This window comes from Equus quagga, chromosome 21 (assembly GCF_021613505.1).
Source record: "Equus quagga isolate Etosha38 chromosome 21, UCLA_HA_Equagga_1.0, whole genome shotgun sequence".
NCBI classification, from domain to species: Eukaryota; Metazoa; Chordata; class Mammalia; order Perissodactyla; family Equidae; genus Equus; species Equus quagga.
Window position 1 is genome coordinate 19,656,489 of NC_060287.1, and position 144,179 is coordinate 19,800,667.

Below are 144,179 nucleotides of genomic sequence, written 5' to 3' on the forward strand. Positions count from 1 at the left end.
AGAAATGAGATTGTTCATCCGATATGTTAATTATACTCCAGTCATTGATCAAAGGTGAGATTTCTCACTTCACTTCCGGAACCTGGAGGTTTCCACTTGCCCTCCATGCAGGGAATATGGTCCTTCTTCCCTCTTCCTTGCCTTCCTCCCCCTCTACTCACTAAAACTGTTTCATACCTTGCCAGAGTTCAAACATGGTGGTGGTAAGTGGGAGGAGGAAAGCATATAGCCAAGTTCTCATTTTGCCTCTGTTCTTTCTAGTGGGCACTTCAGAGAATCCTCACTCAGAAGCAGTGCCTCTCCTTCATCTGGCTTCTCCTGCTCCCTTTCCAATACATGATTTTTCTTTTAGTCCACCTCGCTTAGACCTGCTTTATGATCCTGCCATCCTAGCCTAGAAGATAGTCTGAGGCAGGCTCCCTTTTAAAATGCATACTATGACTACTCCCTGGGTTTCATGTTTCAGTTGCTATTTACAGTTGTTAGAAAGAAGTGCAGTGATTTGCAAAGTCAGCAACAACCCCCTGGAAGCCCACATTCTTTCTCTCCTCTCTTCTCTACCCAAAGTGCTGCCAATGACAGGTAGCCACAGATTGGTATCTCTAGATTCCTCAGGCAAGTGTCCAAAATCATTCCTGGGTTAGCCCAGAACTGCAGGGCACCACGTTGCGGTTCTCTGAGTGATCTCCCTGCAGGGCTTCTCATCAAGTTTAGGGTCAAAAGTCCACCTTCATCCTTCATTTCTTGGGGGTGACAGTTGATTTGGAATTTGGAGGTACTTTCAGAGCATGGCAATAATTTTCCTCAAGGACATATCTTCAGAAACACACAGTTTTAAAAACCCCTCTTGAGTTCTTATATCCTTGATTTAAGTGAGGTTTTTCAAAAGTGTTGGAAAGTGGAATGCTTAACTGTTTCCTTGGAAATTTGCATTTTGGCCAGTCTCCCAACTCACTTTGGAATCTGCTACCTATGCTATCTCAGACATTCACAGGAAATTTCCAAATTAACATCTTGTCACAATGTTTCAAAGTTATACTCCAGAGAGACAGAGAGAGATGGAGCTTAGTGTCATTCGTAAAAAAAAATTAAATGAAAGTCGAAAATTTTTTTCCTCTACCCATTATCATTATATTTAGTGGGAGAAAAACAGATTACTGATAGAAAAAGAGCAATCAATGTTAATTGTTGTATTGTGTAGAAATAGGGAAAGATTTTATGTTTTTGAAATATATTTTTTATTTTTCATATTATTTATAATAATTACGTACTGCACTCACAATCAGGAAGCAAAGTAGTTTTTCTTTTTTTCTTATAGAAAAGAAACTTGAAAGTAAGAGAGAAGCGTTCTGAATAAACAGTTTCAGGGCGTCTACCTTTATTTTTTCTATTTCCTCCTGGGTTATCACCTCAATTCTCACAAATCCTGCCAACCAAAGACTAGGGTGCATGCATATGTCATACAAGAAATTGCAACATTGTTAAGTCTCTTTTGAAGTATGTTGACCCGAATCTAAAGTTAGAAATGCATATTTTGGTGTCACACTGCCTTCTCTTTGGTCCTGTCACTAAAGTTTTAATGCCCTCAGACGACAGCAGAAAGTTTTTTTTTCTTTTTAACCTCGTTTTCACTCTCTGAAAGTCTAAATATGCCTAACTAACTACATTGGCTAAGGTTGGCATTTGAAAATGCCAGCATATCTTCACAGTGTAAAGGATCTTTCACAGTTTAAGAAAACCCACACCCAGGGTAGGTTTGTTTATGTCAATTAGTCAGCTTAGATATCCCACAAAACACAGGATCTTTTCAAGGCAGCACACATCTAGTTAAGACTCATTCACTGGGACAGGAAAATACCAGACTTCTTATTTCCTTCTGTGAATATACATATAGATTTAAAATATGGTAGATAAACATCTTCAAAGACATTTCTTTTAAAAATGAAATGTTAGCATTATTTTACTGATGTCTGTGATTGAAAACCACCTTGAAATATTTAATGACTAAACATCTGCTAATTTCTCATCAGAAAAACTCCTGCTGAGAATGAGGTGGAAATTCAGCATAATTTAGATGATGCAACACTGAGCAATCAGTATGAAAACAGCTTGCAAACTTACAACAGTGGCTTGAATTTTACTGATAAAAAAATGAAAAAAAAAGCTATAATTTTCCTATTTTATCATTTCCCCTTGCAAATAAAATTGTATTTTTTAATTGAGCCTCTAAGCAGACTTCTGAACTTGTTCCAAATGACAGCTGCAATGTTAAGATGTCAAAGAAAATGTATCACTAATCCCACCAATTTTTAGATTTCCTTCATATATCTATACATTAAAAAAATATAAACAAATATTTACTTGTTATTGGTGCATTGGTCTTATCTTCTTTACTTCACTCTCTCTTTGGTGATATTCAAATATGTTTCACATTCAGATTTCCCCTACTACTTTGTATTTAATATATATATATATATATATACATATTTTTAAAATTTCAATTGTGGTGTTGAATTTCATGTAAATTCATTGATTAGTAAGTAGTAAGCAGCATGATAAGACAGAGATAATCCTGTGTAAGTTGACATTACACATGCAGCTTTGGGTTTTTTTTGGTTGTCCGCTTTGAAAAGCAGAATCTTAAAACCAATATTTAGAGTTGGCTAAGAAACGCATCCTTAAGAATAACTGAATTTTACATTTTGGTTATTTTTTACTCTCAGACTTCATTAAGATACATTATTTGTTAATAATGTAAAACAATTCTATGTTGTCAATTTACTTTTGGAATAAGAACAGTTGAATATGTAGTTATAGAAACCTGGGCTTAGCAAACTTTTTCTGTAGAAGGCCAGGCAGTAAATGTTTTAGGCTTTGTGGCCATATAGTCTCTGTTGCATCCATTTGATTATGCCATTTCAGCATGAAAACATCCATAGACAATGCATCAATCAATCAATCAATCAATAAGCATAGTTGTCTTCCAATAAAACTTTATTTCAACAACAGGTAGATGGTTTGACTTGGCCCACGGGTTATAGGGCTAACTCCTTAATCTAACACATTGCTATAGAAAGAGATAAGTTCTATTATTCAAAATATTTCCAATGTTAATACTCCATTTCCCTTACACTATTAATTGGTAAAAATTTTTAGTTGAAAGGAGAGTCTTTTCTGGTCCTTTTTGAATTCTTCTTTTGTTGTCTATTCCTATTTTTTAATGTTTATTTTTATGATCATATAGAGTTCCTCACGGGGATGTATTTGTCTTTATAATCTCTTTTGAAAATACTTCAATATTTTCTTGAGTTCAGTTTCTCAACTGTATCAATGAAATATCAGTGGTGTGTGTAGGATGGGATCTTCCTCACAATATTCTCTGTGGAGTTCTTTCGAATGATTTGCTTCCTTGGAAAGTCTAAATAATTCCATGGTTATGTTGCTTTTTTTCTCCCTAAACTATGAATTCCCCTATTTTGAATTATTTTTCTATCTAGTTGGCTCAGGTGTTTGACAATTAACAAAGATACACAGGAAAGGGTTGAGGGGAGAAGAAAGGACAGGCAGAGGAAAAGTGGGTGGGCATATGAAGCAAGAAAAAGGATGTTATTTTGTTGCTTGGGAGAAAGAGTGGCTTCCTAAATGAAAGTTGAAATGAAAAAATTCACTACTTATGGTTTTACTGAGAGTTTTCATAAGACTCAAAGTATGTCTAGCAGTAACACATTAAATGGACACTTGTTATAGCTGATTACGCTATTCCCAGTTACTGACGCCCTTCGTCTAATTACATTTCTCCCCTAAATTCCATGTGACCTTCATGGATTCTTTATGGCAGGAACTTCTCCTCCTCTCTCATTGACATCAACTTTGACCTAATGGCTTGCTTTGGACAACGAAATGTAAAAACAATGGATGTGTATTGCTCTGAAAGAAACCTTAAAATCCTTTTGATGGTTCTACCATTGCTTTCTCCAATCCACCACACTAACAGCATGGCATAGCTTTGGACTCTTCTTTCAGATTGGATTCTTAAATGAAGAAGATACGTGCAGCAGAACTGAGCAGCACAGCACAGAGCCAAAGCCGATTTGCAGTTGAAATGTAGCATAGGTGAGAAATAAGCCACTTGTTGAAAGAGATTTTGAGGTTATTTGTTACTATAGCATAATCAAGTAAGAGCTTAAAAGTATGAAAATTGTCTAAGGAGTGGCCTGATACAGTCACTAAAACCTAATACAAGTGGCATTGGCTTCGGCACCAGACAGGAGATAGCAAGAAAATTGTTCCTGGAGATTGGACATAGAGAGTCATGTTCTGCCCAAGCCCAAAGCAACTGTTAAAATTTGTATGATAACCGGAGAGTTATGTATTATAACAATTGAGCCTATAATTTATTAAAGATGTCTGAGAAAACTGTTTCAAGCATGGCTTAGTGTTTACAGGCTAGGTTCATTAAGAACCTAAAAGAAAGAATTTAGTTCAAATAAGATTCAGTAGCTGTGCAATCAAAGATAAAAAGGAAAGAGATAGTCTCTAAATTCCAGAAAATTCAGATGAAAAGATAAAACTATTTTTCATCTACTACTAAATAAAGATAGATTGAACAACGCAAAACAAAGGTAGGGCCCAGCCTGGTGGCACAGCTGTTAAGTTTGCACATTCCGCTTCGGCAGCCCGGGGTTCGCTGATTCGGATCCTGGGTGCAGACATGGCACTGCTAGGCAAGCCATGCTGTGGCAGGCGTCCCACATATAAATTAGAGGAAGATGGGCATGGATGTTAGCTCAGGGTTAATCTTCCTCAAAAAAAAAAAAAACTATTTAAAAAAAAAGTAAATTACTAACAAACCTTATAAGTTATGCTTGTATTAAAGCACTCACATTATACCTTTTAGTTGGGAAAAAATAGCTCAAAGAAATTTTAGCGTCTGGTTGATGGCTGTTAATCTTAAGCTATGAGGAAGAAAGTCTAGAGAATAAGGTCTGATGTATTGAAGATAATTGTGAGTATACTCATTAATGGATGGAGGCAACTGAAATCAAATTCATTAAAAAGCTGATTATATTCTTCAGAAAATTCGCTGCCAAAAAGACAACCAGTCTTGATTTAAACAGTTTGTTTCAGCCAATGGAATGTGAGCAAAACTTATTTATGCAAAAATAACATATTAGGTGCCAACCCTGGTGGCCTAGTGGTTAAGTGCAGCACGCTCCACACCAGCAGCCTGGGTTTAGTTCCCAGGTACAGATCTAGACCACTCGTCTGTCAGTGGCCATGCTGCGGCAGTGGCTCTCGTACAAAAAAGGAAGATTGGCAGTGGATGTTAGCTCAGGGCAAATGTTCTTCAGCCAAAAAATAAAGAAAGAACAAACCTATTAGAACGAGCATAAACATGTTTAAAAGCTGGTAAGATGGCTTTATTGGAAGTGAGTGGTTGAATTATGAGAGAAAAGAGATAAACCTTGAGGATCTTGGGAAAGCAGGAGAGGATGGGATCAATTATTAACGTTCTACTCCACAAACTCAGTAACTACCGTCAAAGGTAATTCTTGCTTACAAGGGGCCTCTTAGGGCTCACTCTCTAAAGAAAGATCTGTTACTTCTGTGATCTCTCCGAAGTATAAATAAGTTTTACTGTATTCTGAGTGTCACAAGACATTTTCCTCATCAAAGGGTCTCAAAATTCGCCTTTCCTTTTAACCGCAAAGAAAGTTTTGGAGGGAAATCTTAGATCAAAATATATAAAATTGAATTGCATATTTAACTTTGAATAGATAAGGAGTGTAGTGTGGTAATCGAATGTGTATGGAGCATTTCATTTCCTTTCTGCCTGCAGATTCTCAGCAAAGAACAAATTCTTATAAAGTGAAAACATTTAAAAATACAGTTGGAGAAAAAGAACAGTGACTCTCCTTTTACCAAAGGAAGAATTTTCAAACTAACTTCACAGATATGATCATCTTTCTCCTTAGCTTTGGCCTTTCTTAAATACATAAAGCACTGTGTATCGGCTGTAACACTCAGGGAACACTGGGTTAGTCCTGCCTCCCTTGTTTCAGGGGATATTCTTAGCAAGTCTTAATTTATTTGGACATAGGAAGCTGCCTTTGACCATAACAAACAAACAAACAGCTGCATATGGATTTGGGCATTGGGTAGTCCTGCCAAAATCCTTCACCTTCAAATGTAAAGCCCATCCCATTATCTTTAACTCTCAAACCACAGAAAGGATATCATGAGACTGGATTTTGCCCAATCTCATCTCCTCATTCTGTGATCTCAGTCTCTGAGGAAAGAGGAATATCACTGACAATTCAGTATATGCAATTACTCTGTCAGGATTTCTCGTCTCCTAGTCCACATTTCTTCCTTATCCTTCTCAGGCGAGCGTTATTCAGAGTAGATATAGGCATATCTCGTATTATAGTACTTTGCTTTATTGCATTTCACAGATACTGCATTTTGTACAAATTGAAGTTTTGTGACAAGCCTGCACCAAGCAAGCCTCTAAGTGCCATTTTTCTAACAGCATTTGTTCACTTCATGTCTCTGTGTCACATTTTGGTAATTATTGCAATACTTCATAGTTTTTTATTATTAATTTCTTTGTTATGGTGATCTGTGATCAGTGATCTTTGATATTATTATAATTATTTTGAGACGCCATGAACCATAGCCATATAAGACAGTGAATTTAATGTATAAACATAGTGTGTGTTCGGACTGCTCCACCAACCAGCTGCCTGCCCCCCAACTCTCTTTCTCTCCTTCATCCTCCCTATTCCCTGAAACACACCAATATGGAAATTAGGCTAATTAATAACCCTATAAAGGCCTCTAAGTGTTCAAGTGAAAGGAAGAGTCACATATCCCTCATTTTAAATCAAACATTAGAAATGATTAAGCTTAGTGAGGAAGACATGTCAAAAGCTGAGGAAGACTGAAAGCTAGGACTTTTGTGCCAAATAGTGAGCCACGTTCTGAAAACAAAGAGAAAGTTCTTGAAGGAAATTACAAGTGCTACTCCAGTGAACACATGAATAAGAAGAAAGTGAAACAGACATTGCTGTTATGGATAAAGTTTGAGTGGTGTGGATAGAGGATCAAACCAGACACAACATTCCCTTAAGCCAAAGCCTAATCCAGAGCAAGTTCCCAACTCTTTTCAATTCTGAGAGAGGTGAGGAAGCTGCAGAAGAAATGTTTGAAGGCAGCAGAGTTTGGTTCATGAGGTTTAAGGAAAGAAGCCATCTCCATAACATAAAAGTACAAGCTGAAGCAGCAAGTGCTGATATAGAAGCTGCAGCAAGTTATCCAGAAGATTTAGCTAAAATAATTAATGAAGGTGACCACATTAATCAACAGATTTTTCAGTGTAGACAAAACAGCCTTACATTGGAAGAAAATGCCATCCAGGACTTTCACAGCTAGAGAGGAGAAATCAATGCATACTTCAAAGCTACAAAGGACAGGCTGACTCTCTTGTTAGGGGATAATGCAGCTGGTGACTTTAAGTTGAAGTCAATGCTCATTGACCATTCCAAAAATCCTCTACTCTGCCTGTGCTCTGTAAATGGAACAACAAAGACTCGATGACAGCACATCTGTTTACAACACAGTTTACTGACTATTTTAAGCCCATTGTTGAAACCTACTACTCAGAAAAAGAGATTCCTTTCAAAATATGGCTGCTTATTGACAATGCACCTGGCCACCAAGCACTCTCATGCAGATGTACAATGAAATTAATGTTTTCATGCCTACTAATGCAACATCTATTCTGCAGCCCATGAATCAAGAAGTAATTTTGACTTTCAAGTCTTATTATATGAGAAATACGTTTTGTAAGGCTAGAGCTGCCATAGATAGTGATTCCTCTGATGGATCTGAGCAAAGTAAATTGGAAACTTTCTGGAAAAGATTCACTATTTTTGATACCATTAAGGACATTTATGATTCATAGAAAGAGGTCAAAATATCAACATTAACAGGAGTTTGGGAGAAGTTGATACTAACCCTCAAGGATGACTTTGAGGGGTTCAAGACTTTAGTGAAGGGAGTAACTGCGGATGTGGTGGAAATAGCAAAAGAACTAGAGTTAGAAATGGAGCTGGAAGATGTAACTGAATTGCTGCAATTTTGTGAAACAACTTTAATGGACGAGGAGTTGCTTCTTATGGAAGAGCAAAGAAAGTGGTTTCTTGAGATGAAATCTAACTTCGGCTTCACTGAGCCCCAATGTCCAACCTCATACCTGCTTACTATATGGAGCTGGGAAATTGCCCTTCCATGGTGTCTGGTTCCCTTCCATTGCTACAATAATCTTCTGACTCAATGTCTTCTTATGCCTTTTTCTGTATTTGTCTCCAAGATTACGTTTACCATACAATGGAGTAGATTTAGCTCAGTGGATTATAGCTCATCTCTTTGTGATCGTATAACTCGATTGTTAGCAATTTTGCTTGTGCATTTATTTGATCAATAAGATTTGAGGCTAGCTTGTTTTGGGGATACACATGGGTTTAAATGGGCAAGAAGCTTAATACCACTCGTGGACTTTGAGTGATGGAAACTCGACTTCACGTGGCTTCACCACTCCAATATCAACTTCCATCCCCAAGTTGGTTTTGATTAGATATTTCTGATTCTGTTGTTCTGTACGATTCTTTAAGTTGTCAACACCATTCCCTTTCTCTTAATTATTGGATCCCATAAACAGAAATACCTATCTTGATTTTTGAAGGATTTTAGTATAATTAGTACCACTAATCAGTTGTTCTACTAAATCCAAAAGCATGGTCTAAATTTCTTATTGCAAAATATCTGATTATAACTACATTTCAAGATCTTTGTCTTTCAAATGGTATAGCCGTGGAATCCATTACATTATTTTGGACTCACAGTACAGCTGGCCAAACACACTGACCTATTCATGTAGTCTCTAAGATTGCCTGTCAATTTTGTTTCTCTACCTCAGGAATTTGCTGGCATCATAAATACTTTAGTGAATTCATAATTCAAACTGTTCTTCTCCTATTTCTTATAATTCATTTCCTCCAAATATTCCCAGTTTTTCCTAGAATGTGGCTTCTCTCCCAGGAGCTCTGTGGAGAAAATGCATTTTGGCTTTCTCAGTGGTTTCAAGATTTACATTTAGTTAGGACCATAGTTTCCACACACCCATTTGAAATGTGAAGGCTGAAGTGGTCAACACAAGGAGATGGCTGCACATGAGCCACTGATGCTGCAAGAAGCATAATTGTAAAATCATCCGATTTTCCAGGAGCAGCAAAGGATCTGGCATAGATCTGATTCTGATCCTGATCAGCTCTAGACTACAAGCAGTGACATAGGGTTATTCACCAAAACAATCTACTGAGGCACATAATATTCCATGTGGAAACCAGCTTGAGTGTATTGTCTTATTTGCAAATAAGGATAACCTCTAACATTTGTGTAAATTCTTGATCCACAACATGAACAAAATATTCAGCATTGTTACTCATTTAAATAACTTCTTACTAGCTGAAACATTTCTTCCACGTATATCCATTTTCTTCAGTTCACTGAAACTGCAGAAGAATATTAAGAATCTCCATATTGCTAAATCCAATGGAAATATTACAATGTTTATACCCCTCGACGTTTGACTAGTTTTTGACACAATGGACATCTCCCTCCTTATTAAAAAATTATCTTTCATTCCATATAATACTTCTTTCCCCTGGGTTTCTTTTTATATCTCTGATCAAGCCTTTCTTTTTATCTATTATGTAAGTTCTTCCTCACATATCTAATTTTAACTGTTGGAAATCATTAAGATTTTGAACTTTGTCTTCTACTTCTCACTGTACTTTCTTCACCTAGGTCAATTTATCAATTCCCATGAATTCAAATGCTATTTATGTACCTAAAATTTCCAAAGTATATCTTCAAATTACATCTCTCTTCTAGCATCAAAACAAATATATCCACTTTCCTAATTAAAAATATCAAGCGAATGTTTTAAATGCTCCTAAAATTGTATATGGATAGGGAGACGTAACAACGAAATTCTAGACCTTCCTCGACTCCAAGACTCTTGCTCCTTAAATGATCTCTGTCTCATTACTATCTACATTGTAAGCATAGCTAGAAAGCTGGGAGATTTACCTCAACACTTTCTCTTACCTCCCTCACCTTACCTTCCACTTCCACTTCAAAGATAAATTACTAATTTTAAATTGTAAGTCAGTCCCTAAATCACTCTTCACTATCTCTCCTACCAAGTTAGTTCAAGCCATCTGAACAATTTAGATATTTTTGTAACAGGTATCTATATAGTTGCTCTTGACCTTTTCAAAGGCATTCTCAACCGAATGAGCAGAATTATCTTAACCAAAGTTGATAATTAGATTTCATAGCATAAACACTTCAATGGCTGTCTGTTGTTTTTAGGATGAAGCTAAAAGCCTGCACGGTCTGGCCAAGTGCTCATCCCACTCCTGGTCTCATCAGATACTCTCCAAATACACTTCTCATGGTTCAATTGCTCGTAGGCACCACACTTCTTCCTATTTCCTAGACCTTAGGCAAGTTCTTCCTTCCTCCTGTCTCTTTCTTATATTTCTCTTCATTATTCTAGCCTTAGCTTAACTATCCCTTCTTCGGTATCCAGGACCATCATTTAAGATTACATTATTCTCCCTTGTATGTCTCATAACAGCTATCAAAATGTATTTCTGCTTTGTATTTGTATAATTATTTGTTTAATATTCACAATGGTTTCTCTCCTGACATAGTACACTGAAGGTGCTGAGTAATTATGGGTTAAGTGAATATAGAGATATTGAATAATAATTGCAGAGATAAGTGTCAGAATTGTGATGACTTTGTCACTTTTTTTAGCTTTTGAATTTCTTTTATCAGATTAATCTCTTTCATTACATTTACGACTATTTCACTGTAGCCTATGTTTTAAATGTTGTTACTAAAACTATATAGGGACTGAAGTAACTTGAAAAATATGAATTCTTTGTTATTTTCATTTTTTAAAATGATGACTTCTTAATAGTATGTCTGTCTTCTTCTCCATTACCTCTTTTAATCATTTTTATAAGTAAAATATTAGAAAATCTAAATGAGTGTAATCTATAGTGGTGACAACTTGAAAAACAGAAGAATTTCACATGGAGAAGTCAGTAAGTGTAGTGATAACCAGGTCTACGTTAACAGAATAGGCTCATGGCTCAATTAAATTTTTTATTCTCTGAATCAGGTAATCAAAAACAACTGAAAAACTTGACTAAAAATACTTTTTTCCAATGAAGATTGGGAAGGTACATATCAGAATGATGAAATTACCTCCACCAGTTTCATTATGCTTCTTTCAGAATACGAAATTTAATACTGACTATGAGCCACCTAAATTGCAATTCAAGTATTTTTATTGTATCATGGCACATGATAAATATATAAGTGATGTCAGAGTCTCATACTTTGTTTATGTGATAATTTCAAATTGGATAATTAGTAGTCTGATCATATAAATAAAATCATTATACCTGCTTTGCTATTTCCTAAAATTTATACTCTTGGATTCAAAAAGCTAAAACTAATGATTAGTGAATAATTTATTGCAAACTTTTAGAAAAACTTTGTATTTTAGTGTTTCTCTCAGAGATAAGTAGCATTAAATATAATAATTAGTAACAATATTAACATAACAACATCAACATACTAGATTTTTTTAACTAGTTAAAATACTTCTAATGGAGTAGTAAGTGGAAAGATTGTCAAACAATTGAATTCAAAAAGACGCCATTAACAAGACAATGTTACATACTTGTTTCAGTTATTCACAGAGAGAAAGGGACAGAAGTTTGAGAAGAAAAAAATTAGAGCAGGATTGAGATAAACATTTCAAAATGCATGTCATGGTTAATTTCACGTGTCAAATCCACTGGATCACAGGGTGCCCATATATTTGGCTTAATATTATTTCTGGATGTGTCTATGGGGTGTTTCTGCATGAGATTAGCATTTGAATCAGTAGACTGAGTAAAGCAGATGGCCCTCCTCAAAGTGGGTGGGCATTCTCCAATTCATTGAAGATCTGAATAGAACAAAAAGGCAGAGGAAGGAGAATCCTTTCCCTCTATGTCTGACTGGTGAGCCAAGACATGGACCTCCTGCCCTTGGTTGGGATTTACACCATTGGTGCTCTTGGTTCTCAGACCTTTAAACTCAGACTGGAATTTACAACACCAACTCTGGTCCTCGGGCCTTTGGACTCAGACTGGAACTACACCACAGGCTTTCCTGAGTATGCAGCTTGCAGATGGCGGATTGTGGGACTTTTTTCAGCTTCAATTATCATATGAACAAATTCCTTATTTTATAGATATAAAATTGGTTCTGTTTCTCTGGAGAACCCTGACCAACACAATGCATTTTAAGATGCTCACTGAAGGAAAATGTTTTCTGCTGAAATAACATGTACTTTATTGAAAAAGTATTCTTGTTTAATAGAAATATTATATTTAATCCAAATCTATAATAAGATTCAATTAAGCACATCTTGTTTTCAATACAGTGTAGTGATGAGTGTAGAAATTTATTTATTTTAGCCCTGAGCTAACTACTGCCAATCCTCCTCTTTTTGCTGAGGAAGACTGGCCCTGAGCTAACATCTGTGCCCATCTTCCTCTATTTTGTGTGTGCAACGCCTACCACAGCATGGCTTGCCAAGCATTGCCATGTCCACACCCATGATCCAAACCAGAGAACCCCGGGCCTCTGTGAAGCGGAACATGTGAACTTAACCGCTGCGCCACTGGGCCGGCCCCAACGAGTGTAGAAATTTAGATTTAAATGCATGTGGCCCCTCTCCTCTAAGAACCTACAATCAAAAGTCGGGGGAGGCCAGAAAAGAAATAAGCACAATAATGAAAAGGACTAAATAGACCTACAAATATAATATTCAGAAAAGAAGCAAGATTAATTATATAGAGTAATTTAATGAAGAAGCAGATGTCATGGGGATCATTAAGGATCCATACAAAAGAGGAAATGTGAGGTAAACAGTGAAGTTATAGTTAGGTTATTGACAGACTGGGAAGTATGTAGGAATACTCCAGGAAGAAAGAACAAGGCCAAATTCAGCTCAATGAGAAGTGCAAGGCATAAATATAAAATGTCAAGCTATCAGGTTTGGGTAGACTAGTCACTGAATATTTACTAAATCTATTATGTACCAAGCAGTGTTCTTAGTACTGAGGATTAAGCAATCACCAGAAGAGATCACCCTATTCTTATGAAACCCATTAACTAATGAGGGTAGGAGTGGAAGATGACAGAGACTAAATAAAAAAACTCAAAAGCAATAGATAATAAGAACTATTTTGATAATTTAAATAGGGTGTGTAATAGAGATTGTCTGTTTATTGGTTGTGCAGGCAAGAGCTGACTGCCTGTATGAAGAATATGGTTTGCTGATTGTTTACTGTACCATACGCAGTATTAGATACATTATATCACAATCCTTTTCTCCTTTCTCACCTTCTCTCCAAACTCATTACTTATTATGTGTATACATATCCACACACATATACAAACACATTAATGGAAAAAGTAGTATGACAAAAATTACAAAAAGAAAATTAGAGACAGATCTAGATGAATTATTAAATTCTAGGTGATCAAGGTGAATTAAATTCTACCACTACCTGGCTGTGAACCTGTGAGTAAGCTGTGTACCTTTTGACCTATATTTATTGCATGGCTGAGGTGACTCACAAGGGAGCTGTGAGAAAAAAAATGAAATATACATGTATATGTTACAGCCTACAAACATAGGTTCTTTACCCACCCCACAAGAGGGACCAAACAAAAATTAGAATGCTAGGCATATGGCAAGGAAAGAGCTTTTATTTCAAATGATATCAGCTGGGAGATGAGCTCAAATTTGCCTCGTTTCATCTCATCTCCTTGGAAGAGGGGAAGGGAGGGGTTTTAAAGGTTTGTGAGGAATGCAGCTGCTTGTAGAGAGGTGAGGGAAGTCAGTGGCCTTGCTGGTTGAAGCTTTCCCACCAGCCTGCGTTTGGCCCTGGGAGGAGGAGGAGATGATAAAGAATTCAGGTAGCTGTCCTTGGCTGTCTGTCTTCATGGTGGATAGTGGATTCTGGAGCCAGGGAGCCAGGGAGTAAGCAGGGAAAGAGTGCTTTGGTTTTAACCCCATATATGCTGGGTTTAATGTAGAGGAACTGATATCAGACCCAGCATCAGATACACTTTGAAAACAAAATAGATGTGGAAACATAAGAATATATTGATCATCATCTTTATATTGTCATTATTCATACACATGTCTAAAATTGAGAATAATATCAAAATAAATTCTTAACAATTTAAACTGATATTATCCTTAGCCATGTTTCTGCAGTCCAAAATAGATATTGATACATAGGCAGTGAAACATACACATATACAGGAAATTACTGAGTTAATGGGAAATTGCTTTCCTGAAACTTTTAACACAGAAGTTAAATTTTCTCACATAATTAGATGGAAATAATAGCAATAATATATAAATACATAAAGTGATTACAGGTAAAAATTGTATACATGTATATAAATATGTATACATATGTGTGGACAGATATAGATATGTATAGATATAGATACATAGAACTGGATGATGGGTTTTAGTACATATACCAGCAGAATATCAAACTAAACAACTTATTATCTTTGAAGTGACAGCTTATGCTTCCTTATCACTGGACAATTCTGTAACTGAGAGCCTGGCTGAAACAGCCATCAAAGACAGGATGAGCCGCCAGAACATGACTACTTAGTACAAAGGCAGTATTTTCCAGTCTCTTATGGCTAACAATGGCCAGGTGATTAAGTAGTGACTGATATAAGCAGAAGTGTCTTGTGAAAGTTTGGGAAACTTACTTTAGAAGCTAGTGAATACACATACTTTGATGCTTTTATTCATCATGCCTTCTTCCAGCCTGCTGCCTAGAATCAATATATGACGGCTAGAGCTACCAGTTTGGCTAAGGGTCACACTGTACGTAATATGATGTGGAATAGCATTGACATATATGCTCTTGCCTGTTGATTTCAGGATATTTATAATAGAGAGGAAAGCATTTATATCTCATTTGGTTTAGGTGTCTCTTTCTGGCAGCTGCATGTAAATACTATGAAACACATAGGAAACAATTAGAGAAACTATTAAGAAGCCCTCATACAGTTACAAATGTCATATTATGAGAAAGGGTTACATGTCTTTAAAAAAGACTCTTTGTGGGAAATATTGAGAGATTCATGTAATTCAATCAATGATAATAAACAGGCAATAACTCATTCTTCTTGTCACTGTATAAACTATGAAGGGGACTAGTTTGGGACTGTTTCCTATTTTGATTTCAAGAATTGAAAAACCAAAGTCATAAAACTGTGGCAATCTGGACAGGAGCCAGGTGTCATTTGACTACTAACCAGTGTTTTGGAGGATCAGGTCTACCTTTATTCCACTGTGAGTTTCCCAAGGAAAGTACCTGTGAAGACACCTCAAAAATAAGACACTTGGCATCAATTAGGAGACAACATGGCCCAAGATATCCACAGTCCCTGCACTGAAAGTCCTATACTCAGGAAGAAGCACTGGTCATAAGAAATAGCCTATTTTGGGAAACCAGGATGGGAAAGGAGAAGGCTATGTTATGTGTTGACTCTGTCATATCGCCCTGAAAAACAGGATTCTGTGCTTGTTTGTTCATTTGACTGATATACTGAGAGTGAAGAATCTTTCATTTAATTGGTCCCACCCAGATTAGTGAAGATATGAGTAATCAGTGTACATCTTGGAATCTACAAATTTTTCTTTATTGTTTACATTATTCAGGCCATCTGAACACACATTAAAAAAAACAGAAAATAAGAAATTGTTACAACTAGTTACTTTTAGAAAGTATTGTCACGTCCAAGAAAAAAATACAAACTCAGATCTTTCTAAATTATAAAAATATTGTATTTTATTTGATCAGAATATATAAAAATATATGTTATATAGACATATGTAATAAACAATAATTGCAAAACATGAAAACATACTTGAACTATTGTAGTTAATTTATACATGGCCTTTCCAACTTTTATAAGAACTATCCTCTTGGACAGAATTAAATTTCCTTAACACAAAGAGATTTAGGTGATGGGGGACAGGTAATTTCATGTACAGGAGAGGAAATTAATCAGACTAATTTATCTGAAATCTCTCCAACTGGGAAGGATTTACTGTTAAGTTAGAGAAACATAATTTAGAGTTATCTAGAAGAGGAAGTAGAGGAGGTTGGAGCAGGAACCTGAAGAAAATATGAGGACGCTGTGGGCTCCTTGTGCTTTGTCAAGGCAGAGAAAGGGATTGATTTGTTGCGTTATAATTGAATTCCTGTATGTAAGGCCTTCTCCCTATGCATCTCAGTCTGAAAGTTTTTAGGAGGGCCTATTAACTTATAAGTCTTGTACTTTCCTTTCCACATAGATCTCCCAGTGAGAGTTGACACTCAGCTAAGAGACTTAGCAGGAAATTGTCCTTTTTACACAATCGAAGAAGAGACCAAAAAAAGGCTTAAAAGTCCTTTTCTAAGTATAAATGGATGACAGAGGCTCATCAAGTTTATGAAGAGAGATAATAGAATCACCCAAAATAGTTAATATATAACAGAAAAAATAAAAGGTTTAGACCCAAAGCAGAAGATTCAACACAACACTAATAGGAGTTAAGAAATTAGGAACAGAAACAATGGAACAAAATAAATAATAAAATAATGCATCGAATGCAATTCCTGTCATCATCAGCTTTTAAATATGCTCATAAATTGGACTATTTCTAACTACTTCTACTGCCACCAGCATCTCTTGTCCAGATTATTACACTAACTTTTCAGATTTTCTTTCCTTATTGAAATCATTTTGTCTCTTTTTCAGTCAGTTCTAACAGAGAAGCCAGTGATCCTGGTAAAGGTAGAACAGTCCAGATCTTGTGCCACTCCTCTGTTCAAGAGCACCCAGTGGCCTCAACTCAATCAAAGTAAGATCGCACTTCTTTCAATATCTTACAAGGTCCTACAATCCGTGTCCCTGTTACCCGATGCCTTCTTTTACTGTTTCCCCAGTTCATTAAGCTCAACCGTACAGGGTCTTGCCTCAGGATCTTCACACTGTTATTGCTTTTACAGATAGTTCCAAACATTACATGAATCCCTTCTTTACCCTGTTTAGTTCTTCACTCAACTGTCACCTTCTTGATGATGTCTTTCTGAGTCATCACATTTCAATTGAAACTATACACCTTCTTCACTTTCTACTTGGCAATTATTGTCATAGAAAATCTTCTAAATAGTTTTGTTTGTTTATCATTTATTTTTGTCTTTGACATTGGAGTCAAAGATTGAAGAGGACAGGAGTTTTTTTGCTTTTTATTTTTATTGCTATACTCCCATAAACTATGACAGTTCTTGGCATACAGCAAATGCCTAATAATGAATGAATACATGCATAATAAAGGAAGATGGTTGAATGGGTAAATCAAGTTTATAATAGGATAAAGAAAACGTCTCCCATAATTAGAAATATTTTTGTAACATTTCTGTACACATAATTTGAAAAAGAAAATAAAAATCATCCAAAGAGAGATGGGATAAGCAAGACAGATTCTGAGAAAGAGGAGTAGTTATTAATCAAAGAATAAGATTCAGACAGACTTCGAATCTCTCATCACCAAAATAATAATGACCCTTGTGAAAAATTTTCAGTGTTCTTAGGAGAATTTATGAAAATGTATACAGAGAGAAAAATATTAATATAGCTTAAAAGAAAAAGAAAAGCACACCTTGATAAATGAGAATTTAGAAAAATCATTAAAAATAAATATTAGCAATTTAAAAGCCATGATTTATTTTCATGCTAAGTACAGAGAAGAAAAAGTTTCATTGTGGAAATCATGGTTTGCACCTTTGATCTTTCTCATATCCGTGACTCTTACAGAGGAAACCCTCATGTTGTGGGCATTTTTCCTCAGATTACTTTTGCTGGCCCCTAGTGTGATAATAACAACCCTTGTTTAACCGTAAGTAGACTGGTCTGTCCTCCAGTTTTGTCATTAATGACTTCTTAAGGGGAAAGTGAATCAAGTGTGACTCAAGGTATCACAAGAAAGACTCTCACTCCATTAAGGTTCCCTCTGAAAGAGTTTTCCCTCCACACAGCCCTGCTCCCCTTCTGTGCTGCCATCACTTCCTTTCCTACTAAGTTCTTTCTGAAGAAGGACCCAAAGTCTCACACTGACCTAGTTAAGAGAATGAGATATTAATCAACGTTGCCTCTGTTCCTTTATTTTTCTTAAGAGAACAGATTTATTAATGTCAGATATTGTACTTTACTGGTCAGTTCATGGAGATGAGTGTGTTTAGCTCTGGTTTATGACATATTTAAAAAAATTTGATTTATGTGTAATTAACATGACTAATACAACTTTTCTGTCTTGAATCATAAAGGGAAAAGAGTTAGCATTCTCTACAAAAATAAAACTAGGCTCCAATCTATTTTATTTTTTCATAATCACCTCCATTTTGGATAATCATGATAAAACTTAGAGAAATTTCCTTTCCAGATAATTTGTTTAGTATCAACACATTATGAGCTTATTTTATCTCAAGCCATAGACCAATGTTAACATTATAAAAGGAAGTATGTTTTTTAAGTGAAGGTAAGTAATATTCCTTTTATATGCAAGCAATCCAAATCTGAGTAATATTGCCCTATAAATATTTTTCTTATTTGGAATGTAACCTGTAACATTTTTTATCAAGTATTCAGAATAATTCAATTGCTATAATTATTCTTACTGTAGCAAACCTAACTTCCATTTCCTTATTTTTTGGAATTTCAGTATAAACAAATAAAATTCTCAAATAAATTCCATTTTGATTTGAATACATGTGTAACATAAATTAGCATGCATCATTTTTTTCTCTTTATATATACATATCCATAAACATTTTAGGATAAGCTAACATTCTTTTTACTGAATTTATGAAATCAAGAAATTTTAAGACTTTTGAAACATTTTTATCGATTAAAAAATGTGATATCATTGAATCAGAAGACAAAATGTAATTAAGTATTTGCGTCCCAGTATATATATGTTTCATTCTATTGACATTTTCCCTATCAAAAGTCAATGTATTTAAAAATAAAGGAAAATATTTAAATTCATGGTATTTATTTTTCCTTATCCTAAATTATATTTAAAAATATGTGATGTCATGATATAATAATAAATTGATAAAAGTGCATGTATCCTTCAACATGGAAAGTGTTGTAGTTGTTAATTCATGAACTCTGGTTTTCAAATGCCTGGGTCCCATTCATGTGTTAATATGTATCAACCAACAAAATTGTCAACTTTGCTAATCCTTTTAATATTTAATTTTCTTATCAATATAATGAGCCGAGTAAGGTACAGAATTCAAAAGATTTTTGTAACAATCAGATGAGATATTACTTGGAAGACACAACAATAGTAGCACACTCCCTAGGTTAAATTTATACTACCTAATTTCATCAATATTCTTTATTTTTAATTATTTTTATTTAATTATTATTATTTTTTAAAGATTTTATTTTTTTCCTTTTTCTCCCCAAAGCCCCCCGGTACATAGTTGTATATTCTTCATTGTGGGTCCTTCTAGTTGTGGCATGTGGGACGCTGCCTCAGCGTGGTCTGACGAGCAGTGCCATGTCTGCGCCCAAGATTTGAACCAATGAAACACTGGGCCATCTGCAGCGGAGTGCGCAAATTTTACCACTCGACCACGGGGCCAGCCCTTATTTAATTATTTTTTAATTATTCTTTCTTATAAAAAATTCCTGCTTCATAAACCTAGGTAAAGACTTTTATTACATAATATTTGATATTTTTTGTGTTACAATATTGAAAAAGAGTAAAACAAGTCACATTCAGAAATTTGAATAGAACTGCTTAACACCAATATTTATGTCAAAAGTTTATATTGCTTAAGTGATGACAATACAGATAGAAAAATAGATAACAATACAAATAGAATAATAAGCTACTACATAGTTCATTGGAAATGTGCATTTATCAAATATTTTCATCCTGAATTTTTATTACCACCAATAAAAGTACAAATGTGTTTATTTTGAAATCTACAATTCAAATTACACTTCAGCACATAAATAATAATAGAATTACTGCACATGCACTATTGAACTAAAACTGCCAATTTTAAATTCTACTTCATCAAACTACTGAAATACAATATAGTATTTAACCTCTTCTTACATTCAGATGAAATACACTAGTATAATATATCCTAGAAACCTACTCTAATTTGTGGATGACATGCAGTGTGATAAATCTAATTTATTGATGTAATTGTATCAAAATACAAATTTCACACTACTTATTTATAAAAAAATCTCATAGCAGATCCTATTAAACCGATTAAATGACTCAAGTTATTCATGAGAAAGAGTCAATAGCCTCGATGTATTGTACCAAAAAGCTAAAAAGAGTAAAAACTTTAAAAAAGGCATTTATTTCAAGGAGTTACAGAAATAATTTAATAGTAAGGAATAATAATAAATTATATAATAATAAGGAAAACAGAATGAGCCCTTAAAAATGAAGGAGTGAAACAGAAATTAATGGATTAGATAAGAGGAAAATTGTAGATTTAATAATAAATAAATATAAGAATCTATTCTTTTAGAAGAGAAATGATAAGGGTAACCCATGACTTTGACCAATCAACATTAAAATTTAAGTAAGATCAATAAGCTACAAAGGAAAATTACTTTAAGTATTTGAAGTAATTTTGAAAACTACATGAAATGAAAAATTTGCTAGAAGAAAATATAAATTAAAAAAACTTACCTTTAATGAAAATTTTAAGTCTAAGACAAATTATGTTTTAGAAAGAGAAAGAGAAGCTTTACTACTAATGTATTTTGTGGTAATACACAAACAGTGAATTTCAGTGGCTTAAACGATAGTTAGTTTCTCTGTTACATGTTCACGATGAGTAGCCTGAGAGTTCTGTTATGCCTTGTCCTCACTCAGGACCCAGATACCAGAGCAGACACCACCTGGAGTACTGTTGATCCCTTTGAGTGAAGGAAAGACAAAGTGATGAGTTGCACGCTGGTTCCTCAAATTTGCCTGTTTTATCACTTTCGTTACATTCCTTTGGTCAAAACAAGTTACATGGCCACGTCTAACTTTAAGACGGTGGGGAAGTACAAGTGAAAATATTCCGTGGTTAGTTCTAATGGTTGATATAATTTTCCCTTCCAATCACCAAGTATTTTCTGTGCTCTCCTTCCTATGTGCATGTGGTAGTTAATGTTATGTGGCAACCTGACTGGACCATGGGGTGCCCAGATGGTTGGTCAAACATTATTTTGGGTGTGTCTGTGAGAAAGTTTTTTCAGATGCAATTAACAGTTGAAGTGATAGACCAGTAAAGCAGATTGCACTGCCCCTTTGTAGGTTAGGTTCATCCAGTCAGTTGAAGGATGAAATAGAACAAAAAGGCTGACCCTGCCTAAAGTAGGAGGGGATTCCTTCTGCCTACTTCGTTGAGCTGGGACATAAGAGTTTTCCTGCCTTCCCACTGGAACTGAAATATCTGCTCGTCTTGAGTCTCCATCCTGCTGGCTTTCAGAGTTGAATTTAAGCCATCAAGTCTCCTGGTTATTAGGCCTTAAGAGTCAAACTGAGACTACACCATCAACTCTGTTGGTTCTCATACCTCAGCCTTGGACTGAACTGCAGCATCAGCTCTCCTGTGTCTCCAGATGGCCAATTCACCCTGCTGATCTTGGGACTCCTCAAGCTCCATGATTGTGTGAGTCAGTTCCTTGTAATACATCTCTTTCTGTATATATGTATATATCCTGTTGGTTCTGTTTCTCTGATGAACCCTAACTAATACACTGCACAATACCTTCTCTCTCACCTCAAAGGAGACAATTTGAAGCCCTACTCATTTTCCGCAACCAGATCAAAATCCAGGATCTTTGGCTAATGCACAGTGATCTCTTCCTCAGGTCCATCAAATATTTAGGAAAGTTGCCTCCTCCCCTCTTGCAATATACAAAGTTTACCCACAATAAACACATTTGTTTCCAGTAGGGTAGATTGGAAATGCAGGAGTGATTATCCATATAAATCTTTGTAGGTACTTTGAAGACTCTTCTATATGGGAGGAGAGAATGTTCCTTGATTAGGTTGTGGATCAACTCCCCAGTTCATGTTCCCCATGGTCTTGTTCTGACCTCTTAGACCTGCATTCTCTTTTACTTCCCTGGACGCATCTGAGACAACCAGGCTTTCTTCCTTCAGATTAAGTGACTCTCCTTCTTTTATAACTGGGAAGTTTTCTCAGTCTCTTTCCTGCCTATATATGTTTGCTGACCATAGGACATTTCAGTCTTGTAAAGTCACAGAGATCCTTTTGAAAGCATACAACTCTCCAAAGCATAACTTTTTATCTATATAATTTCACTCAGCTCTATTTGTAATAGTCACACCTATGCTTCTTTGCTGGATGAACTTTTATTTCTGCTGTGTTTTCTTGGTTTCATTCCCCCAGTGTGATTCTTTTTCTTTCCCACATTAAGGTGGCAAATTAGACTCTATCAAGTCTCTGTAGGAGAGCCATGCCACTGGGCTTTTCCCTAAACTATTAAACACAATTGCAGTAATTTTCTGGAGCCCTTACCCTAAATTAAACTTGTGTTCTGAGACAACTTAATTCATTCAGAGATTTTAAAAATAGATATGCCAACCATAAAATTGCTCTGTTCTTTCCAAAGAGACTGAGAATCAATCAGTCTTTGTCACTCAAGCATTTTCAAGTTTATATTTTGATATTTGAAGAGAAGAGTCTGGTGCCTCTTCCAGTCCTACAACTAACTTAAATCTCGTAGTGCCTTTATTCACTTTCGTGTATGCTTGCAGACCAGCCAATTCTCTTCTGAATTTCTCTCCTCCTTGTGATATCTTTTCTTACAATACTTTTTCAAACATAGCTAACTGGAATCTGCATGTTTTAAATACTTTTAGGCAACATATCAAATTCTCTATTATATAATAGAATTCAGTAGAAATTATGATAAACGTTACTTAATCAAATATAGTTGGTTTTATCCCTTATCCTCCATATTTCCTTTCATTCTTACATCCTTTGCCAAACGAACATTAAGATTTTTCTGGTACTGACCTGTATGGACACCTTTATTTTTTCACTCATCAAAATAGCAAGTAAATGTGATTGAAATATTTATCATTAAAATGAAGGTTACAAAAACAATTTAGGGGAAGAAAAATAATTGTATCCATACCTAGGATGAGATCTTTATAGCAATTAACCACTTATTTTATCTCCCAACTTCCTAGTAGCCATGGCCAAAGTTAAAAGCAATGTTATATAGTTATGTTAAAAGGAAGCCCACAATTTTACTTGGGGAGACATTTTCATGGCACTAAATTCCTGGACAATGGTTTTCTATTCTACAGCATAAAGGAAACAGTAAGCCATAGAGTAGGTACAATGAAACTAATAGTTTGTAGGTGGTCATGAAATATTCTTCAAATAATCCTTCCTTATGTCAAAATTTAATTTAAACAAATAAGAAGTACACACTTTATATAAATAAAGTTCTTACTATGTGCCAGATCTTAGACTTTGTCACTGAACTCATGCAGTTTAATTGGGCAGATACATAGTAAGTAAATTAAAACTTACAAATAATATTAGAACTCTAAAGGAAAGAAATTTGTTTTTTATGAGAATTTATAATACTGTGATTGACCTATACAGGGAGTAAGGAAGGGTTCTGTGTAGAAGTAATTCTTCAGTTTGATGTGAATGATCTTTATCACTGGGACCGATAAAAAAGAGCCCCAAAGATCACATGTCCCGAATTAATTAACAGAGTTAGAAGTATTGAATGTTATACTATAAATATATATTCATGTGCTACTCAATGGCTAACTAGAATAAGCTTTCTTTCTTTTGATCTTTGAATTTTCACAATTAATTTGAGAGTACGCACTTGCCCCTTTGTCATTCACATATTTTGACAACTTGCTTTAATTTCAAAAAATTATGTTATCAGTAATCTAAATTTTACTGACATCGAAATTATGATTAATAAAATACATCATTTTAAGGAGAGAAAAGTTGTACCACATGCTTTTATTTTGACCTCAGCATGCAAAAATATTAAATTATTTACTATTCAATCATATCTTACTATGTATAAATGAACCTTAGATAATACGCCATTTACATCTTAAAATAATTAATATTAGAAGACATAAGCCTGATAGGCTCAAACCGTTACAATGTTCATAATGAATTTTTTTCAAATATGTCTTCTTGCAAACATAAAACATTAACTTGAGCCAATCACATATATTGCCATGAAACACTAATATGTAGAAACAGCCATATTTATTTAATGGAATTTTATGCTTGACACTGTGAGTGGAAACAACAGAAAAAATAAATCAGAAGCAATACAGGAATATAGCGAGTTCAAGAGTTGAAGAGAAATATATATTTATAAATGTATGTGTGTGTAGTTTTATATGTATTTAAATATATACAGTTATATATTTTTATATAATTATATAATCATGATAACATATATTTGTATTTTAAAATATTTCAGCAGTTTAGCCTTTGGGAAGGAGATTTCTAAAGCTTTTTTCAAAGTAGTAATTGATAATAAAACAAGGATGATGTTTGCTTTTTTGTAACTGTTGAACGCAATTGTAGAGTCAGAGACGATGTAGTTTAAAATCTGTAATTATGTTTATTGTACAGAGCAGCTTAATCTTTTTATTATGCAAAATATTTGGAGGCCATAAATTGTTAAAAAAAAGGCATTCAAAGACTTGAAACATCATATAATAAATAAAATTAAGTAAATATGAAGAGGCCAGCCGCATGGTGGAGTGGTTCAGTTCGTGTGCTTGGCTTTGGCAGCCCAGGATTTCACTCGTTCAGATCCTGGTGATGGACCTAGCACCGCTCATCAAGCCATGCTGAGGTGGTGTCCCACATGGCACAACTAGAAGGACCTACAACTAGAATATACAACTATGGACTGGGGGGCTCTGGGGAGAAGAAGAAGAAGAAAAAAGAGATTGACAATAGATGTTAGCTCAGGGCCAATCTTTAGAAAAACAAAAAAAGTAAATATGAAATTATTGTTGGTATCATCTAGACACTTGTCAGTCATCCAAAGCAAATGTACATAATTTAAATTTTTATTGAAGTTTTCTAAAAAGGGCTAAGGTTAGATTTTCTACTAGTCATTGTGTCTCCCCAAATTTCAAATATTATGGTATCTGCTCCCCCAAAATATTTCTCCTACTTTTTCACCCAAAATCTTTTCAGTTTTCCCATTTATGTTCATCTTCTCGTTGCTTTCTCTAAAGCTATCCTCTACTTTCTGTCTCATTGTGTATGTCCCCATAACAAAGCCATCCTAGACTTCTATAATATTCTTCTGTGACATGCCATTTTTGTCCTTTTAAAATAAGATTCAATTTAGTCAATTCTCCCATTTATTAAAAAAAAAACCTTCTCAGCTCTATTTTTCCAAGAAAGATGAGAAAATTTGAGTACCCAAGCAAACATGATATCAAGAAAAAAAGTCTGGAAAAAATATTTATAAACAAGAATCAGGAGTCTTTCCCTCCTTTGTTTACTTTCTAGTCAGAAGTAGAATTTAGTAAGCTACACTTATTTAGAAATACTCAAATATAAATTTGAAAATTCACGATTGCACTTTTTAATTAAAGGAAAATATAAACACATCAAAGAGATTTTCAATTTCCTAATAAGATGAGATCAGTTGTCAACTGTTGAGAAACTGAATCAAATTACCTATTAACTTTGAGCAACAGGGTAGCTGTTTCAAGCAAACAAAACTAAATAACAGGGACACATGTTCAGGGCAGAGTGCCTAAAGTTTTAAAACAAAGTCAGAGTCTGTCTCTCTCCCTCCCTTCGCTCTCTCCCTCCCTCCCTCTCTCTCTCTCCTTTTCTCTTTCTCTCCCAACCATAATTTTACCAAAGGTTTAATAATACTTGACAATTAAAGATGTCAAGCACTAAGGCCTCAGAAGCAATTTGCTCCAAGTGTACTTGTGTTTCAGATTTTAGGCTAAAGTTTGTTTTCTGCTGATGATTTGTGATCTTCTACAGACCAGACACTACTAGAATTTATTCAACAGAAAATCTTATCCACACTTTCTGGCCCCAAGAAAGGACCCCCAAATACAACAGCGGTTAAGTGCTTTCATGTACTATGGTTATTGGTACCTGAATCATATGCTAACAATTGTCCCATTGTGTGCTGAGCTTTAGTAGATGGTTTAGTCTGGAACACTGTATAAGTCTTCTTCTGGAAATCAGGATTTTCCCACTAGGGGTGGCCTTGACTATTTGTGCTATTAAAGATATTGGAAATGCTGTATTTAATGGGATATTCATGCTATAGGAAAATTTGGTATATTTATGTCAAAATTTGAATTTGTATCCCCTCAGTCTACTACGACCTGTAAAAAGTGAGGGTGCATGTGATAGGAAACAAAACTACCTACTTCTAAAAATGGAAGAAATTACTCCCCTAGATTATTCTCGATAGAAATTCTTCTCCAGCTTTAATAATTGTATCTGTGCTTACACACCAGACAAAACCTATATGGGCATGAGAGAACAGAGGATGGTAGGAGGGATGCAGGGTAATGGGAAAGTGGAGAAGGATAGGTGAATCCATAGATTCAAACTCACTTTCACAAATTTCCCCAGAACTTTTAGAAAATGAACATGTAAAAGAAAGTATGAGGTAATACGAGAATCACCAGATTGCTAAAATATACTTCTACAGATAGAGATATAGATATAGATACAGATGTAGATACAAATATAGATGTTGACAGATACAGATTCAGATGATATAGATAGATGACATATAGATGTAGACATACAGAATTCAGTAGTATACTTCTAAACACATTCCGTTGAGTTTCAGGAATAAATGAAAACTAAACCCTGTGGATAAATGAAATGCTGCTACTTCATAGATTTACATTTAAGTTGTTTCTTAGTTGTCAAATTTGGCATTACTTAAAAATTCTTCAGTATTTCTGTATCATGTCTCATAATTACACTTAAACATAAAGTAATTAATTAAATAATTGTGTGTAACATTGACAAGTTAACAACTTAGGCTTTCATCTTGTTTTGACTGGTCTTTTACAGTATCTTCTAAATTAGTCTTCTTTTCATTTACATAGGCTGTTATAATATAGTCATTCTTTTCTCTGTGGATGGATCATTATTAAGGACAAATCAGATCATGGCATTTTCATTTAACAGGTTTTAATGGTGCCTTAACTTCAAGCTGAAATAGAAACAACTTAGCATTGCATACAAATCCCTTTGTGATCTGGCTTCTGCCTCCATATCCTTGTATTAAAATATACTTTCAGTTCCACTAATCATTTCTCTATACTAGAAATTTCCTAAAAGTACAACACAATGTAGTGTTCTATGATATGCATAGATTTCTTTGGTCTAGTTTTTGCAAAACACTAGTCTTATTTCACAAGACTCAGTTTAATATGTTTAAAATGGCACCAGGATTGTATTAAGCTTCACTCCAACTACATTCTTTTAATGAAATCTTATTGATTTTTTTAAGTCATAATATAGCTTACAAAATTCAAAATGTCTTCCTCCATCCCTTTTCATCTTACCATAAGGTCCCTCTCCTAGTGACAACAAAGTGATAAAATTCTTTGTGTGTACACTTCTAGAGTCACTGCGTATGTAAGCGAAGACTCTTCCAGATACCCATATCCTGTGCTTCACTGTTATTGAAGCATCATGTTAGATATGAAGGACATAACATGAATAAAACACAGTCTTAAAAACATAATTTGTTTTTAAGAGAGTATATTATAGAAGCAATTGAAATACAGGCTTCTACAAGAAGGTTACAATTTAATGGCCTACAGACTTTGTGTTTGACAAGTAGATACACTTTGTTTAGTCTACAGAATATTTAGAATATAAGCCGTAATTATTTATCAGCAGGTAAAAAAAATAATTTCCATTTTTTCCTTGAAAAATAGGAAATATGGACACCATGGACCCACTTTATTTCTTTCTCTCTGTGTGTGTAACTTATATATTGTAAAATTCACTCTTTTTGGTATGTGTGTGTGTGCAATTCTCTGAATTTTGATGTGTACTGAGTCATGTAACCATACACACAATCAAAATAGAGAAAGTTTCATCACTCCCTCAAAAAATCTCCCTTGTGCCACCCCTTTGTAGTCAAACACTTTCCCCACTTTTAACCACTGGCAATCAATAATCTGTTCTCTCACTAATTTTGTCTATTGCAGAATAAGATTAAAATGGAATCACAGAGTATATAGGGACAGATGCCTTCTCTGAACTAGCATAACATATTCGAGAGTCATCTGTGTTGTTGCTTGTTCAAGAGTTTGTTCCTTCTTATTGTTAAGTAATATTTCATTGTATGAATTCATCACAGTTTATCCATTCACCAGTTGAAGGGCATTTCAGTGGCCTTGTTGTAACTGACCAATGTTGTAATTGTGAGCAAAGTTTCTATCAACATTCATATAGACATGTTTGTATGAACCTAAGTCTTCATTTCTTTTGGGAAATGACCTAAAAATCCTCTGTGACCTGCCTATTCATTTCTCGCTCCTCCCTTACTCCTAGCAAACATTGAACTTTTTACTTTCTCAAGAGTTTTGCCTTTTCCAGAATGTCATATAGTTGGAATGATACCATATGTAGACTTTTCAGACTGGTTTCTTTGACTTAGTAATACACCTTTAAGATTCCTCCATGTTTTTTCACAGCTTGATAGAATATTTCTTTTTAGCACTCCATAAATGTCTCATTGTTTGATATACCAAAGTTTATTTACCCATTAACCAGCTGAAGGACATCTTGGATGCTTCCAAGTTTTGGCAATTACAAACAAAGCTCCAATAAACATTCATGTGCAAGCTTTGGTTTGGATATAACTTTTTAATTTGTTTGGATAAATGCCAGGTGTGTGATTGTTGGATTGTATGGTAAGAGTATGTTTAGTTTTGTTATGAAACCACCAAACTGTCTTCCGAAAGTAGCTGTACCATTTTGCATTCCCACCAGCAAGGAATGAGAGTTCCTGTTGCTCCAAGTCTTCACTAGCACCTGATACTGTCAGTGTTTTGGATTTTTGTCCTCTTAGTAAATGTGTAGTGGTATCTCGTTGTTTTAATTTTCATTCTCCCAGTGATATATGAGGTTGAGCATATTTTCATATGCTATTTGCTATCAGAATATCTTCTTTGGTAAGGTGTCTGTGGAAGTCTTTGGCTCATTTTCTGATTGGGTAGTTTGTTTTCTTACTGTTGAGGTTTAGGAGTTCTTTGTGAATTTTGGACAACAGTTCTTATCTGTACGTCTTTGGCAAGTATTTTCTCCCAGTCTGTGGGTTGTCTTCTCAGTCTTTTGAAAATGTCCTTAGTAGAGGAGAAAAAGTTTTTAACTTTAATGACATAAATCCAGCTTATCAATTCTTTCTTTCATGGATAGTGGCTTTGGTGTACTATTTACAGAGTCATCACTATACCCAAGGTCATCCAGATTTTCTCCTATGTTCACTTTTATAAGAAGCTGCCAAATGGGTTTCCAAAGTGGCTCCCCTATATGAGAGTTCAAGTTGCCCTATATGTTCAACAGGATTTGATATGTTCCTTTTTTATTGTAAAGCCATTCTAATAGGTATATAGTGGTGTTATATTATAGCTTTAATTTGTGTTGCCCTCTTAAGTAACGATGTTTAATATCTCCACAAATCAAGGTTTCTGCTTCCAAGTTCCTCTGATCATGGAGAAGTTTCTACTTTTAGTTTTTCAGGTGACAATGCTGTTGATTCTTTATCTAAATTACACTAGGCAAGTGGAGTTGGCCTCAGGACAGGACTGGGAGAGAATAAAAAGAAATCAAACAAATAAACACAAAGAAAGAGGACTCCCCTCACAGCTTGGCAAATAGAAGTCCCTTTTCCAAGTTCTCTGCTTGAAATTTGGGTTTTCTCCTGAAATTTATGCTGCCCAGCTAGCTGCTCACTTCTGTGATTTGCCACATTCCTGAGGCAAAAAGTAAAATAAAAACAAAACACTCATTCTTATTAAGGTATGTTATTTAAGTTTTGTCCTTGATCCCTATCCTGTCTGCTATTGTTCATTTTTTGGAGTCTTCAGGCAGTTGGCAGATATACACTGTGGTCAGCTCACCCTACTTAGGCCGGCACCAGAAGTCAGGACCTGATATCTTGAATGGCACTCTCTGACTGCTTTATAAAGAATGTGATTCCTGCAGATCTTCAGAGAACCCGACAATCAAGATTACACGCAGACGTGTTTCATGTATTAACTATGGACCTTATTAGCTCCTACATACGATTGTGACCACTTCTACACCACAAGACTGCGGGAGTTCATAGGAGGGGCAGATAAGATAATTGGGGGGAAGCAACTATTCTGAATTGAGCCCTAAAGGATGACCAGACATTATGAATGCACCATATTGGTAAGAGTTGAGGGAGAAGATGGAACGACGTTCCACACAGGGATAGCAGGAAAATAATTTTGAGTTGTCGAGATTTCCCTCTGGCTGCTTCCAATCTTGTTCTCTGTTGAGCAAATAGAATTAAAGGCAAAATTTCTTTCTAATCCAGAAAACCTCTTCACAAAGGTAGAAAGAAAACAAGTTTATTACTGAATAAGTATTAAAACAGAATGCGATGTGCACAATGAGCTATCTTCTAAGACATTGCAAAAACAGACAAAAACCTTACCCTTTTATCTAGCCAAGTAGACACAACTCATTACAGACATTTTCTCAAAATAAATAATAACTAGTCCTGAAGTAACACAAATTGACAGCACCATTTGTCACATGTAGTTCATCCTGGATTCACCTGGTAATGGAGATAGATGGCCGTGTTTGCTAATTTGCTTCATTCGTAAGAAAAATAAATTTCTCATATCTTTATAACAGCTGGTAGTTTTTTCACTTGAGGCAAAGATGCTTCAAGTTAGGCACTTAGCCTCCTACAGAAACTGGGAGATGGTGATCCCATCTTCCTTGATGATTCCATTTCAGAGAAATAATGCCCAAGTCCTTGAGAAAGACATTTCTGGCTCTTAAACTAGAAAGAGGTCATCTTTCAAAAAGGTTTACATACATTTTAAAGACAAAAAAAGAACTTAATAATTACTTAGATTACAATTAGTTAGAATTTACAGTTACTTAGATTAATGCTCCAAGAAAAGGAAAGGCAGGGAACTCTCTTCTCTTATCTTCAAAAGGAGAGTTTATTGTTAATTTATATTTGTCCTTACATCCCCTACAGTCTCATTGCAACATGCCACTAGAGTAATCCTGCTAAGACTTAAGTACTATCAAGTCATTCCTCCGCCCATAAACCTCCCATCCCACTTAAGCCTAAAAGCCAAACTATTAAAACAACTGTTGTCCCCTGTACCTGAAATCGCATTAATCCAAATATTCACTGGGATCATTCCCTCAGATGCTTTAGGTTTTTGCACAAATCTCAGGATCTCAGTGAGGTTTTTCCTGACTCTTCTATTTAAAGATTGGCACCTGAGCTAACAACTGTTGCCAATCATTTTTTTCTTTTCTGCTTTTCCTCCCCAAGTCCCCCCTACTACATAGCTGTATATTTTAGTTGTGGGTCCTTCTAGTTGTGGCATGTGAGATGCCACCCCAGTGTGGCCTGACGAGAAGTGCCATGACCGCGCACACAATCCGAACCAGCGAAACCGTGGGTGGCTGAAGCAGAGAGCTCAAACCTAACCACTTGGCCACAGGGTCGGCCCCCTGACTGTTCTATTTAAATTTGCAAACACCCTTCCATGCTGCACTCCTTGACCCTTTCTTATTCCAAGGCATTACCAATATGTAGGCCAACAATAGTGCCATGGTTATCATCCAGTAAATAATTGTTCATGTAATGGTATGCAATTTCTATTAAACAAAGATTTTCTGAAGTAATGAATGAAAGGAAAAGGTTACAAGAATGGAGGGGCTGTTCCTAGGCTGAATAGTCAAATTTCCCCTTGCTCTGTTTTGGAGGCCCAAGGTTCACAGGTTCACAGCCAGGCTGTGGAGGCATCCCACATACAAAATAGTGGAAGACTGGCACAGATGTTAGCTCAGGGCTAAGGCAGGCAAGAGTCTGAATTTCAATAAAAGGAAGAGGGTGATAGTATGTTAATGGCTTTGGGAACTTGTTAACATGATAAAATCAACCAGACTTAGTGGTTGATTGGAGATGAGCCGTAAAATATAGAAAGCAGTCAGAGTAACTTCCATGATTTCAGAATGAGCAAAAGGGCAATTAATGTTAGCACCCACTAAAATGTGAAATGCAAGGAGATCACTTTGGGGTGGATAATACTGATTTCTATTTTAGTCCTGAGGTTAAGCTCTGCCTCTGCCATTTACTATGAGATGTTAGAAAACATCCATAACCTCCCACTCCTTCAATTTCCTCACCTGTAATAATAAAAGATCACTTACTTCAAATACATATAAAGCATTAAAAAGAATATCTGGTATATAATAAGGACTAAATGCATACTCATTATTTTGAGACTATTATTTATATCATTATTATATCATCCAGAAGCAAATGGATTTATGAATATGGGTTTATATTTACGCATTTCTCTGTGTGTGTGTATGTATTCAGTCCTTAGACCAATTTGTTTATAAATTAGATGACAATTCCTGTTCTTCTGTGAGCTTCCTGTGGTCACAACTCTATTTATTTACCAGGTTTATAAGAACTGCTAATACGTTATTCATGAGGTAATTCAGTCTACACAAATTATTATGTCCATAATGACAGTTGTCCAGAAAATTTTAAATTTTAAAATAATATTAATATACGGTAAATATATTCTGGTTATTGACAAGATTCAAGAGAAGTAAAATTTATTATATTCTAAGTTTTCTGTATCCAATTATTTATGATACAGATTTCATAGGCAGATCAAAGTAAAACAAATTTTCAGTTTTGTACAGCAATGAAACTTTTAAAATAAAATGTTCATAGAAATCTTGTAAAAGAGTTGAGATTGGAGATGAAAGCACTAAAATATGTGACTATAATACAATATTTTTTTTAAAAAACTGTATTTTGGTCTTATTTTTAGTTGTTCTATGTAATTGATTTTGGGGATATATCTTTTCTGTCCAGGTGAACAGAAGTGGCAGTTATAATTGACCAAGATGTCCTTAATGTTCCCCTCAGCTTGACTAAACTTTAGACAGATTTCTTCCTCATACATAGGCTCCTGACCTCTCTTTTCTTAGAGCATTTACTTTCAAAAACTTTTAATAACAAATTCTTTCTCTGCCCCTTTGAGATGTAAATCTTCTTCCAGCCTCTTGGCAATTTTACAACCTAGAAATATCTTTCTCAAGGCCCAGGGAGCCATTTCTTTGAAATGTAATCATCAAGAAAGATGGCCCTTATCTTCTTATCTCTGTAGGGGGAAAGGAGCTTAACTTCTAGAAGCACCAACTAACAAATTCTGATGGCCTAGTCCCATTGACCCATCTCCCTGCTGACAGTCCTTTTCCTCAAGTTTACACCAGTGCTTAAAACTCTCCTGCCTTCTCTTTTAGTGGAGCTAAGTTAGATCTCTCTCCTCTGTTGCAATAGCCTTGAATAAAGTCTCTGGTGCCTGATTAACTTATCTGGTCCAACTTTTCCATGATATAATATAAAAATGAACTGAAGAGTTTTTTAGTGTTTGTTTTTGTTTGTTTCCTTGTTTTTGTTTCTGGGGATATATTCACTTAACATTATATGAGAGTGGCTGACCATTTACACCAGGAGATACCTAAGTTAAAACCACACATGATTATGTATTATGGATGGGAAAACTTCACTCCAAACATTCTACTCTCTACATATATAGTATATGACACTAGTAGCTGTGCTTAGATCATGAAATATCGCAACATAGGAAGATATGCAGAATAGAATGGAATGTGTTTTTCTAAGCTCTTTATCCAGCCTTGTCTCCCCAGAAGAACCATAAACAATGCTTTCATGAAGGAATATTAAAAGGAAAATAACCCCAATGGATTGCAGACTCTTTTACATGTGGCACATGTGGCTGATGCGTAACTCTAAAATGATTCTCTTCATTTATTTATTTTTATTTTTTTATAACTGTTGCCAATCTTCTTTTTTGTTTTTCTTTCTGCTTTTCTCCCCAAATCCCCCAAGTACATAGTTGTATATTCTAGTTGTGGATCCTTAGAGTTGTGGCATGTGGGACACTGCCTTAGTGTGGCCTGACAAGAGATGCCATGTCCGTGACCAGGATCCTAACCAGTGAAACCCTGGGCCACCAAAGCGGAGTACGTGAACTTAAACACTTGGCCACAGGGCCAGCCCCTTCTTCATTTATTTTTGAAAATAAATCCTAGATGCCTTTTATCCCATTCCTTTTTACTCACAAAAAAGGAGTAGTCTCTTCTACAACTTTTCACGGACACTATTGTCTGATGTAATAACAATTGTAAAATATTGATGAAGCCAAAAACATGATCTCATTCTTTGGGCAGAGATTTTCAAAGCTGGAAGCTCAAATTGGACACAGCCTTCACTTCTTCTCATGCTGTGACCTCTAGAGCTCGTTAGAGTTGCTGATTCTGGCACATCTCTGGGTGAGCAAAGAAAGCATGTCAGAGGCTAAATCAATCTGTGTTTTGGTAAATAGGATGTGGAAAGCTCAAGTGCAAAAGCCATGTCTAGTCTGTTTTCTGCTTGGCCACAACTATTAAATAGGATAAGTAGCAAATGTACAGTGTCAAGATGCTTGCCCTTGACAAGAGAAGGAGAAAAATACAAAGGTAGTAATGACTCTGTCTTATTACCAAAGGAAGATAAAAAAGCCACTTGCCCTCTGAGCTACCCATTCACTGCCAAATTGCAGGAAAACAAAGAGCAGCTTTAGTCCCCTGGTACTGAGAAATACATTACCATCTTAAACCGTGTAGTTACTCGTTATTCCTTCATTATGGAGAGCTATGACCTTCACTTCTTGACCACTAGATGTTTTATAATGAGTAAACTTTTCTTTTAGGAAAATAAAAGTTGTTTTCAAGTTTTAATAGAAAAACATGGTTTAAAGTACTCAGTTAATATTTTATTCAACATTTATTAGGGAAAATACATATTTAGTGCTACTATATGCTAGCATTGTCCATGGCACAGGGGACAATGATGATCATAGAGTAAATACAGTCTTCAGAGAGAAAGCTTCCAGTGCAGTGAAGGGAGAGACATTAATTGAATGCATAATTACAATGATGATAAGTGCTCTAACAGAAAAGGACATGGAAAATTAAAAGCATGCAAAAGTTTTGTAAGAACAGCGAGATATACGTTAATATATTATACACCCTCAAGTGTATAAAATGGATAAAGCCATAGTATGAAAAACTTAAAGGATATTTAAACAGTCTGCTAGCTGTGGCTCGGTCTTAATTAAATTACTGAAAATTTTTATATTCTTTATTGTGTTTTTCAAATTTTAATAATGAAATTGTGAAATGTAAATATTTCAAAAGTGCTGTTTTATTTTCTGATTAAAATGAATAACTTGATAATACAAGTAGAATCAGGAAAAATATTATTGCATAAAGAACATAAAAATGCAATTCACATTCTCTGACAGATAGATGTAAGCACTTCTTTAAGCACTTAGAAACATAATTTATTGGGTCAAAATGTTAAATATTACTGATTTGTTACAATTTGTGTATAAAATATTTCATTGATTTTCATACACTTATGTTGTTTATAGCTACACTGATAAAAATAATTCCATGAAAAAAAAACCTTGTAGATATAAATGAGGTTATTTCTCTGATAGAAAAAATAAAACCTAAAATTTCTTATTAATACTCTACCATTACTAACCATCATCCTCTCACTTGATGAGGGAGAAGATATTCAGGAATTTTCTGTCATTTTCAGAAAATATAAGAGAGATTTCATCGTGATAGAAAATTGCAAAGACTCTTAGCATAATGAGTCGAGGATACAGATTTCAGAAATAGAGCCTAGGATATACACTTGCGTATTTAATTGACATAGAAAATGGCTACAAATTCCTCCTTCTGCTTTACAATGTGATTTTCCCTCTGCTCTTCTCAAGAGTTGGGGTCTATTTCTCCATCGAGTAGAATCAGGGTTGGTCAGGCGAGTTGTGTTGATTGACAAAAGGCAGCGGAAATGCATTAAGGGCATTCTGATACTGGGCCTGAAGAGGACTGGAAGTTTCTACTCTCACCCTTTCGGCAAAACGCTCTGAAGCTGCCGTGTAAAAATCCCTTATCCTCCTACTGGAGGATCATAGGTCACATTAAGCAGAACTCTCTTGGCTGAGTCCCTCTAGAATTGACAGCCAGCAACAAACATCAGACATGTAATCCCATGTTAGAACATCCAGCAACAGTAGAGTGGCAAGATGACTATGGCCTTATGATTGACCCCCGGCAAGATTAACAGGAGACGCGCCCATGGAAGCCCATTCCAAATGGCTGACATACAAGATTATGAGAAAATAAATTGGTTGTTTAAAGCTACAGGACTTTGTGGTAATTTGTTATGCAGGAAAGGATAGCTGGTAAATCTCCAAGACATCTAGTTTCTTAAGTAAAATTAAATCTGTCCGAGAGACTCTGCTATAGTTCCATTGAATAATAGCCAATAATAAAAATAGTACGCAATATTTATTGGTAAGCAATGTGCTAAATATTTTACATTTATTGCCCCTAATAATCCTCAAAGTAATAAACTTAGTACTTTCTTATCTCAAATTTATTGATATCGAAACATTGAGAGAGAGATAAAATGTCCAACTTCCAAAACTAGAAAGATATACAAATAATTCAAACTCAAGTCTAAATTTTAAGGTAATATTCTTAACCAATACACATACTGCATCTTGTTCCTCTCTATTATCTCATAACTTCCAAATATACTGTCTATGATAAACAGTAAAAATATTGAAACTTGGAGTAAAACCATACCTTAAAGATGAGAAACAAACCAAACAACAATGGTATAAAATGGGATAATTTTTTCTCTATCTGCTCACACAGAGATTCAGAATGCCTCCTAATAGAAGTTTCAATAACAATGCCTGTAGGAAATATATGTTGTCTTATTCAGCTAACAGAATTCATCATTACATAAAGAGCAACGGCTCATATTTAGCTTATCAACAAATAGGGATGGTGGTAACTGGGGCATCCTCAGAAATGTAGGATTATATAAGCAATGGGCTATAATCACTGAGTCATCAGAAAGCTCTTACAAAAACAAATAAAAATTATATGATAGCATCAGGTTAGGACAAGAGAGGACAAAATTAAAAAATACAAACCAATACACTTCCTTAATATGATGTTGCTACAAGTGGAAATGAATTAAAGATCAAATATACACTATTAACATTTATCTGGTAGATATCACATGTGTAGTGAAAAAAATATGTAAAACATAACATATCCCCGATATTTTGAATGATTGTAGGAGAATAAGCATGCATTTTACGAGCATTCATACTGAGAAACAAAATGAAACGCTGCTTTTCTGGAGCAGGTTCTGGTCTGTTTGAATATTTCTCTTTCCGAGATTAAATGACAACATTTATGAAAAAGAATATTCAAAGACTTAGCAAGAAAGGTTTGTTTCCCATAAATTTACAACTTTAGTAAATAGCACTTTAAGTTCACCTTTGACGTGTCCTCTCTTAATGCTTTAAAGTAGCATGCAGCTATGGATAAAACGTGTTCTCTTTCCTCCATGTACACATACACACACACACAAAAGTATGTATATTATCTATACAATATACATATAGAAGATACCTCTCTCTCTCTATATATGTATAATTATACAGCTGCATTTTATTTCTATATACTGTCATCAAATATCAAATATTTACAAGTAAATTTAAAATATATGTAACAATACAAAACTATAAATGTAAAATGTACAAAAATTTAACTAAAGATGACAAAAAGACACAGCATGTTCATGAATTGGAAGACAATATTATTAAGATATCAGTTTTTCCCACATTTATCTATAGATTCAATGCAATTCTAATAAGAGTTCCAGTAAGGCTTTTTTTAAATAGAAATAGAAAGGTTGCTTCTTAAGTATATATGAAAATGCAATGAAAGCAGAATAGCTTAAACAATTTGAAAACATAAAACACTGAAAGACACAAATAAGACAACTAAGGATACAATAAGTAGAATGATGAAACAAAAAAGATTGACATACCAAATATCAATGAGAAAGTAGAGCGTCCAGAAATTTTATGCATTGCTGATTGGAATGTGAAATATTACAAATCCTTTGGAAATAAGTTTTTCAATTAAACGAAATGCATGCCTATCCTAGACAGTTCAGAGGTTTGTTTTCTCCTAAGAGGAATACTTATAAAAGAAGACTGATTGCAATCTTTCTTTTCTAAAGAGAACTAATCTGGAAACAAATGAAATGTTCAATAGTGGAATATGTATAGAAAAACACCTAAGGAAAAATATTGATTTAAATGGCCCTTGAGATATCAGATTTGTCTTTTTATCCCATCAAAATATTAAATGACACATTGGAATATGATTTGTAAGCTGTTAAAAATGTTTTTAGGTCAAGCTATCATGTAAAAATTCATGAGTCCTTGAATAATACAATATTGGAGAGCATAATGAGAGTTATTTTGAGTGCTACGCTGAGGTTTTATTTTACTAGTCAGGCCATAGCTGTATAAAGAGGTTACTTAGCTCTGCGCTTATTATTTTCTTCTCTCAAAAGATGCTGCATTTTAAATTTAGGTCACTGACCCTTTTATTGTACCTTTCATTTTTATTTCCATTGAAGAATAAAGTAAGACATATTCATTCTCAATTTTCTCTAACATGATCTTTTTTTCAAGTGCATGCAGTGTCTTTTTAAGTAGAATATTGAAAGCCCTACCAATGTATAAACTAATTATATATGGAGAGTTAAGAAATTTTCACTTTTTCATAATTAAAAAAAATAATACAAATTAGGTTTCTCATGTCTTTTTAAAGACCAGTTCAATTGTTCACAGCAGCATAGCTACAACCAAAACATAACTATACCAAACACTTTCTAGCAGGGAAATAGTTGAGTATATATGCAATAAAAAATAGATGCAGATGATGTACAGGACACATTTGTTCCCCCTAACATTAAAATAATGCATAGCTATACAAAATATATAGATCTAAATCTCAACTAGATCTAATTTTGGGTCTTGTTTATCCTATTTAGCTATCAACACTCACTTAAGTAGTAGTATGCAGAGGCACAAAATTTGTCCTTCAATGTGGTACATTCACAGACATATTTTGTTTGTGGAAAATTATATACAAAAATATTAATAAAAACCAACATAGGATCTGTATTACTGGAGGGAAGGAAGGATTTGTCTGTTGAATTTGGTGTTCAAAATACATCTATTGCTTTTGCTTTCGCACCAGAAAGATTATTTTGACAGTTGGATTTGGGACAATTTTTACTTTGTCTTTATATTGTGCTGTTAAATATTTTAAAAATCTATTTTAATCGACAAAATTGAACCATTAGTTTATTCTTGAAAATAACCCAGGAATAAAATGATAGAATCTAAAGTGGATATTTCATATAAATATGTATGATATTTTGAGGGCTGGCCCAGATGTGTAGTGGTTAAGTTTGCACGTTCTGCTTTGGCAGCCTGGGGTTCGCTGTTTCAGATCCAGGGCATGGACACCTATGTACCGCTTATCAAGCCATGCTGAGGTGGCACCCCACATATAAAGTAGAGGAAGATTGGAACGGATGTTAGCTAAGGGCCAATCTTTCTCAGCAAAAAGAGGAGGATTGGAGGCTGATTTTAGCTCAGGGCTAATCTTCCTCAAAAAAAAAAAGAAAAAATATGTATGATATTTTGACTTCCTATAGGCTATAAAAGTAATAGTCATAAAGAATTAAAATATACACAATCATCTACCTATCCAAATGAATTAAGACAATATTCACACATAATTTCATCTCCTCAATATTTTAAATCAGTCTCAGATATTACATGCATTCTGTTTGTTTACCTCTGTTATGGGTATGCCACACTCAATAAAATTTTATAAGAAGTTGTATATAATGAGTTTTGCAAAATTTTCTCATGTAATTACTACATTTCTGATTGCATTTCTGTCAATTATAACAGCTTATCTTCCAATATATTCTCACTTTGGATTTAGTTTCTCGGGAAGATAACTCTAAAGAGAGAATGAAGTGTAAGGAATAACAAGAACACATAAATGAAGCAGATGGAAGAGGAACAGAAAATGTCTCAGTTCTACTTGAGAAGAAATTTGAAAAGTTTCCTTGGAAAAGTGCAATGTTGTTTTTGATTAGAAATGGAGCTAAAGATGTGTGTCCAAGGGGGGCTGATAGAGCCAGGCCATGAGAAGTGGATCTCAGAACCTAGTACCCATGAGGGGCAGACAGAGAACAAATTTCCCCTTTGCAGGCATATTCTCTCCTATGAAGCAAGCCCGTTAACCATTGTCTCACAGAAATGAAAAGGCAGAGTCATCTTAAATAGTGACTTCATTGTAAGAGATGGTCAATAATTAAAAATATGGTATACATGAATATCTCTAAGGTTAATAAATGATTATTCACAAGAAATAGTGTGCATTTCATTCTTCAAGTGAGTTTTTTCTTTAAGATTAACATCTCTAGAATATTGCAAGTTAGGTTACGAGAAGCTGAAAGTAACAGAAACTGAGCTCAGAGGAGCATAAACAATCATGATTAACTCATAAAAAGCCAGTCCAGAAAGAGTGTGAGGCCCAAGAACACACTGGAGCACCACAGACAGAGGGCAGACTCGGAGCCAGGTCATACATCTCTTCTCTGGTCATATGCTAAATCTCTTCATGTGACACTTCCCTATAGTATTAACATAATAGTGACTTCTTTATAGAAATGGATGTATGTGAAATGAAATATCTCTGTAAAGCGTTTGGAACCAAAATCCACTCACAGTAAGAACTCATTATATTTTAGCTAGTGGTATTATCATGGTTAACAGCAGTAGAAACAGTAGTAGTACTAGTAGCAGCAGCAGCAACAGCAGCAGTAGTAATAATAGTGTAGTACTAGCAGTAATAGCAGTATTAGCAGTAGCAGTAGCAGTAGCAGTAATTAGCACTCAATAATATCATCTGACTTCAGCCTCTTTCTATTCTTTCACTGAGCCATCTTAAATGCTGTCTTCCTCCTCAGCCTGGTAGCAATAACCCTAAAGAATACCCAGGCATTGTGTTGTTCAAACGTTGCTCAGAAAATTTGAAAGGTCACCCCTTTCTTGAACTTGATTTTGCTGTAGGTATCCTTTCTGCCAGATGCAAGGCATGGCTTCATTTTTCTCTCACTGAGGAAATTGTTCTGTCTTTATATTTCTGATCTGTCTTTCTTGGATCCCCATTAGTCTGATGACATATATTTATATTTACACTCTGGGAATTTATCTTTGAGGCTTTTATATTTCTGAAAACAAGTATTACCAAGTGTAAGCAGCTTCTAAAATGGCTCCCATTGACATGCTGCCTCTTTTGTAATACCCGCTCCTTGCTGTGAGGTGGACTCTGTGTTGCTTCTACTGAGGGGAACATAACAAAAGTGATGAGATGCTATTTCTGAGATTTGGTTATAAAATGTCTGTGACTTCCCTCTCTCTCTCCAGGGAGACAGCCTTGGCTCTTGGGGAGAGGAAGCTCTAAGGCTGTGAGCAGCGCTGTGGAGAGAGGCTCATCTGGGAAGGAACTGATGGCTCCAGCCAGTGTAGATCTAGTGCCTGCCAACAGCGACTTCAGTGAGTGTGGAAGTGGCCTTGCCCCCTAGTTGAATCTTGGGATGGCTGCAGCCCCAGCCAACAACTTGATTGCAGTCTTATGCCTTGTTAGAGTCCCTGAGCCAAGGGACCCAGCTAAGACACACCCAGATTCCAGCCCCACAGTCTCTGTGAGATAATAAATATTTGTTGTTTTCAACAGCTAAATGTCTATTTGTTACGCAGCAATAGATAATTAGTAGATTCAAAATTAGCAGAATACCAGAAAGATGTAAGGATTGATTTGCACATACCAAATTTAGATACTTTTCTAAATTTACCCCTTACATATTTACAGATATTATATTCGTAGAACAAAGAATATCTAAAATTTTTATCATTGTAATTTTCATGGGAAATTATGTCATTACCACAGTTATTGTAATTATTTTTAAATAGGCAATTTCAACTAGATTGTTTACTCTCTTCCCTTGAAAAGAGTTTTAATGAAATCATGAATCTTGTTAAATGGGTGGTATATTTTTTAGAACATTTTCTTCTCACAGCCAAAATTATCAATATGTTATTCTGTACCCAGCTCCATTTGACTGGAGCAGATGTGGATGCCTGGTCCAACACGTATATACCAAATTCTATCTTTAGGAATTTGATACCAGTCTTAGACACAGGGTTGGTACAAAGATAGAACTCTTTATCACCCACAAAATTCCCCTGCCCCATTTGTACACAACACCTCCCCCACATTCAGGCTCTGCCAATCTGTTCTAGTTTCTCAACATAAAGTTTTGCCTTTGCAAGAAATTTATATAAATGGAATTATATAAGTATAATTTTGCCTGCTTTTTTGTTTTTTATTTATGATAAAGCATTTAAGATTCATCCATGTTGTTGCCTCTTTTATGAGTTTGTTATTTATCCATTCCCTGAGATATATTTATGTTTTTTCTAGGTTTTGGCCATTGCAAATAAAGCCACTATAAGCATTTGCATCCAGATAGTACTTGCGTCAACACAGGATTTTATTTCACTTGGGTAAGTTTCTGACTTTGTAAGAACCTGCCAGTTTTGAGAGTGGCCATAGCAGTTTGCATTCCCTTCATCGACTCACGTGGACTCATTTTTCCTCTTCTTCACCAGTACTTCATATGATTTTTTTAGTTTCTTAAAATGATATCCATTAAAATAGCTGTGCAGTGATAGCTCATGGTTTTAATTTGCATTTCCCTAATGACTTATGATGTTGACTATCTTTTCATTTGCTTATTTGCTATCCACGTCTCTTGTGGCAAGATATGTTTAAATCTTTGTTGCCTTTTTAAAATTGGGTTATTTGATTTGTTATTATTAAACGGAGTGTGTTCTTTATATGTATTATGAACACATTTTTAAAATCAAATTTATTTGTAATATTTTTCTTCCAGTGTATTGCTTTTCTTTCATTCTCTTGACAGTCTCATTTGAAGACCAGATTTTTTAGAATTTAATAAAGTTCAGTTTATCATTTTTTTATAGATAGGTTTTTTGGCATCATATCTAACAAAATTTTTGCTTAACCTAAAGTCACAAAGATTTTCTCATATGTTTTCTTTTAAAAGAGTCATAGATTTAGGTCTCACACTCAGGTTATTGATTGATTTTTACTTATTTTTTTATACAGTATGAGGCAGGGATTAAAGTTCTTTTATTTGCATGTGTATGTCACTGTTCAGTACAGTTTGTGTTTATTAAATATAAATTGACAATATGTATGTGAATCTTCTGGATTCACTCTACCATTCCATCAATCTTTATGTCCACCCTTTCTCCAGTAACAATCTCTCTTGAATAATATAGTTTTCCTATAGGTCTGAACCTCAGGTAGTGAAAGTCCCTCAACTTTGGTCTTCTTTTACAAAAGTGTTTTGAGTATTATAATTTATTTGCCTTTCTCCAAATATATCAGGTAAGTTTGCTAATATATATATATATATATGTGTGTGAATATACACACACACACATATATCCTGCAGTGAGGTTAATTGTAATGCCTTAAATCTGTAGATCAGTATGAAGATAGTTAACATTAATCTTCTAGTCTATGAACATGGTATACATCTCTATTTGTCTTTCTTGATTTATTTTAACAGTATTTTGAAGATTTTAGTGTACTTGTATTGCACATATGCAGTAGGATTTACACCTAATTATTTTACATTTGGCACTACTGTAGATGATAGTGTTTATTTTTATTTCAGTTTCTAATTGTTTATTGCTTTGTTGTAGAAATGTAATTCAGTTTTACATTGATATCACATTGAGTTTTGTATTGGCCTTATAGGGACTTGTTAGCTAATATTGTAGTTCCAGTAACTTTGTGATTTTTAAAGAAATTTTTAAACATATAATTTGGCTGTTAGTAAGCAAACATTTTTATATCTTACTTTTAAAAGTTTCTGTCTTTGTCTTTCTGCATTTGCTAGGACCTTCAATATGATACTAAAGAGAGTAGATATTTTTCTCTCATTCATGATCTTAGTCTTTCGCTCTTCAGTATGAAATTAATTAAAAATTTTCTTTGATATAGTTAATAAACTTAATATATTCTTTTATTCCCAATTTACTCAATATTCGTATCATAAGTGAATGTTGAATTTGCTCAGAAGCTTTTTCTGAATTTTTTTATCGTTGATTTTGGTTAGTCTGTTCACATGGTGAATTACATTGCTTGATTTTGGAATGTTGAATCAACTTTGATTCACAGGAGAAAACATTCTTGGCTGTATCTATTATTCATTTTATAGAATGTTAAATTGAATTTTCAACTATTTCTTAAGATAACTTTTGTGTCTATATTTATGAGGGGTACTGGTGTCTAGCTGTGTGTTCTTTTAATTTCTTTGCCATATCTGGGGCATGCTGAACCTCTGAATGATTTTCAATATTCTGGAAGAGTTTGTGTAGGATTTGGGATTAAGTTCACATTAAATGTTTGGTAGAGTTCACCACTGAAACCATCTCAGCTTGAATTATGTATGTGTGTATGTGTTTGTATAAATGTATTTAACTAAAAATTCAGTTTTTAAAAATATATAGTGACATTTTGGTAATTTATCTTTCTGTGAGCTTTGCTGGTCATATCTTTTGAAGGAATTTGTCCGTTTCATCTCTATAGGTAACTTTTTAGTATAATCTTATATTCTCTTATTATTCTTTTAAAATATGTAGAATCTGTAGCGCTGCCCCCAGTTTCATTACTGATATTGACCATTTGCACCTTCTATCTGATTTTGTCTACTCATCTGATTAGAAGTTTAACAATTTTATGGATCTTTATAAAGAAATTTAAGAATATTTTTCTACTGTATCTCTGTATTTACTCTCTGATTTTTCTGTTATCTCTATCATTTCCTGCTTTCTACTTCCTTTAGGTTTATTTTCCTCTTTTTTTCCCTAGTTTCATACACTGGTAGCCTAGATCATGGATTTCAGTTCTTTCTTTCTTTTTAATATAAAATTCTAGTGCAACAAAATTCCCTCTTAGCACAGGCTTAGCTGCAACCCATAAACTGATATATTTGTTTTTATTTTTATTCAATTCACAATAATTTATAATTTCCCTTGTGATTTCTAATGTAATTCAGAAATGGTACAAGAACACACTTTATATACATTTAATTATTTTTAATTTGTTAAGATTTATTGTATGACCTAGAATATAGTGCATCTTGTGAATGTTTCAAGTGAATTTGAGAGGAATATACATTCTCTTAGTGTTAGGTTGTAGTGTTCTATAAATTTCAACTTCATCATGTTGGTTTATTGTGTTGTTGAAGTATATTATTGTAATTTCTGATATTTTATCTGCTCATTCTATCAACTACTAAGAAAATAATTTTGAAGTTCCCAACTATAGTTATGAATCTGACTATTTCTCTTTCATTTTTGTTTTATATTTTTCCAGCTCTCTTACTAGGTGCTTATACATTCTGGATTTTTATTTATTCTAGAAAATAGGTTCTTTATCATTATAAAAGTGTCCTTCTTTTTCTTGGTTATTTTCCAAATTCTCAAGTCAACTTTTTATGATATCCATATCCTTTGGTTAGTATTTGATTTGCACATCTTCTGTCACCTTTTACATTTTAACGTATCTATAGACATATATTTTAAGTGTACCCTCTGTTTTTACTTGCTGCGCTTAGACTGTTTATACTTATTGTAGTTATTAGTATTATTGGATTAAAATCTACTGTTTGACTATTTTCTACTTATTCCATTAAATCTTTATTTTTCCTCTTTTTCTGCATTCTTTGTATTGTACATTTTTAAAGATTCCTTATTATCTCCACTATTGCCTTATTATTTATATTTCTTTTAAAACTTAGTTATTGGGCTAGATTTCATGATATTCACCTTTAATTATTCAGAGTCTACCTTCACATAATTAGCTTGTTTAACAGCATATTGCCATTGCTGCTCTCCAATCCCCTGAGATATTTTTTGCATAAATTTTAATTTAATATATGCTAAAAACTCACACAACATGACTAATCTTTTTTACTTTAGACAGTTAATATCTGTAACAAACAAAAATTTAAATAATATATTATGTTTTTAGCTTTTTTATTGCACACAATGAATGATGTTAACAATAGTTATTTTAATTCATGTTTCTGTTTTTTTCTTGCAGGTTCTACATTATCGTAACTATTTTTTCTTTAAACACTCTTCCATCCAATATTTACTTTAAAACATATAGTCTAAAATTACACTCATTTGTTACACCTAATATTATAAAGTAAAAGCATAATTTGTATCTTAAGGTACTTAATTTTCTCTGATACAATGAGAAGAATAGGATAATTTGTTGCTTCGGAATTTTCCAGTGTCAAATTTGAAAGGTCCGTTTATATGTTAAATTAAGCTTTGAAAAATATATTTATTGAATTTGAAATTATTATCTTCAAGCTACTTTTCATTATTCATTTTTATTTTACTCAATATTCCTTAAAATTGGTAAGAATATACAGCTGGTCATGTTTAATTGATGTTTTACTCTTTAAAATTCCTGAAATAATTTATCATTACTTGTTTTCTATTAATGAATATGAAAAATAAAAATGAGAATATTAATAATTAAACATAATAGTTAATATACTGTGTGATATTCCTGCTCCTTGTTTCGGGAACAACCGTTCACTAATTCCCTTTTATCTTCACCTACAAAACCTTATAACTGTCAATTGCAGAAGATTCCAGGGATCACCTACATAGTTATTGCAGAGAATATTTAGGTCAAACGAGCGAATGAAAACTTGCAGAAAGAACAGAAATATCTTAATTCTGTTATGTCAAATCTCAGAAGGAAAACAGTAGGTCAAAAAATGGATTTATTAGTATTTTTAAGTAGGACGTTTAATACACCACTAACATCATACAATACTCAATAAAGGACATACATATGTATTCAAACACATATTTCATCTCTTCATAGTCAGTGGTTTCTTCTTTTTTTTCTTTTTTGAGAAAGATTAGTCCTGAGCTAACTACTGCCAATTCTCCTCTTTTTGCTGAGGAAGACTGGCCCTGAGCTAACATCCATGCCCATCTTCCTCTACTTTGTATGTGGGATGCCTACCACAGAATGGCTTGCTAAGCGGTGCCATGTCCACACCTGGGATCCGAACAGTCAGTGGTTTCTTAATTAGAGTGATAAGTAGATTTTTCACAACAATGGCAAAATGAAATTGTCACCGTATGTCATCCAAATGGATAGCTTTAGCTTGAAATAGTTATTTTGATGTCTGCTTTTCCTTCAAGATTTTTCCAAAAGCCTATTATAAATTGGGCAAGATAATTTCACAGAAAAAGAATTAATACTGGAGATTTTCTTTTGCCTCCAGAAATGATCAAATATATTACAAATATAACAAAATTATGTCATTGAGTCACATGCATTATAACTATAACCATCTATAGTCTCTCTAAGTACTATGATTAAGGTCTCAATAACTGTGGACAAGAGAGTTAACATTTTATAAGCATTGCTTTCATAGTGACTTGCCCCTTGTATAACCATGAGAAAGTTATGAGAATTATATCTTAGTTTTTTAAAATCCAAATCTAAGTTTCCAGTATTTTAATAATAAATAATATGTATGTCTCTGTGTTTTCTTTTTGCCTATGCTGTTCTGTATAAGGTAATTTGACCACTGCAGGTTTGATTTTATTGCTTTTGAACATATATTTTATATTTATTTTTAGTGCTTATCTCTGTATTTATCATATGAATATTTAAAATTCAAATTTTCACAAAATGTCTGGAATTCAATTGCTACTTGTATTTTGTGGCCACACCATATGAGGTTTTGTTTCCCTCTATTCTCTCCATTGCTTAGTCCCTACCTTCGGTATAGATTAGTTGGAATTTTAAATCAAAATTAGTACTTACAATATTGCAATATTAAATTTTGGCATCAATTATTAATTACATTTAACAAAAAATAATGAAAATATATTTTAATATTGTGTCTTACATCCTAACACTACCTTCTTGAATTTATTATCATTCTGATTTTCCTCATTGTTGTTTATTATTTGAGCTGTGTAAGGGTTAGTTATAATCTAACTTCTTGTATTATAAAAATCGTATTTTTTCTTCTAACATGAATAAGCATTTGATCGATTATCTAATACTGCACTCAAAACTATTTCCCTCAGCACTTTGAAATAATTGCTATGTTGTCTTTTATATCTATTTGTTGTTGATGGAAAATCCAATGACTGTATTTTATAATCTTCTTTTCCTTTCTGGGTGCCTTTAATGTTTTCTATCTTCCCTTTATGTTCTGAGATTTTACTACTATCTTCTTATTTGTACCTGGTGGTGATTTCAGTGGAGAGAATACTCTTGAAACTTTGCTTTTGATTTTTCTTCCTTAAATTCCTCTTGAGACAGGAACCAGCCTAATGAGATAGGGCCACCTTCAAGGCCCCTGGCCTAACAAGATAAGGCCACTAAGCAACCCACAAGCTAGGAGAATCACATAGAGACCACCAAGATCCACACTCCACAGCCTTTGGCCTTTCTTGGACTTACCCATGTGCCCTAACACACAGGAGTCCACTCCTGAGTAGACCACTAGCCCCGTTAGCATAGTAAAAATCACACCCAGGGGTGGAGAGCTAACATGCTAATGATACATACGTGGCATGTAATAGCATGCTACGTGACAGCTCAGGCACAAGCACAACCCCACCTCTACATGCCATGACAAGGCCCTCCTCCCCAACCTTTGCCTAATAAAAGCCCCACAATCCCACTCCCTAAACAGCCAGTCACCTGCCCCTTTCCTCTCTGCATTGGCTCCCTTGTGCCTCTCCTGGGCATAAGCTGATAAACTTTTACTTTTCTGCTCCTGTTTGTTGTTTCTCTTGATTTTTATCCTGGGGGACAAGAACCCAGTGTGCTGGTCACACCCTCAACCCAACATCGCGTACAGCTTGGAAGGTAGGAAATTATCAGAAAGGGATGTGAAGATATTCTATCAAGAGAAAGGGATATTGGCATTATTTTGAATTGAAGATGATGAAGGAAGTCATAGGTAATTTTATGGATGATCATATAAGATTTATTTAGCATAAGTAAATGGAGTCAGTATTTTTTTCTGCCCTCTTTCTTCTTCCCTGTGTTAATTTCTTATGTTTCTAATAGACGCCCCAGAGCAGAAATAATTGCATTAATTACAAAGATTAATACCATAACCAAAATACTATATATGTGTACATATTCTTTCAAATAAAATTTCCAGGCAGAAAGACTGAATTAATTCCCCAAACCCATAGTTGAGCTAAAATCTCAGAAGAAATTATGGAAAAAATCACCGAATAAAATAAAAGATAATTAAATAAACTCCATAATATTAGAGTAGGGGTACTTTAGCTTATGATGCATAACAGATTATAAATTACTATTTTATGAAAATTCAGTCATAACCCACGAATAACTTCTAGTTTTGATCTTTCTTTCATCATTACTCTCCGGTAATATTAACAAGCATCAATACAAATTTCAGCTGCATTTAAGTTGAAAAGTTGTTTCTATATTAATATTACTTAGTAAATTAATATTGCATATTTATATTAGTCATTTACAATGTGACAGGCATTACGCTATGTTTAGAAATCTGATATAAATGGAATCTAAACACTTCTATGACATGCTCATTATCTAAGGCAAGAATCTTTCTTCAAGTGTGACCCAGGGAGCCCTGAAGTTCCTTTCAGCAGGTCCATGAAGTCAAAACTACTTTTATAGTTATATTAAAACATTACTTGTACATTTCAAAAGTTTTCATCATAAGAAAAAAATTTTGTAACTATGTATAGTGATAGATGCTAACTGGATTTCTTTTTCTGCTTTGTCTCCCCAAATCCCCCCGGTACATAGTTGTATATCTTAGTTGCAGGTCTTTCTAGTTGTGGCATATGTGACGCCACCTCAACGTGGCCTGACGAGTGGTGCCATGTCCACGCCCAGGATTCGAACTGCCAAAGTCATCAAAAACAAGGAATGTCTGAGAAACTGTCACAGCACAGAGGCATCTAGGAGACAACACTGCTAATCAAAATGTAGTATCTCGAATGATAACTTGGAAGAGTCAAATGACATTGGGAAATCTAAGGAAATTCGATACGGACTTTAATAATAATGATCTATCAATATTGGTTCATTAATTGTAAACATTGTGCCATATTTATGTTAGATGCCAACAATGGGGGAAACTGTGCCAGGTAGACAAAAAAATCTATATAATGTGTTCATAATTTTTCTATAAACCTAAAACTATCTTAAAGATTATGTTTATTAAAAACTTGTGAGAGAAATGTTTTTTCTTTCTATTATTTTATTGAAACCACATTGGTTTATGACTGTGTAAATTTCAGGTGTACATCATATTTCAGCTTCTCTACAGACTGCATCGTGTTCACCACTAAATGTCTAGTTCCCATCTATCACCATATACATGCTCCCCTTCACCCGTTTCACTCTCCCCACACTCCCTTCTCCTCTGGTAACTATCAACCTGTTCTTCTTATACATGTGTTTGTTTGTTTCTCTTCCACATATGAATGAAATCATACGATATTTGCCTTTCTCTGTCTATTTCACTTAGCATAATACCCTCAAGGTCCATCCATGTTGTTGCAAATGGCACAATTTTGTCCTTTTTTGTGGCTGAGTAGTATTCCATTGTTTATCCATTCATCCACTGATGGGCACTTGAGTTGCTTCCACATCTGGGCTGTTGTGAATAATGCTGCAATGAACATAGGAGTGCATATATCTTTTCAAATTAGTGTTTTCATGTTCTTTGGATAAATACCAAGAAGTAGAATAACTGGATCATATAATTTTTTTAAATTTTTTGAGAAATCTCCATACTGTTTTCCATAGTGGCTGCACCAGTTTGCATTCCCACCAGCAGTATACAAGGATTCCCTTTTCTTCATATCCTCCCCAACACGTGTAATTTCTTGTCTTTTAATAATTGCCATTCTGATGGGAGTGAAGTGATCTCCTTGTGAATTAGATTTGCATTTTCCTAATAGTTAGTAATGTTGAACACCTTTTTCATATGCCTGTTGGCCATCTGTATATCTTCTTTGGAAAAATGTCTGTTCATATCCTCTGCCCATTTTTTGATCAAGTTGCTTTGGTTTTTTTTGAGTTATATGAGTTCTTCATATATTTTGGATATTAACCCTTTATCTGATAATACGGTTTGCAAATATTTTCTCCCTGTTGGTCAGTTGTCTTTTTGTTTTGTTGATGGTTCCCTTTGCCAAGCAAAAGCTTTTTAGTTTGACATAGTCACATTTGTTTATTTTTTCGTTTCCATTGCCTGAGCAGACACGGTATTTAGAAAGATACGCTAAGACTGATGTCAAAGAACAATCTACCTATGTTTTCTTTTAGGAGTTTTATGGTTTTAGGTCTTACATTCAAGTCTTTCATTCATTTTGAGTTAATTTTTGTGTATGGTATAAGACAAGGGAAATATGTTTTATTTAAAGTAAATGACGTGGGCACAAAAGGGAAGAAAATTCAAGGGTGAGGGACTAACAGAGATATTATAATGATTCTTCAAATTAAATATTGAGGAGAAGATCAAATCAGATCCTGAGATGATAAATTACTTACATTTCTGAGTCACTATTTCAGATGTGTATGCATGTATATATAACTATGTCGTGTCTTTCTCTAATCACATCAAAATATGTAAATATTTTTAATTACAAAATACTTTTAGAACCCATAAAAACTTTAACCTTTATTTTTTTGATAATGTAATGCTTCCAGGAAATTTAAATAATTAGCCATTTCTTAATCACAGACTGAGAACAAGTTCATGGGGAGTAACATATATGTCACATATATGCCATAAGTCATCAGTCTCTTAAAGAAAACCTGTAGTGTCGCAGAGTCAAATTTGGCTTACCAAATTTGGCGACACTATAACATAGAGTGGATATTTATGCTTATATTTATATTCAGGGTATGCTTTCAGTCTAGGAACTAACTAAACCTCACTTCATGATGATATAGAATTTTTTTAAACTTTTATATATTTAGAAAACTCTTCATATGGGATTTTCCTTCTGTACCTATGAAAAAATAAGTAGTCATATTTTTGCAATAATTTCCTAATAATTATAGAAACTCCACCAGTTAATCCTGCAGTTCTCAAAATGTGACCCAAGACCTCACAGTTAACTCAAAGGGACACTAAGGGATAGTTTAAATTTTTAGCAAAATACGGTGAGATTTTTGGATTCTGTGTGTTCTAATAGTATTCATAACTACTTCACAAATGGAGCTATTAGTCATTTCTTCTGGTGCAGCAATGAAAAATAACTACTGAGAAAGTAAGGGTGCTATAAACCATGAAAGGTTGGTACCTCTGGTTTAGTAACTTTAATGAATGGTAGAAGAGCATTATAGCAACATATTTGAATGGTTTTGAATTTTTAATAGGATCATTGTGATTTTGTAACATAACAATATTTCTTCCACACCCTAGAAACATTTTATTAAATACTAAGTATAACAAACTTTCTACAGAGGAAAAGTTAAAATTACTCCTGTGTGTATGTGTGTGTGTCTGAAATGTATTTTTTAGGAAAAAATCATAGGAGAAAATGGCTCAACGAAGTTCAAATCAGTGTTTTCAAATTTTCTAAGAGCCAATCCATACTACTTTGATTTTAACCACTGATACAGGTAATTGATGGAAGAAAAATCCAGTTGCCCCATGAAGTAGTAAGTCATATGGAAGCATATAATGTAACTTAAGAATGTTTACATAATAAGAAATAAATTAAGATTAAGGATGGTTTGCAATACTTAGGTCATGTTAATGGAAACAATTAAGAAGAATATTAAATTATAAACAGAGTATAACATGTGGCATAATATTGAAGTTAAATTGATCATTTGGCCATAATTGTATTTGACTATAAAATTAATTGCATGATTTTAGTGGTAATAAGCAGCATTTTTCTTTGTTAGCTGTATCTCACATCAAATTTTATTTTAAAGTTGTTTTCAAATGTTTAGTTCCTTTCATTTTACTTTTACTTCAGTTAAGGTTTTCAACTTTTAATAGTGGATCAATGGCATTTTAGGCTATTATACTGAGCTAATAAAATATAATAACTTAGCGATATATGGTTTCTGTGATAATCCAAAAATTAGCATATAGTAAGCAGTCAATTTTCTCACTTCAATTAAATAATGACTGTATTGAGGGCAGGAGTGCAGGATGGCAATTGGGAATACGCTGATTCAGAGAACAGCCAGTGCAGGAGCTTTAGAAACGTATTTAAATATCTCTTACATAACCTCCTAGTATTACTTGCCTCACTTTTATAGACCCTTTTAGATTCATTTTGAATTAGGAGTATCTAGGCACGAAAAACTAAATTATCTTTAAAATGATGTGATTATATACATTTGTATTTATACTATGTGTGGTACCCTTCCATCGTTTGCAAACCAATGAATATCAGACATTTCAAATAAAGAAACTGTCTGACAGAAAACTTAGGTAGAATAATCCCATTTGTATAATTTCCTCTATAAAATATGGTCCCAAATGCATAATCAGGAAATGTTATTTCCTAAAGTGGAGTTTGGCCCCTGTGCACAACTGTTTTTGATTGAATTTCCATTGGTAACTCTTCTCTGCATGATTCTAAGAGATGGATAGATTAAACATGACTTTACACAGGGTTCATTCTCCCCTACTTCCAACTAGGATGATTACATGTACAGTTATTCTAGCCTCACTTTTAAAGAAAACCCATACTTTAACAAATAAAAATTTTAAAAAGCTTTTAGCTCTAGAGGGAAAGCAATCTATCTACCAATGTGAAAAAGTAGGGAATAATGTCATAATTTATGAAACATTCCCGTTAATATTAATATCCCACCTTTAATTGGCTCCTCTGGACATTCAATCAACTCAACATATTCAGTTTTACTGAGAACACAACTGTGAATATACTCAAAAGTTTCAAAGAGTATAACTGCTAAAAGTGCAGACAGGAAATTATGGTCATTAAGTCTCATACAGCTTCAGCTACTTTTGAAAGTATTTTGACATCCTGTAACTATATTAAAGAACCATTGACATAAAAATTGTATGTTAAGTTAAACTGTATTATTTATTTTTTTAGAAAAGCATTCCTCTTTGACAGGGAATAGTTTCAAAGGAAATTTACTGATGTGATGTAGGATACTTGTAAGTGTATGTGTGCTGCACTGTTTTCCTGGAACTTTAGGGGAAGATATTCTATCCAAGGATTTTCTTTTCAACCCTTTAAAATTCTCAGGCCCTTAAAGAATTCAGGTAAAAATATTTATTGCCGCCTCTATCGTTTGACCAAATCTATCCCAACACACAATGAATAAAGACAAAACATTACTCAGATTCATAGAATGAAATTGTTTTTGTTAAGAACAGCAATGTATGTGAAACATTCTCCTTTAGAATAAATAGCAAAACTTCCATTCATGTGTCAACATAACTATCCTAATATCATCAAGGTCAATGAGAAACTACAAGACTCTCTAATCCCGTTATATCTGTTCTTCTTTATTCAAGTCTCAGCCCCATAAGTTGCCCACTGAGATCACCATACCAATACAGGAATGGGGCGTAGGTTTGGGTATATTTTCTTCTCTTTCAATAACTTGTTACACTCAGAGTTACCAGGCAGTTATTTACACAAGGCCTTCAACTTTTCATCAGTTTATAATTTCCAAACTCAGATTTTCTAATATTGAAATATTACCAATATCATTTAAAATGTACTTGAAAGCAAGTTCAAAGACCATTTTTCATTTTGAGACAAGAGCATTTGAAATGCAACGAAAGCTATATGCTCTTTAGATCCTAAATGGGAATCCAAACATGAATTACTAGTGCATAAAAAAATGCCATGAAAAAGAATTTGAAATATTTAGGTTATTTTTAAAACTCAGCTAATAGAATGACTGGAGGACAATCCCAAAGCTTACCAAGACACGACATTACTCCACAGGAATTTTGGGATGTTTTCCCAATAACCTAACTATCAGCATGTATTCTTGCTAGTCCTGTAGCTTATATGAGTTTATTTGGCACACTTTTTTCTTTTCAAAGGGAAATTCTTACCACACATACAACCACATATTTACAGTTACAATATTTCAATTTGAAAGTGACCTTTTTCAAAATATCCCCATTTGAAAGCGATGGAACTCTATTGTTTTTGAAACTATATAAAAATAATATTTGTCTATTTAGTATTCTACTCTGCTAATATACCATGAGTATTGGGCAGAGGTTCTGTAGTTTCAAATATACAACTAAATAAGCTAAAACAATGAAAATCCCTTTATGTAAATTTGCTTTGCTCTTCTTATATTTTTGTTTTGTTTTATTTTGTTCTAAATTCTGGTGTGTAGGATTTTCTGTTGTTGTTCTGGTAAAATATTTATAATAGTCTTGATTCATGTTTACACATTTTATTCTGGAAATAATTTTGAAATCAACTTATGGTTTTAACAGTATCATTTTATTTGTATTCTGTTTGTTCTTGAATGATTGCTTTGTTTTAATTCATGTTATTTTATAGAGCATATTGCTGGATTTAGCTCTTTTGAGATGAGAATTTTTGTTACCATATAAAAGCAGATTACTGTGGTAAATATGACTTGTAAGGTGTGTATGTTTCATTATTTTTGTAATGTTTAAGATTATCAGTAGAATTTTATCTTATGTTACAAGGTCAAAATTAGGTGTGAAAATATCTACCTTCAAGGAGGATGTAGTAGTCACAGCAGGTCAATGCTTCCTATGAAATAATTAGAAGAAATGAATACACAAAAAATTACATTCCAAAGACATTTGAGAGATATATATGCTATTAATCAGAGTGTACCTTCAAACAATTTTCAATTGCAATGTGAGAACTTTAAATTACACATTCCTAATTCCTCTCTTTTACCTTTTGTGGTATTTTACATTTATATGTTATATAATACCACAATGCATTAATGTTTATATTACCATTTAACTTTTAGAATGATAACAATAGTAAATGTTATTCATATTTAAATTCATTTCCCCCATTTCCTAAGATTTTCATTTCTTCAAATAGATTCAAGTTTATATCTGTATCATATTTTTTTCTTCCAGAAGGTCTTCCTTTAACATTCTCTGTCTACTGGTAATAGATCCTCTCAGTTTTTGGTTATATGAAAGAAAGTTTTATATTTCCTTCATTTAAGAAGAAAAATGTAGAATGCTCACAGAATAGGAGAAAATATTTGCAAAATATAGATTATATAAGTTTTGTATCTAGAATATATATTTAAAAATCTTACAACTCAATAAAAATTTATAAAATGTCACCTAAAAATGGGAATTTTTTTTTGAGGAAGATTAGCACTGAGCTAACATCTGCTGCCAATCCTCCCCTTTTGCTGAGGAAGACTGGCCCTGATCTAACATCTATGCCCATCTTCCTCTACTTTATATGTGGGATGCCTACCACAGCATGACTTGCCAAGCGGTGCTATGTCTGCACCCGGGATCCAAACCAGCAAATCCCAGGCCACTGAGGCAGAACGTGTGCACTTAACCACTGTGTCACTGGGCTGGCCCCATGAAAAGGGGAAATTTTTTGAATAGATACTTTATCAAAGAAGATATATGGATGGCAAGTACTCATGTGGGAAACTGTACAACAAAATTAGTCTTTAGGATAACACAAAATAAAGTCACAATGGCATACAACTACAAATCCTCTAGAATGGTAAAAACGTAAAAAGACTGTCTGTACAATTGTTGGCAAGGATTTGGAGCAATTGTAACACTAACATATGTAGTGTAGAGATGATTGCATTAACACTTTGGAGGACAATTTTCCAGTTACTTAGAAATTTAAATATTTACGTACCAAATTGCTTAGCTATCATACTCTAAACATTTGCTCAAGAGAGATGAATATGTGTCTGTTCAAAGATTTGGTTTATTGCAGCTTTATTTGTAAAAGCAAAAACTTGGAAACAACCTAACAAATTTTGGTTTATCTACAAAATGGAATACTACACGGCAATGAAAAATAATGAACTGTTGATACACACACACAAGGGTAAATCTCAAAACACTTATGTTGAGTTTTTAAAAAGCTAAAAAAGACACATACTGTACTATTCTTTTTATATAAAATTCTTCAAAATACAATCTAATGTATAGTGGCAAAAAGCAGCTCCTCAGTGGCCTTGAGTCAGAAGATGGGAGAGTGAAATGTATTATAAAGAGGTATGAGGCACAGGAAAACTTCTTGTAGTGATGTGTGTGTTCACTATCTACATATACCAAAATTCATCAAGATGTATTTCTAAAATATGTATATATTATTGCGAAAGTAAAAGTTAAAAAAAAAAAACCTCTAGAAAATAAGAAAACATATCATGGTAGTCTTTTCGTAAAAATAAACAAATTTTTAAAAATGTAAAAGAAGAGGCCAGCCTAGTGGTGTAGTTGTTAACTTTGCAGCTCTGCTTGGTTGGAAGGCTCAATTCCCAGTCACAGACCTAGTACCGCTCGCCAAGCCATGCAATAGTGCCATCCCACATAAAACAGAGGAAGATTGGCATAGATGTTAGCTCAGAGATAATCTTCCTCAAGAGAAAAAAAAAAGGGAGAAACTAGAATAGCTAAAACAATTTTAATTTTAAAAACTGTAGAACACATACTACGTAATTATCAAGACTGTGTCATATTGGCAAAAGCTCAGACACACGATTCAAGAAATAGAATAGAGACAAGAAATGAAACCATTTATAAGTAGTCAACTGATTTTCAACAAAAGTCAAAGCAATTCCATTAAAAAATGGTCTTTTCAAAAAACAGTCCTGAAATAATTTTGTATCCGTAAAAGAAAATCTCAACTGATAATCCACATTGAATTTAAAAATAAACAAACTCAGAATAGATCATAGATCTAAATGCAATACCTAAACCTAGAAAATATGTGGATGAATGGGAGAAAATTCTTTTCAGCTTTGGCTTGGCAAAGTTTTTTTTCTTTTAGATAGAACACAAAATCCACAAATCATAAAAGAAAAAAATCAACAAGTTGAACTTCATAAAAATAAAAAAAATCTTTGTTTTGAAGGACGTTGTTGTAAAATGAGAAAATGAGTCAAATAATACAAAAATATTTTGAAAACACATCTGAAAAATCATTTAAATATATATTGATAATAATAATTTAAACAAGTGGATAATGAGAAAATATTTGAACAGACACTTCACAAAAAGAAGATATATGAGTGGTAAATATATGTATAAAAATAGGTTTAACATCGTTATTCATTAAAGGAATACAAATTAAAACCAAACTGAGATACTTCTCTCTACCTAATAGAATGATTGAAACATTTTTTGTAGTTTTAAATGGCAGTATCAATTGCTGGTTCGTAAGCAGAGAAAATAGAAATTTCATACACTGTCAGCAGGAATACAAAATTGTAAAGTTACTTGCCAAAGTAGTTTGGACACTTCTTAAAATTAAACATACACTTATTATATGACCAATCATTTTCTTTCCTAGGGAATTATGCAAGAGTAAGGAAATCCGTGTCCTCAAAATAGCCTGCATATGAAGGTTTATAGTAACTTTATTCACAATTACACAAAACTAAAATCGAAACTAATGTTCAATTGATGACTAAATAAGCATACTGTGGTACAAGGAAATATTACTCAGCAATAAAAATAAGGGAGCCATGCAACATGGTTCACACGTGGTCAACACGTATCACACATGATCAGCGGTATCACAAAGGTGATACATCAAACACCACCACACACAACACCATGTGATATATGCGCAACATCATAGATAAATCCCATGAATTATGCTAAATGAAAACAGCTAGATTAAAAAGTCTACATATATATGATTCAATGTTCTTAACATTCTAGAAAAGCCAAACCAGATCAATGGTTTCCAGGAACTGGGGTTTTCAAGATGACTGCCCACAAAGAAACACAAACATTTTTGGTGTGATAGAAATGTTCTCTATTTTTATTTTTGTGATGGTTAAATAGCTGTACACTTTGCCCCCCACAATTTATAGGACTGCACATCTAAAAAAAATTTTACTATATATAAAGTATATCCCAAAAAACTGACTTAAAAATATCTAGCAAGACTGGTCAGGAGAAAGAGAGAGATTTTAGTTACTAATATCAAAACTGAGAAAAGAATACATCATCATAGACAGATTCTATAAATTATCAAAGAAAAGAGAAAAGAGACTTTTAAATGCTTTATGTTAATACATTTGGCAATGTATGTAAATCAGATAAATTCTTTGTAAATACTCTCTTACCAAAACTGAAATATGAAAAAACAGAATTTAAAAAATACAGAAGTCTTTTATCTATTAAGAGATAATTTCATAATTAAAATAGTTTCCACAAAGAAAATCCAGGAATGGATGACTCAACTGGTCTAAAGCTCTGAATATTTCGGGATAAAATACCAATGAAGTATACACGTATTCAAAGGAAAAAATGAAAAGAAATGAACATTTCTCGCATCATTGTATGAGGCCAAGATATGCCTTAAGGTGAGGGCACGAGGTGGTAAAGAACTTTTGCTACCGCAATAAACAACTAGAAACATAGACACATTTATATACAAACAACTATTTTCAAATATTTAGACAATAAGGACTTGTTATGGGCTAAAATTATGTCCCATCCACCCCCACAAATTCATGTGTTGAAGTCTCAACCCTCAGGCCCTCAGAATGTGACTCTGCTTGGAGATTGGGCTTTAAAGAGTTAATGAAGGTAAAATAGGGTCATATGAATGGGTTCTAATGCAATATAACTTGTGTCCTTATAAGAAGAGCAGATTAGGACACAGACACAGAGGGAAGACCATGTGATGACACTGGACAAAGATAGCCTTCTACCAGTGAAGGAGAGAGGCCTTAGGAGAAATCAAAACTGCCAATCCTTGATCTCAGAAATCTAGCCTCCAGGATTGTGAGAAAATGAATTCCTGTTGTTTAAAACCACCAGTGTGTGGTAGTTTGTTATGGCAACTCTAGCAAATGAACAAGCATTGCAGGACTGTGACCCTGAGAAAAGGGTAACAAGGTAAGTCCTCCTATCACGAAGTCTTTCTGCCTGTACCAAGTTTCTGGACTGCAGCATATGAGGAAGTAATTAAAACAGAGCATAGCTGTCCCACTGACTTGAGGACACAAATATGGTAGTTTTTGGAGGTTAAGGGAGATGGAATTTGAAGTCTAGACTGCTAAAGAGGAAGAATCTATGAAGATGCAGAGCTCCAAAAGTTTTCATAGGTGTCATCATGAGTCTTTGGTTGAATATGAAACTGTACATATGTACAGGGAAACTCCCTCAGTCTTAGCAAAGGATTATCACTGAAGACATATAAGTGAAACAATTCTTCAAATAACCTTTCAAGAATGGAAGATGTTTGAATTCTGTCTAACCAAAGGAGAAACACCTTGAATAAACACTCACTGTGATTACCATAGACAATAAAAAAGCCATTCACTAATATTAGGGCTTAATCAGCCTTAAAGTAATGTTTGCTATTAAATACATCTTATCAAACCTTAATATAAGTGTTGAAAGGATCAACGTGATTTCCAAGTAACTAATCTTCCTGCTAATCTGAATTTTGATACTTGACAAAGTAAGCCTCTATTATCCAAATTCACAAAAATATAATATTAACAAAGACTAGATTGAATAAATTTACCTCAGAGAAATGAAACCATGTTTTCACATGAAGGCTTAGTCACAAATGTTCATGGCAGTTTTATTCATGAGTGATGAAAAGAGGAAACAACCCAAATGTCCACCAAAAGTTGAATGACTGAAAACATTTTAGTATCCATAGAATGGAATAGCAGGAATGAAAAACAATTAACACACAAGGGTGAATCTCAAAATAACTATGTTGACCATCTTTTCATGTAATGATCAATTGCTCTACCTTCTTTTGTAAAGTGTATGCTTAAATATTTTGCCCATTCATACTGGGTTATTTTTCTTCTCATTAATGAGTTTTAGGAGTTCTTTATATATTCCAGACGTTGTCATTTGTAAGAAAGATATTGAGTTAATAGACAAAAATCAATGCATATTGTATGACTCCATTAATAAAAATTCTAGGGATAACAACCAATTTTATACTGACAGAAAGCCGATTGATTTATTTCTTTAGGAATGCTCAGTTTGAGAACATGCACATAGATTTATTTGTGCATTTATTTGGACAAAGGTATTACTGATCTCCCTTGACACTTCACACCCAAAGATTCTCTACTGTGGGTTTGAAGGTAAGAAAATATCATTCATATCAACAGCTGGTGTGGAGAGTCATTTAATTTCACCATTCTAGAGGTTGTATAATGATATATCTTGGTTTTATTTTGTATTTCCCTAAAGGCTAATCATCTTAAGCAGGTTTTCACATTATTATTTGTCATCTGGATATCTTCTTTGATGAATTCTGTTTAAAATTACCCATATTTCAGTGAGATTGTCTTCCTAATTCCTAGAGTTACAAGAAATTGATACATTACAGGCACAAATCACTTGTCAGACATACGTTTTGCAAATGTTTTCTCCCAGTCTGGGTGTTGTCTTTTCATTTTCAGAACTATGAGAGAATAAATGTCTGTTGTTTTGAGTCATTGAAATGCTGTTAATTTGTTATAGCCGTCCTAGGAAACTATGAAAACAACTGAAAGAGTTGCAAGAAACAGACTCTTTCTGAGGAGGATTACTAAGGGAAGCCCAAAGTCAAGAGGGAAGAGAAAAACATAGACACGAGAGGAATCTAAAACCAGGGGCAACTATTGATAAAGCAAATAATCAATTAACACAACTCCTAGACAGATTGATGTAAATCCTCACAGCAGAGGCCCATTTGCCTTAATTCCTAACATGGGATAAATCAGGTCTGGCTTTCAATAACAACAAAAGCAATAAAAATATATGGCACACCAAAAGGAATGAAACAGTCTGAAGAGACAAAGAAGCACAAGAACCAGACTCAGGTATAATGTAGATATTTGAATTATTAGGCATAGTATTTAAAATAATTATGATTAATATATTAAGAGCTGTAACAAAAGAACTAGCATATAAAAACAGATCAGTAGTATAAATAGAGAAATGGAAATTCTAAGAATCAAAGGGAAATGATAGAAATCAAAAGCAGTGTAACAGACGTGAAGACTGCCTTTGATGGGCTCATTGGTAGACTGGACACAACAAGGAAGAGAACTAGAACCATGAAGATACGCCAACAGAAACTTCCTAAGCTGAAATGCAAAGAGAAAAAGAATGGACGAAAGAGAACAGAACTTTGAAGAAAGGTGGGACAACTTCAAAAGATGTAAAATACGTGCTGATGGCAAAATAGAAGAAACAGAAAGAGAAAATGGAGCAGTAGAAATATTTGGAGTAATAATGGATAAGGACTTTTAAACTTAATGAGAAATACCAAACCACTCTGGAAGCTCAGAGAATACCAAGCAGAATAAGTAAACCAAAACAATACCCCTTCCCCTAAAAACCCCTACATTTAGGCATATGATATTCAAACTGCAGAGAACCAAAATAGAAAGAAAATATTGAAGAAAGCAAAAGGGGGAAAAATTACCTATAAATGGCCAGGAACAAGGATAGAAATTACCATGGGTGTTATACCACAAATCATACAAGCAAGTAGAAAGTGAATTGGAGTATTTAAAGTGTTGAAAGAAAAATACACTAACCTAGAATTCTATATGCAGAGAAACTGTCCTTCAGAAATGAAGGAGAAATAAAGACATTCTCAGACAAACAAAAACTGATGCCAGCAGACCTACTCTGTAAGACCTGTCAATGATTTTCTTTAGGCAGAAGGAAAAGTTAGATGTCAGAAACTTGTATCTAAATAGAGAAAGAAAGAGTGTTGGAGAAGGACTAAATGAAGGAAAAGAAAATATCTCATTTGTCTTATTCATAATTTATCTAAAGAACAGCTTTATTTAAAGTAATAATAGTAATAATGTATTGGATGATTATAGCGTTTGAATAAGTGAAATGGATGACAGTGATATATAAGGGATGGGAGAGGATTGGGAATACTGGTATACATTTCCTGCCCTACACAAGAGGTAAAATAAAATCTGAAAGCAAAATTAAAACCTGAGGATACAGAAAAATAGGTCTTTGGCAACAAATAGAATACAGTCACAAATTGGTCGCTATTAATCCAAATATATAAATAACCATTTTAAGTAGGAATGGTAAATATACCAATAAAGGACAGAGATTGTCACAATGCATAAAATAAGGAGAACTAACTACATGTTGTTCACAACAAACCTATTTTACATTTAAAAATTCAGATAATTTAACAGTAAAGGGACAGAGAGTGATAGAGCATGCTGACACTGATCAAATGAAATCTGGGGTAGCTATATTAATTTCAGACAAATCATACTTCCATACAAGGAAAATTATCAGCATTACCTTCTTTATAGAAGAGCACTACAAAATCATAAAGAGGTTATTTCTTTTTAAGAAGTTGTAACCATCCTACACTTGTCTGCACCTAACAACGTCTCCAAATACGTGGAGTAAAACTGATAGAATTGAAAAGAAATATGAAATCCACTATTTTAGGCGGAGACATCAACATTCTGTGTTAATAATTGATAGATTGAGGATGAAGAAAATCAACAAAGGTTGGTCTGAGCTGCACTATCAATCAATTTGATCTAATTGACATGCATATAATACTTCCATTAAATAGCTGCAGAACGCACACTTTTCAAGTTTGCATGACATTTTTACCAAGGTAGGCCAGATTCTGGGACACAAAATGCACATTAACAAATTAAAAAAATGGAAATTACATAAAGTATATTCTTAGATTACAGTGAAATTAAATGAGTAAACAATAACAGAAAGATAGCTGGGAAACCAAATATTTGGAAATTAAACAACATATTTTTAAGTAGCAAAAGTGTCAAAGAAGTTTCAAACGAAGTTTTAAAAATGATTTTCAATTCAATAAAAATGAAAATACAACTTGTCTAAATTTGTGCGATGCAGCAAAATCTGTGCTTGGAGGGATCATTAAATGAAGATATTTGAAAGGAAGAAAGTTCTAAAATCAATGATCTCACCTTCTGTGATACTATGATTTGTAATAAGAAATATATATTTGGTCTTTGTCCCCGTTTCTGGCAAAGTGCTTTGTAAAACTCTTGGGATTTCCTACATGATAAAAGTGATAAAAGTGACTGGATATTCATAACAAACCCCTTCAACTCCAGGAGGTGACTTTTGGAAAGCACCTTGGGATGGGACCGGTCACCAGAAAGAGTAAGTGATTACAGGGTTGGAACTTTCAGCCCCCTAATCCCCACCCCCCACACACAGGGAGAGGAGAGGCATTGAAGATTGAGTTTAATCACCAACTGCCAATGATTTAATCAGTCATATTTCTCTAATGAATCCTCCATAAAAACCCAAAACAATGGAGTTCAGAGAGCTTCCAGGATAGTGAACATGTGGAGGTGCTGGGAGAGCTGCACGCTTGGAGAGAGCAGAGAGCACGGAAGCTCTGCCCCCTTTTCCCATACCTCGCCCTATGCATCTCTTCCGTTTGGTTGTTTCTTAATTATATCCTTTTATACTCAACCAGTAATCTAGTATATACAATGTTTCTCTGAGTTCTGTGATCTGCTCTAGCAAATTAATCAAACACAAGGCAGGGAGGATCATGGGAACCTCTGATGACCTCTGATCCAAAGCCGATAGGTCAGAAGCACAAGTGACAATCTGGACTCGTTATTGGTGTCTGAAGTCTTTTTTTGGGGGGTGAAGTCTTGTAGGACTGAGCCCTTTACCTGTGGATAAGTAGTATCAGAACTGAGTTGAATTGTAAGATACCCAGCTGGTGTTCCAGAATTGCTTGGCGGTATTGGAAAATAATATATATTGGAGCTTCCATCTTAGGAAACTAAAGAAAAAAGAATGACTTAAGTTTAAAGGAAGCCAAAAAGTAATAACCAAAAATTAGAACAGAATTCAGTGAACTTGAAAACAGGAAAACAGTAGAAAAAAATCAACATAAGATTGACACAATATGGCAAAAGCCAGTTCTTTTTTCAAAAATCAACAAATTGCTATATCTCTAGCAAAGCTAACAAACAAACAAAAAAAAGCAAACAAACAAAAAAAAACCCCAAAAACAAAACACTACTAATATCGTAAATGAAATAAGCAGCTTCCCTACTGATCTTATGGAAATGAAATTATAATAAAGGAATTCTATGAACTTTATGCCCACAAATCTGACATCTTAAGTGAAAGAGAAAACTCCCTTAAAGGACACGAATTAGCAACATTCACACAATGAGAAATAGACAACTTGAATAGACATATATCTACTAAAGAAATAGAATCAGCCTTTAATTCCCTTCCAAAAAAAGGAAAGCACCAGGCCCAGATGGTTTCACCAGAGAATTCTACCAAATGTTATAGGGTAAAATCATACCAATTTTCCACAATCTCTTCCAGAAACTAGAAGAAGAAGAAAAAGTTGTTTATGAACATGTGAGGTCAGTATTACCCTAACACCAAAAGTAGATAAAGATACTGCTAACATGAAAAACAACAAACCAATCTCTTTCATGAGCATAGATACAACATTCTCAACAAAGTATCAGCAAAATGAATTCAACAATGTATAAAAAGAAGTATACACTACTGCCGAGTTTTCAAGACTGGTTAAACATTTGATTATTAATCAAAGCATTCCACCACATCCACAGGCAGGCAAAGATGTCCTTTTCCATTACTACTCTTCAATATCATACTGGAAATTATAGCTAGGGCAATAGCACAATAAAAGGAAATAGAAGATGCATAATTAAAAAGAAAGAATTGTCTCTACTTGCTGATAATTGTTTCTACTTGCTGTAGAAAATCACAAGGAATTAAGTAAAAACCAGACAAACATGGAAATAATAAATGAATACAGCAAGGTCACATGATAGATGGTTAATATGTGAAATTCAGTTACCTTCCTATATACTAGAAATGAACTACTGGAATTTGAAATTGAAGGGAAAACCACTACCATTTGCAATAAAACAGCCCACAAATTAAATAATTACATATAAATCCCCCAAAATATATAGAACCTATATGTATAAAACTACAAAACACTGAAAAAATCAGATAAGTTCTAAATAAATGGAAAGATAATCAGTGGTCATGATTTGAATGACAGACTATTGTTAAGATGTCAGTACTTCCTAACTTGATCTATAGATTAAATCTAATCCTAGTCAAAATCCCAGTAAACTCTTTTGCAGATATTGACAAACTGATTCCAAATTTTTATGAGAAGGCAAAGACCTCGAATAGTCAGAACAGCACTACTAAAGAGGAAAAGCAAATTTTGAGGACTCACACCACACACCGCCTGACTTCAAGATTTTAATGCTTCAGTAATCAATACAGCATTGTTTTAGCGAAGGAATAGACACATAGGTCAAATGGACTTATACTGGTCAACTGATCTTTGAAAAGTGAGAAATGCAAGTCAATGAAAAAAGGTAGTCTTTTAAATCAATGATGCTTGAACAATTACAGATTCATATGCAAAAAAAAATGAAGCTAGACATAGGGCTTACAGCTTTCACAAAAATTAACGTAAGACAGATTTTAGGTCTAAATGTTAATTTACAAAATTTCTTGAGTAAAGGTGAAAGAAAACATGTATGATCTTTAGTTTGGTGTTGACTTTTTAAATATAGCACAAATAGCATGATCCATCAAAAAAGAAGGATGTGGACTTTATTATAGTTTGAAAGTTCTCTGCAGAAGACACTATGAAGAGAATGAAAAAAGAAACAAGAGACTAACAGAAAATATATATCTGAAAAACAACATTGTATCCAAAATATAAAAAACATATTTAAACTCAATATTAAAGAAATGAAGCCAATTAAAAAAGTGGGCAAAAGATCTGAACAGACATCAGCAAAGAAAATACACAGATCATAAAGAAGCATATGAAAAGATACTCAACATCATTTGTTATTGGAAAAACACAACTTAAAACCACAATGAGATATCATCACACACCTATTAGAATGACTAAAATCCTGAAAGACTGACAGTATTAAAAGGTGACAATGATACGAGCCCAGGAACTCTCATTCATTGCTAGAGGGAATGCAAAACGGTACAGCCACGTGGGAAGACATTTAGGCAGTTTCCCATAAAACTAAATATAGTTTTACCATATGATTCAGCAATCAAGATCAGAGATATTTACCCAACTGAGTTGAACACCTGTGTCCACAAAAACCTACACACAGATGTTTATAGAACCTTATCATAATTACCAAAATCTGGAAGCAACCAAGATATCCATCAATATGTGAAAGGATAACAGACTGTAGTACATCTATACAGTGGAATATTATTCAGTAATAAAAAGAAATATGCTATTAAACCATGAAAAAGACAGGATGAAACTTAAATGCATATTGCTAAGTGAGGAAAGCCAGTCTGAAAAAGCTGCATAGTTTACGATTTCAATTATATACATTTTTGGAAAAACAAAACTATTGAGACAGTAAACAGATCAGTGGTTCCTTCAGACTCAGAGGAAATGAGATAAATCCTTGAAGCACAGAAGATTTTTTAGGGCAGAGAAACTATTGGGTATGATATTATGATGATGAAATCCAGACAGTAAGCATTTGTCAAAATCTAAAGAATTTTACAGCCCAAAGAGTGACCTTAATCAGTGTAAAGATTTAAAAATTCATTCAGAGTTTGGAGATTTCAAGGTGGAATGAAGAATGTGACCAAATAATCTAAATGTCTTACAAATCAATGAAACAACTTCAATAAAGGGAGTAGGGCAATAAAGCGATAATTTAATCAACTTTGGATATGAATGGAGTCTGTAAGATAAAGGCAATGGAACTGCACATAAGCACAGAGTAGTGTTGTTTTCCATAGGGTACAGGTTAACTATTCTGAATCTACTCCACATATATACTGGAATTGAAGAAGTAAGTAAATTGATGGTGGGTGTGCCAGGCCAGGTTTCTCACTGTTGGAGTGAGAGTTTACAGAAAACAAGTGGAAGAAGTGAAAATAACTCATGTGTTAATGGATTCCAATATATCGGAGACATCAGTATGAACTTGTTTTAGCTTAATACAGACACAGATGATTCCATATAGAGGTAATTCTATATGACATGACATGTCTACATGATATGTCTATATACATGACACTCCTGTAGCAATGAGTACAACTAGCAGCCAGATCTTGTTTTCTTAATGTCATTCTCCAAAAAAAGGAGCCCGAGATCCTTGCAACAACTGCTGAATCTAGGTCTGGACAGAAAATATACAAGTTGATCTAGGTAGTGTCTCACAGAGCAGAAAATAACAAAAGGTTTGTTTTAAAAAATCCTATGATGATAGAGTACATCAGAAGGACCCAGGAACAAATGGAAAGAACTCGAACGGCGAAATACTTGTATAAAACAATTTAAGGGACTTCTGTCTCCAGCTCCACATAAAAGGAGCTTGGAAGTCACCACTTCATTTTAACAACAAGTAAAAAGCTGGTGGAGTGAAAAAGCAAAACCAAAACTTTTCTTGGATCAGAAAGAGAGGGGAGGACACACGGCAAACCTCTGCCCCCAAGATTTGAGAGACAAGCAAATACGGACAGACATGGTGTAGAGGCACTAGCCTACATGCCCTTTAAACCATGTGTCTTTGGGGTCCCTTGTCTGGGCTACACTCCAGCACTCATGATGATAACAATCCTGGGCTTGGCCAACCCGGTTGTTTCTTGTGGGATAATTAGTACAAAGACCGTCACAGTCTGAATGAACACGGAGGCCCTCAGGGAGCTCTGGGCCTGGGAATGTAGGTCATACAAGGATAGTCCTCCTTGGCAAGCACGCAGCTTTAATTCCTCTGCCTACTTAAGCAAGCTTCTCTCAGGGGGTGGGTAGCAGTGTATGCTTCCATCCAGCCACCCACCACTGGATCTTCCCTGTAAGTAATTCCTAATAAATCCACATGTCTCATTCGCCATCTCTAGGTCTTTTCTTCTGTCTCTTGGCAGCCTATCCTGCACTGCTCACCCAGCTGGGTGTGTGGCTAAACACATAGCTTACCTGAGCAGAGACTCACGACAGGGAAATTGCCCTGGGAACCAGTGCCAGGGCAAGAAAACTGGGCTGGAATTGATGAATCGCTGGAGTCTCTGTGTGGACAAGTCTGAGAGTTAAAAACTCCAAGAGGACCTAGTCATGGGGGCCCCACATTATTGTGAAATTTTCCTCTGGGAGCTCTACCACCTTCCCCCAATAAATATCAGAAAAAATTCCCTTCTGCTACTGCAGGGAGAGGGGAAGAGGAACCATTCTGAAATACCCCAGAGCACACTGTTTTTCTTAATAAGGACCCCCCCCCCCCCACCAGGGGGAAACTAGTTAACTAAAGCCTAACCTGCTGGGGTATTATCAGAACCTAACTGACCTGGGAGAAGGGAAATACCCAACTCCAGCCTGCTGTAGCCAGCCTGTCCCACCTAAGGGGGAAGAAAAAAATTGAGAAGCACTTGTGAGGTTCCCAGTCCAGAGATACAGACTCATTAAGACTGAGACCCAATCATAGAGCTGTACAACGCTTCCCCTCCCTGCACACCTCACCATCACGTCACTAAGGCCTATTTATAGTATTTCCTTTTACCTAGTACACCTTGTCCAGCTACCAAGAAAAAATTACAAGGCATTGCACAAGGCAAAAACACAATTTGGAGAGAGAGAGCAAGCATCAAAACCAGACATGGCAGGGAGGTTCGAATTATGACACCAAGGATCTAAGATAATTTAACATGATTCCATACTAATATAAATAAATTATGGAATAAATAAATAGAATTCTGTGCAGGAGAATTCCAAATAATGAACGTAGCTACTCTGTCCTTATCAAGGTGGAGCATAACTCCCCATTCCTTAAGTGTGGGCTGCGCATCATGACTTCCTACAAAGAATAAGGTATGGAAAGAGGATTGAGTATCTTAACCATGGTGAAACTTGACAAACACTACCTCAGCCAGGTGATCAAAGTCAATATCAAAAGTGGAAGTAATGTTTTTGTAGATACTCAATATAGTGTGATAAGAATTTCACGTTACTTCCATGTCTTCCTTCCAAAAACCATTACTGCAAACTCATCATGAGAAAAACACCAGACAAATCCCAATGGTATTCCTCAAAACTGTCAATTTCATAAAAACAAGCAATGTCTGAGAAACTGTCAAAGCCATGAGGAGCCTAAGGAGACCTGACAACTAAATGTAATATGGTATCCTGGAACAAAAATAGGATGTTAGGGAAAAATATGGAAATCTGAATGAAGTACAGTCTTTAATTTAAAATAATATACCAATATGGGTTCATTAATTGTGACAAATCCACCATGCTAATGTAAGATATTAATAATAGGAGAAACTGGGTGTGGAGTATACAGGAATTTTGTTCTATATTCTCAAAAATTATGTAAACCCAAAACTGTTCTAGAATAAAGCAGTTTATTATGAATATATAATTCGACTATTTTATTAAGAAAAATGATATGAATCAATAGTGCATGTATAAAAACATGAGCTTATTTTTTCAGTAGCATAACTCTGTCATTTCAGCATTTAATACCAAGCAAATATTGTTTCCTCACAGTCTCTTTTAACCTTGAATGGTTGATGGTTTTTCTCTTTGTTTCTATTGCTTACTAAACAGTCTTGACCTCTCTTTGCTATATCTAATATATCCACAAAAATGCAGTTATTCTGTTGTTAATCATACCCATCAATTTCTCTGAGAGTTAGATAAAACACTAAGTGAAAATAGATTTAATAAGGATAGACAGTGATTCACAGTGTTCCAAAGATGCCATTAAGATAACAAATAATGCATGTCTCTTTGAATAGATGAAAAGGAAATTACTAAAAAATAAATAAAAGTCTGCATTAGTTTTGTTTATGACATAGTTTAAACCATATTTGTTTTGCTTTTTCTAAAAGCTTTATAGTTATAACCATTTCTTCTAATCAGTGATGTTGCATCTTCCCTCCAAGTGATTAATACAACAATTGGTACTTCCATACAATTACTAATGAAAAGGTATTAAACTTTAATATCAAAGAGTAAGGCATTTTATTTAGGTATGCATATATAGATATTTTTAATAACTTTATAGATACATAAGTAAGTCTACAAGATGACTGGACTAGTGTTCATATTAAAAGTAGACAAGAGATAGAAATCATTTATGCAGCGTATTGTATTGTAGTTCCATAATGCAGAAGGGTATTTAAAACGCTTAAACATTTTTAAGCTGTTCTTCTGAGGTTTTAGGCCTATGGAATGTATGATCTTTAATTTATAAATTATATCAGTAAGCCTCTGAAAAAAATTATATACTGGAAATTAAAACTGAAAAATATAAACTTTAAATAGAGAAAAGCAAGTAGAAGTGAACAAGACAAATGAACAGAGTATGGGAGTTCCTGAACAGTAGTCTTATCGAGGAGAAAGAAAACATAGAGTAGATACTAGTGGACTCTAGGCACAACACACACACACACACACCCCTACACAACCCTTATGCTCTTTATTTGTACTTCACATTTTTTACTCAATTTTTTCCTACTGTACAGATTTCTACAAATGCTGGAGATGAGATCATCCTTATTCATTTGTTGACCCTCACATTCTTTTATTGAACAAATGTTATCTACATGTCTGCCATGTACCAGCTATTTTTCTGGGCACACATGATCCCTGCCCGCATGAAAATTTCTACTGAAGTCTGTTCCAGCTCCTTAGAAGGATGATCTTTTTCCTCTTCTCTAAGGGTTTTCGGTGGGAACTTGATGTCATTACTGAGCTTCTTTGGCCTTTGGCTAGAAGAGAATATAGCTCTTAGTTTGAATGATAGCTAGAAATGGTCCCCAACATCCTAGATGATCCCTATTCATTGATGAACTGCTTTTTCACAGGTCACTGACCCCTTCAGAAGATGCAGCACAGCTTCAATAAAGCCTGGCTCTTTCACACTCCACATTCGTGCACATTAAATAAGCACTGGGAAACAAAGCTCTAGATCACAGCTTCCATCATTTAAGCATGAAACAGTAATGTATTAATTGTAAAAACAAAACTGGTAAACATATATATCAAAGGACTGTAATGTTAACATTTTGATAATGGAGGATGAGAAGTGAGAAGATTATTACAAATGGGCCATACTAAAAATTTTATGCTTTATTAACCCAAATTGGATTAGATGTTGCATCCAGACATTTAAAATAAATAATCGTAACAAGGTAATTTATGGAGATATTACCATTTGTTTCTTTCTACTGTGAGACTATGAACTAATGAGGTATTTATTCTTTTCTTCTCTGTCACCCAAAAAGGTGGCTAACCCTAGGTGTTTGGGTACTAGGACACAAATTGAGGGGCTACTGATAACTTTTGTGCTGCATAATTGAAAACTGAAAATGCTGCAAAGTGGGATCATTTCCCCAAGATCTTGTTCTGTTTTGGAACCTGTACTCTTGTGATGGACAGCTCCTATACTCACCAAAGCTTTCAGTGCCCACTATTTGTCAGGAATCTGCCATGAAGAAGGAGCAAAATTGACCATGATAAAGTCCCAGGAAACTCTTATATTATTTAGTTATTTTTTTTCTATATCTGCAGGAAAGGACTCGAAATAACATGACTGAGATTGAGTTTCTCACTACCAGAGGAGTGGAACTTGAGCCTAATAATATTTATATCAGAAAAAAAAGGTGAATTGTAATATTACTTGACTATGCATACTATGAGGAAAACTTATACCAATTAGAGAATGGTTTATCTGATTTTGGTTACTCTGACTTCTAATAGCTTCTGATAACTAGATACAAGGGACCCTTCATCTGTGGGCCCAGTGTGTACCCAGTCAGAATAATAGCATATGTAGCTTAAATACTGAATGTATCCTGTTAATTTATTCAATTAATGTCTATAGTGTAGTAACTATGTGCTTGTTCTTTTTAAAGTATTTAGGATACAACCGTGTACAAAACAGAAAAATTACTCTTCTTCTGTGTAATATCATCTAGTTAACAGAGACAGCCAATGGGCAGTTTAAACAATGGGGTAAACAAGAAAACACGTTATTATAATTGCTTTGATAAATGAAATCAAATAATAGTAGGTGTAGAGAGAACCGAGTACTACTCTATGTTGGATGGTCAGGAAAGGCAATTGGAGAAGGCTGCATTTAAGTAACTGTTAGAAAGAACTGGGTATTTAAACGGAATAACTTGTCAGGCAGGAAAATTGGGTGAAGGCCTTAAAATGACAAATTCAGTGCAATCAAGGACCAGAGAGAAAAGCAATGTGGCTAGATGGTTTAACCAGCTACAGTTTAGTGAGTCATGAAGAGGAAGCTCAGAGACATTTCGGAGGAGGAGTCTTGGGCCAAGCCATGATAGGCCTCACAGACTAAAGCAAAGAGTTTAGATTTTATGATGAATGCATTTGAATCCATTGCCTGGATAGTTTTGATTTGGTGAGTAAAACAATATATCTTATGGTTTCAAGTATTCCTCTAACTTCTTTGTGAGTAGTGAGAAAGCCCAGAAGATGGCAATCAGGTGACTGCATAGCTTAGATGGTTATTAACGCTAGCTTGCTCAAGAGCAAGTGTAAGAGGAGAGGAATAAAGTCAGCATGTTCCAGATGTATTTTGATGGGCAGAGATGTAGGTATTGCTGATTTACTGAATGGAGGGAATAAGAGAAAAAGAGGAATACATGCTAACTCCTTTCTCTGTGGCTTAACAACTGAGAAAAAGTCTGCCAAATTCTGAAATGAGGAATTTTGGTTAGGGTTAGTTTATTGGTACTAATAATTTTATTACTACTCTTACGTATATAGTATACTTAGGTGAGGCAATGTGGAGTACGGCTGAAATATTAAGTGGAGGATATAAGAATCTAGTGTCCAGTGAGGGCCAGAGATATAAATTTGGGAAACATTAACATATATATTGTATGCAAAATCATGTCTATGTGTGATTAAATAGCAGGAAAGTAAATATAGCAAAACATTAAGGCTGAGGATGAAAACTTTAGGCCCTTCACAGTCAAGATTTTACAATGGAGAAGATAGTAAAGATGACTTAGGGTATGTAGCTAGTGATATGGAGGGGAAAACATCTAAGATACTGAGGGATTATGGTATCCAAGGATAGAAGGTTATTAAAAAAGGAGGAGTACCCAATGCTACTCTTAGGTCAAATAAGTAGAACACAAAGAAGTGACCATGGCAAGATGGAGGTCATTGGTGATAATGACCAGGAAATCCGTTGGGATAGTGAGGGAGGAGGGATGGTTTATTTTGGCTTGATGATATAAAAATGTAGAGGAGGAAATACAAGCATTGATTATAGACACCTTCCTGAAGAAGTTTTTCTGTGAAAGGAGGGAAACAGAAATAGTAGCTGGAGGGAATGTGTGCAGGTTTCTATGATGGTGAAAAGGTTGAGAGAGAAACTGGTGATGGAAGATGGCCTTTGAGAAGCCACTAGTGGATGGTATCCATGGCACATGTGAAGAATTTGGACTTAAGTAGTACCAGGGCTATTTCATTCACAGTAACAAAGAAAAGGTAGACGAGTGTCGATTCAGATTAAGGGGTTTGGGTAGAATTGGTTATAAGAAAATGAGGAGAGTTCTTTACCTAGGCATGCTCTACAGACCAAAACGCAAGGGTTCGTTTTAGTGTCCCTAAATGAAGATGGGTTCTAATTCCAGATATTTCCACCCAACCCTAAATTCTCTCCAGCTGTTAACTTGCTCTTGTTAATTACCAGAGTCTAAATGTCGTTTGTGATAACTGTTAATTTTCTTTTCAAACACTAATTCAAAAAGAGATTAAGACCAGTTCTTTGAAAACATATTTGAGACCTTTTAGAAAAATATTTAAATTAAGGAACTATGGCTCAATTTCATTGCTAATAGTATAGTGGAAATTGATAAAAATCAAAGTAGAGAAAGATAGCAGCTTGATGGATGGTAGTGACTTTTAGCATTAAAATAATACCTTTCTGAACATACGAGGGTGCTGCGTACTTTCTAAAGTGTACTTGCTGGAAAATTATTGCAGAAGAAGAATAATAAAGTTTGTGTTTTTGAACTTCACCCCTTTCTTTTTTCAATGTCAAAGCAACTCATATTTCTCTTGGAATGTTCAGGTGGAGAGACTGTATCTGGATGAAATATATTCCAGTGGGGAAGAGATCACCGATTTACTTTAACACTTCATCTGTGAGAATTTCCTCTTTCCTATGGAGGGTAGGGGCTGAGAGAATGAGGCTTTGCATTTGTCCATTTACATTCCAGTCACCGAAATAATAATAGCAACATGGGATCTAGAGTAGAAAGGGTGCTTGAAAAATAAAGGCCTGCTCCCAAATCTTAATAGCTTCCACTAGAAACATTGAAGACAGTTCTTCCTAGATTCACTGTTTCAGAGAACTGTTATTAGTTGAGTCAAAACTTTAAATGGCGTTTGTTGTAAAATAAACAATTGGTATATGGCATTCGATGAGAGGGATGGTCTGGGAATGGTTTATTCCCAGTGACAATGCAATCACTTTCAGGTATTAAATCCCAGGATGAAAACTATAAATCATTCACCTTGCCACAGTGAAATTTGACTTATTCTCGTGGCCAACATCGGTAATAGACACCAAGGGCAAATGAGTCAGAATAACTTGATGAAAAAAACTCTAAGGAAATCACACATATTTTTCACCTCTCGCATGAACAAACGTGTTAAATCTTCTCTACTATCAATTCTTTAACTATATATTAGCCATGATTATTTTTCTGTTATATGATATATTTTATTATATAACATTTATTAAAATATGAATGAGTTAAGGCCAGGAACATATACAAAGAATGTAATTGGTTAGAAAAAGTATATGTTTAGTTTTTACCATGATCACTTAAATTGTATGTATAATTGATAAACATCCCAGTTGATAACTGTGTCCCTAATAACACGGCGCTGGTATCTTTTTCTTTGATTTTCTGGGTGCAAAGTATACTTTAATCCACACAAGTTATGAAAACAGTGGTATAAATAGCCATATAATTTATTGCAGAGTTGAATTTTATATTTATGCAATTACACGACCTTCAAGGTACTCCAGAAAGTGTTTCTCAGATTTTACTGTGTATATGAACCACATGGGATCCTGTTAAAAAGGCAAATTCTGACTCAGTGTGTAGGGGATAGAGGTTAAGACGAATTTCAAACTCCTTAGTAACACCGATGCTGACATTCTGCTGATCACTGTTTAAGTAGCAAATAACTTAAGTATCTATGCTCTGTGATATCAATAGATAAATGAAGTGAAGTAAAATGTTCTCGGTACTAAGACTGGTTAAATTCTAACGTGAGTTTTGCCCAAATGAAGGAAACAATAGACTATAAAAAGTACGTTTTCTGGTTCCCTTTTTTTCCCCCACGTTTCTTATTTCTATTTTAAATAAACATTCAAACTAAAAATACTTTCATTAATGACTCTTGCTGACTCCAAAATCTACAGTACAGCTCAGAAATAAGAGCACCTTCTACAATAATGTGTTTTTTCTGGGAAATGGTAACTTTTGTAGCCATTCTCCCAATCATTCTTGCTCTCTTCTCCCTGCTTCTGTACAAGGATCTGACAACGCAGCCTCAACTTGACTTGTTTAAAAACGGGAACAGTGGCAAAGATGAATGCCCAAGTCCAGAGAGTTAAAGACCACAGACAATCCCTTTACTCTTTATTTTTTTGGAAAATATTAAAATATCAACTTTCACCATATTCAAAACTTTCTTTCAATCATGTCAAGGCACTGAAAAGATTTATTCAAAACTAACGGCTGAATGGCTGAAGATATTCCATTTGGGGGCTCTCAATGGAAAATTCAGGAATGCTGTTTATGCTTTGAAATTCAGTTTATTAATAGGAAGATTTTTTTAAAACTCCATAAAATGATGTATATGTTTATATTCATATAAATTTTTAAAATACAACTCTTACATAGAATATAAAATATATTTTTATGTAATTTTTCTTCCCTTGAATTAACGTTTGCATAGTAATAACTACCACCTGCAGATCCCACAGCAATGGAATTCCAGGTCAACAGCTGCAAAAGCAACAACAGCAGCCGTAGCCTGGTTTTCGAAGGAATTGGAATCATCTTTCACAGGTATACTTCAAGTTGGTGTAAACACATAGATCTCCCGAGCCAGGTTTCAACTTTTGTATAGTAGTCATAAAGACAGTAGTATAACAAAGAGTTATATATATTAAATTTGAAAGCACAGTCTCTTTTGCTCCATCATTATCTTCAAATACATCGTGTAGGCTTGATTAAATTTATAAAAATAACTGCTGCTATTAGAAAAATGTAAAAGTTTGAGATCTAGGGAGGTGGGCACACAAAAATAAGGCATGTTTTTAAGAAAAATAATTTTAACCTATATGATTATAAATTCTTAACAAATTAGTTTATACATTGATTTATTATTAGTGACAAAGTTAACAGTAGTGTTCCATCCTTTGCTCTTGAAGAGATGACTTAGGAGGGGCTCACTTTTACTCCCAGTCCTGCAATGTTTCTTACAGCACATTCTTAACTAACTTTCACGTGTAGAAAAACTTGTTCTCAGAATTGTTCATAAGCAATCTGATGAAATATTTTGCCACTATGATAGTGGACTTTTCAAATGAATAAAAAACTGAGTTCAGAAGATACCATTTTCATGAGAATATCACAGCAGCAAAATAAATGTAAGGAAAATGTTCAATCTACTACGATTAGTGCAAATAACTGCAAAGATTACAAACATAAGCAGATCTCTTAATAATTTCATCAATCCTACCTATTTTCTTCTCTCATTGAGTCTTCTATCATTTTATCTAATATTTTTTATTATTGTTTTGGAGAGAAGAGTGGCCCTGAGCTAAGATCTGTACCCATCTTCCTCTATTTTGTATGTGGGATGCCACCACAGCATGGCTTGATGAGTGGTGTAAGTCCGTACCTGGGATCCGAACCCACAAACCCCAGGCCACTGAAGCGGAACACACAAAACTTAACAACTGTGCCACCGGGCTGGCCCCTCTTCTCTCATTTTAAATCCGATAAGTATCAAAAAAATGTTCTTCCATTATTGATTTTAATGATCCTTAGTTTTAAGTATGATTATTGAATAAAATGTATTGAAATGAATTTCAACATGAGATGTATTTGACCACAAACAATAGTAGTGTATATTATTTTGATTCGTAGTTAACCATAGAACTACTTTAACTGAACTCTGAAATGAATCACTGTACTTTCATCATGTTCATTGGTTCACACTTAAATTACACGTACTTTACCCATATTTGTTGAATCAATGAGTGGATGAGTAAATGAATGGTTGCCTATCAATAAAATGAAACTGGTTATATGTTTATTTTTTGTCTGGCAACCATCTCAGATCATATTTATCATGTAATTGAAAATAATTTTATATTTTTTCTCAGTCTTACAAAATTTTTCATGGTTAATTTCCTTTAGAGTATTTTAGAAAATATTACTGCATTTTCATCTTTCTTAAATCTAATGTACTCTTTTAGACTTAAGATTAAAGAAGGCTAAATGATTGGATACATAAAATTCTAGCCTAGTCAAGTAAATAAACTATTCATAAATTATATGTGAAAACTGTTTCTGACATTTTCAACAACGTTTGCTTTATATTACTCATCATTTCAAATTTAATAACAAAATACATTTGTCATAACATTGGATTAGACATAATCATCTATGATGGTATTTTTGAAAAACAAAAAGATATAATTTGAAAGTTAGTGAATATCCATGGTTCTTCTCAGAGAGAGTTTTACTTTTGAGGCATTTCATGAATCATCACTCATAAGAAAATGTCTACGTTACAAAGTAGTTCTGAATCTCACAGTGACTTCAACCATAAAATTTAGGATTTTATAACAAAACATGAAATTTGGCAATAATCAAAAGTGTAGTGGACACTTAATGGTCACAAGAGGCTAGGCCCTCTTCTGAATGTGGAGATGATACATCGTGGTGTTTAAAAGGCAAAAGGTTTAGGTCAGTCGTGTTTTTCTTTGAAAAATTGTCATTCAGATAATTTTGTGACTTTGCATTATTTCCATAACATATAAAGATATGTGTTCATTTGCCTCATGCATTTATTGTATGGGATTTAGCAGTTTACTGCTCTAGCACTGAAGATGGAGTGCTGGAACCAGACCAGGACTGAGAAATCTGCTATCCACATGGCAGATATATAAACACATTGTTCATTCATTCACTCATTTGTTTTTATTTAATTTTTGCTTTATAATTTATTTTTCCAAGCTTTATTGAGATATAATTGACACACAACATTTGTAAGATTTGGCTATACAAAGGTGTACTTGCTATGATACACTTATATATTGTAAAATAATTACCACCAAAACCTTAGCTAACACCAGCATCATATCAGATAGTTGCCATTTCTTTTTTGTGGTGAGAACATTTAAGATCCCTCTTAGCAACTTTCAAGTATGTAATACAGTACCATTAACTATAATCACCATGCTGTACATTAGACCCTCAGAATTTATTCATCTTCTAAATCACTTTTAAATGTTTCTGTGGATGAAGTCAGGAACCAGGATAACTTGGCAGTTTTCTATTATAGTCCAGAAAGTTCAGGATGGAGATTTTGCAAGATGGTGACCAAAGTGTAAACTAAGGAAAATCTAAGAAGCGTCTAAGTATAAATGTTTTGATTTTTCCTTTAAAAATATTGGGTTTGAAGTCAGTTTTCTTCCAATGCATAAGTTTAAAAATTTATTTTAAAATATAGAAAATCATTAATATCAGGAAAACTTAAACTTTTATTCAAGTCAATTTAACTTCCCTAACTGGGTAATTACCTAATTAATTTCTTCTCCTTGATCTAAAATTCATTTTTAAGCTAATAATATATTTTTTACAACTGTTTGCCAGATAGAAAACTTAATTTTCTGTATCCACAAAGTAATTAGCTGGTGGGCTCTTATCACCTTTAAGTGATATAGCCAATAATGGAGACAGAAGGGAAAACATTCGCTGTTGTTATCACAATTCTCAAAGGAAACATTCAAATAAATGATTATTATGAAGTGTTCATTTTATGAAAATATGAATGTATGAGTATGAAATTACTAGTATGAGTAGTTAAATTTGTTAAATGGTTCCATGAATTAATGATAGTGCCAAAGAAAATTAAAACTGGAAATTGTTCATTTTTTTCCTGCAAAATTATATGTTTCATTGATACAGAAGAGCTATTCGTTTTCATAACTACATAGTCCAAAGCTATTTCTTATGTATTGGTTTGCAATTTTAATACATTTTGGCTTCATAATTTATTTTTCTTGCCACTTGTTATGTGAGAAACAGTAACTCTTTACATGACAAATGAAACAAAAATATGTATCAAACAAAACAGGCCTTGAATATCTTCTCCTTTTTATAAACCTTTAATCAAATTTCAAAAAGTTAACTTTTTTTTCTATGTAGTTTGAGTTCATAAAAATTGGTACTACAGGATAATTGCAAAGTTCCATGCTTTCAACCAAACTAAACAGAAGCAAACATACAATGCATGCAACATAGGTGTAAATTAAATCTATTTTTAAGTTTGGGAGCCTAGCAATTTTCTTAATGCTATTTAACCACGGCATAACGTGCAAACTGTACTAATAAATTAGAGGGCAAAGAAATGTGCCTCAGGTGTTAGTCCAGAATTTATGCTGGTGATAGACGTTAATTTTATGCATTATTGAGCAGCAATTATCTTGCTTCACATACCACCATAATATTTTAAAGTTATACTTTCATCTGAAATGGCTCCTAGTTATCATGCGAGCTAGAAGTATGCTAAATTACGTGGCATATCGCATTTGTTAAGAAAACAGAAGCTGATCACTCGATTAGTCAAGAATTAGATGAGTCTACACAGATAGTTTCTGTGCTGAGAATACGAAGGAACAGATGTATTCGCGTACTTATGTAACCATGTTGAAAACATGCCATATTATATTTATTCCTCTTCTAGAAATATAAATAATCAGTGAAACTGCATTTTGACTTGGCTGATTATTGTTAATGCTCACATAGAACCTTATAATTTCAACTTAATGTTTAAAATAGATCACATTTAATTACCTTTAAGTTGGACCTTCTTTAAAATAAAATATAGTAACTATGTAATGTTATTAACATGATATTTTGTGTTTTTAATAAAATATATCTTTATTATCTATAAGCCATAATTGTCATAAAGTATGATATATATATTATTTTACATATATAAATTTACATTTATGTCTCCTTTCTATCATTTTACGTATTTATCTGTCTATGACTAAGAGAATTGGATAAACTGAACACGAAAGAAATGGAGAAATCAAGAGTGACTTCTGATTATTTCCACTGAGTAACTGTTTAGATGATATAGTTAGAGGAATATTTTAGTTTGGGAAAAGGTCTATTCAGGGGAGATCCAAGTGTTCATTTTTAGATGTGTAAAAATTTTGAGAAATCAGTCTGACATCCAAACACACCGATTGATCAATAGGATCTGTGACTCTCAACATGCTCAGAAGGCAAAACAATAGTCATCTACACAGAGATTATTTTTACACCCATAAAAATAGATGAGATAATCTAAATAGAACATAGAGATTAAAGGAAGCATAGTATTGACAATGAGGACAAATATTGAAGAAGAGAGGTAGATGTGGGGAAAAACAAAAGGTAACTAGAGAAGGAAAAACCAGAGGAGAAAAAAAAAAGTGTAGTGTCAGACCAGCTGAGGCAGAAATAGTCAAGGGGGAAGAAAAAATAAAAGACCAGTAGGTCAACTGTGAAGACTACTGATGAAGGGTCAAGTGAGATGAGTCCTTGGCAATATGAGATTATTGGCCAGTTTGACAGCTCACTGTAGTTCTCTCATGAATTAGAAGTGGTGAATATGATATTTTTCGGATGATTCTTTTTGGCATTTGGCTATGGACAGAGAAAATGAAGCAATAACTACAGGGAATGGTGAAAACACTTTCATTTTTTTTTTAAGATTGGCACCTGGGCTAACAACTGTTGCCAATCTTTTTTTTTTTTTTCCTGCTTCATGTCCCCAAATCTGCCCTGTACATAGTTGTATATCTTAGTTGCAGGTTCTTCTAGTTGTGGGATGTGGGACGCCGCCTCAAAGTGGCCTGACGAGTGGTGCCATGTCCGCGCCCAGAATCCGAACCCTGGGCCACCGCAGCGGAGAGTGCAAACTTAACCACTGGGCCCCGGCGCCGGCCCCAACACTTTCATTTTTAAAACTGTTTCTGGTATTATAATTTCCACACAGTGAAATGCACAGAACTTAAGTGAACAATGACGTTTGATGATTATCATCATGAATGTAAACAACAGTCAAATTAAGTTATAAAATTATTGATGTAATTAACACCTAAATTAAGTTGTAGAAGCCACTTCACATCCCTTTTTTTGTCTGCCTCCTCAAAATCCCTACACAGAAGCATCAGTACCAATTTCCCATTTGTATCACAATAGATTAGTGCTACAGTTTTTGGGTCTGCATAAAAATCTGAGTCCTTCATTTTGTACCAGACATTTTTCTCAACATATTGACCTCGAAATTCTTGAATATCATTATGCTCTTCCTTAGTTTGCTCTTTTTCATTGCTAAGCACTATTCTATTGTAGGGAAATATCCCATTTAATCATTTTTCTCTTGATACATGTTTTCCTGTTGATGCACACATTTCTTTCCTGATTTGAGCTATTATAGGTAATATAATGTAAGACCAACCTTATTGTTACAAGTGTTTTGTGGTCACAGATTTCATTTCATTGGGCAAATATTTAGAAGTTGAGTGGCTAGGTCACAGAGCTAGTTGTAGATGTAACTGATAAGAAACTGAAACAAATTTTCAAGGTGTTTTTACAATTTTACATTTCAGGTATGTATGAGTTATAGTAGGTCTTGCAATCTTGCCCATGTTTGATATTACCTTGGTATTATTAGTCTTTTAAATTTGTGCCCATTTTAGAATGTGCAAATAATATCACACATGGTTGAAATTTGCATTTTCCCTGGTGACTAATGATGTTGGATAATTTTTCATGTTCTTATTGGTAATTTCCATATCTTCTTTTGTGAATTGTCAATTGAAGTCTTTGGCTCTATCTTATTGGAGTTTTTAAAAAATTAAGTGTCTTTCATATATCCTGATCAAAATTTCTTTTTCAGATATATGTGTTTTTAATAGTTTTTCAGTGTGTAATTGATTATTGATTTTAAATGGTGTCTTTTGATAACTTTAATTTTTCATTTTGATAAATTCCTTTTACATATTTCTATGTTTTATATGTTCTTTGAGCTGTCTAAAATTGATTTGCCTATCCCTAGATTCACAAAGATATTCCCATATTCTTTCCTTGAAGCTTTATGATTCCAATTTTTACCTTTAGGTCTATGATAAACCGTGAATTAATTTTTATATATAAAGCGCTATAGGGATTGAGTTTTAATTTATTCATACTGGTATCCACTTGTTGAAGCATAATTTGTTAAAAAGATTATCCTGTCCTTATTAGATTTTGTTGGAGCTTTGGAGCCTTGCCAAAAATCAAGTGTTCTTTACGTGTGCCTCTATGTCTGGAATCTCTTCAATTCCCCCTATCCATTAGTATATACCTAAACCAATACTGCACTTTTGTTAGTTTTGTAATTTATTTTTGAGGAAGTTTAGCCCTGAGCTAACATATGCCCCCAATCCTCGTCTTTTTGCTGAGGAAGACTGGCCCCGAGCTAACATCTGTGCCCATCTCCCTCTACTTTATATGTGGGATGCCTGGCACAGCACGGCTTGAGAAGCCGTGCGTAGATCTACACCCGGGATCTGAACCAGCAAACCCTGGGCTGCCAAAGTGGAACATACGAACTTAACCGTTGCACCACCAGGCCAGCCACCTATTTTTTAACTTTAGAGAGTATACATTTTTCCTTTTTTTTTTTTTTGTGAGGAACAATGGCCCTGAGCTCACATCTGTTATCAATCTTCCTCTTTTTGCTTGAGGAAGATTGTTGTTGAGCTAACATCTGTGTCAATCTTCCTCTATTGTGTATACAGGACACCACCACAGCATGGCTTGATGAGTGGTGTGTAGTAGGTCTGCGCTTGGGATCCAGACTTGCAAACCCCGGCTGAAGCGGAACACGTGAACTTAACCACTACTCCATCAGGCTGCCCCCCAAATTTTTAAGTTTTTATCAAAAATGTTTTGGGTATTTTTTTTCTTGCCACGTTTGTTTCAATCACCCTGCCATTTGCCGTCAAAAAACAAAAGCAAAAACAAAAACAAACCCTGCTGGTATCCTTATCGATATCACATCTATAGATTGGTTTATAAAGAATGGACTCCTTAGCAACACTGAGTCGTCTACACAAAGGAAATAGTACAGCATATCTTCCCATTCTTTAGATTTTCTTTTACTTCTCTCAGTAATGTTTTCCAGCATTTAATGTGGAGTTCTTGTTCACTTTTCTTTATATTTACTCTTTGGTAATTATTTGTGTTGCAGATATAAATGGTATTTATTATTCAACTATTTAAAAATTAACTATGGTAAAATACATATAAAGTTAAATTTACCATGATAACAATTTTAAGTGCACACTTCAGTGGTACTAAGTGCATTCATATTGTTGTGCAACCATCACCACCATTCATCTCCAGAACTCTTTCACTCTGCAAAACTAAAATTCTACACTCGTTAAACAATAAATTCCCATTTCTCCCTACTCCTCTCCCCTGGCAACCACCATTCTGCTTTCTGTCACTATGAATTTGACTACTCTAGATAGTTCATGTGAGTAGACTCATACAGTATTTGTCTTTTTGTGACTGGCTTATTTCACTTAGCATAATGTCCTCAAGGTTCATCTACGGTGTTACATGTATCAGAATTTCCCTTCCTTCTTAAAGCTGAATAATATTCCATGGTCTGTGTATACTACATTTTGCTTATCTATTCATCCATCAATGGATATGTAGATTGCTTCCACATTTTAGCTTTTGTGAATAATGTTGCTATGAATGTGGGTGTACAAATATCTCTTAATACTCTGCTTTCAATTTTTTTTCAGTATATACCCAGAAGTGGAATTGCTGAGCCATTCTTTTGTTTAATAGCTTTATTGAGGTATAATTGATATACAGAGAACTGCACATTTTTAATGTGTATAATTTGATGAGTTGGGACATATGCAAATACTCATGATGACATCACCATAATCAAAGTAATAGACATATCTAATTTCTCTCAGTGTACCCTGGGCTCCTTTTGCTGTATGTGTGTTAAGAACACTTAACATAAGATCTTCCCTCTTAAGTAATTCTATTTTTAACTTTCTGTGGAACCATCATATTGTTTTTCAAAGTGGCTGTTCCATTTCACATTCTTACCAATAGTGCAAAATTGTTTCAATTTATCCACATTCTTGCCAACACCTGCTATTTTCTGCTGTTGCTGTTTCTAACAGTAGCCATCCTAATGGGTGTGAGGTGATATCTCATTGTGGTTTTGATTTGCATTTCCCTGATGATTTGTGATGTTGAACATCTTTTCATATGCTTGCTGGCCATTTGCATATCATCTTTGGAAGAACTTCTATTTAAATTCTTTGACTGATTTTTAGTCAGGTTATTTGCTTGTTGTTTTGAGTTGTAGGAGCCGTTTCTATAGGCTGGATACTAATCTCTTATCATATATATGATTTGCAAATATTTTCTCCCATTCCGCGTTGCCTTTCCACTCTGTTGTTTCCCTTTCTGTACAGAAGCTTTTTAGTTCAATGTAGTCAATTTATCTATTTTCTTGCTTTGGTTGCCTTTGCTTTTGGTGTCAAATCCAGGAGAATCATTGCCAGATCCAATGCCATGAAGAATTCCTCATATATTTTTAGGAATATAATTAGTTTTCTGTCAAATATGTGCCCAGCAGCCTTTTGAAATTCACTATGAGAATTTATTTTTTTCAGAATTTCTTTAGTATTTTCTGTGTACTCAATGCACCTTCTGAAAATAGACAGTGCGCTGCTGCTTCTTTTGTTTTGCTGAATTTCATTGACTATGAGCTTTGGTAAAATGTTAATGAGTGGGGTGAGATCAGACTTCTTTGCCTTGTGCGCAAACATATGGGAAATGTTTGAACTTTTAGCTTAATGTATGATGATGGATAAATGTTTTTCTTAGACTCCCCTGATTTGTACTGAAAATGATCTCTTTTATTCCTAGTTTGATAAGAATTTATAATCATAAATGGATTTGGCATCTGTCCTTTTATTTTCTGCTTCTATTGAGATAATTATATTACTCCTATAAATTTTCCTTAATGTACTGATTTACACTTTATTTTTATAATTAAAACAATCTTGGATAAATGGAATAAACCTAATATAGACATAGTATTTCATCCTCTTTCTATATTGCAGAAATAGGTTTGGTAATATTTTGCTAAGGATATCTATGTTCATGAAAGATATTGATCTATAATTTTCTATACTTCTAATATCCTTAACATGTTTTGGTGTCAGAGTCATGACTGTATCAATAAAATTATTTGATAATTATACTTTTTTTCCTCATTTTTGAAAGAGTTTGTATAAGCTAATTTTTCTTTTTTACTTAAATGTTAGGTAGCATTCAACAGTTTTATCTGGCTTAGAGTTTTCCTTTCAGAAAAGTTTTGACTGTGAATTGAAATTTCTATGATAGATAATGAAGTGCTATTTAGATTTTTATGTTCTGTTATGTCATTTTTGGTTAGTTGTATTTCTCAAGGGATGTGATTTTTCCTCAAAGGTGTTGAATTTATTGGTAGAAAGCTATGTGTGCATGTTTTCTACTCAATTATTTTAAATTCCGTCCCTTATCTAGTGATAACTACTTGTTCACTTCTGATTTGGGAAATTTTGTTTCCTCTCCTTTAAATCTTGATAATCTTGCTAGAGTTATCAGTTTTATTTTTGTTTCGAAGGAACTTTTTCCTTTTTTTGTTTTTTTGCTTCTTTGATTTATATTTTTTATTTTCAAATTTTATCTTTATTATTTCTTGTCTTCTCCTTATTTGGGGCATAATTTGCTGTTCTGTTTCAAGTTTCTAAAGATAAAAACTTATATTATTGATTTTAAACTTTATTATTTATATCATTTTTGTTCTTGTACAGCCATTTAAATCTATACATTTTCCGATAAGCACTGTTTTATCCACATCATACATAATTGAATAGAATGTATTCTCATGTTGAGTTGGAGATATTTTATAAGTTCTACTGGAGTTTCTTATTTAAATAATGCATTATTTTGTATTGCATAATTTAATTCCTAATTATTTGGGGATTTTCCATATAACCAATTGATACTGGTTTTACTCTGTTACTAGCGTTGTTAAAGAACACATGGTACATTATTTCAGTCCTTTGAAATGCATTGAGATATGGTTTGATGCCCTAGTATATAGTTTATCATGGTGAATGTTGATCTGTTTTGGTGAATGTTGCATACATTCTTGAAATGAAGGGGTTTTCAAAAGTCATTACATTTAGTATTCTATAAATGTGAATTAGGTTAGGGCTTGGAGAGCATTGTTATGCTTTAAGAACTTTTTTGGTTCTCTTTCTATTACATAAGCAGAATCATTAAATTATTTGGATATATTTGTGGATTCTTTTTATTAATTTACTTGGCATTTCTTGGTTTAATTGAGTATTTCTAAGTGTTTCTTCTTTAAATATCTTCTATTGGCTTTTAACTGTAATTCTTTGACTTATTATATAGTGTTTATCCTAGAGCAATACTGTCCAATGAACCTTTCTGTGGCAATGGGAATGTTCTGTTATCTGCACTGTTCAATATGATAGCCACTAGCTACGTGAGCCAATTGTACATTGAGAATATGGCAAATACAATTACGAACATGAATTGTTAAATTGTTTAGTTTTAACTAATTTAAACTTAGATATGTGTGATTCATGTCTACAACACAGCTCTATAGTTTACTATATGCTTCACCACTAAAAAAGGAATTTTCAAATGGTATTACACTATTTCACATAAAATATGGTATGAGAAGTACCAAATGTTAAGGTGAACCTTGTGATTACAAATTTAGGGTGAAACTATCTGCTTTAGAATGGGTTTTTATCCAGCAAATTTTATTTGCTTAGGAAACCATATGGAGAAGGTAAAGAAAATATTCTTCTGGAGTTGAAGGTTTTCCAGGCTAGTGTGAAGGAGTTGAGATTTAAATGATGGAGCAGATATTGGTGAGGGCAACATCTAGCATGAGACACAGTGTTAGTGGGCAGGATGACTTGAAAGCAACTAGCACTATATTTAAGGAAGTAGAAAAAAAAATTGAGATCAAGTCATGTGTTTTCCTGTAACAACATGAATTTGAAGTCTTTGAGAAGAAAATAATATGAATTACTAAGACACCAAAGAATCATTACTTTATCTCCTTTACTAAAAGACACAGTTTCTGGAGTGTTATTGTAAAGATGAGGTGAAAATATGAATAGAATTTATTTAGCACAGGGCCCATTATGTTGTAAGCTCTTAGTATATGTTAGTTCTTTCAACTATTGTTATAATTTGCCTTTTTATAAAGTGTGATGCTATGCTGCTCAGTATGATGAACCTGTCATGGCCAAAATCATAGGCCCCAAAACCAGACTTCTAGCTCAAAAATTGTATTACCATATAGAAGCTTTATTTTTTTAGCCTTGGATCATGAAAAAAAGGGATAATAATAGTATCAACTGCTTAGGGATTTTGTTAAGATGAAATGAGTTCATACAAGTATAGTGCTGAGAACTGTCTGGTCCTTGGTAAGAGGATAAAAATATTAACTATTATTATTAATCATTAACTATTAACTATTATTTACTGTCTCTGGTTTATGAGAGAACTATTTCTGGCTTGGTGGGGATTGTGCTGAAATATGGAGAGTAGAATTTAACTAGAAAAAAATAATGGGATAGAGGACTATTTAAAGACAAAGGGAATGCTGGTTGCAAAGCATATTAGAAAAACTAGAGGAATTCCAGCATGGCAGAAATACAAAGAATAGACAGAAAACCTGAGATAGTTTAGAATGGAGAAGATCAAATGGGGAAGAAACAAAGTGGAGTGTGGTTTTACCCAGAGAAAAGTAGAAAGGCAGTAAATTGTTTCAAGCAAGGAGTTATTGCCCATTTATACCATGAATTGCGAATTCAAAGGCCTACAAAGGACAGGTAACTACCACAAATACATGGAGCATCAAAGAGAAGACTCTGGAGGGTAATAAGAGGAGACACACCACCTAAATAATTCACACTCTAAAGAAAACATCTAAAGTCCCCACTTTCCAAATTCTAATTGAGGCCAAAATATATAACTTTAAACAAAAAATTATTTAATGATCTTATTCTGTAAAACAAACATTTCAAGAAAAGCATTCATCCTAAGTTTAAATACAACAATGATAACAAATGTAGGCTTATATATGTGTGCATATATTCTTTTATAAAGTAGACATAATCAATTTGTAATGATAAAGAAGCTATTGATTTTTCTTTATTGCTTAAAATTGAGGTAATTATAAATGAAAATGAATAATACCATTTTTCTTTTTTTTTTTTTTTTTACAGGGGTTTGCAAACTATAATCTTCAAGGCAAATTCACTTTGTGGCCTGGTTTTGTATGGCCTGAGAGCTAAGATTGTTTTTCATGTTAGCAAAGGGTTATAAAATATAAAACAAAACAAAATAAAACAAAAACAAAGAAAACCATGCAACAGAGACCATATGGTCCTTAAATCTTAAAATATTTACTCTCTGGCTCTTTGCACAAAATGCTCGCCAACTTCTGTTTTAGGTAATAATAAACACAATATTATTTAAACTTAAAAATGAAAAAGAATTCAAGGGTTTAATGGACATAAACTTTAATTTCATAGTAGAAATAATATTGAGATTTTGACAGTGAAGATAGTAGGTTACCTAGAAATTTTGGCCCTTAGTATGATAGCTTCCCATATATATAAATACAAGAAATATATATATATATGCCACATACAAACACATATATATGTTTAAATAAATGTTTATTAAGCATATATTAAGTTTAAATATATGAATATTAACAGGAGAAACTGCCATTTTTTAAAGATTACCATTAAAACGTGTATATGATATGGAATAAATGTTTGCTGTAATAGATGTCAGTGGAGAGCTTAAGGACTAATTTACATAAAGTATAATTTAAATAAAATTATAAAAATAACTATCTCTTGTAGGTTATTTCATGAATAGTCCTCAAAGAATCAGGCGCCTGTATCCATGCCCTGTTTCAGTCCTCTCATATTTTGATATGGGGCTTGGTCATGTGACTTTTTTAGACCAATAGGATAATGAGACACAAGCAGAAGTTTAAGGACTTATGTATTAGGGCTTTTTTCTCTTAAATGTTGCCTGGAGACTGTCAAGTAAGGCCAGAGTAGCCTTGTAGAGCAGGGAGATGAAAAGTACAGCCCATTGGCCAAATCCGTTTTGCTACCTGTTCTTATAAATAAAGTTTTATTGGCTCATGCTCAGTTTGTTTGCATGCTTTCCATAGATGTTTTCACACTACAATGGCAGGATTGAGACGTTGTGACAGAGACCCTATGGCCCACAAAACCTAAAATATTTACCACCTGGACCTTCACAGAAAACACCTGCTGAATCTTGTACTAGAGAACGAAGTCCACACAGAAGAGGACCGAGGCAAACAGGCTGACAGGCACACCGCCTGCTAAAGACGTGAATGAAACCGTCTTCAAACTTTCATCCCAGGCATATGTTTGAGCTAAGGTGAAACCAACTGAAAATCACCCAGAAAACTCACAGAACCTTAAGAACTAATAAACCACAGTTGTAAGTCACTAAGGTTTTGAGTTGATGTGTCACTTTGCAATGGATAATTAAATTTGGTGCTTTAAAACGTGTGGCATTTACTTTGGGTTTGTGTGACAGGTGGAGTTGGAAAGGGCCACAAGGAGACCACAGGTAGAAGCTGGCAGAGCGAGGAAATAATTACCCAAGGTTAGATAAAAAGCAGCACACGCTACAAAGTGACAGAAAAATTGGCAAAAATTTTGCCTCCAGCAACTTGGAAAAATGGAAAATTTGCCAGATTGACTGTGTACCTGGCTAAGGATTATCTTGGTAGAATGAAAGAAGTGCCAACTGGCTCTTCTTAGTTGCAATCAAGATCTATTGGGTTAAAAAATAAAGCTGTTTGTCCTCCCCAGTCTCTGCATGAGAAAAAAATTTCTGAAAGTAAGAACTGGCCTCAGTGTAATGATTAAATTAAGGGTGAATCTAAGATTTCTTAAGACCTCTTAAAGAATTATGGTGTTGCATAGTTTACCCTTTCAGCTAGGTGAAAAGACTTCTAGGAATCATAAGATTCTTTCCACCAATAGCCTCCTATATGGCCCAATGTCAGTGGGATTCAAGAACTAGTTCTCAGGGACAGGGGTTGGCATTCATGTGACGTGATTTGTGACATTCACGTGGCATAAATACACCCATCTTGGCTGGCTCACAAATTTCCTTACCATTTGACAATTGGCTCTCACCAGTTGATGTCAAATGGCATTCCACTGTAAATTAGACACACTCAGAATGAGTAGTGAGGGGCCGGCTCCATGGCCGAGTGGTTAAGTTCGTGCGCTCCGCTGCGGTGGCCCAGCTTTCGGATCCTGGGCGCGGACATGGCACCACTCGTCAGGCCACGTTGAGGTGGAGTCCCACATCCCACAACTAGAAGGATGTGCAACTAAGATATACAACTGTGTACAGGGGGGGTTTGGGGAGATAAAGCAGGAAAAAACCCATAAAGATTGGCAACAGTTGTTAGCCCAGGTGCCAATCTTTAAAAGAATTAAAAAAAGATGCAAAGCTAAGCCTAAGCCTAGATCCTTATTGTTAAAAATGAAAAAAAAAGAATGAGTAGTGAGTTTCAGACACCATTATTTTTGTGTGTATGAAGAAGAACCCTCACCTCTCAGCTTCAGTCTCCCTGATTTCGCAAAGTTGTACCGAAATAGAGCCATGAACCTGAGATTGACAAAAGCAGTATCAGAGAGGCCTGAGATACTTGAGAAACCTAAGGCTTGAACAGAGGTGAACTGGATTCTTTATGGAAGGGAAAATCTTTTGGAAAAAAAAAGGAAAATCACTTCCATGAGAAAAAGTGGAACTATGAGAGAGAGAGTGAGAGTGGCAGAGACGTGCCTGGAGGAAGTTTACATGAAAGAAAACCTCTTAGTAGTTCTTGGTTTTGTCATTCCAGATTTGGGGTGCTAAGGAGAGGAAGAATCTGGAAGGCACTGTAGAGAAGTGCGCACCTTGACATTGAGTGTCAAGGAGTCCAAAGGGCTGAAACGTAGTGCCGAGGGGAAGGGTGTATGTTTATTGTGGTCTGCTGATTGAGCTTTTACACTTCTCTTTTGAAAAGGTCACAATTTCCATTAATTCAAAGTAGAAGCAAGAGACTGACTTTCAAAAATTGGTTGTTGAGATTTTAGGATGATAAAATTTGATAAGATTTTCAGCTGGTGATTTAATAACCTTAGTTACAATTTAAGGGAAATAAGCATAGACAACGTGAATCGACAAAATCAACCAAATGCTTGAGAAAGTACCATTTCAAGGCAAGGAGCTATATTTGGGTATCAAAAGAAAAAGGGAGGGGCTGGTTCCACTGCATAGTGGTTAAGTTCTGTGTGGCAGCCTGAGTTCGGTTTCTGGGAACAGACCTACACCACTCTACTGCAGCCATGCTGTGGCAGTGACCCACATACAAAATAGAGGAAGACTGGTACAGATGTTAGCTCATGGCAGACCTTCCTCAAGCAAACAGAGGAAGATTGATAAAAGATGTTAGGTGAGGATGAATCTTCCTCAGCAAAAAAAAAAAGAGAGGGAAAACAATACTCATCATTATGGATTTAAAATCCATGTGAGTAAATGTGAAAATATGCTTCAGGCAACAGGAGATTAACTAAGTTTGAAATGTCATCTCAATTAGAGTCGGACTAGAGTTTTTAGTCTGCCAATAAGACTGTGGTTGTATAGACAATGGTTTGATTTTATCTTTTATTGAATGGCTGCCTGAAAGAGATTGTATTTGTTCCATTGAAACCTATATCCGTATAGTAATCAATGATAAACACTTTTAACTTACTGACATAGTATAAACTGATTCTGAACTGTATAATTTTGCAAATTGAGAACATTTTTCAGTGATAGGCTTTTATGATCATTTGAGTGTTGTTAGGACTCAAGCAATTTACTCAAAATACTGTTGTTTCTTAGATTCAAATAGTAGTTATTAGCACAAGCATATAAATGTACAGGGCTAGATACACTGTAGGAAATATTTGTGCAATACATTTAATGAATGTCATGAGGCTATCCAAATGGTTGCAAGTGGAATTTCTCAGCATGTCTATAGTTGCATGGAAAGGATTCAGTGATTAAGATGGTTGGCATTTTAAAATGGGTAGTGAATAATCTGAACTATCATAATTAATTTTAAGTATTCTGATTGCTGTTGTTTTTAAATTTGGAAAGGAATATAGCTTGACCAAAAACAAATTAAAATTGTTGCCACAAAATGCATTTCCTTGTTTGTGTTAAAATATGCCATTAAAACAAATAGTCTTTACATGCCTACTGAGCTGATAAATCCCATCACACACTCATTTTTCCCTGTGACACATTTTTATGGCTGCTATTCTGACACTGTTAATAACTTGCATGATAATAATCACATGCTTTTTTTCCCCCCATCTCTATTGTGTTCAACTTTCCATTCTTTGCAAGACAGCCAAGAAGAAAACACTGACGGGAGTCTAATTTTAACAGCAACTTGGATCTTGCTGTACAGAATTTGACTCGACCAAAACGGGTAATGTTAATGTGGCGTTTGGGTTAAAATGCAGTTTCAAAGCTCTGAATACTATTATTTTAACCTCAAAAATAATTCTTGGAACACTATTGAAAAAAAGCCTGCTTCGAATGTAATGTTTGACATAAAAATAACTGAAAACATAAAGCATGTTATTGAGCTGCCCATCAAAAAGTCGTACACTTGTGAAAGTAAGAGCCTATGAAACAGTTGAGAGTAAATTTTTTAAAATAGTTATTTTCTCATCTGTAATAGGAGAATTGAATGAACTTGTTCAAACTAATCATTTCAAATTAATAACCTACAACTCTAAGGTTAGGAAAGTAAACTTTGATCACATCTCCAAATTTATTAAATGATAATTTTTTCTCAGTAATTGCTTGTATAATATTATTCTAGTGTTGGCCAAAATTAAGTAAAACCTTACTTATGTGGCATAAATTGTATTAAATAATAAAATAATATATGAATATTAGTTGTTGTAATGCTTACCACAATATATGATGTAGTTATTTTTAATCCTCACTTTACAGATAAAGAAACCAAAGCTCAAACAATAAGTGATTTGCTAATAGTACAGATTTATTTTATTAAGTGGCAGAGCCAGGATTTGATACATTTTCTTGAAATATACTGCACTTCATTGCCTCTTTGATCTCAAATTAGTTTAACTTCTGACAACAATTATGTATTTTTTACCTGACCTATATTTATTTAGTGTGTACTGGGTGTTTGTTGTTTTCTTAGACTCTCAGGATACATTGGAGAACAAAATATATTAAGTATTTCTTCTCATAGAATTGATGTTGGATTCGAGCTAATAATCGGTAAATAAAAAAAATAAGATACCATCTTAAGAAGACTAAGAAAAAGGGCTCATATAAACAAGAATACAAGGAACGCTTTTCAGAAAGTGATATTTAAAGTGAGTCTTAAATGGTGAGACAGCCCTCATGAGACAGTTGGAAGGGTTACAAAGGCTTACCACATGCTATTGGATTCTTGGTAAGAAACAAAATAGAGAATGTGGTGGAAGTAATTTAATGAGACATAAAGTTTCCCAAAATTATTAAAAGATATCAACAAAATTAAGACACCCAATGGTAGAGCCGGCCCGGTGGCACAGCGGTTAAGTTTGCACGTTCTGCTTCTCTGAGGCCCGGGGTTCACCGATTCAGATCCCATGTGCGGACATGGCACCACTTAGCATGCCATGCTGTGGTATGCATCCCACGTATAAAGTAGAGGAAGATGGGCACGATGGTAGCTCAGGGCCAGGCTTCCTCAGCAAAAAAGAGGAGGACTGGCAGTAGTTAGCTCAGGGCTAATCTTCCTCAAAAAAAAAAAAAAAAAAGAAGACATCCAATGGCATCCATATAAAAAATGAATAAATAACTTTTAAAGAGATTTGCAATCCAAACACATACAAATAAAACTTTAGAGAAATTGCTACTGGAATACTACCTGGGAAACCAATGTATACATATGTAAACCAATAAATATATGTAAATTGCTATGATCATTACGATGGTATAAATAATTAGAAGAATACTACATTTTAAGTGAGATAAATTATATATTTAATTAAAATACAGGACAGTAGGGGGGCTGGCCCCGTGGCCGAGTGGTTGAGTTCCCGCGCTCCGCTGCAGGTGGCCCAGTGTTTCGTTGGTTCGAATCCTGGGCGCGGACATGGCGCTGCTCGTCAGACCACGCTGAGGCAGCGTCCCACATACCACAACTAGAAGAACCCACAACGAAGAATATACAACTATGTACCGGGGGGCTTTGGGGAGAAAAAGGAAAAAATAAAATCTTTAAAAAAAAAAAATACAGGACAATAAAAGTATACTCCGGAGGATGAGGATAATGGAATAAAGTATCCAAAGTTTAATACTGTACTTGAGAATACAGTAAAAGCACAAATTAAACATGTTGATCTGTTAAATCTGGGCTATTTAGGGATGATGTAGTTTCTAACAAAATCATATTGGTAATTAATAGAACAACAAGATATTCTAAATTTGGATATGCCTGTTAATATGGCTTCAGAAATTTAATGCAAAACTACATGGAGAATAATGGAGATGTAGCTTCAACATCATCAGATTCACATTCTTTTAAAAAATATACAGTATGTTTGCAAAAAAAGTGATCATATACTGGTCATAAAGCAAATCTCAACAGTTTTCACAAGGTTCAAAATCACACAGCTTACATTTTGGTATACAAAACAATTAGTTTGAAATTATCATCTGACATGTAACTAGAAAATACCCATAGTTTGGTAAATTAACAAAATACCCTAATTAAATAAACCATTAAAAAAAATCCTAATTGAAATTATGACATTTAACTGAATGACAAAACAAGGAATACCTATCGACATGTGTGCAATGCTGCCAAAGTAAATTATGTTACTGTAGAGGCAAATTTAAATAAGAAAAATAGTTTTAAGTTCATGAGCTAATATTCATATTAAGAAGTTAGGAAAATTTGTGGAAGGAGGAAAATAAAAAGATCAAAACAAAAATTGATGAAATAGAACTGCACTGGAGCAAATGAAATTGAATGTTTGTTTTTAAAAGTACTAAAATAATATAAGTACCAAGCAAAAATAATGAAGACAAAGATACTGATTATCATCGCTTTGATTCAATATTGAGGATTCTAGGCAGTGTAGCGATGCAAGAAAAAGAAACGATGTTATAAAAATAGTAAAGGAAGAAATAAAGCTCCCATTTTTCATGAGGATGTATAATATGAAGATGTGGAACACTTAAAAAATCTGAAGACACATTTAGGGATATAAAACTGAGTTTAGAAATCGTATAGGATACAAGATCAAAATAGAAAATTCCACTGAGTTTCCATAAAACCACAAAGACTTGGGAATGTAAATTCATACAAATTCACATTTCAGGAAAATACATAAAACATCCAAAATATTCAACAAAATGTGCAAGATACATACAAAGAAAATTATAAGACACAAATGAGGGAAATTAAGAAAAAAATATCTGGTTAATAAATATATCATGCATATGGAAGCCTGAATATTAGAATGATGCTCATTGTCACTAAATTAATCTAAGATTCAAGTCAATCATAACAAAAACTCTAATAAGTAGATTCTAAAGCATAGAAGGGAAAAAAAGGAACAAGAACAACCAAAATATTCTTAAAGAATAGAAAACAGAAAAGAATTGCTCTTCCAGATATCAGGGATTATTATAAATCTGAAGTAATTAAGAGTGTAAATTAGGACATGAATAAATGAAAAAAAAATTAGTTGAATAGAGCAGTAGACAAAATATTTTCCAATAAATGATACTGAGGCTATTGAATATTCACATATAAAAAATAAACCCTGACTCCTCTCTTCTGCCCGAACATAATTCTAAGTGAATTGTTTGTCTAAATTCAAATTTAAATTGTACATGTAAATTGTATATAATAATATATAAAAATACATTCTTGACCTGTAGATCCTTTTAAACCAATACTCAAAAAATCACTTCCCACAAATGAAATGATTAATAAACTGAACTCTATTAATATCAAAAACATCAAAAGATCAAGAAGAAAGTGGAAATAAAAGCCATGCTTTTGAAAATGTATTTGTAACTTATTTAACTAAAATATCATCAACAAAATAGACAGATAACAATATGAGGAAAATATCAAACAATAAAATCAGCAAGAGATGTTATCAGCCACTTTAAAAAGAGAACATCCCAAAGTCTGATATGAAAATTGCCTCACCATCATTATTTATCAGGAAAGTTAAAATTTGAAAAAATGTTACGAGCCTACCCTGATGACTAAAATATCGAAGATTGAAAATCTAAACAATTCATGAAGATATGGATCAATGGATCTTTTGGTGCAACAGTTAATCAGTACAACTACTTGGTAAAAATAACTACTGACATTCAGGAATATCTACTGAAGTTGAACATGTGCATACTCTGACATGGATGCCCATTTGCACCAAAAAATATGTACAAGACAGTTCTGAAAACTTTAAGTAGCTAAACCTTAAAACAACACAAATGTCAATCAATGATATAATGTAAGAATGAACTGGGATATATTCATATAATGCAATTTTATTTAGCAATAAAAAATAAGGGACTCCTTCAAGCTGTATACAAAGATAAAATCTCACAGATGTAATCAATGAAGTCAGGCACAAAGAAATTCATTTCATGCTTTCCTTTATGTCCAGTTTATCAATAAGCAAAACTAAACTGTAATTTTAGGTGTAAATACATAGGCGAAAAAACTCGAAAGAAGAGCTACAGAGTAGTTACATAGAAGTTAGGATAGAGCGAAAGAGGAGCTTTGAGTTTCTGATAATGTTTTCTCTTTCCATGTGGTAATTACAGAAGTGTTTAATAATAAATATATTAAGCTATACCTTAATATTTCATACTCTTTACCTTCACCATAAAAAGTCAAAAATTATCTATACTTAAGACAGAGAATAGAAGTGAGAAACTAGCGATAGTAGGTATAAAAAGATACATTGGAAGAAATATGCTGTTCACAAAAAAAGGGAAATGGCTGGCGGTAGGGGATATGTGAGTAAAGATTTTGGGGATTTTTTTTCAAAATTATGGGAGGCATTACTAAATGGATATATAATTGTCAACATAGTAATATGTAGAATTTCTTAAAAATTTATAAACCGAGAATGATTAGTTATAATTATAGACAACAGAATCAGAAAGTTTATACATTTGCATAAGAGGATAGAAAGCCATAGGACGATATTCAATATCACTGTAGTAAAAAAGATCAAAAACAATATTGAAATTTCAAATATATGTTTATCCTACTACATTTACAAAAAGTAAAAAATATATATGTAATGTGTATATTGCGGGACAAGTGTATATTTTGAGGAGAAACAATCATTCTGATACATAGTTATTTATAGTAAAATGTTCAAAATTCTAGAAGAATATCTGATAAAAGTCCCCTAAAACTTTAAAATATGTGTTCTTTTAGAAATTCCACTTATAGGTATTTAATAAAAATGAATAACATTTCTATATTCATAATAATCACATGCAAAATTTTATGACAACATTGTTAACAGTTGCTGAAATAGAAAATAATCAAAGTTACTATCTATGGAAAATTGACCAAAATTATTATATTTATGGATATATGAAAAGGCACCTGATATAGTTAATTCTTACTTATAAAAGTAGTTTGCAAGAAAATATTTGGAATTCTCCTATTTTTTGAGTGGAGTACCTAATACACTTTCTAGTTACCCGCCTATCTTCCCACATATTTTCATAAAGAATTAAAAATAATAATGATAATGGACAATATTCATGTACTGCTTAATTCAGGTCAAACAGTTCAAAATTCTTAACATTTATGATCTTATTTAACCTTTACAAGCGCCTTGTGATAAAGATATTCTTCCAAAATCATCTGTGTTTTTTCAGATTCAAAAATGTATGACATAAGGGGTTAATTAACCTGCCCCTAACAATCCCTAAGTAGCAGAGTTGAATTTTAATTTAAGGATTTGCTTCAGCGTTTATACTCTTAAACAGTAAATTGAACTCTCCTCACTAGAAGGTATTGTCTTAAAGCAAATAAGGAAACAAACATAATCTCAACAGTTTCTGTTTTTCCATTCTGTCAGCTGTTAAGTCTCATAGATACCTCTTTTCTAGAGAATTGTCCTCTGCTGAATGGAGCTGCCTCAAGAGGGAAGTTCCACGCCCATGAGCAGCCCGCAGCCAATGGCTACCTGATGTGGGTTACAAAGGCTGGACCAGACCCTCAGCAGGGGTAACTCTTTGGTACAGTTGATGCTCCAGAGGGGTCCCTCAGTGGATAGGGCCAAAGCTAGGCTTTATGTGATACCAAATCTTTGCTCAGCTCGGTCTTACTTTCCTGTTCTGGCCTACTTCCTCGCTGTAGGCACTTCCTGAAGAACCCTCTCCCAACAAACTTTATGCACTTGGATCTTTGTCTTAGGCTCTGCTTCTATGGAATCTGACCCAAAACATTTAAACTTCTCACATCACGTTTTCAAAATGTGGATACATAGAAATTTGAGACAATCATGAAAATAAATGAAGTTGACTGCAGATAATGTACTGGAGAATTGAGGCCCTTTCAGAGAGGCAGCTGTTCTGGAAGAACGCAGCCAGGTGTGAGTTTATCATCCAGGCTCAATTTTCCCAGATATCTATTTTTGAGAGATTCAGAAAATATTTAATTTATGTGAAAAATGTGATGATTAAATTTGACAAATCCTGTAATTAAAAAAGTTATATTATTTGAGATAAAATATGTTTATAATCTCATGGCATGCAGGATCCACTACCAGATTTCTGTATTTATAACTTTCTGTATTTCCTTCTTATAATCAGAAAATAAATTACAAAATCCAGACAATATTTTATATTTAAAGTCTCATCTGATCAGATTGGGTTTTTATGTAGCAACTAATGTTTATTTAAATTTCTCAGCATTTTTATCTACTCATTTATAGCATTATATGTATTAATAATACTTAATAATGATTTTAGAAATTAATTTAGTAATTAATAATATCATTTATACAAGAGAGATGAAACAGATACATTAACTAAATTTACTCTGGGGGTGACAATGGAAAAGTGGTGGATCAGACTATTAAAGATTACATTTAAACACTATTAAAGATTATGTTGCCTGTGATCAACAAAATTGATCAGTTTTTCTGTTCCACCTTGAAATGAAATGAAATTTATGAATGAAAGTATCAATTAGAAAGGTTCCTTAAAGGATATTGAACTGGTATAGGACAACTTATACACTCACAGGAATAATCAGTTGGTCATAGGAACACCTAATGAATCTATTGACTGTTGAATTGAATTGACCAATTTAAATAGTGGATTAGGCTTCAAAGAAATACTTCTTTGAAGGCTGATCTCAAAGCCCAGACTTAAGGGGAGAGATGTCAAAGAATATTAGAGCCAAGTTTGAAAACTAATATACACAACAGAAGTACACATATGCACGGTTTCCAAACTGAGTTTTCTGTTTTCTTCTCTTATGCTTAACTTTGTTCACCACAAATCATTTCAAAATTCATGTTTAACATGAGAGTTTCATATTTATGAATGTCCATAAAGCTGTTTCATAAAAATAACTGGTCGATAATGCAAAGATTTACATCAGAGACCATTAGGTTTGGGCGAATGAGCTGGCTGAGGAGGCCCTTGAGGAATTAGTGACAGACAGTAAGTCTGAATCAGAAAAAAAAAAAAGAAAATATAAGGTCTGCTAAAAAAATATAAAATAATCCATTAAATATTTATTAAATTAAAATAGAGAGAAAGAGCAGTGTTTCTCAAAAGTGATCCCTGAACCAGCAGCATTGACGTTACCTGGGAACTTCTTAGAAATCCAAATTCTTGCAACCCACCCCAAACTTATTGAAAATTAATCAGAGGGTGAGGCCCAGAAATTTGTTTTAATGCATCTTGCAAGTGATTCTGATCTACCCAAGAGTTTGAAAATCACTAACATATACAGTAAAATAGAGATTTTTGTGCATAGAACTCAGCATGACACTCAGCAAATTTTGCAAATTAGAAATTGTGTTTATTTTTGTTTAAATGATATCTTAACTTACAGATCATCAGGTCTACAGATATTTGTCCCTACTAAGCAATCTAAAAAGAACTAATACATAATTCAAAGGGAAACCATTAATTTCCTAAAATAGATTGATGATTGATATGTTAATCAAGGTTTTGTTATAAGAGCAGAAAACACTCCAGGTATTTTAATAAAATGGGATTTATTGAGGAAATTTGTTGGTTTCAAAACAAGTGCAAAGGGGTGGGGAACAGATATCATGAGGAATCATAGAAGAAGATCTGGAAGTATAGAAGTCATGAGAAACTACCAGTGGTCCAGCTGCCTGCATCACTTAAAAAGGCAATTCACTACAGTTGTCCTGGAAGCTACTGCAAGCATCATTTCTTCCATCTGCCCAAGCCTTTAGCAATTTTTGAAGATGTTGGAGAATAATAGCTTCTGCTTTTCTTCCAATTTCCAAATCTCACAAATGTGATTTGAATTTGGGATCCTGCAGTCAAGGGAGCCTGGGATACTAGATACACAAAAAGATATTAGAAGGCAATGGTAGGTTTTAACAAGAAAAGAAAGCATCCTACACAATCAGTTTGTCTCTCTAGATGCTCAGCTTTCAAACACATCCTTCTATACACGTTAAAGTATAGAAACGATAATAACCAAAAGTATCATGTTTCCACTTTATATGATACAAACATCATTGTGCAAAAGAACAGATAATTGCCCTTCTCCCCAAAAGGGAAGACACAAAATCTGTCAATCACTGGAGCCATCTCTGGGTGCCCCAAAGAATCTTCTGCTTTCCAAAAATATATCTCCTTCCCCCACAGCAGTCTCATTTCTTCATGATATTCAGGATCAATCACCACAGCCATTGGTTATGCTTCAGTGGTATAAGGAACCCCCAATGGCCAGATGGTATGAAGAGATCAAAATGGACAGGAAGTAGTATTAATCTCTAGTTCACTGGAATCATTGCTGTGTTCCACGGTGGAAGAGCTACTATCTTGGAGAAAACATTTAAATCATAGGAAGGCAAAAGTGGGGGAATAAGAATTAAGGAGAATTAAGGAAAATTAAGAGTGTAATTAAGGGTTGCAGTGAGAGAGCATTCTGCTTGCATCTGTTGGTTCTTATATCTGAGTTCTGGCTTTGAAAAAAGTACTATATTTTAGACTCAAATTCCAAATGCATGGTCCTCTTATAGATTAGTGCCTAAACACGTAAGTGATTATTACCTGGTTAGCAATATAACTGATATGTCAATATTCTGTTACAACTCTTTCTAGATGATATGTATACAGAAAGACCACTAACCACCACAAGGTGTTGTTCATTGCCTCTTTTGCTGTACAATTATCGACTTGTCAAAAGCAATGTTGTGGGCCAGCCGGTGGCACAGCAGTTAAATGAGCACATTCCACTTCTCGGCGGCCTGGGGCTCGCCGGCCCGGATCCCAGGGGTGGACGTGGCACCACTTGGCACGCCATGCTGTGGTAGGCGTCCCACACATAAAGTAGAGGAAGATGGGCACGGATGTTAGCTCAGGGCCAGGCTTCCTCAGCAATAAAGAGGAGGACTGGCAGTAGTTAGCTCAGGGCTAAACTTTCTCAAAAAAAAAGCAATGTTGTGTGAGGTAGCAAGAGAATGAATAAGATATTCACTAAATCCACATGTGACAATGTGGACAGAAGATCAGAAGCAAGGAAGGTAAGTCCATATTAAGATTAATTCACTTTTCTAATAAAGAAAAATATGCTCGCTTTGTCAATTTTGCAAGAGATGCAATGTAATCAACCAGCTACAAGGTAGCTAGTTTGTTCTCTCCTGGAGAGATGGCATATTAGTGGCTCAGCACTGGTCTCTACCATTGACAGGGTACTCAGAAATGGTGACAGATATTGTGGCTAGATATGATTTAATGAACAAGTATGGTCTGGCTGAGAAAACAAGATAACAATTATACAAAGACTGAATATTTGGTTTTCCTGATTACCAAGATGCTCCTCTATAGTAGGTAAACTTTGGTGTACATTCAAATAGGACACAAAATATGCTCGAAATACCTATGTTACTATTGACATAAAACTGTCACTAATCTCCAAGTCAACGAGTCCATGACCATACATCAAACAATTACTGGCTATAAATAAATGTATATTTTACCTCTGGTCATATTCTATACTAAGGAAGGCACGCACCAACATCTACTTTGACATTCTAATCATTGGGAGGATTTTTCCATTGTTTCCAACATAACCATATAAATACTGGGTTACCATGCAGCATCAGACCTCTTTAACTGGTACCAGAATCTTCCAGAAGACAAGATTGAAAAATGTTTTGTATTATTTTTCCTTAAATTTCTTTGGAAATATCCATAAGTCCAGAAGAGAGGTTTGGATGGAGAAATCTAAATATGTCATAAGCAGCTTCCATGCAGTTGAAGTCATTGTCAAAAATTATAAAAGGTCTGAGATTTTTAAAGTACTTGCAAGCCAACAAGTTAGGCTGCCATGGTTTCATGCATGCTGGTAGTTGACAAGAGATTCCTGAGTTTGACAGAGATGAAGAGAAGTTTACTCCTCATGGAAATGGTAGTAGCCAGATCATCAGCAATTTTTACCAACCTCCCAAGGCCAAATTTCCATAGGGCAAGGTAAAGAGAGTCCAAAGACAACAGCAGCCGTGTTGTGTTTCATTATAAAAGAAGAACTTGAGCTTAGGAAACCTGGATCTTTTAAAATGGGCAGGAAACATGCCTTTCTTTGCTCTTGAAGAATATATTCTATTTACTATACTAGACAATAAATATACTTTCTTTTGCTGTGGAGAGATTAATTGAAATATACATGTATGACAAAATTGTATCTAGAATATACAGAAAACAATATGACTCAAGTAGACAAAGAGTTGAGTTAAAATATGGGCAAAAGTTTTGAAGAGACACTTCACTAAGTATACAGAAATATCTTATAAGCACATAAAAGTATGCTCATTACCTTTAATCATCAGGAAAATGCCAATTAAATTACAATAAGCTTCCACTACACCCAAAGGGTATATAATATTTAAGAGACTGAAAGTACCTATTCTTGGCAAGGATATGGGATGATTTTTTTCTTCACGCATTGCTGGTGGAATTGTAAAAATATACAACCACTTTGGAAAGACTTTGGGGTTTCTTATACATATAATTTATTTTAGAGAATGAATTTTTAAAATTACTTTGCTGAGGTCACATTGGTTCATAACATTGTGTAAATTTCAAGTGTACATTATTATATTTCAGCTTCACGACCAGAAGTCTAGTTTTCCATCCACTACCATACATATTTCCCTGGCACATACAATTTTTTTTTTAATATACAAATCATCAATGCCACTCTCAGGTATTTATGTGGTACCTTACCTGTTTATCGTTTTTATCCTGTTACCAGAATGTAAGCACTGTAACAAATATTCAAATTAAATTTCTAAATCAGTGGCTTCCAACTCTGGCTGCATTAATATCTGGATATTTAACTGTTTATATCATTAAACCATATTGTTAATCATATATATATAATGTATTACAAATATAATATGTATATATGATACACATATTGTTAACAATATAATCAACTATCTGGACTTTTTTTTACATACCTTTACCATTTGTCATCACACACACACACACACACACACACACACATACTCACACACACAGGCCAGTACTTAAGCCTCACTCCAAATAGAATCAGAATCTGTAGGGCTGGGTCTGAGGATCACTGCACCAGATGAAGCAAAGCCCATAGGAGCTCAGAACTATGTCAGCCATTGTCACAAGTGTCAGGATTCCCAGTTGATTTAATTGTTTGAAGGAACAATTAAACAGCAATACAAACTCATTGAGGCACACTTTGTAAGTAAATCTTAAAATCATCGGTGCCAAATGTCTCCACGACCAAAGTCAGAAATTATTTCTATCAATAAAATATTAGAAATATTACAAATAAAGAAAACCAGTATATGATAATTGGGTTTGAAATCTAATTCCTTCATTGGCCAGCTGTGTATCTTTGAAAAACTTAATTATAAATTCCATACCACATGTAAAAAAACTGCCACCTAAGGACCATCTTGGAATTTCCATATAATCAGCATAAACCACTTGGAAGAGTACTTGGCACCTGAGCTTTCAATGTGTTAGGTATAATACTATTAGTACCTAGTATCAGTAGTAATATGTATATTTTTATCTTTGATTTTTATCTTCCTGCCAATATCAAGATAGTGTCTTGTAATGGATCTATAGTCATGGTATCTATTTTGTTTTTAGTTCTGATTCTTCCAGCTGATATTTTCCACAAGAGTAATTAAATTGATTTTGTATAAATATTTTTATTTTTTTTATTTTTCGTGAGGAAGATTGGCTCTGAGCTAACATCTGTTGCTGATCTTCCTCTTTTTTTTCTTTCTTTCCCCCAAACCCCAGTACTTAGTTGTATATCTTAGTTGTAGATCATTCTAGTTCCTCTATGTGGGTTGCCACCCACCACAGCATGGTTTGATGAACCATGTCCGTATGCCCGTGCCCAGGATCCGAACTGGCAAACCCCAGGCCACAGAAGCAGAGCTCGAGAACCCAACCACTTGGCCACAGGGCTAGCCTCCAATATTTTTATTTTTTAAATAAGATGGTGATATAGCCTGATAAAACAATGAGACCCTGTAGCCAGTTGAGAGAATTAAATAGGAGCTAACTGATGAAGATTTAATTATTAATATGTATTAACAAAGCCAAATTAACCAGGCTTTGTCTTGATATTACAAAATGAGAATGGTAGTTTTAATCTGTTTCCATGATTTTATCTTGTATTTACAGCATCTGTATTTCACAGTTGTTTCCAGCTGCATGACAGAGGCCTGAATTACATCTTCACTAAGTGATTTCCAGGTGTAAGGCTAAATGATTTCTGAAATATAAGTTCATGTATGTATGTGTGTGTGTTTGTATGAATGGCCAAAATTAGTTATTACATCACTGGCCAATTTTACTTAGCAACTGTACTTAACTGTACATGAAAAGATATTAGATTTTTAATTTCAAAGCTATAGACAATCCAACTATGCAACTCTCATTAGAAACAGGGACCTGATAATTTTTCTCTCAACACTGTTTTTTTTTGGTATGTTAAGCTCTTCATTCATGTGGTTAGAACAATAAAAAAAAAATTAGTTGCAGTGGGTAAAATGTTTTTCAGACCATACATATCACCAACTTCCATTTGCCACTACTGACATTTAGATTATGAGCAGCAATTAAATTTCCAATTTGGTTTTTGCAGTCTAAGTTAAAATGATCTTTGATAATATAGAAGTGAGAAAATATTCTCTACCTTTTTTAGAGTCCACATCAGATAATGGTTACACAAGCCACCAAATTTCCAAAAGCTAGTATTGTTACTTATTGTAGCCCGTATAAATATGTTTTTATACCTGTAGCATCACATGCAAAGATTTACACTGTTTTTCTTTTTAGTTATATATCTCCCAAATAATCTTGCATCATGATAATTGATATTTTTGTTGCTTCTGCCATATTTAACGTTGGTCCTGGATATCATGGAAAATACAAGGAATACCACAAACAAGTTAGAAATAGAGTTATTTGAGACCTTGTACCAATATCTTCAATATTAATTATTATGTGTCTGTAGGAACTATCTATTCAGAAGCAAGAGAAACTATACAGTTCATACAGTCTTACAGAATCTTTTAGAGTGAAAGAATGCCTGCTGCCCTCTTCAGTAATCTTCTACCACCTGATACAAATGGGTATCGATTCTTAGGTCGCATCTTTTTCCATGACTCCCAGCAATGTTTCCTTATGACATCAGAGCTAAATCCAGCATACACTTTTAGGCTATGGTATGGATGCTAGTCTGAAAGAGATGAAAACTCACTGTAGAGATTCAGTCAGAAGTGTGATGTGTTCAAAAAGATATGTACATCCCTATGTTCATCGCAGCATTATTCACAATAGCCAAGACTTGGAAGCAACCTAAGTGCCCACCATAGATGAGTGGATAAAGAAGACGTGGTATTTATATACAGTGGAATGTCACTCAGCCATAAAAAAGACAAAATCGTGCCATTTGTGACAACTTGAATGGACCTTGAGGATATTATCCTAAGTGAAATAAGTCAGATAGGGAAAGACAAATACCACATGATTTCACTCATATGTGAAAGATTAACAAACACATAGACATGGAGAAGAGATTGGTGGCTATGAGAGGGGACAGAGGTGGGGGGAAGGTAAGAGTGGTAAAGGGGCACATATAAATGGTGACGGATAGAAACTAGACTTTTGGTAGTAAACACTGGGCAGTCTATACAGAGCTGAAATATAACGATGTACAATGTAACATTTATACAATGTTATAAACCAGTGTGACCTCAATAAAATAATCTTTAAAAACTTGAAAAAACAATATATCAGTCAGAAGCCCATCGCAATGTTCTAGGTAAGAGGTAATGTGGTTAAGGTGATAACAATGGGAAGAGAAACTGTTTGGATTGAGATTATAAATATTCTAAGTTTTAGCCAAAAGAATTTGATTATGCTGGATATAGGATGAGAGCACAAGAGAAAGAGTCAAATCCAACTCAAAGTTTTTAGTCTAAAGGGTACATAAAATGAAGGGACACTGTGGGCAAAACTAATTTTTTGGAAAAAGTGAAAATCAAGAATTATGTTTGGTTATTTCAATTTGCAGATGCTAATTAGATTTCCAAGAGTGGAATTTCAGATGGCAGTTAAATATGTGAGGGTCAATATCTGGAGGAAAGTATGAGAGATTTTATGTATTTGGCGACTGAATTAACCCTCAAATCTCTGTGTCTTAACATAACAATGTTTCTTAATTCACAGTTCAGAATCTGTTGCAGACTCTCCAAGAAATGGACCGGGTGTTCTTGTCCCTGTCATTTTGTGATGCCATTGTCTTAAACACACGGCCTATGTAGCCATCACAAAGAGTAATAGAAAATATAGAATATCACGTGTAGGGGTCATTATTCCTATACCTGCAGAGTTCCATATACTTCTTCCCACATAATATTGACCAGCATGCAATCATCTGGCACTAAACTAATTTCAGAGGAAAGCTGAGAAAGGGGTTTATGCTGTCTTCTCACGAATAGCAAGTGACCAGTAAATACTCTGCATCTGACACATTCTATTAAGTAGAATGAAGGATCTCTTGACAGAATTGCACTTCATTGTGGGTAGATGGTTCTTATTTACTCTGTACAGAGAGATTTCTTTTGACACAGGTGATCTTGTGGGCAGAGTTATCTTGTGCCATAGAACACAATTAGGCAAGGCTATCTCATGCCATAAGAAGCCTTGGAAACGGAGTTGGGAAAAGTATCTTGTGCCATAACAAAGGGATAATTGGACAGGAATATCTTGTACCACAAGGGGGCTTTGGACAGAGGCAATTTGTTATAAATGCTTGTGTTTCCTTAATTGGGAGAATCAACTGTGTTGAATGTTGCTCACAGGCTAAGTAAGATGACTTCTGAGAAATGATCATTGGATTCAACCTTTAGAGGTTAACTGTTCTTTGAGAAGAATGATGGAGACAAAAGCCTGTTCAGAGTGGATTCAGAAGAGAATAGAAATATTATAGCTGTAAAAATCAGCAGAGAAATGAGTCAATAGGCAAGAGGAGTCAATGAGTCAATAGGAGAAGATGTAGGGTCATCAGAGGGATTTGCTTTTTCTTCTTGTTTTTTCATGTATTGGCTTGTACAGTTACAGGACTGCTTCCATAAAGATGAAATAGTCAATCACAAAGAAGTAAACAGGAACAACTGCGTAAGTAATGTGATCAAATAATCAAACAAGCATTGGATCAAGTACACAAGAGCACCTGGCCTTACACAGGACAGTAGATGTCTCATCATTCCATCAAGAGGGGAGGAAGACAGCTAAGAATTCTGGTAGTTTTGCCTGTTTCATTTTGGATATATTTTTATCCAAAAACCTTTGGGATTCAAATACCGGAAAACTAGAGGGGATGCACTGGAACGTCATGAGTGCAAGTGGAGTGTGGGATACTGGGCACTATGAATGTTGTTATTACTGATAATGACAAAATCTAGGGTTTCACCATGGAATAATGGCTGAATAGACAAGAGGAAAAGATGTTTAGAGAGGAATTCAAGGATTTGAGGATGCATAATCTGTGTAGCTATATCAAACATAGCTTTATTTACTTTTATATTTCTCAGAGTAGATATCCTCCAAGAAGATTCGAGTCTCTCATAAAAATAGACCAAAGTGATCAACTTGGACCCCTAAAGCATAAACTAGATATTGCAAAATCTTGCTTAACAACTTTAAAGAAAATATTCCTGTTGTTCTGTCTCAAAATAAAGATAGACAATTCAAATTTAGTTAAATGAAAACTAAAATTAAGCTTATTAAGTTTGACATCCTAATTATTTCTATTTATCATTAGTAATTACATGAAAATTAAATGTAAAAATTAATTCATTACTCTTGTCCTCAATGCATACACATCTATCAATCAGAAAGGCAAAAAGTGGTGCAATAAAAATTTTGCAAGAAGAAAATTTTAAACTGAATAGGATTAAAGACCAATGCCACATAAGTATGCCATTATAAAACATAATCTAATATAAAACAAAATTTTATTTTTTGAGGAATATTAGTTTGACCAAAAACCTCACATTTAATTAAATTACTAAGCCCCATTTTTATTTTTTATCAATTTTGATGATATAAATATATAGGTGCTTAAGTTTTTAACGAAAAACTTCAATGTCATATTTTAAACACCTTTAATAAAGAAGTAAATGTAATGTCAAATTAATACCAATTTATGACCTAATCTGTATAATTATTAAAACGTAGCTCAGGAAATAATATGAAGACCTGAGCAAATAGAAGTCCAAAATTTTTTATATAATTGAGTCTTTCTTAAACTGCACTCCAAAATATAACAGGACAAAGGAAGAAAGAAGAGAGGAAGAGAAGGAGGAAGAGAGAGAGAGAGACTGAAAAAAAATACCCAAGAATATTTTTTCCAGTTCCAGGAGAAATGATGCTACAGTACAATATACACTTAAAATTGAAGGAACGAAAGCTCAGTTCACTGTGTTCCCGCAACTCTTCTTTCTGGAGTCCTGCCAAATGTCAGTATCAAGGTGGCTATTTACATATAGTGCCATAACATGGTGAGCTTAAAGGTTAAAGTCTGTAGTGGAAAGAAGTTCGGTAAAAAGGCCACCCTTTAGAAATAGGAATGTCTTTTCACAAGTAATGTTAAATGGGGAATTAAGGCAATGACCCAAATATTAAAGTAAAACAAACTCTATGAATCTGAGAGAAAAATAGAACTTCGAGGCTTAAATCATCACAAATTACTGTCTACATTCATCAAATTAAAGGGGTGATTGCTCAGCAAGCACTTTAAATGGGCTACGTATCCTCCAACTGAAGTCATTTCCCTATGCAGACACTGATTTACTGACTTTTGTTTTGTTCTTTCCAAAATCTCAGTGATTCATTTCTTCTAATAATGAGTTAATTTTGATATCAATATAGGAACCAATTTTATAGTTAGTCTATACTAAGTAGTTGTGCTGATTTTAATTTTTTTGAAATGCATACATTATAAGGGTCAGACAAATAAACTTGTATTGCAGGTACAATAGGTACAAAGGTATAAATTGCATAATAAAATTTTATTCATTCGAGTTATCTAAAACATGTAAATTGGAAGCACATGACCCCTACAATGCTACATACCCATTTTTTCCTAAAGTCCTTTGAGACCAATGCTACAGGCTGGCCTAGTGGTGTAGTGGTTAAGTTTGTGTGCTCCACTGTGGTGGCCTGGGGTTCATGGGTTTAGAATCTAGGCACGGACCTAGCACCACTCATTAAGCCATGTTGTGGTGGCATCTCACATAAAATAGAGGAAGATTGGCACAGATGTTAGCTCAGGGCCAATCTTCCTCACAAAAATAAATAAATGACTAAAACCAATGCTGTCGGAGCCAACTAACTCAAGTATGCGACAACCATCAAAGGGCCCTAACAATTAACGTGCCCTGGTAGCCTGGACAACTTTCCGCTTCAAATTTTTTCCTTCCTTCCTTCCCTCTCCCTCCCTCCTCTCGCTCTCATTCTCTCTCTCTCATAGTTCTTGCTTTGCTATAGGACAACAATGGAAATTAGGACATTGTAAAGGCTCTAAGAAACATTCACTAAAAATGGGATACTCTCTTGGAGTTTTGACTGTTTAAGCCTAACCTAAGTTATACAACTTTTTTTTTTAAAAAAAAGGAAGTTCATATTTTAAATAAGATGACAATTTTAAAGTGAAATTTAAAAGAAAATATAACGAGAATACTACAAGAACTGAAGCATTGTAGAAGAAGAAAACAAATGAAAGATATCTTAACTACGTGAGCCTGAGTGTTGCCTGGGTATGCAGCACGAGTGCAGATAGGAACCAGAATGCCACACCTAGGAAGTGTTTGGAAAATGTCCTACAGGAGAGATTGTTACACTTGTAAGACTAATTGAGCATGTCTAGGAGATAAACTTCTTCCATCTCCCAATCTCTCCAAGGAAGCTTGAGCAACCGACAGTCACATTCCTCTGAAGGCATACAAAGTGGCACTGAGGGAAAAGGCATAACTAAACATATCCCCTGTTCCAGACAGTTGAATTAGAGAGAATGAGAGTCGTAGAAATGCAAGACACTTTCGTTGTAGATTTGGCAGCATGATTAATACCAGCATTACGTAAGGGGTTTTGGTGACCTGTAGGGAACTGGGATGATGAAGTGAAGAAATGTAGGGGACAGGATAGGTCAAATCCAAGTACAATTTGTAATTCCCCCAACCTCAAACACTTGCCAAATGACACTTCCGGAAGCTTTGTTTGACCTTTAAGTTGAATCCCACTGCAGACTACAGGAACACATCATATACGTCTTGTTCTAGATAAAAGATGTCAACTGGACACTGTGGTAAGGGAACCCGGAGGAAGGTAAAAAAGATGAAAATTGAAAGTTTCTGGGTCAGTACCCTTTGTGTCTAAAATTATATTAATTTTGAATGTGAGTTTGAGAGGCTATGTATATTTGCTGTCAAGGATGGGAAAAATAATTTAAGTAGAATTAAAATAGCACTTGTGTGAGAGCAGCTCAGAGGCACATCGACTAATGACAAGTACACAAGCAAAAGTTTGAGTTGGAATGAATTACTGGAAATCACATGAGATCTGCCTAATTTGTTAGATAATGTTACATCCAGTCCTTGAATTGTTATCGGAAAACATTAAATCCGTATGATTTAGCAGGGAATGGCAGCGTCTCTATAGGTCAGAGAGAATAGTGATTGACTATTTTTTTTCCCACTTATTAAGGTGCAATGTGGCCCCATGCCCCAATAGACTTCTACATTCCTACTATATATTCTTTCTGCAGCTCATTACTGGAAGAAGTAAATTTGGAACTGTCACACCAGTGGACGTATCAGGGTTCACACTGCAAGGCAACTTCCGTGTAGTTCCAGGAGGACTTAAGCGATGTATACAAGAGCCCTGGACTTGTCTGCAATCATTGTCATAGATCTGTGGATTTATGGATTAACTAAAAATCACGTCCAGAGCTCCTACCTCATAAGGGACTTTTAGATTGGGGAGGTTTGGGGAAATGTCTCTTGCCTTCATTCTCTATCTTGAATATCACTAGCCTTAAATTTTATGCAAATTATACACTTCGTAAGAGCAACTAGATGTTCAGAAATCATGCAAGCATATTCGATTTTACTATAACAGACAAGTTGCCCAAAATTGTGACGAGATACTAATTTTGATATTAGAGGTCACTTTACCAAATATGTAGATAATCTGACAATTATTTAACCAATATTAGGGTAACTGCTGAGATTTCCATGAGTGATTCTAAATTCACAGACTTAATAAATGGATAAAGTTGAACACTTGAGGTAAGGTGTTTTCTATCTCCAAAGTTATTCATATTCATACTGTATAGAGTGAAACTGAGGTTTAACAGGTAAAAGAATATTTACCCAAAAGACTCAGTCAGGAAAATACACATCATTTGATCATATCTGTTAAATCTTACTGCTCAAAAATTGGAATACGTCAAGCAACAAAGACAAACTTCTTTCTTTTCTAGGGGTCAGGGTTTAGTGGCTTGTTTGCATGTGATAAAAGGAGGAATAAACCAGTCTATCCAGCTATACTTAATTCAAATAGCTGTCGTGATCTGACTAATCCAAGGGAAATATAGGATATGCAAATTTTTTTCAATTGCTTCTTTGCTTGTTTTTCAATTGCTGTACGGCATACATGCAGACAGTATACAAACCTTATGTGTATGGTTTGGTGTTTGCTATATACCCGTGCAATCCCCCCACTTCCAACAAAAGATAGAACATTTTCAGCGTTTCGGAATCCTGTCTCATGCTCCCTCTGTGGCACTATCAATTCCCATGGTAAATATAATCACTATTTTTATTTCTATCACCAGAAATTAGCTTTGCCTGATCTGGAATTTCTTACTTATTTTATTCCACATGGTATTTGTGAGATCCATCAATGTTTTGCTTGTAGCTATTTTTTCTATTTATCCTATTTTTTTCTATTTCTATTTCTATTTGCCTCTATTTTTGTATTTCTATTTAGATTCAGTGCTCTCACTGCTTAGGTCCAGATTCATTTCCCAGTCAGGGGACCACACTGCCCATCTGTTGGTTGTCATACTATGTCAGCTATGTGTTGCTGTGATGCTGAAAGCTCTGCCACTGGTATTTCAAATGCCAGCAGAGTCACCCGTGGTGGACAGGTTTCAGCGGAACATCCAGACCTATGCAGACTAGGAAGAAACAGTCACCCATTTCCAAAAAAATTGGCCATGAAAACCCTATGAATAGCAATGGAGCATTGTCTGACACAGAGCTGGAAGATGAGAAGATGGCACAAAAAGACAGGGCTTGGTTCTGCTCTGCTGTACACAGGGTCACTAGGAGTCAAAATCAACACGTTGGTTTTAACTTACATTTTCTAAAGAATAATTACACTGAAAGCAAGTTTATGTTTATTGATCATTTAAATAGTACTTTTCTGTGAATTGTCTTTTTCTGTCTCGTTTTTATTATCTTTGTCTTTTTCTTTTGGACATTAGGATTTTTTTAATATATTTTTACACAGCATCGGATATATGTATTACCAAAAACTGCATGTGTTTTTCAGGAAGGGAATAACAATACCATTAATTGCTTTTTTATTCCTTTAATTGGGTATTTTCACTAACAGAAATTCTTAATTTGATTGTAATCCATTTGATTAATTATGTTTTTGTGGCTAATGCCTTTTACATTCTAATTAAGAAAACTTTATCCCAAGTTACCCCAAGTTTATAAAGATATTCTTTATGTTTATTTTTACAAGCTTTATTTTATTACATTTCGGATTTTCTTTACCAAACATTTGGAATTAATTTTTGTGTACAGTGTGAATTAAGGGTAAAAGTTCATATTTTTCAGTCAAAGACAGTCAATACATCCAGCACAAATTATTGAAAAGATCATATTTTCCCCACTGAAATTAAGTAACTGTTGTAAATTAGGTGACTATAGTTTTGAACTTCTGTTTTTGGATTCTCTATTCTGTTCCATTGGTTAATTTGTCTATCCTTGAACCCATACTACATTGTTTTAATTATTATAGTTTCATTATTTGTCAGCAAGCCTGGTTGTGTAAATTCTGCAAATTTGTATATGCTTACAATTATCATTCAGATTTTAGAATGTTTTTCACGTCTCAGCATTTTTTTTTAGTTTCTATATTTTTATTGAACTGTTTTTTCTCCAGTAGACAGACAATACAGATTAAACTCCATTCAGAGTTGGTTTTAAACTTTGTTCAGACTGGTGGGTTTATTTTTCCCATTAAACCTAAGCTATAGTCCATTCAGGATGTGACCATCTTGTGTTTCTCTTGAACATCTGGGATATTTCTCAAGTTCCCTATGCCTTTGTGTGCTATGGATCCCGTCGTCTGTGTTACCAGTAGCTCATGGCTGCTGAAATTTTTGCTTAGCCTTCAGCCTCCTCACTACTTCTTTCTGCTGGAATTCTTGGTGTCTCACCTCGTATATGAGTAGTTTACATGTAAGCAAATATTTGAAGAGGGGTGAGCTAGCATAATTTGAGGTTAGTTTTATCAGTTTTCTCCTCTCCATGATTTTGTTTCTAGAATTAGCTTCTTTGGCTATCATGAACTCAAGTCTCAGTTTCCTCATTCCATTTCTCTCTTCTGCGTCTCAAGTTTCTCTCTTTTCTAGACTTTTCCATCATTACACAGACATATATTAATGTCCCTTATAATGAAATATATACACACAATCACATCTGCACACATAAACGCACTTATGCAAAATCGCTCTCTTTTTTCACATTTCACTACAAGTATTTATTCATTTCCTTATTTATTTCACCCAAATCTCTTTGAAAGGACTATGTTATTCTCTCCAGTTTATCACCTCCTTTCTCTTCATAACTCATTCCATTCTACACCGTTTCACTTAAATTGCTCTTATCAAGATCACTAATGACACTCCTATTGCCAAATTTCATGCTTGCTAGTCTGTCAACATCTTTATCAGCTTGTCAGCATCATTTGATGTAGTTTTCTATTTCCTCTATAACAAAACATTCTTCTTGTAGCTTCTGTTACTTTGATCTTATATATATCTTTAAAACATTTCTTTATCCCCTGGATGGGCAATTGACTTTAAAGATTAAAGAGTGAAAGGAGAGAGACATGTTAGGCAGCTATTAGAGTAATCTATAGGTGAGTGCAAATCCTTGGATATGAGTGCTAGAGAAGTATAGACAGATAAACATGCACAATGAAGACATATTTTCTGGGAGTGGCCCAGTGGCACAGCAGTTGAGTGTGCACATTCCACTTCGGAGGCCTGGGGTTTGCTGGTTTGGATCCCAGGTGCAGACTTGGCACCACTTGGCACGCCATGTGGTGGCAAGCGCCCCACATATAAAGTAGAGGAAGATGGGAATGGATGTTAGTTCACAGCCAGTGTTCCTCAGCAAAAAGAGGAGGACTGGCAGAAGTTAACTCAGGGCTAATCTCCCTCAAAAAAAAAATTTTTACCTAATTAGAATCAATAGAAACTAAAGGCAATATGGACTGGGGAGTGAAAAGGAATGATATATCAAAATGGCTTAATTTTTAGGTATGACAATTGGCTGAAATGGGTGCAATTTAACAAAAATGGGTGTTTGGGAAAGGAACAAATCTGGGGAAAAATAAATTTCTCGTTTAAGTGTATCAAGTAGGTGATTGAATATAGAAGACTCACGGATTTGAGATAAATTTGAAAGTCTTTGAAATACAATGTGAACCACAGGTAAGTACTTATAGAAAGAAAGTAGAAGGTAAAGAAAAGCGAAACAGGATTGAGTCCCTGCTTTTCTCAATATTTATAAACAGATCTCAGAGGGTGAAAGAGTTACTGAATTACTCTAGACTCCAGATGTATCATTCTCGGATCTGATATTCCATCCTCAGAAAGTACTGGGTTACCCGTGGACTGCAGTATTAAAACCTGACTCCTTTCACCTCTTCTCAACTTTATCTGAGAGATCATTTGAAAGCAAAGGGAAAGGCTCACGGTATTGTCCAGCATTGTAGGACAATAGAAGTTATTTTGCCTCAAAGTACACAGGATCTGAAACTCTTCCCTGAGCTCCGTTGTACATTCCAGCAGTGTCTTATCTATTGGCTCCACCCTGCCTTGCCTTGGCTACCACTGTTCCCCGATGTTGGAACTGATAGAAAAATAGCGGAAAAGACAAGTCCTTGGGCAAATGATGAAACTGTGCAACATATTTTAATGAATAACTCGTCTGTGAGCTTTAATTCTCTGTATAATCTGCTGAAGACAAAACTTTATCCCTTTTCTACATTTATATCTATGAGCTTCCTATCCTGTTCCATGCAGCAGGATTAGCAGGAAATGATATCCTCATGGCTGTCATACCTCCTACAATTAGAGGTGTAAGACAAGGTATGGAAAAATGAAAGTACTACGTTTTCTCTACCTTTAATAAAAGAAAATGGTCATAAATAGAAGAACAAAGGGACAGGAGGAACGAGCAGTCAGTGATGAAGATGATGAAGATGGAGAAGAAAGTTTTTCCTGGCTTAAAGAGATAGGTGTGCAAGACAAAATTTTAAAAAAAGCAGACATACTCTCTGTCAAGCTATGGAAAGAGAAACATGAATACAAAAGGATCACACGCCTGGGTCTGTTGTATTGGCGAATGGAATCCACGTCTTTGCTGTAAGAGTTTCATTGCTACCTTGGGTCCCTGACAGGACTTCCACCCACCTTCTTAATCCTTATGGCTTTCCAAGGTACCACAATGCAAATACTTAATGCATGCAGTATAAATGAGAAGACACTAACTCTTTCTGGATGGGAGATCAGTTAGTTTGGAGATTACGGGTCCTATTGTGCCTCATTTTCTACCTTCTGTGACTGGGCTATTCAAATACTCACGCAGTAGGTTGTTTTCTGAAGGACTATATAGACATGAGCCAACCGCTTTATTTAATATCTGCCTGCCCATGGATAAAGTACTGGATAAGGAGACTGTTCATGAGGAGCTTGCTAATTATGGACGACACCCTAAGACTGTGGACCAATTGAGTCAAATACTATTACTGGGGAAATCATCGTTACGGTATGCGGAAATGAGTGACTACATTTATCGCTGGAGATCCTGAACACCAAAGCAAGCCTGAAAGGGAAAAAAACCTTCTAGCAAGGAAATTAAAGATTTTTATACCTTTGGTTTTAAAGTTCATTTTGGAAGCTAAACAAAGGGAAATATAAATATGTAAATTTTGTTTATAAACAGTAACTTTTTACATTAACTTTTATTACATGCACTAAGCAGTAGGATTAAGATTTTAAATCAACATTTTCTGTTTTTCCTATTAGATATTCACATATGAAGATAACTCAAAGTTAAAAAAAACTCACATAACTTGAACGAGACTTCTAGATCCCTGGCACTTAATTATAAACTGAGTAGAAAACTGAATTAATGTTTTGTCTTGCAAATGAGAAATTAAGGCTAACTTAGTAGCAATTATCTTATGTCACTGTTACTAATGGCATCAGGGCAAAACTATAGTACTTTAAAAATTTACTTAAGATTATTTGTAGGTTCTAGTTTTATAAAGATATAAAATAAATGTGGTCAATATCTACTAAGCTGATTTTTGGTGCTTCTATCTTAGCATCTTTCCTACAGATTTCCAATTTCTTTATTCTGAAATATATTAAATTTGTTTTATGATGCATGTTAGTTCAGATAAGGGTATTTTGCATTCCATATAGAATAGTGTTAAGAGTTGTGAAGTATGCTTAGCTGTCTTGGCAAAGCAGTATTTAATGTGCTTATAAGTATTTGTGTATGTATAGATATAATTCAAATTTTCTTAAATAAAAGTGCTTAGAAATTTTAAAAAAATGAAAACTAAGGCAGGGGAGGCGCAACTTTGAGATCTTGGGAACAAGAAAAATAAAATATTTCAAGAACACATGAGCTATCTCTTGCTTCGAATAATGGTGGGAAGTTGATTAATACTGTTTCAGAAAGGAAGTCACTGGGATTTGTCAACATGGAAGCTACTGGTGATCGAAAAATAATAGCCTTGGTGACAAGGAGATGATGAAACTCAAAGTGTCTTGAGGAGAGAACGAGAGGTGAAAAAATGAGAGTATTTAAAACAACTCTTTAAAGAAGTTTGAGGACAGGTCAGCAAATTGTGTTCCATTAATTCTCTGACACTGAAAAACTAAGACACAATGAGAGACAGTTTTGGAGTAAGAAAAAATTAGAAATGAGGAAGTAGATTTATTACTGAAGCAGAATATTAAGATAGACTGAGGATTGGAGACATTTACGGTTTATCTAGCAGTACAAGGAAAGGGAGAAATATTTTATAGAACTCTTGTTTCTTTGTGGGGATAAGAAATTGGCTCTGATTTTCTCTGATGTGCACTATGTAACTCTTTAGAATAGATGCTTGTGTTGGTTAAAATAGGCCTTAGGATTAATTTATTCATACTTTCCTCTAATTCATCTCAGAGGCTTTTGGGAGCAACATTAAAACCAGATGAATGGATAAAGAAGATGCAGTGTATATACATACAATTGAATACTACTTAGCCATAGAAAAGATGAAATTTTGTCATTTGTGACAACATGAATGGAACTTGAGGACATTATGCTAAGTGAAATAAGTCAGATGGAGAAAGCCAAATACCATATGATTTCACTCATATGTGGAAGATAAAAAATGACAGCAACAACAAACAAACAAACACACAGACACAGAGAACAGATTGGTGGTTACCAGAGGGGAAGGTGGGAGGGGAGAGGGTGAAAGGGATAAAAGGACACATGTGTAGGGGAATGGATGGCAATTAGAGTTTGGATGGTAAACACAATGTAGTCTCTACAGGAATTGAAATATAATGATATATACCTGAAATTTATATAATGTTATAAACCAATGATAAAATATTAAAGACAAAAATAAATTCTTAAAAGTCCTGAATCAAATAGAAACAGTGACTCTGACAAGGGAATGTCTCCAGAAAAGTGTATGATTTCTCGCACATGCCATGGTTGTTACTACTCCAATCCAGATCCTAGAAATTAACCACACTCCTAGAAGACAATGGCTCAGCCATTAATTCCATTAAGGTTACTGAAGAAGAAGAAGAGGGGAAAAAAAACCCAAAACTACACCGATGAGTCAGTCAGCCATTCAGGATAAGTTTTGGCTCAGAGTTAAAAGTACCTATTTTATTTCTCTCTTATTTTATCACTCAGCATCAACAAGGCGTCAGGATTTGTGTATTTCCCTCTGCCTTGTCTAGGTATTCCCTTTGTCTGACGTGAAGTTTTCACTGCGGTTGACTTTTGAATGCATGTGGTGTGCACTCACATTTTCCTAAACCTTTTTTGGCTATTAGATGTTTTTAGGATTTTTTTCTTTTCAGTGATGGAATTTGATTCACATTTTAAGTTTGTGGGGTTTGGGCAGATGAAGGCAAACCTCCCTACTGAGGTTACTACCGCCTGCATACCATGAGGCCTCTCCGTTCAAAATCACAGCCGAGTCATATACTATATTAAATTTAGGAGTCAGATATCAAGACAGAATGAAAATACCATCTGGTCACGCTTCATCGTCTGTGCATAAATGTCTCTCTTGAATTTTGAGAGGAGGGGTGGCTGGTTAAGGATGGAATCAAATTTAGGGAATCTAATGTTACAGGTGTCTATGTTTTATCTATATGCATCCATTATTGGTGTGACTAATATCTTTTGCCTATTTAATTGTTGTGAACAATAAAAAAACCTCATATTGCATTTCTAGTCTTACATATTTTAAAGAGACGTCAGGAGGTTTTCCTTTTTTTTTCCTTTAACATGGAAAATCTTCCTGTTTAGAGGAAAAAAACAAAATCAATGCTCCCTAAGCCTCACGAATGAGCTGAATATTTGTCATACTTTTAAACAAAAGATATGATAATATAAACGGTGTTTCAAATGTCTGAAAGGAATATTAGCATTCAAACTAAAACCACAGCATTTTAATATTCTCATCAGAGCTATCAGTTAACAAAAGTGGGTCGTTAGAAAATAACTAGCTATGCCTTTCATTAATGCACAAATAAGCCAAAATAATACTAATATTTCCACACTTACCAAATGTGCACGTAGACAACAGTGTTCAAACATTGACTTCTTTTTCCTATGTTATGGAATTTTCTTAATTACATATTGTATTTTTATCTATTGATAGAAAAACACTGGGGAAAGAGAAAATGTAAGAGGCAGAAAATGAATTCAGGGTTCATGATTGGATGGCGGGAGTGAGGGTCATTTGATAGCTAGTCAGATGGATATTTTTTAGGTCTTTTCTAATTTGATTTTGCAGTGCACTTCTTTGTTTTGTTTTGTTTTTTTTTTTTTGAGGAAGATTAGCCCTGAACTAACTGCTGCGAATCCTCCTCTTCTTGCTGAGGAAGCCTGGCCCTGAGCTAACATCTGTGCCCATCTTCCTCTGCTTTCTATGTGGGACGCCTGCCACAGCATGACTTGCCAAGTGGTGCCATGTCCACACCCAGGATCCGAACCGGTGATCCCCGGGCCGCTGAAATGGAACGTGCGAACTTAACTGCTGAGCCACCAGGCTTGCCCCTGTAGTGCACTTCTTACTCCTCGGAATACACTTTTCTCTGGGGGACAGAGCCCTCACACTCCTGATTGTCTCCTGCTTCTTTAGCTGCTTCTTTTTCACATCTCTTTGCTCTCATCCCTGCACAAACTGCAAAACTGAGACTCACCTTTGATTCCACTTTCTCCTTCCTCCCCCATATCCGATAAAGACAAATTCTTGTCACTTCTATTTCATCATAATCTAGATTTTTCACCTATTTATTTCACTCTTTTGGCCCAAATCAACAAACTCTTTTGTCTGGCCACTATAATAGCTGTTTTTTCTCTTTTCTACCAATGAACTCACACATCCCCTAGCCAAACACCACCAAGGTTTATTGAGTAAACGTTTCTTTTTATCATTCTTGTTCTTATTATAGTGAAAGTGCTTCACATTTGAAACACTATTAAGGTGATCATATCTGTTATAATTATTAAGGATGTATAATCTATTATATGGTATCATTCCATGCCATGACTATCCCTGTACCTTCCCTGCGTGCTTTCATCATAGTCACACATTTCATTCCAGAGTCATCTTATACGTGTTCCTTAGGAGAAAATAGGTTATGTTCTTTCTTAACTCAGGGCATGCTTTACTTACTGTCTTAAATAGTCTTTCCATATTTTTATTTTGGTTAATTCTAATTTGCCGCTTAAATATATGTATAAATGTTACTTTATAATCAAGGATTTAGTGATCTCTAAAACTGATTGGTCAAAGTGAATGGACTCGCAGCATGTTGCATGTTACCTTTACTAAAACTTATAACATATTTCGTAGTTTATTTGACTGTCTATCACACTAGAGTGTAGGCTCTGGGAAAGAAAGGACAATATGTCTTGTACACGATTGCATCAACAGCATTTCTTTAGTGCTGTGACAGAGAAGATTAAATGGCAAATTAATGTATCTTATAATTTACTTGATTTGGGGAAGCTATGAAAATACAATTGATGTTAATCTCTCAAATGAATTAAAAACTGTCCTTTATGGTAAGAAGTATCTTTTATCCCCCCAAAATCCCTATTTGTTGTATGCTGTTAAGATCTTAGAATAAGGTAGTTTAGTATAGTTTTAAAAAATCAATAAAACACTATAAGATGATATACAGGGCATTAGTTAAAGCATTCTAGAATAGGCATGTCAGTTTATAGCTGTTCTTTAAAAAATGAATTTACATGAAAGTAGTGGGTTTAAACAATAAATAAACCCAAATGACCAAGACAATGAGAATGGAAAAAAGGAAAAAACAAGCTTTGGAAACAGGAAAGCAGAGGGACAAAAGAACATTAATAAATAAATGGAAATTATGGGACACTGTGCGTAAGGCTGAGATTCTCAGAATGGATCAGGAATTAGATGAGCCAAATATGTCTGAAATTGTAGGAAGCCTGTGAAGCTGACAACAGAAATCATATGAAATCTATAAAAATAGAAAGTAGACCCATGATATTCTTTAACATCCATTCCAACTGGTAAATTGCCCCTTTCTCCTTTGACAGTAGACTGTAAATTTCCTCTCTGGAGACACTGAACCAGAGAGACTCAGAAGGGGTCCCAGGGCACAGCTGAACTTAAAGGTACTATACTTTAAACATGGAAATAATTAGAAAGGTGATCCTCAGAACTGAGGTGATAACTCTGAAGACTAGCTCCTACTAGCCATGAGAGCATGGTAGCCAGGTATAAAATCTCACATGGAAGACTGAAAAAACTCTTTTCTGGTAACACTTATCCATATAAGAAAAAACTCGCAGGTAGTCCCGTTTTGAGGTATCCTTTATGTAAGGGTCTGGAAAGATCACTCTAAAATAAAATAAAAACTCAATGAACCTCATCAACCTACACGGAACTTCCAATTAGCTAGATACAGTCTTACTGCTAAATATGAAGAGAGAGCCAAGTCTCATCAGACATTTGCAGAAAACCTCTAACACGAAACACAGCTGCTAGAGCAAGCAGACACATAAAAGGAATCCAAGGAAAGAGAAAATCAGGAAAAAGAAAAATTCAAAAGAAGAGTTAATTAGATAATATTAATATCCTGAGAAAAATAATATTAATTAGATTACCCATGCAAAACACCAGTAGACTCTACAAAGAAACAGTGAGAAGGACTTGAAAAGAACTTTCTCCAAGAGATTGACAAAATTGCTAAACTAGCTGAAATTACTGAGAGGAGAGTTATACTTTGGGTGGACAGTTAAGGTATATTTTATTGCAGATGCATAGGAAAATTAAGCAAACAGAAAATGAGTCTATTACTAATTTGAGGGAAAGTACAAATTGTATACATAAAGGAATAAAATCATAATATGGTAGATTTGCATCCATAAGTAACAATTACCTGGTATTTATAATGCTAATATGTAATACTAAAGTAGTATAAAATTATGATACAATTACAGTAGTCCCCCCTTATCTATGGGGAATATATTTCAAGACCCCCTGTGGATGTCCCGATCCCTATGTATACTGTTATTTCCTATACATACATACCTATGATAAAGTTTAATTTATAAATTAGACACAGTAAGAGACTAACAACAACTAACAATAAAATAGAACAATTATAACAATATACTGTAATAAAAGTTACTGAGGATCTGAGTAACCTCATCATATGATTTTTTTCTTTCCTTATTAATTCGAGAATAACCTTTTCACTTAAAGAAAGCACTTTCCATCTTATTTTTGGCATATCCAAATTTCCAATAACACTACTCTTACTCTTTGGGTCCATTATTAAGTAAAACAAGGGTTATTAGAACACAAGCACTGCAATACTGCTACAATCCGTCTAATAACAGAGACTAAGTGACTAAGGAGAGGGTAGGGTATGGATACGCTGGACACAGGGCCGACTCACGTCCCAGGTGGGACAGAGGGGGACAGTGTGAGACTTCATCACGCTACTCAGAATGATGTATAATGTAAAATTTATGATTATTTTTATTTCCGGAATTTTCCATTTAATATTTTCTGACCATGGTTGACTGTGGGTAACTGAACTGCAGAAAGGGAAATCGTGGATAGAGGGGACTACTGGATATTAACAATATGTGGAGGATGATGTGCATACGAGCACAGATATAAAGAGCTAGTTGGATTTTTTCCTTAGTGAGACTTCTTAGTTTCCCACAGTAGAAATGTTTCAAAAGAGATAAACTAAAATATATAAACATATTCTTTTTGAGAAATGGAGAAATATTCAGAAAGTAGCTAAAGATTGTAAAGCTTTTGCCTCTTGAAAATGGGAGATAGAGAGGCGAGGGATGCGAACATGCTGTTGTTTTCCATTATCTGACTGGTAGAACTCTAGGAATATTTTAACTATGAAAATTTGCATCTCTAATGCAAATGTTTACAAACAAATAGAAAAGCTTCACGCCCAGGTATTCTAAAAAGCCTTGCGTACAGAAGCATATCTTGATAAGTTTTACTCTCATCCTGACCAAACACATCATTACTCAGGTAAGGAAATTAGTGAGAATTCTCTTTGAATTGTATGGATTGGATATTTTGTATATTTATTTCTCTGAAATTATTTTCAATAATTAACATGACAATTAAAAGTTATATTTTAATAGTTGATTTTTATTCAAATATACTTTTACATCTATATACATGTAAAAATGCAATGAAGTGAATTAAAATAAGATGTCATTTTCCTAATACAAATACAATTACATGCAATTATTTTCAACTCTGATGGTGGTGTGGTGCTATAGAACCATGCATGACTTTGTGCTTTGAGTACAAACCAAGAAATTGTAAACAAGATAACTTCTTTCTTTTGTCCTACAAACGCTGGCAAATATACCAATATGCATGAAAAAAGTTCTATCCAATATGTTTGTGAACACCCGTTAACTCATAACAGGATATATTTCATTGTAATTTGGGTAATTCTGATTGTTGTTTGTAATAGGAAAATCTGGAGACAGCAAAAGTAATTTAAAAACATGAAAATAGTATTGACAAGTAAGGTTGATATATATGACAAAATTGTATATCGTTATTGAAAATAATATGTTCAGACAAATTTACTGACTTTGGGAGATGTTCACAAAATAAATATAAGCAATATTGGGCACAGATATCATTATATATATTTTTTATATATATTTTATATTATATATATATTCAACAAAATTTTATTATGATTAGTTTTATTTTATATATCTTTTAGTTACAAACATATTTTAAAATGAATAAAGTATTACACATTATTAAATATTACTGTACACCTTAATATGATCAATGTGGCATATTTTCATTTACTAGATGCCAAAATAAGTTAATGCAATGGTGTTTTTGAAGAATTAAACAAATATAATGAAAAAATTTAATTCACTCACTAAGTATCAACTATTTGAAGTATTATGTATTTGCTAACCAGTTTCATGGGGTGCAGAAACAGATAATTTTTTAAAAAGGAGTTATTATTTTACGAATTTTATCTTATCTTTCAGATGCCCTGAATAGACTCAATCTAGACTCGAACGCAGTATAGTGTACGGCTATCATTTTATGAGTGTTAATGCCTTTTGCCATGAACTTTTTCCATGCATATTGGTATATTTGACAGAGTTTGTAGAACAAAAGAAAGAAGTTATCTTGTTTACAATTTCTTGGTTTGTACTCAAAGTACTTTAATGTACAATAGATATCCATCTTCCTTTTGCCCATCAGAATTGTATATTCTGTTTTTCACAATAGAGTTTCATTACACAAGGTTATCTATCAAATCCATCTATCAATTCTCAAGACACTACTAAAGTGACACTACAGGAATTCTAATAGGAAAAAGGAATGAATTATCAGTGGCCATAAGTCAATTAAAGAGTTGGAATATCAAGTGAAAGATATACCTCGACGTTAAATAAAATACAAAGTGAAAGAAAGAGAAGGAGAGAATTAGAGAACTGGGAATCCAGTGTCTGTCTATTATAATATTCAGGGAGAGAACAAAGAAAATAAAGGACATTATCAAATATTCGTAGGCAGTAAATTGAGGGTTGAAATTTAAAACATATATATGCCTCAATGTTCAGATACATATTCTTTTAAAAAAAAAAAAAACTAAATAAACCACAATCTGAAGGAAAATATCTTGCAGTGAGCAATTTGTAAAGAGTCGGGGAGAAGTTTTAATGCAATCTTAGAAAATAAAATTCCTGTTCTTGGCATATGTTTGATCCCAAAAGCTAAAATGAAATTAAACCATAAAATAGAGTTATCACAAATAGAAAGATTAAATAGACGAAAAAGACATTTATGAAGAAGACTAAACTGTTTCCTTTGCCCGTATTTTAAGGATATGTTAATAAAAGGATGTGGATATATGAAGCTAATAGGGTCCAGATGTAAGTAGCACACTGCCTCCAGAGCTATACTGAAAGGGGGAATCCTGGCTAAAGTAAGAGAAAGGACAAAAATGTCTTTATAGAATTTGTATAAATATTGCAACATAGGCCAGACTTTTTGAGATCTTTCATGATATTCTAGACCCACTGCTTCTGTCGCTGACTTTGGACAGTTATTTTGTCTAATAAAACAATTTTGTTGCTTTGATCTTCTTAATAATCTATGTACATCAAGGTATGGTGTGTATAGTGGAAATCATGAACTAGGAAAAAAGCACTGTCTCCTCTCCACTGTTTCCTTGTGTGAGTTTCTCTGAAATTGGAACTATTCATCCAATCTGTCCTTTGGAATTTTCTCTCTCTCATTTCTATCCTCTGGAGCACTAAACTCACAGATGAGTGGCAATGAACCCATGTACATAGACATACAAATAGATAATAATAGAAAATCATAAAAGAGTGCAAATGAAATATGCTGTGTGTAATATATCTCAGCAGGACCACTGCAAAAGTATCTGAGTATGAATAATTTTTAATTTAGAATTCCATACCCAACTAAATAATTAATGAGAGTAAATTAAGTTGATTTTCATCCTCATAAGTAGTCACAGATTTTGATCTGGATCTACTTTATTCTCACAGAGTTAATGAAGAAGGTATTCTGACAAAATAAGGACAAAAAAATAAAGAAACACTGTGGTATTTAGGAAACTTTTAATTAAACTCTGTAATGTCCTAAAAGAAAACCTCAGGAAGGAGGCTGTGCAGAAGAAGTAAGAGCAGTCATTAGTGGAGCAGGAGGACTATGGGCTCTGGGTAAAAGGATTCTGGAGGTGTGGGGAGAAAACATGTATGTGATATGCATGTGCATTGGGAGACGGGTGGAGATTCAAAGATCTCTTGATATAACGGGTCATATGAAAACCTGAAAGGAGTTACCCTGATAAACAAAAATCGTGAAAAGAAAAAGGTGATTAGAGAGTCAAGAAAATGTAAGGACCTGTAGAGGAGCTACACTTGGATTTAGAATAAATACTATTTTGTCTTAGATGTCTGGTCCCTAACCAGATGACATAGACTCAGTTTTTCCTCCATCTAACCTCCATTACAACTAAATACCCTGGAAATAATTCAAAAGATAACCACGAAAGGACTCTGAGACGTAGAAAGAAAAGGTAACTGACTGGCAAGCTCAGGACTTGAAGAATGACAATGTGGTGACTCTTGTTTTTGTTTTATCTGCCATTTTTTCTTCCATATAGACAAAATTGTGCACCACAGAGGACTCCAACCCAGAAAAACTATCAGGAGTAGACAAAATCAAATAGACAAACATAAAAAAATAATGAGAACAGCCTAGTCTCTTTGGTCTAAGGACCAGAATTTAAAAGCCAATTGGAGATCTAGACGGGTTATTCATCTAATGACCACACCCAGGGATAACTTTGGAGCTGATCTCCCCACAGAGATTGGTGCCAGCAGAGCCTGGCTAGGCTGACCCACCTCCATATGTCACAGTCATCAGCAGAGGTGACTAATCTGCTCTCAGAGGCAACATCAGCTGGGTCCAGTTGGGCCAATGCCTCACTCACCCCAAACCCACTAGCAGTAGTAGATGCCATCAGTGTACAGCTGTAGAGTCCGTGGAGTCTGGTGGGCCAACACATCCTCCACCCCAGACTAAATGGCAACAGCAGCTCCAGTACATTCTCAGTGACAGGCAGTCTCACCAGAGACAAGATGGAGCAATCAATTTTCCACCCAACACACAGTAAATGTGGTGGATCTGATCCATGCCCACCACAAAGCCAACGACCTCAAGTGGGGAGAACTAGATCTTGTTCCACAACAGGGAGCAACAGACAGCCCCTTGGACTGAACGGGAATTACCATGAGACCTAGTTTCTTCTGACTCGCCATCCCATGGCCAGAGGCAACCCAGGCCCAGCAACTCCCAGACATCTCCCCAGCAGCACAAGGTAAACTAGTTCCAGTACACCAATGATCCTCCACCCAGTGACATAGTTACATAGATCTAGCTACTCCTGGCCATCCGCTGAGCAGCGGAAGACAACACAGGCCAGGCATTTCTCTCTCCCCATGTCAGGAGTCAGGTCAAGTAGTTGCTTCCCTTCCCTGAGGGCATTGGCAGAGATATAGTGAGGAGCAACAGGCACTCAGTGGCTGGAGAACAAGCCAAGGCCATGCTCTCTGCTCTTCAAGTCCAGCATCCATCTCCTTCCCCACCTAGCAACACTGGTAGCCAAGGAAACTATAGTGCCACCAACACAGGTGGAACCAGTATGGATCCAACAGGTGCTCCAGAGAAGCCCTAAGAAGAAAGCAGACCCGAATAGTATTACCAGGCCTCAGAATGCTAAATTGGAATTACAGCCTACAAAAGTATTCCAGAACGTACACACTAAACCTGATCAGGGAGACAGCCTACCAAGATTTCTAACATAACTTCTCAAATGTCAAGGGTATTATAAAAAAACCACTTATACCGAGAACCATTAAATCACAAATGGAATAAGAAAAGACAGTCAACTCATGCCAATACTGAAATGAATCTAATGAATCAGGTGTGGGAAATATCTGATGAATATTTTAAAGCAGCCATGAGAAAACTCTTTCAACAAGTGATAGCAAATCCCATTAAAACAAACATAAAAATCTAGACAATCTCCACAAAGAAATTAACATTATAGAAAAAGAACTAAGTAGAAATTACAGAACGGAAAAGCAAAGTAACATAAATCAAAAACAAAAAAGACTCAGTGGATGGGCTTCATAGTAGAGTGGAGATGACAGAGGACAGAATCAGTGAACTTGAGGACAGATCAATAGAATTTACTCAATCTGAACAACAGAGAGAAAATAGACCAAAAAAAAAAAGAAAGAAAAATAACAGAGCCTCAGTGACCTGTGAGACTATACAATAAATCTAGCATTCTATAGTTTGCTTCACTGGCATCCTAGGATGACAGGAGAAAAAGAGTGAGGCTGAAAAGTTATTGAAAGAAATAAAGGCTGGAAACTCACCAAATTTGGCAAAAGACATAAACCTAGAGATATATGAACCTAAGAAGATTCACATAGAATAAACCTGAAGAAATCCATACCATGCCATGTCATTGTTAAACCTCTGAAAAATAAAGACGAAAATAAAATCTTGAAAACAGCAAGAGAACAACAACATCCTATCTGTGAGAGAAAAATAATTTGAATGACAATTGAATGGCAGTGGTTTTTGCAACAGAAACTGTGGAGACCAGAAGTGGTACAGTGCTTTTAGGCTACTGGAAGTAAAGAACTATCAACCCAGCATTCCATACCCGGAAAAAAATATTCTTCAAGAATAAAGGGGAAATCAAGACATTCCCAAATCTTTGGGGGGGGGCGGGCATTATGGCAAGGAGATCTATCATTAATAATGGTTAAAGGAACCTCTCAAAACAGAAAGAAAATGATAGAAGAGGCGAGAACTTCAGAAAGAAAGAACAATCGAAAAAGTAAAAGTAGAGGTAAATATAATGAGTTTTTCTTCTCCTTATGAGTTACTTAAGATATATTAGATTCTAACATCTGATGTGGTGACTAGTGTAAACAGAGGAAATATTCAGGACAATCATATTTTTAAAATGAGGAGTAAGAGATCAAAATGGAAGTAGAGTTTTAATACTTCACTTGAAGTTAGTAAAACAATGTGCCATATAAACTGTAGGCTGTGATACTACACATATATGTTGTGCTACCTAGAAAAACCATTAACAAAATTCTATCAAGCAATATACTGGAAAATCCTATAAATAAATCAAGACAAAATCTTAAAAATGTCTAAGTAATCTACAGGAAGTCAAGAAAAAAAAGAAATGACTGAAAAAGAGAAAAAAACAAATGACAAATGACAAATGATATGATGTCAAGATTAAGATTTAAAGAACTCTCAGTAATCAACATTTTTTAAAAATCCAATTAGAAAATGGGCAAAAGACATGAGATGTTTCAATGAAGAGGATATACAGATGGCAAATAACCATAGGAAAAGATTTCGAAAGTATTAATCATTAGATAAATGTAAATTAAAGTTGGATATTAATATATACCTATCAAAATGGCTTAAAAATTGGGATAATATCAAATAATGAGGATGTGGTGAAACTGGCTCACTCATACATTTGTGCTGGTATCGGAAAATGGTATACCCTCTCTAGAAAACTATTTACCAGTTTCTTCTAAAATAAAAATTCATCTACCGTATGACCCAGCAATTATGATCTTAGGCAATTATCCTAGAAAAATGAAAACTTATGTCCACACAAAAATTGCATGCAAATATTCATAGTAGCTTTATTTGTAATAGTCAAACATTGGAAACTATCCACATCTCTTTCAATGGGTAAATTAAACAAACTGTGGCACATCCATGTCATGAAATACTGCTAAGCACTAAAAATGTACAAGCTATTAATACATACAACTTGGATGGACATCAACATTACACTGAGTGAAAAAAAAATTCAGTATTAAAATATTACATACTGTGTGGTTCCATTTATACAACTTTCTTGAAATAAAACTATGTAGATAAAGAACAGATTGGTGGTTGCTAGGGGTTACAGATGGGAGAAGAGGTAGTGGTGACCGGGTCTATAAAGGGTAGCATGAGGGGGCCCTAAGGTGATGGAAGAGTTCTGTAATCTTGATTGTGCAGGTGGTTCCATGATGCTATACATGTGATATAAAATCATAGAATCACACACACACACGTGTGGCACATGTATAAATGAGTGCATTCATAAATGATGAAATCTGGATAAGCTCATTGGTTTGTACCAATTTCAATATTCCGGTTTTACCATTGTGCTATAGTAATGTAAGTTGTCGACATTGGGGGAGGTATGGTGAAGGGTGCACAGGACCTTCCTGCAAATTTCTTTGCAACCTCCTGTGAATCTATAATAATTTCAAAATTAAGAACAGTTATAACAATGTGAGCACTGGCAACGTAAGCACAAGCATTAATACGATACCAAAACCAGAACAAGACATTATTGAAAAGGAAAATACAGACACATACTCACAAATATGGATGATTGATTATAGCAAATCATATCCAACAACAAAAGACACATCATAACTAAATGGAGCCTGTGAAGGAATGTAAAGTTGATGTGGCTTTTAGAAAACAAATAATGTGTTTTATCATATCAACAGACTAAAACTGTGATATCTCAACACCTATTCATGATAAGAATATCTGGCAAAGTAAAAATCCGGGGACACTTTCTTAACCTAAATAAAGACACCTAACAAAAACTTACAGTTCACACCATAGTTAATGGACTGAATGATAGTCCTCTAATATTAGGGACAGAGCGAAGATGTCCACACTCATCACTTTTATTCAGTACTATATTGGAAGACATAGCCAGTGCAATAAGGCATATAAAAGAATCATGTAGATTGAAGAGGAGGAATTAAAACTGCCCAGCTGAAACATTCCTGATTTCCTGACCCACAGAATCTGCAAGCATAATAGAATTATTGTTTCACACTGTTACATTTTTTTAAGTGGTTTGTAATATAGCATAGAAAACTTAAGTTTCTGAGTAGGAAGCTACGGCAATATTCCAGGGAAACTGCGATGGTGACTTGGAAAAGGTTGTAAGAGTGGTGTTAATAAGATCAGATACTGGATATATATTTTAAATATGGGAGATATCTTTTAGATATCTAAGTGGAGAGGCTAGGGAAGCAGTTGAATACAGAAGATAGGATTTCCAGAAGGATCTCTGGGTAGGAGGTCATCAGAAATTATATGGTATTTGAAGCCATGAGATTGGATGAGAAAAACTATGGTGGTGAGTTTAGTTAGACAAAGAAAGAAATTCAATAACCCTTGGATTTTCGTATCGAGTGGTCTGAGAGAAGAGTAATAACCAAAGGTAGATGCTGAGAAGTCAACGAGGCTGAAAGAGAACAAGGATTTCTTTTTCATGAAAGACAAATGAAGCAAATATAATCAGAAGGCAAACTGATCAACAGTATCAGATTATGATCAATTAAGTGAGATAAGAACTCAAAATTGATGACCATTTAATTACTATGAAAGTCACTGGCAACTAGGTCAAGGTCAATTTCAGTGAAGTGGGAGGCAAGATTCTGATTGGAGTTGACTAGCAGAGTAGGAATTGGACTCATATAGACCATTGTTTAGATAAATTTGACTCACAGGGAAGCAGAAGGGAGGTGGGTCAAGAGAAGATTTTTCTGTTCTTTTTTAAATAGTATTGAAGAGATAAGAGCATGTTTGCGTGCTTACAAGAATAATCCAGTGACAAGGAAAAAAGAAAAAAAAGTAACAAAGTTGTTTAAGATTTATCTTAAAATTAGAATGAGTGAGATTTTGTTTGTGGATTGATGCACTTATATGTATTGAAGAATCAGGTCAGATTTTTTTCCATGACTGAAAACTAAGTCTGATTGTTTTGACAACATAGAATACTTCGCTGATTAGTTTATAAGGCAGATAATTTCCACGGAATGAAATCAATCTGTAGCTGTATATATTTAGAAAGTTAAATTTAAAACATATGATAATATACAAATATTTTATAAGATATACTATTGTCATGATATGGAAATTTAAAACATATTTTGATTTTCTAAAACTAGACGTATATGTTTTAAACAGAATTTCCCTGAGTGAAAATGTAACGTGTATTTCTATAATTTCTTCTAAACCACACATTTTTTTTCACATTTTTTGCATCACTAAAATTAAGATTTTTTTATAATTGAAAATTAGGAAGAATAATATATCTTAATTCACCTAATTTTGCCCTCTTAGCATTACATGCAATAATGGATGACCTCTTCTTAGGGGATATCTTAGAAACTACGTAATACATTAACATGTCATGTAAAAATAATTTTTCTTACGCCTCCAGAAACTGATGAAATAATGACTCTAAAGACTGAGTAAGAAATTCTTTCTATAGTGAGATTTCTATTTATTTATTTATTTAGGAATGACCGCATAGTTTTAAGCTAATCAGCAAAAGTCATTTTTGAGGAAGGATAGTTATGTGAAATTCAGCATATGATTTTATAGGAATTTAAAAATTTAACGGTACTAAAATAAACGTCCATTATCATGTTAATGTAGACTCAGGAATTATATTACAAAAGTGAAAAATACAAATTATGACGCAAAATTTAAAAGATACATGGACTTAATGATAATTGGTCAGTGCAGCAACACGACATGTTGATCTAAGGATATCAACGAAGAGCAGCAGATTCATTGCTCCCTCCCAAGGTAGAATTTCAGCACATTTTTACTATTTAGACTTAATATCTACTTATCGAAAATGTTCAATATATTTATGCTAACTCAACCAATTATGGGCAAATTGTGTTAAAGATAACTCAACTCCCCTGAAAACTCTTAGATCTTTATCATCATTGAAATTAAAATATAATTTAAATTCATATTTGTTAGTGAGGCAAGAAGATTGATAAAATAATTTCAAGCGTCAAGTGACGTTGTCATAGAATAAATATCTGTATGAGAAAAATGGAAAAGAATATTAGTTCAAGAAGAAATTTAAAAAATTTAATATTACCCACTGTTAAAGAAAAGCCTTTTTATTTCTAAAACAAATTGTTATGGGTATTAAATTACTATGAAATTTAGATTTCACTAAATATGATGATTATATTTAATCATATATTTAAATATATTAAATGATTATGAGAATCAACATAAAATATCAACTTTTACAATATAAATTGTATTACTTATCAATACTTAAATTAAAATGAAAACGCTCAGATGTTAAATGAAAATGGTAAAAGACATAAAGCATAAGAATTACTTAAGCAAAGAATCAAATACCAGTACTTGGTATCAAATACAATTTTTTTGTATCAAAAAATTTGATTTGTATCAAATCAAATACAGTACTATGCTGTAAAGTATGTCTCAACAAACACTGAAGATTCGCTCTCAGGTAGAAAATAATCTTTGAAATATTCCAGTTGGTTTGGAAGACAATTCAAAAAAGGTCAATAGGACTCTTAAAGATGAATTTTTGGAATGACAAGGTTGGCAACACCCTGGCAAATATGATCAAGGAAAAAATGGAACTGGGTCAAATACGCAAAATTAAAATTACAAAAGATATAAACACAACCACTGCAGAAATTTTAAGTATAATTATAAATCAATATAAAGTGTTATGCTAATACGTGGAAAACATAGACAAAATTGTGAAATTCATTTAAAAATTATTACTAAAAGAGATTGAATATATAATACACCTGAATAGTCTTATAATCGTGAAATATGGTAATTAAATGTATTCCAAACCTATTTTTATGGGTATTAATATGGCATATAATTTTGCTCCTTTATTCTATTAAGGTTATGCATTTCAATGATTTGTTTTCTAATCTTGAATCAATCTCATGGCTGGTGTAATCCCCAAATGGTGTTCTTTATATATTTTGTATTAAATTGTCTCATACTACATTAAAGTTTTTTAAAATGTCAATTTTGTTGGTATTAAGTTGTTCTTAATATTCTTTACCATTTTAAATTCACATAATCTATAATGACTTGGCCTCTGTCCTCTCATATTAATAATTTATATTTCAGTCTTTTCTTGATTTAAATATTTATGATTTTTTTAATAATTAATAAAACAGCTTACTCTACATTGATTTTTTTTTATTGTTTCTCTACTTTTTATTTCACTAATTACCACTCTAAACTTTATTATTTCCTTTCTCCTACTGGGTTTAATGTTCACTTTTCATTCTAACTTTTTAATATGGAAGTTTACATCATTGATATTGAAACTTTCTTTTGTCATATAAGTAATCACAAACATAAAGATCTAAGCATTGTTTTAATTGCATCCCAAGAATTTGAAGGTGTGGTGTTTTCCCTACCATTCGGTTTATAATCTTTTCTAATTTCCTTCATGATTTTCTGTTTGATTCATGAACTATTTAGAAGTGTCTTAAGTTTTAAATATTTGAGAATTTCCTAGATGTCTTATTGTTTTTGATTACACTGAGCTAACACCTGGGCCCATCTTCCTCAATTTTATCAAGTGGCTTGATGAGAGGTGCCAGGTCCACCCTGGGGATCCAAACCAGCAAAACCCCAGGCTTCACAAGCAGAGCACGCAAACTTAACCACTACACCACTGCGATGGCGCCATCAATAGTGTTTTTAATATTCCATTCTAACCCTTTTATTTGTACTTGGCTATGCGTGTGTGTTGCATGTGGTCACTTTTTTCAAGAAATTAAAATTTGCTTTCTTAATTTATCATATTCTACATGGAATCAATATTGTACGAGTTCACATAAAATGGAAAAATTCAGAGCAGGATAATTCTATTTCTGCTACCCATAGTAGACTATACATCTAATCCATCTAATCCATTACTGAATTCAATTTGCCCTTTATCTTTAATAGCTTACTAGACACACTTTATTTTTGTCACATCTGCTATTGTCTTTCACTGATGCTCTTCATCTCTTGGAGCTGCTATTGTAAAATCTACGTTAACATTTCCTCTACCTTCTGTCTCACAGTCCTCTCATCCAACCCTAGAGTGATCTTACTATGATATGCACCCCCATATCACGTTGCTGCTAATGTTTTTATGCTTTTGCATTATGTACAAGATGAAATTGAATCCCTTGGAATGGCACATAAAAATCCCAAATTTTATTTCTCTCTTTCTTAGAATGTACCCTCTAGAAATACAGGTTTATCTTCTAGCAACACATTGCACCTTCTTGTTTTTCAACATGACACATTCTGTCACACATTTGTACCTCTTTGCACATGGTTTTCTTTTTCCTGGCTGAAATACCTCAAGGGTCAGTTTTAGGATTAGTTGTCTTTTTCATTTTTTTTATATGCAATACTGCGTTTTTTATATTTTTCCATTTTGAAGTTATCGAATTGTATCTTTCTTTTCTGCTTACATTACTGTTTTAAAAATAGATCATAAAATCTTAGAAATGTTTTCATACTTTTTCAGGGACTTTTCAATAAATACTTGTAATGTAATAAATACGTCACTTTCAACAAGGTTACAAGGACACACTTCAGTAGGCAAAGGATAATGTTTTGAACATATAGTTATTGGATAACTGGATATACACCTCCAAAAGTACAAAGTTGAACTATTCCTTAGACCATTCACAAAAATTAACTTGATATATCATATACCCAAATGTAAAAGCTGTTACTATGAAATTCTTTAAAAAAATTAGAAGTGACCACAACTAGAATATATACAACTATGTACTTGGGGGATTCGGGGAGAAAAAGCAGGAGGAAAAAAAGAAGATTGGCAACAGTTGTTAGCTCAGGTGCCAATCTTTAAAAAAAAAAAAAATTAGAAGTAAAGTCCATGACCTTGGATCAGGCATAGAAAAGCCTTTTTAGAGACTATACCAAAAGCACTAGTTAAAGAGAAAAGTATAAAAAAATAAAAATTGATACATTTTCATTGTATTTAAAGATGTTGTTACTCAAAAACCACATCAAAACAAATAAGAAAATTCATAGAATGGAAGAAAATATTTGCAAATCATATAGCTAATAAAGGACTTGTATCCACAATACATAAAGAAATACTTTCTACTCAGCAATCAAAAGTTATCCAGTTGACAAGTGAACAAAGGAATTATATAGACACTACTCTAGAAGAGATGCACAAATAGCCAATAAGCACAGGAAGAGATGCTCAACGTCATTAGCAATCAGGGCAATGAAAATCAAAACCACAATGGGATATCGCTTTATACCCACAGGTTGTTTATAACCAAAAGACAGATATTAACAACTATTGGCAAAGATGTGGAGAAATTGGAACTCTCATACCTGAACTGTAAAATGATGTGACTACTTTGGAAAACAGTTTGGCAGTTTATCAAAGTGTTAAACCTACGTTTACCAGTAATTCCATTCTTAGATATAGTATACCCCCCAAAAATAAACTATATACCCACATAAACATTTGTACATGAATGTTAATACAATTATTCATATTACTCAGAAAGCAAAATCAGTCCAAAATGTCCATTAAATTATGAATGGATGGACAAAATGTGGTATAGCTATGCAATGCAATATTATCCAAAAATAAAAATAAATCAAGTACTAATATAATGTGAAAATATAGACAAACTTTGAAAACATCACGCTGAATGAAATAAGCCAGTCACAAAAGACTGCTTATTATGAGTTTCCATTTATAGGAAATCTCCAGGATAGGCAAATGCATAAAGACAGAAAGTAGATGAGTAGTTGCTTAGGGACTGAGGAATGAGGGGATGGGAAGTAATTTGCAATAAGTATAGGATTTCTTTTTTAGATGATGAAAATATTCTAAAATTGATTATGGCAATGGTTGCATAAGTGTTAGTATAGCCATTAAGTGGAGACTTTAAATGTGTAACTAGTATTGCACATTAATTTTATCTCATAAATATGTTAGAAATAATTAATTTAATGGATAAAACAGGTCCAAGATTACTAAAACAGATTACACAAAGTAGTTCTTTTTAAATTTGTGTATTTTGCAATCAGTATTATGTATGACCTGACACTGTTTACAATGTTGGGCACCTGTATTAACTGGTTTGCATTTTTGAACCTGATTTAACTCTTGCTACTTTTCTGGTAACTTAGATAGTTTGTGATCCACATGTAAATTCTAATACATCAAAAGAGTTATATAGTTTCCGTTTCCTTGTTTTCTTCCTAACATAACGGGACATTATTCTCACCTTGTAGCATTTTATTTGAAAATCAATATTCCATTAGATATATTGAAAAGTGTAACTAATTAGGAAATGTAATCAAACGCAAGCTAAATACCTTGCCCAGGTTTAAATGAAAACTTTTTCCTAAAAAAATATAATTAAAAGGAGGTTGAAAAGTTAGCTTATAATGAAACATTATTAATATTATTTTTCCATATAGGGACAAATGTGATGTCAACAAGGTAATCAAATGCAAAGAATTAACACTTCAAACACAAGTTGTGATATTTTCATTAATGTTTCACTGTATGTCATTTTCAATAATTATTTTGATTTCTCTCGTTAGCAGTTTATTTTTTGGCCTGAGTCAACTTAACTAAAGCTGAACAGTAAAATGCATTTTTGTCACTTCTTAGCTTCCTTCCAATTATCTTCAGAGACTCACTCTAGAAACAAACAGGAAAAGATGCACAGATGCTGTGACTAGACATACTAGGATTAGCACCAGTTTCTGTATAAATGGGGAAAAATAAGTAATTTTAAGCAACTTCTCTATCAGCATCTACATCTGTAAAATATTTATAACAACCTTCCTTTCAGAGTGGTCGGAAATAATAAACACAATGAAAGTAGATTATTTTACTCCTAGAATTTCGATGTCACCATTTTTTAAAGGACATAACAGTCTTAATGCTATACTACATATTATATTGATGTACCTATCACTCATGTTATGATTTTATGCCATTTATATAAAGATAACATCAGCTTCTCATAACTGAAATCTATATAATAAACTTGGCATGTGTTATTCATATGTTAAATATTTATAGGAAAATACAATGCTACAGTACAGAAATAGCATATTGCACAAAGAAACACATTCTCCCTTTAAATTTTATTAAGCACTATATACAATATCAAAAGCTTTGAATTCAAAAGAAAATGCACTATCTAAATGGTATTAAATCATAAAATACTTAACATTCAGATTTTAAAAATTATTAATTGATATTCTTGATATTTAATAACTAAATATAAATTGTAAAAAAGACAATGTATTTGAATGCATTCAGATGTATAAAATTATTGATTGTTTTATAGCTAAAAATCATAACCACTTTACGAGCAATTTTTAACATGTCCTACTACATTCTTATCTTTTTACTCCCAAATGCAATGTAAACAGATGAACCAAAGGTTACAACACGTAACAACTGGAAATATAGAAACATTTAAAGTTCAAAATTCCTATTAACTTTCCAATTTCAGTTTTCAAAATTGCTGCTTCTTTCATTTTACCTGATGACTGCAGAGTTAGGTCTGAACTTACACTCCCCATTAAATGCCAGATTTTTGAATTTTTATCATGTACACCATGGAAAATGAACACATTGTTGCCTGATAAGCCTACAATAAAGGATAGTGTATTAAGAAAAAGAGATGTCAATTAGATTAGCAAAATAGAACCACCACTTGACACAATACGAAATATTTCTTAGATATTGTCAACATTTTGACATATTACAGATGATCTTTAAAAAGAAGAAAGCTATTTGTACCTTTTAAAGCGAAATTACATTATTCTTAAAAGGTATATATTTGTGTAGAAAATTAAAACTTGCTGTTTTTCCCTAGTTAGGCCTAAAGACATTTTAATTTGATAGCTGATTTTAAAAATAGGTTAGATTTTCTTTACATAAATGTATATGTTTCTTTACACATGTGCATTAAATTTATGCACATATTTTCTTTGATATGTCATTATTATAATACATGATAAAATATAAGAGGATAGCTTAAATCAGTACCATAATTACAATATTCTTGTTTTACACTGTGACATTTTTCTATCAATGCTTTGTGGAAAGAAATAAGAACTTGGTCAATTATGTGCATAATTTCTTTGTAAAAATCCATTTAGAAGAAAATCAGCGCACCAGTCTATTGATATAAAAGATGGTAATTATCTAGATTCAATGATAAAATGATACTCTGCCTTCAAATTTGCAAACTTCGAAATTTATAATCTAAATGTACGAGTTAAATGAAGTTATGGTAAGTTTTTTTTTTCCTCACAACCCCTTTTTCACATATAACTTTTGTGTGATTCTTATTGAAATTAAATCATCCTAAATGCGTTTTCAAGTTTATTTTACAAACCATAGTATTTATGATCTCATTATATTTTTCATTTGGCAAAGTGGCTAGAAAAATTCCTTTCACATTTCACACTAATAAATCTTCATGATTTGTATAAATATAGAATAATTTCCTGTAAGAAGTACATTGTTTATTAGTGCTTTTTAACTGCAGTGGTCTTAGATCTCCTTAAACAATCTCATGAAAATTCTGGATAAAATCCTTGGATAAAGAATATACACATAAATGTATTTTGCATTTTGTTTTTCAAAATCCCTCAAAGAATTATTATGCTGTATCTTACAAAAGTATTCTGAAATGATCCTTTCATTCTTGAAATGATCATCAATAATAAAGAAAACTGTTCATTAGCATTTTATTCTATATGGTTTTCACTGTAAAGAAAAATAATTGATGGAGATAGGGTACTATATATAGAAAACTGGTTTTAATAGTATTCTATCGAAGACAGAAAGGAAGATGACAAATTATCCATTAGCCATAAACACAGATGGTGGAAAAGAAAATCTGAAAGCCACTTCACCATTTCTAAAATAAGAAACAAACACAAAAGGTCATGGCAACCAATCTTCTCTAAAGAAAAGGTAATTTATTTTGTAAATTATGTTTTTAAGTGATTTATTAAGGGAGAATCAAGTTGCCCAATATGGCAGATCATGTAAATGGGCTTACTCAACATCCAGTCCAAGCTCCTTTCATATATCTTCCAAAAGATGCCTGCTAAGATGAAGTGCTCAAACAGAAGATAGCAATGCTGCCGAGATTGGAAATATAAACAGATCCCTTTTCATCAAAGACCCCTTACAGCTCAGGTGTTGGATTTGGTTTTCATTCTGCTTTTAGTGTGAAGCTTGAATTCATTTTCTAGTAATGGAGGAGAGACGCAGGGCAGAAGACTATCTTATGGGTGTGGGCTGTAGTGGGGAAGGTGGCTTTGGGGACTGTAGCTGTATTGATAGATTCTCATTTCAAAAGGCAGCTCCTTCCTCATGGCAAAAGGAGCAGCAAATCAAGTTTAGAGAGTGTTTGCTGAAACTCACTTTGAGTCTATCTGCTCATCTCTCTTACTGATATTAGGAGTGATTTATTGCCCAATACCTAGTCACTCTGTTTCACCTAGCTATACTGTGTCATATGCTTTGCAACTTAACCCTGTCCATTGCATCCAACAAGATCATTTTTTGTCATTATCTGGTATTTATTCCTGTACAAAATTTTTAGTGTATCATATATACTCGTTTTTGTCTTCTCATCCTCACTTTATTCCCCACGTTTAGGAGACGGTTCTCTCCCTACTGTGTCCTCTTACTCTCTCAATCTGCACTCAGTACCTGCCACCAATCTGTCCATGATAGGGATGGAAAAATGATCTGTTTGACAAATGTGGGTATTCAATCTTCTGGCCAAAGTGATTGATTGAAGCAGTGGATAAAAATCTCCGTGTTAACAAATTATTTGCTAGGACTATATATAAATACTGACTGACTCTGACGCTCTACAATGCAGACAATGCTTCTTGATAGGGAAGGGACCAGGGGAGAGAATGAGTCAGAGACAGCTAAGAATAAAAATCAATGAGACAATGCTTTGGGTAGATGGGGTCTTCAGCTCCATTCCTGGGACCCAGGTGATCAAAAAGCTTCTCTCCACTCTGTGAGATTCCCAAAAGGCCAAAACAATTTATTTTTCTTCAGATAATATTATTTTTGTTTCCAAAACAAATGAGTTCTTTAGGCATTAATAATAATACTGCCTTGCCCTTTTAATTAATAGTTTGGAATCAGCTGACTTTTGCATGAAGTAAGCCATTAAAATTTTGATGGCAGT

General features: G+C 34.0%; 1 pseudogene; it reads left to right on the forward strand.

The window, feature by feature from the left end:
* The first annotated feature begins 12,164 nt into the window (after positions 1–12,164).
* Positions 12,165–119,493, forward strand: LOC124231535 (protein downstream neighbor of Son-like; annotated as a pseudogene).
* The last annotated feature ends 24,686 nt before the right edge of the window (positions 119,494–144,179 follow it).